The 142,373-nt window shown below is 50.4% G+C and overlaps 1 protein-coding gene and 1 pseudogene across 8 annotated transcripts; both read left to right on the top strand.

Annotated features, from left to right (window-relative positions):
* The first annotated feature begins 27,101 nt into the window (after window positions 1–27,101).
* On the top strand, window positions 27,102–109,326 carry COL13A1 (collagen type XIII alpha 1 chain). Of its 8 annotated transcripts, none has more exons than XM_077125048.1 (35): window positions 27,102–28,964; window positions 31,730–31,765; window positions 34,519–34,545; window positions 37,072–37,122; window positions 44,374–44,409; window positions 45,164–45,190; window positions 45,934–45,960; window positions 50,497–50,523; window positions 50,615–50,641; window positions 51,449–51,475; window positions 54,446–54,511; window positions 58,483–58,590; window positions 60,820–60,846; window positions 61,678–61,713; window positions 71,654–71,698; window positions 72,476–72,508; window positions 73,455–73,481; window positions 75,904–75,957; window positions 76,911–76,997; window positions 78,927–78,971; window positions 79,353–79,421; window positions 80,509–80,532; window positions 82,631–82,693; window positions 83,598–83,642; window positions 83,992–84,135; window positions 84,705–84,803; window positions 88,353–88,394; window positions 89,384–89,410; window positions 90,231–90,311; window positions 96,333–96,386; window positions 97,657–97,710; window positions 98,753–98,788; window positions 103,701–103,787; window positions 107,559–107,597; window positions 108,460–109,326. In XM_077125048.1, the coding sequence occupies exons 2-35, from the start codon at window positions 31,751–31,753 to the stop codon at window positions 108,460–108,462; spliced, it is 1,659 nt and encodes a 552-aa protein (XP_076981163.1). In that variant the 5' UTR covers window positions 27,102–28,964; window positions 31,730–31,750; the 3' UTR covers window positions 108,463–109,326. The 8 variants fall into 8 exon arrangements, with proteins under 8 accessions (XP_076981163.1, XP_076981164.1, XP_076981165.1 ...); XM_077125049.1 differs by lacking the exon at window positions 54,446–54,511 and adding an exon at window positions 53,282–53,338; XM_077125050.1 differs by lacking the exon at window positions 34,519–34,545.
* Window positions 109,327–127,345: 18,019 nt separating this feature from the next.
* On the top strand, window positions 127,346–129,744 carry LOC143653351 (corepressor interacting with RBPJ 1 pseudogene; annotated as a pseudogene).
* Window positions 129,745–142,373: the final 12,629 nt, after the last annotated feature.

The raw sequence follows: 142,373 nt of genomic DNA, 5'->3' as shown, positions 1-142,373 counted from the left end.
CTAACAATGTAGGGATTGGTGACAACAGATACTTTGTCATGAAGAAGGGAAGTGTTGGTTGACCTGTTTGATCATTTGAGAGATTAAAGGTCCCTAAAATCATGCCGCACATGTCACCTGCCTTGAAGTATGCTTGTACCCATAAACTGGGCAAATGCATGCTAGAGAGAGTGGTGCCCAGGCTGACAATTACAGCAGCCCTAGGTTGGCAGATGGAATTGAGCCTCGGCTCCTGAGCTGATATACTGCCTGCAGTGGTTTTGCTCTGAATAAACTGGGCTCCGTTTCCAGAATCCCAAGGAAGGTGATTTTTCATATGGGTTTTGAGAGATGAGTAGGAGTTTACCAGAGAGGCTTACTAGAGAGCCATATTATGTTGAGGCCTTATGCCTATTTAATTATATGATTCTCTGCTCCCCAGTTTCCTTATCTGCAAAATGGGATATTAGGTTGGATGGTGTACAGACTCCTTTCCAGGAGTAGCATCTTATGTTTCCTCTGAGGCAGGCTCATGACTTCTCCAAGGTCCTCTCCTAGAGGGAGCCAGCCTGGGACAGACACATTCCCTCCCCAGCCTCTCAAACATTTTGCACCAATGGTTACAGGCATTCTGGGAGGATGGAGCAGTCACAGATGGGGCAAGCCGGGACTTGATTTAGAAAGGATATGATGTATGCAGAAGGAGCCATTGCCAGGTCTTTGGGCTCCTGCAGCCTCTGGGTCACCAGGTGCTTCCAGTCTGCTGCTCCCCACACCTTCCCAATATTTGGAGCTGGGGACAACTGTCCTGACTTCCGCCTCAGAAAATCAATGGAGGTGGGTGGTAGACCCTCCTTCTGAGGCTCCTGATGCAGTCTGCCCCCTCTCAAGCCAACCTCTCTCCTGCTCACCTTTCGGGCCTTAATGACACTTCCCATCCAAGGGCAGCTATCTCTAACCCCACCCCAAGTGAGGTTAGGTCCCCCTAGGTTCTGGGCCTGGCACAGTCTCTGGCCCTCAATATATGATGAGTGACTCAGTTGAGATATCCTGATACTCAGCCACACATGGCCTACTCAGCCCCAAGTTGGCCCCGAGCATGAGCGAGGATAAAGACAAATATCTCTCCCAAGACCCCGAGAGGCCACGTGTGCTCCATGGAGATGGGTAACAGAGGGATGGGGCCGGCCCCCGTCCCAGGCCAGGGGTGAGGGATGAGGTGGGAGGAGAGATGGTCCCAGGCCTCCTCGGGCACGTCCCTGCACCTGTGTGGGACTTGGTTTCCCCATCTGTAGCATGTACCAGAGAACCCCTGAGGCCTTTTTTTTCAATATTTTTATTGATATCCTCACATACACACAGTCCATTCAAAGCAAACAATCAGTGGCTCACAATATCATTGCGTAATTGTGTGTTCCCAACTAAAATGCTTTAAGAACATTTGCACTTCAGAAAAAGAAATAAAAGGAAAAAAGAAAAAACTCGTAAATTCCATACCCCTTACCCCTCCCTCTCATCAACCATTAGTATTTTAATCTACCCAGTTTTAACCCCTTATCTTTCCCCCCATTTTTTTTTTTGTCCTTAATTTTTTACTCATCTGTCCATACTCTGGATAAAGGGAGCACTAGACACAAGGATTTCACAATCACAGGGTCACATTGCAGAAGCTATCTAGCCATGTAGTCGCATTCAAGGATCAAGGCCACTGGAACACAGCCCAACAGCCCCAGGTACTTCCCTCTAGCTGCTCCAGTACACCACAAACCAAAAAGGAATAGTCACGTAATGCATAGGAATAACCTCCAGGATAACTCTTGACTCTGAAATCTCTCAGCCACTGAAACTTTTAGTGTGTCTCATTTCTCTCTTCCCCGTTTTGGTCAAGAAGGCTATCTCATTCCCATGATGCTGGGTCTCAGCACACCTCCGGGAGCTCTATCCCACGTTGCCAGGGAGACCCACACCCCTGAGAGTCATGTCCCACGTAGGCAGGAGGGAGAGCAGTGAGCCCACCTGCCGAGCTGGCCCACAGAGAGGTGAGGCCTCTTCTTGTGCTGACCTTCCCTGAGTCTTATGCAATGTTGACCCCCAGGTCATGCCCTGCTGAGTCCTGTGGGCTACTCAAGACTCACTGGACCTGACATCTCCCTGCTGACCACTCCCTTCTCCTTGAAATGTGCTCCTCTCTTCCAAGACATTGTCTCCTCCAGTTTTTCTCATTCCTTCCTTCTCAAGAAATGAGCCATCTTTGCTGGCTCATCTTCCACCAGTGCTCTGAATGCTGGGGCTGCTTGGACACGTATTTACCTACTAAACTCTAGTGATCTCCTTCCCTCTGGTAACTCCCTTTCCGTTGAGATCCGTGTTTTTCAAATTGCAGATCACACAGTGATTTGAAATAATTTAGTGGGCTGTGGCCAGCATCTTTTTTTTTTTTTTATTAAATGAGCTAGAATAGAGGAAAATGAACTAGACAATATCAAGTACATCACACGTGCAAGGGAACTCCTGTTTGCTGAAGCTGTTTGTTTCTATAGGTATATTCCAGATCGTGATTTCCTTAAACTAGGTCAGCCAAAGGGTTGAAAGCCATGGACTTGGGTACTGCTGTCTCTCAAATTTGTGTCTTCAGAGCTCCTTTTTCTTCCCTGCCCTCCAGACTTATACGTCCAGTTGCCCACTGCCTGTCTTCACTAATGGGCCTATGAGGAGCTCCAAGCTACTGGGTCCAAAACTAAGTGTCCCATTTTCCTCTTCAACCTGCTCGTTCTCTTGTAGTATCTCTGGCTTCAGGGAAAAAGCAGCACTCTTCCCCGACTACCAAGACTGGAAACCTGAAGAGCACCTGGTCTTCCTCCCTCTTCTTTACCCCTCAAACTGCCAGGCCCCAAGTTCTGCAGAGTCACTTCCATGGTCCGCCTCTCCATGCCCCCTCTTACTCTTACCCACCATCAGCCCTCATCGAGATTGAGTCTCGATTCTTGCCGTAACCTCCTAACAGCTGTCCCCACCTCCATCTGGTCCCCTGCAGCCCACACTCCCTCTTGCAGCTTACAACAGTCTTTCAAGACCCTCCCTTGCTTATGACATTAAACTCTCCCACGATAGGGTCCTGATACTTTCTGATCCCTCTGAGGCTTCCCAGATCCCCCACTGCCTTCTCGCTCAGCCTCTTCTTCCTCTACACGCCTCCACACCCCCCAGCCCCCTGCTCCAGCCACACCAAACTAGGCATTCCCCCACCCACCCGCCAGCTCCCTCTCCCTCAGCCTGCGCCACCCCCACCCCCCCACCCCCGTAGCAGTCAGCTAAAGGTCACTTCCTGGGAAAAGCCTTCCCTGCTTCCACCCCTGACCCTCCACCCCTGTGTGCCTTCTTGGCCCTCGCCCTGCCCCCTACACTTAGTCTTCCTCTGAATCAACTCCGACATCTGCCTGCATCAGAACTACCTGCTCTGCTTGAAAATGCAGATGCGGGGGCCCCTTGCTGGTCCTCCAGCACCAGAACATGCGAGGGTGGGGCCTGGAAATCTGCATTTAGATAAGCATTCCAGATACTCATTTTGCCCATTAAATTCTCAGAGCCTCTGCTGTGTTTATGTTTCATTTTATAGTGTATCTTTGTGTGTTCCCACACCTTTCTCTGTCCCATTAGAGCTCCTGGGGGCAGGTACTGGCACAGGGAGCAGTGTCTTGCCACTTATCTCCCCAGTGCCCGACACAGGACCTGGCACAGAGCCAGTGCCAAGCAGTTCTGAATGAACCATTCCTGGACATGACACGGCCCCCATGCCCGCCCTCCCTCCCGCCTGTGCCGGAAATAACCTCTGATGGAGCTTTAGTGAGTGGTTTGAGATCTCTCTGGGAGGCCTTGCAAGTTTCCCTTGGTTACAGCAGAACCTAGATGAAGAGCTGCCCAGCTCTTGGTGACAAGGGGCAGGGGGTGGCCCCAGAACAGGGAGCCTGGGTGAGGAGGGTGTCTCCTCAGGCTGGGGGTGAGGGGTAGGAGAGAGTGTCCTGGTTCCTAATCAACAGGAAGGACCTTCTTCCTCCAGGATCACTTTTCAGCCAGCTGCTTGGACATAACCTGAGCTGGGTCGGGGTGGTAGGGGCGGGGCGGCGACAGACAGACGGGCTGATGGGAAGGCCAGCGCCAGGACAGACAGCTGGCCGGGTCCAGCACGCCTGCCCGACTCCTGCACACCCCCAGTGCCCAGGGAAGGCCTGTCCAGGGAGAAAGCTCAGCTGGTAAACACATAACGCCCCTCCGCCTCCCCTCCTCCACCCTTCCCTCCTCTCCTGCTCTCTCCAAGCGCAGGGACATCCAATCCTTCCTTTGATGGACGGCCAAGAAAAGACTTCTTCCACATCCTAAATTTGTTAGCACCAGCTAATCGTCTTAACCTCCTTCCCTCCTGTGCACGCAGTCGGCGTCTCCTTAAAGACACAGGGAGTCTTTCTGGTTCTGGGCTCTGAGCCCCAGGAGGGACTTAATCAGGGGAACGAAAGAGCTTCCCCCTTTCAGGCCCTCCTCTGACCGGTGACTGGTGGTGCACAGGATGTCCAAGCCTTTGGGGGTGGACGCGGGGGCCCTGCCTAGCCGGGGCCTCCTCATCTGGAGCTCGCCCGCCACCCGGCGTGGTGCTGGAAAACTGAAGCTGGTAGAACCCCAGGTGGAGACGGGCGGATGAATTCTCTTGCTCAGCCACCCTTTCTTGACCTTCTCCTGTTTTATCTCCAGCTGTCCCCCTGCCTTCTAGCTGCCTCCTCCTCACTACAGCTACTGTCTTTGGGCTATTTTACGGTGTGCCAGGCCCCGTGCGAAGGGCCTGAGTCCAGTGCACTGAGAACCCTAGGAGGGAGGAAATCTTATTTCCACTTTACAGATGGGGAAACTGAGGCTCAGAGAAGGGAAGTAACATGTCTGTGTAGATAAGGTCATCCCGTGTCAGGGCTGCGGTTTGAACTCAGGCCCAATTCTCCAGAGCCTGTACTGTTGGCTGCTGTACCATCCTGTCTCCAAAACACACACTTACACGTTCAATGCACATGCACACGTTCGATAGTGTGACTTAGCGCCGCTGGTTACACGAGACCACCCCTGCAGACCGCGCACACAGGGCCAAGCACATAGTAGGTCCTCAACTGCAAGAGAGCCCTTCCTCTGTCCCTCTCTCCTTTTCCTCCCCTCTCCCTCCTCTTGTCCTGTCTTCCCTCCCTCCTTCCTTACGACCCAGGTGAGAAGAGCCAGGACAGAAGAGAATGTGGCTGTGACCAGCCCGACCTCGGCCCTGGCCCCACGCCTCCCAATAAATAACAGGGTCTGTGTATACACCGCCAGCTCTGCAGCGTCTCATCTCGGGGACGACAGGCGTGTGCAGGCTGAGAGATTAGGAGCTGGCCTGGGAGAGAGGGACAGGGGCCTCCTGCCAAAGTCAGGGAGGGACTCTCAAGACTCCCTTTCCCCTCCCAGTCTCTGACCCACAGAAGGAATCAGGCCAGCCCTACAACACTGGCCAGGAAACCTAAAGAAGTTCAGCAAGTTTTTCCCACCAGGGTCCCCGGTGAGGGTGGGCTGGCCCCCTGGGAGGCTGGAACGAGAATGCCTTCTGAGACCCCTGTGCCCAGATTTCAGGCAGGAAGCACAGCCCGTCTTGCCCCCTCCCCCCACCCCGTTTCCACCTTCCTTCCGCCTCCCAGCCTGTCTGGGGTGGGACTGGGAGTTGTGTGTGCCAGCTGGGGCCTGGGGTCATCTGCTCGCCTCCTTTAAGCCTTGGAGGTAGGAGAACCACTGGGGCCAGCTGAGACGGATGGGCTCTTGGGTAGGGGTCATGGAAAATACAGACATTGCCAAGAAGATAGATCGGATGGCCACATTAGTGTCACAAAGTGTCAGCACACCATTGGCCTGAAATGAATTAAAAATCTGCCTGTAACACGCATCCAAACCCCACGTGGTGGCTGAGTGATGAGAAACAAGGCTGCCATTTCCTGAGGGCCCATTAAGTGCCAAGAACCATAGTCTTGTCCTTACAGCAGCCTTGCAAGCTGGTACCTTTGGGTCCATTTTACAGATAAGGAAACTGAGGCTCAGAGAAATTAAAAGAAATGTGCCTGAGGCCCCATAGCTATTGAGAGTTACTAAGATTTGAAAGCAGATCTGTTTGGCTCTAAAGCTCATGCATATCATGGCTGTGAGAAAACCTCTGACAGCGTGTAGTTTCGAGAACTACTCAGACTTAAAAATCTCCTCGGCAAAAAAGAGAGCAGCCGATAGGGCACAGAATGACGCTCTGTCCCTGTAGCTGCCGTCTCTTTCACCTGTCTTCCGTCCCCAGACTTCCTTTGCATCTTTCTGGAGGCAAATGAACAAAGATCCCATGCCGTGTGAGTTTCAATGCACTGGGTTTGAATCCTCCTCTCCTCATTCCCCACAGCAGAAACAAGCCGCACCAAGGTGGAACACCTGAGGGCAGGTGAGAGCCACACTATCCCCCAAGACCCTCCCTCCGGCAGCTCGCACCCCTCGGTGTGTCATGTACCGCATGGAGTGGACAGTGCTCCAGGCCAGGCCGCCCCGCCCGGCTGCGTTCGCTCCTGCGACGTGGTCATGGGTTTTTCTGCTGCCGCCCCCGTGCCCAGCCTCTCCAGGTACTTGACCCCCTTTTCTCTGCCTGACCCTTGCCGGGCAGTTCATGTGCATGTCCCCTTCCAGCTCAGATGGACTGGAATTTTCTTAACAATTTTTCCAAAAATGAGGAGTGTTGAAGCCATTTTTAGAATGGCTTAGAATTGTAAAAGACTCGTATATATCCCAGTGATTAAGAAGAACAAGTTTCCGACCCTCACTGTTAGGCCGCAGCTCCATTCTCTTGTCCCATCAGAGAAACCCCCTTTCGATGCTTTCCTTGTCCTCCCTTGAGTCCTTTTCCTTCTTCCTCCAGGAGAGGGGCCTGCAGTTGGTACAGATGCCCTGGTGGGCTAGCCTGGTGCTCCCAGGGGCTGTGTGCCCCAATGCCACCCTCGGGCTCCCCCACCACCCCTTTCGTGGAGGGGTCAGCACCTGGCTTGGCAGCCCTTTGCCCTCTCTTTGGAGAGAGTTGTAGGATTATTGCCTTATGATGGCAGGTTTGTAGTCTCTTTAGTTTTCAGTAAAGGAGAGGATGTTGTTTTGTAACTGAGAAATCAGGATTTAAGGGCTGATTTTGATTACTGAATCATTATATAGATATTCCTTTTTGCTTTTGGGTATATTAGAGCAGACTGAGGGAAATGCCTGAAATCTCCAAACTGTAATCCGGCTGCCTTGATCTCTGATAATGACTGGATAGCTCTTATCCTCTGCCTCTGTGACTGTAGAAACCCTGTGACCAAACTTCATTTGAACTCAGTTATCCAGTTTTTCAACTTTAAAGTCTTGTGATCTCTAAAGACAGCCCCTAATGTTTATTCATGAAGGGTCTTGGGTCAGTCCAGTATTAACGCACCCCAGGTCCAAAGTTATCTTGATGACCGAGACTGGATCTAACCAATGTGGGCCCACTGGACATGTGCAGTAGCTTAGACTTAAACCTGCAAGTCACCTGTACCTCATTCCTCCATTTTCTTACACAGGTTCTGTGACTCAGCATGTCATCAGACTGTGCGTGCTCAGTAGTTAGATCACCCCTAATTACAGCATCTGGGGCCCCTGTGCTCATTATCCTAAACGCTTTCCACCTTTTTCTCTAATAAAACTATCTGAAATACTGTCATTTGGGGGAAGATTTGGGGCCATTAGGCCACGTGCTCTCCTACTGAGCGCCTAGTAATAAACTCTTTCTCTATTTGAAGACCTGGTGTCTCAGGAATTGGTTATTGAACACATCAGGCAAAAGACTGTCATGGAAACCTTGTGTCTGATGCTCCTTTTATCTACCTTTTCAACAGACGAGTAAAACATACGGAATAAAGATGAATAAGAGGGGGAACAAATGTTAAAATAAATTTAGAGTGAAATTATTTTTCACTCCAATCGGTGACGGGGAGGGGTGGGGGGTATGGTATGTATGAATTTTCTTCTGTTTTCTTTTTATTTCTTTTTCTGAATAGATGCAAATGTTCCAAGAAATGATCGTGATGATGAATATGCAGCTATGTGATGATATTATGAATTACCGATTATATATGTAGAAGAGAATGATCAAAAGTCAAGAATGTTTGCGTTTGTTTGGTGCTTTTGGGTATTTTTTTAAAAATTTTTAAAAAAAGACTGTCATGGCCTTTGTCTATTAACAGTTTCCCCCTTGTCATGTCTCCTTTCTGATCTTGGCCCCAAATAAGCAGGACTTTCTGACCCTAGTAGCATATGGGCATTATTTCTTCAGAAGCCAGCTATCTAGTCTCCTGTTTACTTAGGATGGTGCCTCCTGTCTTCCTAGGCTTGCCTCCACCTGGCCCTGGGGGCAGACTCCTGGGATCCCCAATTCCTCCTTTATGGGTGTTTGTTCCCATATGCTGAAGTCACAATGCCACTGGCCTCCTTCCCAGACCTCCTGGCCCAGGGAGAGCTGCCTCGGTGATTTCAGCTTCCCAGAATTGTCCCACCCCAGTGCCTCCTGGGATGCGGAGTGGCCCCGCTGCCAGCTCCTGGTGAGGTTGGAGGTCAGGGGAGTATGTTGGTTTGGCCACTTAATGATTTATTAGTTTGTGTCCCCATTAGGGGCTGTTGGTACATCAAAGCAGTATTTGTAGAGCCTGGAAAAGCAGTGACCAAGACAGACGTTAGCTGGTAGCTGCAGGGAAGTCATAAAGCGCCTGCTGGATGAGGTGGGGTGGAGGGAAGAGGATGTTATGTTGATTTTTGGCTACAACAAAGGCAAGGTGAGATTCATATTCCTGAGTCCCTTAAAATGAATTTGTGAGTTAACTCTCGAAAGTCTTGAGTTTGGAACCGAGTACGGGCTACGCAGCCCAGTATGGTTCACGGCAAAAAGAGCGGACTCTGGAATCCGTAAGACCTGCGTTCAAATCCCAGCTCAGACATTTGGGAGTTGAAGAAAACTGGGCTCCTGGTGGGCTCCCTCGGAGCCTGGCGCCTTGGCAGGCTTCCAGGGCCACCTGCGTGCCAAGGACAGGCCTGCTCAGGGGTCCTTTCCCGAGGTCCGGCCGCGGCCACGCTCCGCCTATGCTGTCAGCCCAGTGCCACGCCTTCGCCCCGGCTCCCTGGCTGTCTCCTGCCAATGGGCAAAGGGGCAGACTCTTCTCTTCGTGGTGCACAGCACAGCGTCCACTCCGGGCACCTTTGTCCAGGGGCCCAGGACGTGGACACAGTCTTAAGACCAGCGGTTCCATCTCTGCCTTTGCTAAGGGGAGCCAAGCATCCCTCGGGAAAGTGCTACGTTCCCAGAAGTTTCTGTGGCATTCTCTATGTACTCTTCAGAACCTCTAGGTCTGGGAAAGTGAGAAGGGTGGGTGCAGTGAACACATCTGTTCCCCTTTAGCTCTGACTTTGGCGGATTCTGCAGGCTTAGAGAAGTGAAGATGCAGAAAAGGAGTTTTGCCCCCACCCTTAAGCCAAAGTGATTTTGCCAAAGACCAGACCAGATAACATCACTCCCCTCCTTAAGATATCTCAAAGGTTTCTCAGGGCACTTAGGGAAAATGCCAAACTCCTTGCGCTAGCCTACAAAACTATTTGAGCTCTGGCCCCTTCCTCTCTTGCCTCATCTCATACCAACCTCTTCTTTCCCACACCCCCACCCACCCACCCACCCAATCCTCTAGGGCAGTGCTGCTTAATAGGACTTTTGGCAATGCTGAAAACCGCCTCTCTTGGCACTGTCCATTACGATAGTCACTAGCCACATGTGGCTATTGAACACTTGAAATATAGCTAGTGAGACTGAGGTGCTGAATTTTCTGTTTTATTTAATTTCAATTAGTTTTAATTTAAGTAGCTACACATAGCCAGTATCAACCGTATTGGGCAGCCCAGCTCCAGCCATAGGGGCCTTTTTTCTATTCCCCAGACACCCAGGCTTCTTCCCATCTCGAGGCCTCTGCACCTGCGCCGCTTGTCTGCGTGTGGACTGCTCGTCCCGCACAGCCTCTCACACCGGCTCCTGCTCCCGTTTAAGTTTTTACTCCCACATCATCTCCTCAGAACAACCTTCTGCTACCACCCACGCTAACGCGTTTTCAAATTCCAGCCCCACTCCACGACTCCAGAGCTAACTTCCTCCTGGCAGATATCAGTGCCGACATTTGTGCTCACTTATTCATTTTTATACTCTTGCAAGTAGAAATAATAATGTAAAAGCTGATACTTGAGTGGCGCTCTGTGTCAGGCACCAGTTTAAGCACCTGGCACATATAATCTCATTTCATTCTCAGAGCAGCATACAAAGCAGGTACTGCTTTATCCCCATTTCACAGATAAGAAAGCCAAGGCTCCGAGGGCCTACGCTGGCATTCTGTCTTTTTCGCCTCTAGAGCTCCAGCACCAACTTAGAGCAGTGCCCAGTACACACAGTAGAGGCTCAGTAGATCATTGACTAAACTGGCTGAGACTCTACTAGGTGGGAGGCTGGACACGTGTGGGCCCGGGAGCGCTTCGGGGTCCTGCAGCTCCAGGGCAGTGGGCGGGAAGTGAGGGCTGGGAGGGTGGGGCTAGGGGTGGCCTGTGCAGTCAGATCCCCCCAGCCTGGATGGGGAGAAGAGCGGGCCTGCTCTCTCTCAAGCCAACTCAGCCGGTGAACTCACTGCCCTCTGCACTTCGTGGGACATGACTCCCAGGGTGTATATCTCCTGGCAATGTGAGGCAGAGCTTCCAGGATGAGCTGGGACCCAGGTCAAGGGATTGAGAAAGCCTTCTTGATCAAAAGGGGGAAGAAAGAAAAGAGACAAAATAAAGTTTCAGTGGCTGAGAGATTTCAGACAGAGTCAAGAAGTTATCCTGGAGGTTATTCTTATGCATTATGTAGATATCCCTTTTTAGTTTATGGTGTATTGGAGTGGCTGGAGGGAAGTTCCTGAAACTACCGAGCTGTGTCCCAGTAGCCTTGTTTCTTGAAGACAATTGTATAACAATATAACTTTTTCAGTGTGACTGTGTGATTGTGAAACCTCATGTCTGATGCTCCTTTTATCCAGGGTATGGACAGATGAGTTAAAAAAAAAAAAAAAAGGACAGAATGAAATCAATAATGGGGGCAGGGGTATAAGGGGTAAAAAAAAATAGGTAGATTGAAATACTAGTAGTCAGTGACAGGAAGGGGTAAGGGGTATGGGATGTATGGGTTTTTTCTTTTTTCCTTTTATCTCTTTTTCTGGAGTGATGCAAATGTTCTGAAAATGATCATGGTAATGAATACACAACTATGTGATGATATTGTGAGTGATGATTTTATACTATAGGTGTACTGTATGTGTGTGAAGATTTCTCAATAAAAATATTTGTTTTAAAAAAACAGTGGGCCTAGCTGGGGAAAACTGACCGGCCAACAACTGACCACCTTTTCCTAGTCAGAGAAGCAGTCCTATCAGCCAAGGTGGACTCACCCTGGCTGGGGCTGGGCAGGGGCTGCTCAGCCTGTGTTTATTGTGCTTTCCCGGTGCCTCGGGCAGAGAGGGAGCAGAGCCTCGGAGACCACCCAGCCTTTTCCTCTGCAGAGCTTTCTCACACTGCTTCCCCCTGCACCAGAGCCCTGGCCTCAGGCTGTCCAGCTGCAGGGAGGGGGCCCTGTGCAGAGAAGGCAGCGATGGGAAGAGGACTGCTGTGAGCCCCTGCGTGGGAGTTAGCCCCTGATAACACAGCTTCATCTACTTGGGGTGTCCCCACCCCTGCTCCACATGCATCTTTTCTTATTTAAAATGTTGGGCAGAATGCTTTGCCAAACCCCAACCAACATCATTCCTGTTAACCCAGGGCTCTCTCTGTCTGAGATCCTACAAAAATTGCGTGCATTGAGTTTACTTTTCAAAAACCTATAATCTCCCGATGTAGGTTTAGGCCAGATAAATCCTAAAACCCAGAGGGGTTAGCCTCTCCAGGAACATCAGCCAGTTCCATCCACTTATCCCAAATTGTCGACACCCCTTTTCAACATGAAAAAAAAGTGAGAATGGGCAGAACCCAGATATCCCTAAAGATTGGGAGAAGGATCAAAGGAAAAGGAGGAATGATAACAGAGATGTTAGGATTTAACAAATGCATATGACTACTGAAATTGTGGAACTGTAACCCATACCAGACTTTGAAATTTATTCTATAACTACTTGTTAAAATATACTCTGAAATTTATTGCTTTGTTGTGTATATGTTATATTTCATAATAAAATTTGTTTTTAAAAAAGGAGGCTCTCTGCCTCCTTTTGGGAAGGGACATTCCGAAGGGAGGGGAAGCTGTGAGGAGGGAAGGCAAGCAACCAGAGAGGCTTCAGCCTCCTCTTCTCCCTGCTGCCCTGTCCACTGTGAACTCTGCACTCCCTGCCCCAACCACCTCTGTTCCCAAGACTCAGGTCTGATGGGGAGAGCGTGGGACAAGGAGCCTGAAGCATAAGCATTAGCTCCGATGAGACCTGTTTTTTTGGCCGGATGATCCAGAATAAGCTTCTTACCTTCTGAGCCTCAGTTTCCCCATCTGTATAATAGAATGTGTGACCCCTCTTAGGATTGTTGGAGGATTCAGGATTTATTGACAAGAATGTGTGACCCCTCTTAGGATTGTTGGAGGATTCAGGATTTATTGACAAGAAAAAGGTAAATCTTGGTGGATCAACATGAAGAAATGTTTTGTAGCCATTTGAAAATGGAATTTTGAAGGCTGCACAAAAATAGGGATGTGTCTACCTTGTCATGTTAAGTGAAAGAAGCAGTGTACCAAACTGCGAACATGCAGATTTCAGCTCTGTGAACACAGGTGTGTGTGTGTGTGTGTGTGTGTGTGTGTGTGTGTGTGTGTGTGTGTGTGGACAAGGCTTGCTGGAGAGAAAAGAAGATGGAAACAATTGAGTGGGAGCTGGGGGCTGGGGACGATGCTTTCCTTTCACAAAATGTCCTTCAGTGTTGTTAAAGAGCTGTCTGAACAATCAATAAGTGTCTGAAAAATAAACCTAACATTTTTTAAAAAAGCAAAGCCAAAGGTAAGAACCAAAGTGTTTTCTCCGTTCATAGTCCAAATACATCCATTCCTCAGCTGCTCGGTCACTCCAGCAGCCCACACCAAGACATGTGCATGTGAGCTCACACAGCTGGGTGTGCAAATGAAGCCCCAACCCCCACCCTGTCTGTAAGACTATAGACTCTAACTTCATCTTTCCATTTGCCTTCTGCTCCTTCTCTTGGTGCATGTTTAAGTCCCTTTCAGTTTGAAAGACAGTGGTTTCTTTTTGCCTCTACTTGCCACCAGATTCTGGTTAGAGCTTCCACATCCTGGGTTAGGAAGGTTCTTTAACTTGAGGTTGTTCTAAAACTCTGGCCAACGATGTTAATATGTTTCATCGTGGACGCCAACTCTGATCGGTTGGTTGTGACTGCCAAAAGTACAAGTCTTAGCACTGGAATAGATTAGTTATGTCTGCATTGGCCCTGTAGTTGTATGTGTCTCAAGTACTCCCTGTCCCAGAGAAGTTTAGTACTAAAAAGCAGGGCCCTGACATCTGGGCTTTCATCACAACTCTGCCAGTGCTTTACTGGAGAATCTTGGGGTCCTACATGAAAAAAGACACTTCCATTTTTCTAGTTCTCCAGGCAGCAGTATGGAAAGAGGATGGGCAAGAATCTCAGCTCCATTATTTCTTAGCTATTTGACCTTGGACAACCTCTCTAAACTTATTGAGCCTTGGTGTTGTCATTGTAGATTAGAATACTGAAACTTGCAGATAAGTTGTGCTATAAAGATTAGAAATAATGAATGAAAAGTGAGGTGCTTGACATTCATTCATTACTAATCACCGTATGTATTTTTGTAATTATGCAAAATTTTAAATAAGATTTAAGAAAAATAGGTACCCAGTGGCAACTAAGTACCTCACTATCCATTCATTATTTCTAATCTTTATAACACAACTTATCTGGAAGTTAAGTCTGCTGCTTGGTACACAGAAGATGTTAGCCATGGAGTGGCCATTATCCTGGCCACCTGTAAATCCAAAGGATTTGGTGGTGCCACTCAGGCAGGTGTGTGGTGAAAGGCCCATGGGGGTTTCTAGGCTGGTATTTCTCAGGGCTTCCTAGCCCACATTCACAGATGCACACCTTAATCAAGCCATGCTTGAGATGTGGTTAATTAAGAGACAGAAATAAGCAAGATTTTCCACTTGACTTATAAATTAAAACACTTTGTATTATGACCAGGCATTAACATTCATTCATTACTAATCACCATGTATAGTTTTAATTATGCACAATTTAAAATAAGATTAAAAAAAAAAGATACCCAGAAACAACTAAGTACCTCACTAATAATCAATTACTCCTAGTCACCGTGCTCCACTACCCCACATTATCTCCAGGCCTGAGTACAACTCAGCTTTCTAATTCACCAACTCTCTTGGGGTTTAGGACTTGTTCAGTACTGGGCTTCTGGGCTTCTATGCCCAGTGGAAGGGGAGAAGCAAAGGGAAGGGTTTCCTGCACACTCACAGATCACATAACTGAACAATACTTGGTTAAACCGAACTCTCAAACGGAAGTTCCATTTCCAAACACTATTACTATAGTGTTTCTTCAGAGATCGTTAGTTAAGGAGATGGCCAGTGGGTGCCCCCATCCTTTCACTTATTCAGTCAGAAGTTACTGAGCGTACACTCTGGGCCAGCAGCTCTGAGCCGTGGAATTGAAACTGTTGAGAAAGGAAAGGCCCCCAGAGACTGTGTATTGTGAATTAGCAGCTTAAGGACCAAACGAGGTTCCTCACAGGCTTTGTTCAGCTTTCAGGACTTTAAAAATTAGTATCAGCATTTAGAAACCAGGAGATTTTTGCCTTAAAAACAAAATCAGATTTTGTTTTTTTCTTGAATATTTTCAAGATCCGGCAATAATGGGTCTGGATCCCCACCTGGCAGTATTTGGTGGCAACTGAGGGGCAGCCACTCCATTGTAAGCCCACAGACAAGCCCTAAGCACTTTTCCATAGTCTTCACCACTCCCTGTTGCTCCACATCTATCCTGCTTCACTCTTTTATGGTGCCTGCTTGGCTCCTTGTAGGCAATTAGGTTTGCAATGCCTGATCCCCTTCAACTCCTCTGGGAACAGTAACTAAAGAATAAATGACTGCATCCATCAGAAATTTTTTAGTCTAATAGAGAAGATGAACTGGAAAAACATGGAGTTTTCATATACACATAGAAATGAGAATGATAACTAAATATTTTGAGGGGCTTGCGAGATAGAGGAGATGACAGGGCTTTGTACCATGGGGTTGATGTAAATCAAAGCCAACTTCCTGGAGGAGATGATGGGCAGCTGCAGTGTTCATACTACAAGCTTTGCTGGAGAACTGTTTGTGCCTTTTGGCTGTGGAAAAAGAACACCATTTGTGCAAAATGCTGACTTCCTGGGAAGGACCAGAGGTGAGGGGTTGCCGGTAAGGTTCAGTGTAACTCTTCTTGGGAAGATATCTCCAGGCCACGTAGAAGGATCTTGCTGCTTCTCGGAGATTCAGTCAAGGGTGAAGGGTGACAAGTTCAAATTTAGAGACCCCGAGATTTACATCATTACGGAAAGAAAGTGGAGTGGTCAGAGTCAGCAGAGTCCAATGGGCGAGCCCCACCCCTAGTTGATTTCCCTTGATCAGTTGATAGTGAACCTCCGCAGTGGACCCACTGCCCCCTTCTGTGTGCAGGCAGCCCGGGCCCTCTGGCCGAGGTGGAGGTTGTCCTGGGAACTGGCCCTCTGAGAACAATGCCTGCTGTTGGCCTGAATCGGCAGAGCTGAGCCTGCAATCTCCCCCAGCTAGACCTACCCCCCCCGCAAGATTTCCTCACTCGGATTCTGATTCTGACCTCAACGTGAAAAGGTCAGGGGCCCAAGGAAGTGAGAAATTACGCAGTTTGTCCCACCAGTTCAAAGCCAGTGACTTTAATTTATTCTTATTTTATTCAAACGGTCACCCGGCCCCATCCATCATGGGCTGCTTATCTCAGCTCACCCTGACCCCTGACTATTTGTGGATCTTGGTTTCCAGGGTTTCAGGGGCTCATCCGAGCAGCCGTGCAGCCGGGCAGTTAAGGCCCTGGGCCCTGGAGTCAGCCTGCCACTTGCCAGCTGTGCTCCCCCTGGCAGGGGCACCACCTCTCTATGCCTCAGTTTCCTCATCTGTAAAATGGGGGCAACGGTGCCTCGCTTATAAGGCTTGTAAAAGTTAAATGTGTTGATATCATTAAAACATTTAGATGGTGCCTGGCAAGAGTTCTCCAAGAGCGCTCTAAATGTTAGCTCTTTGGTTAGAACATAGAGGAAAGTCTTACAAGATATTGTGCTCAAACATCATTATTTCTGACTTCATAACCATAATAATTGCATAGCTATCACTTATTGAGTGCTTATTCTAAGCCAGGAACAGTGCTAAACACTTTATCTGTACTCTCTCATTTAACACTCCAAATCCAGTGGGATAGATAACTATTGTGACGTCCACTTTACAGCGAAGGGCACTGGAACTCAGGTTAAACATCTCGCCCAAGAACACCAACTGCTCAGCAGTAAAGTCAGGTCTCAAACCTATGGCCATTTGACTCTGAGAGCCATACCCTTACCCATCTGTACTGGGGGCAGGAGTCCAGCTCGATGAGTGAAAGTTCAGGTTGTTAGTCAAGTTTCTCTTTCATTACTTCTAAGTAAAGGTAGGAATAATGAAACCGCGAGACTGATGCACGTGTGTGGCTGATTATAGTTACTCTTCAGATGGGAGTTAGTCCTCGGAGGGAGCCAGCTTCAGCAAAAGGAGTGGTCCAAGGTCAGCCCCATGGAGAAGGCCGTGTGGTACTCAAAGGACTTGATTAGATATTATTTCTCAACAATCCAAACCCCACCACCACCATCTAAGTCTGTTGATGCTCTTAATTTGCTTTCACAGCTGAAGCAATAAATGTAGGGGTTAAAGAGAAGCACTTTAGGGTGCCACTGGTTTTAACTGCCAGGTCTACCACTTACCAGCTGTGTGACCTTGGACAAGTTATTTAACTTCTCTGCACCTCACGAGCCCCATCTGTAAAATGGGGCAATAATAACACTGACCCTGAATATCAGAGATGTTGTGGATATCCAGTGAGGTCATGCTTAGCTTTGGGACTACGGGCATGCCGGGTTCTAGCTGTGTGACCATGGCCAGGTAACTTGATCTCTGTGTCTCAGTTTCCACATCTTTTAGGTGGTACCTTATAGGACTACTGTGAAGATTAAATGAAGTGATGTATAAAGTGCTTGACCCTTTTTATTGAGATTTACTGAGTGCTCAATAAATATGAGTGTTTATGAAGACAGTGAGACAAAAGACCTAGAGCAATGGCTGCCACATAATGGATTATCCAAAAATGTGACTTAAAAATTTAAAAGCCTGTCCTTAGGAGACAAGACCTACAAAGCCTGTCCCTACCCCCACCCACCACCCACCCTCTGTACTAGGTGTGGATCTAGCCAGGCCCATGACCCTGACCACCCACCCCCCCACTCCTCCATCCCGCAGTCGCCTGGGGGGGCCCTGCCAGCAGAGGCCGTGACGTTTGCTTCCCTAGCCAGGCCTTCCGCGAGAACATCGGATGGGGTGGCAGGATCCGGTGGCAGGAAAAAGGACCCTGGTCAGAGATCATGTGCCTCAGAGGCTTGTTCTCCTGCAAGGATCGATGTGACATCCCAATGGCAGAAAAGAAATTCTGACTCTGGAAAATAAACTCAGTCCTGGGGCTGGCAGTCAGGGGTGTTGAGGCCACTGGCCCCCCATGGTCCAGTCGATGTTCCTGGGCCAGTCCACAAGGCTGGGAGCTGAGCAGAAGGCTGCAGCTGGAGGCGAGACCTGAGTTTGTTGGGAGTTTCTGGAAAAGTCTGGGCAGCATTTCCCCTTTTTGCATCTTGGTCCCTCATGCGTGAAATAGGGCTGCCAATACCCAACCTTTCAGGATTGTTGTGTATGTCCGTGAGAAAAGGTAAAGCAAGAGCCTGAAGAAGGTAGAGGGCTGACTCGATGGAGCAGACCCAGGCCAGCCACACAGCACCCAGACAGGAGCTCATTTTAGAGTGGGGTGGGGTGGGTCAGGGCTGAATGAAACCAAAGTGGCTGGAGGCTGCTGAAATGTGGCCCTAACGTGGAGGGAGAGAAGAGGACACCACCACCCAACACCAGCAGCAAACCCAGCTCTGATCTGGCCGGAAGGTGGGGCCAGGATATATGAACCAAGAGGAAGTAGCAGGGGGTCTCCTGCGGGGAGGGCTCAGGTGGGCCCCCAGCTCTCAGTTGGGAAGGTCTACAAGAAGGAGAAGGAGGCTGGTTTGCAATTGAGCTGTATTCGAGAGAGAAGCTGGCCAGAACCCCCAGGCCTAGAGAGGGGTGTCAGGGACGAAGGGAGTACAGCCCATGCTTGTTGGAGGGGGCACCTCCTGAACTAGTCAAGGTCTCCCCAGGGCAGGGACCATGTCTGCACAGCAGCCCACGTGGAGCTGGCATGGAGCAGTTGCTTGTGATGATGAACACTCATGAAGGAGTATGAAGCAAACACAGCTAAAGTGATTTTCGTTACCCTCCTAATCCTGCACGTGGCTTTCCTTTCAAGCCCCTGATTTCTGTTCCTGTTTAGAACTTGAGCCTTTCAGACTTATTGCTCTGTTGGTTCAGGACCCCTGCCACCACCCCTTCCCGCTCTTTCCTTCTCCCTGGATTACTGCAGGTGGGGGAGGCCCAGGTGATGGCCTGTGGCTGGGAGGGGGCACAGGTGTGGCCTGTGGCAGTTCTCCCTCTGAGGGGCTGGGTCCCTGTTGCCAGCCCCCCTGGCATTCTCCTCACCCCTACCTGGGGCCTCCCACAGGCCAGCAGCCCCCACTGTCACTTCCTGGAGCCTCGGGACTGCTTTCCCCTGAGACAGGGCAGGCAGGGACTCCCGTGCCATCAGAGCTGTTCTCATTGGAACGGGGTCTGTGTACCTGGTGTCCTCGGCTGTGGGCTTCCCCTGCTGCCGGCTGACGTGGGTCTCCCCCAAACCCGCCAGATCCACCTTCCAGCTGGGCGTCAGACCCACTTCCCTGGGAACCAGGGACTGCAATAAATCTGGGTTCTGTTAGGAAGGAGGAAGGAGAGAATGGCCGCTGGGAAGGCAACCGAGAGGGTCTGCACACAGACACTCCTCTGCATGTCGTTGTGTGGGTGGCTCAGAGCACTGGCTGCAGGCACTTGCATCTCCCCTCCTCCTAGGCCCCTGCCCCGTCCCCACAGAGGGGATTCCTAAGGGCAGAGTGGCCAAGGAGCCCAGGCGGCTGGTCCAAGAGCCCACCGGACTGGATGGCCACTTCCACGCTGTCTGCACAGAGGTGGCCACTGGAGCTGCTTTCCCACGGCCCCAGGTGTGGCAGCAGCACAGCTGCAGCCGGAGGAACGTAGGTCATCTGAGGACCTGCTGGGGCCGGGCCACGGATTAACTGGAGGGGATCTTGCTGGCTTGGGTCCCTTCCCTACTGTGTCTCTGGGTCTCTCTGCCAGTCTTGACGGCTGTTTGGGGACAGGGTGAGAGGGCTGCTGTTGACAGAGGTGTGCCTGAGGAGTCCTGGGCACCCAGACTCTCTGCCTCCATCTCTGCCAACCCCATTCCAGCCAGGCAGGTTCACAGTGGGTGACTCTCTGCCTTGGTTTCCCAGTTTGCCTTCAGTTCCTCTAACCCTCAAAGATAGACCAACCCCTGCCTGATAAGACAACCAACCTCATAACCCTCATGCTTCACCTGCGGTCTGCCCTGTGCCTCACCCCCACCCCCCACCCCAATGGCTCTAGTTCCCAGATGACAAGTTGGTGCTGTCTAGTGTGCCGTTTCCTGCTGGTTGATGGTGGCTGTGTGGGAAAGAATTGTGAAGCCTTGTCTAGGCTGATTGAGGAAGATTTGCTGTGATCGATTAGCAATGTCTGCCATGAGTACAGGAGTAGAGAATGTGGGTATGTGTGATTCAAACTGCTACCCACCCCTCTCAGTACCTTGTTCTTTTCATCAGCCTGAGCTGAAAAGGTCCAGGGATGTCTTGTGGCTGAGAGATCCAAGCAGTGGTGTAGTGGAAAATGTTTAACAACTGTTTTTTGGGACCAAAGGCAGGGAAGTGCTGGCTGATTTGTTGCTTTTGTCGATATCTGCTGTGTGTCTTTCCCACCTTGGCCAATTTCCTGCAGCCAATGTGGAATCACTGTAGGCAGTGTTGGGAGGAGAGGCCCACAATCAGTGGGCTCTCCCAAGACTGTGTTAGCTGGGCCCCACACTCCACTGTCTGCGTGGTCATACATTTTACTGGGAAATGCAAAGACTCCTGCCACCCCTTAAAGCTCTGCCAGTGGTAGAAGGCAGACTAGGATTCAGGACACACAGCCTTTCCATCCCTTACCAGCTGTGAACCAGGAGCAAGTCACATCCCTTCTCTGAGCTTCAGTTTCTTCATCTATAAAATGGGAATCAAGAGAGTTAAGATATGTGAAAGTGCTTTGAAGGTCACAAAGCATGATTTATCAGATATGCTCCCAGGGGACCAAATTCAAGCGGTCTGCCCCAGAAAGCTGTCTCTGTCCTTCCCCTGTAAAGCTGGTGTTTCTGCCCTGGGATTGTAAAAAAGAAGGAGCTGGTTGTCGTCTTTGATGTCAGCCTCAAAGTCCAGACGGCCTGGGAGCTCATTTAGTTTCCTCTAACTGCTCAGCATGCCTGTCACTCATAAATTTCCCCCCTTGGTTTTTGAAGCTACTCATGTTTCTGCCCCTCAGCAACCCTTGTGACATAGGTTGCTGGATGAGAAGGGCCTTCCTTTTATTGCTGCTAATAATTGTGCTTCCTTCAAGCTCAGGGTCCCTGTGGCCCCAGGAGGCTGCGCTTCAAGGAGCCAGGCTGGGTCCATGGCCCGGAGTGGCTGCGGAGAGCGCAGGCCTCGACCTCTGGCAGCCCTGGGCCCGAGGACCCGCCCAGCTGAGGCCTGCAGGTCTGCCTGAGCCCTGCCTCCTCCAAGTCGTGTGTGAACCATCGGGGCCTTGGCTTTCTCACCTGTAGAGTGGGAAGAAGAAGAGTAGTCGCTACTTCCCTGAGTGAAATAGAACATATAATGTTTCTGTCATAGTGTCAGACACAGAAGACAGGCTCAGTAAATAGCTTCCTGTTCGTCTAATAGGTCTTGGGTGGGGATGGACCAGGCTAAACTGTAAGAACGGGATCCCAAAAGTTGGCAAGCCACAGGGTGGAGAAAGGGCTGTGCTCCCAACCTGGGGCCCTGGGCAGGAGGGGGAGCCCTTGGACTTGTGGGTGCCCAGGCCACCAGGGAGACATGGCTGTCCCACTGGGCCAGTGGAGTGTCTCTCATCCTTGGCACCATTGACATTTGGGGCCAGATAAGTCGTTGCTGTGGGGGGCTGCCTTGCACATTGTAGGATTGTGAGCAGCCTCCCTGATGGCCTCCATCCACTAGCAACCAGTTACAACCTCCCAGTTATAAAAATCAAAATGTCTCCAGATGTTGCCAGCTGTCCCCTTGGAGACAGAATTGCCCCCCAGTTGAGAAGCACTGCTCCAGTGGGATAGAGTGTGGCTGGTACTATTAGCCACCGAAGGTCCGAGGAGAGCCTGGGGTGCTAGATTCTTGTCCCCAGCAGAGATGGGTGGGTCATGGCAGGGCCGCAGGGCAGGAGGTTGGTACAGCAAGCCTGGCAGCAGGCACCAGCAAATGGTCCTTGACTTTTTGGTCACCTGGCAAGGTACATGGCAGCCTCCCCTTCCTCTTCCAGGATCCTTTGAGTTCAAGTTTCCATCTGCAGCCTGTGGCTCTCTCTCTCCAGTCCCCGTAACGCTTTCCATAGCAGCATAAAAACCCATCCCAATTCAGCTGGGGCACATCTTCACTGAAGGAGCCTCATCAAAAGGTGCTATTTACAAGGGTTGGCACCACAGGAACAGATTAAGAACCTGCTTTTCTGGGTAACATAGCTCCAAACTACCACCGTGCCCAACCTGGGTAAGGAGTCTGTCAGGGGCCATATTACTGCATGTGGCCAAGTGGCCCACGTGGAAGACCAGCCAGCACCATCTACTCTGACTGCACCAGGCTCTGCTGGATTTCACAAAGCCACAGCCTTCCCAGCCCTCCTCGGAGCTACGGGGTTAGAACACAGCGTCAAGTGAGGCAGCTGCCTCCAATCCCTGGCTGAAGGAGGGTGGCAGTTAGATTTTCCAGGTGCCTAAGCATTTTCCAGGGGACTTAAAAATGCCATAGGGGATCACCATTGATGGGGGGGGGGGTGTTCGTGATGGAAAAAGTCTTTTTAAAGTAATTCCCCTATCTCTATCCCCTTTGTGTGGTACACAATCAGCCTCCAAATAGAGGCTTTTCGCATTGGCGATGTCTGTGTGAGAGGCAAGTGGGAGCGGCCAACCTAATCCTTTTGCAAAGGAAAAGAGAGATGGGAGGGTTCCACTTAGAGCAAGGAGCTCGGGACCCACGGGCAGCAGGCGTCCACGGGAGAGGCTTAGAGAGGAGATGGGTCAGTAGGTGATTTTGGCGTGGGGTGAGTTGCTTTTTGAGTGAGACCCCTAGAGAGGAGCCCTGCAGGAAAGGGCTAGGAGCTCTTCCACCTCCTCGCTGGCTGGCCTCGAGGGTGGTTGCTCAGCCTTTCTGTGCCTCAGTTTCTCCACGTGCTATATGGGATAATAGAACCTGTTACCAGATAAAGGCCATGGATTCTTTTGCCCAACCCCCTCAACAATCAGTTCCTGAGACACTGGGGTGTCAAAGAGACAAAGTTTATCACTAGGCACCTAGTAGGAGAGCAGATGGCCTAGCAGCCCAGAACCTGTCTCCCCAAACTACAGTATTTCAGATAGTTTTATTAGAGAAGAGGTGGGCAGGGTTTAGTATAATGAGCACAGTGGCCCCAGATGATATAATTAGAGGTGATCTAACTACTGAGCACGCACAGTCTGATGACATGCTGAGTCGCAGAACCTGTGTAAGAAAATGGAGGCATGAGGTATAGGTGACTTGTAGGTGAAAGTCTAAGCTACTGCACATGTCCAGTGGGCCCGCTTTGGTTAGATTCAGCCTCGGTCATCAAGATAACTTTGGACCTGGGGTGGGTTCGTCCTGGGCTGACCCAAGACCCTTCATGAATAAACATTAGGGACTGGCCTTATCACAGGGGCAGAAGATAAGGGCTCTACAATCATTATCAGAGATCAAGGCAGCTGGATTGCAATTCAGAGATTTCAGGAATTTCCCTCTGTCTGCTCCAGTATACCAGAAAGCAAAAAAGAATATCTATGTAATGATTCAGTAATCAAAATCCTCCCTTAAATCCTGATTTCTCAGCTACAAACCCACCCCGTGGAATTGTGCAGATGGAGGGAGTTCACACATGGAAGCACAGGCTGTGCCTGGCCTACCGTCGGCACCGTAGAGGGGTGAGCAGTGATGACAGGGCTCTGGGGATATGAAACCCTCAGAATCGTCACTGCAATGTGCATTTCCCAGGAGTGCAGGGGGAACCGCGCCCAGTGCTCTCTCAGGACCCTGCGGGGCACCTCGTCCCATGGTACTCCGCCTCGGTACATCTGGCGATGCCCCCTGCAGCCTAAGTCTGCTGAGGGTGGGGCCTGCGCCCCCCAGCTCTGACCTGTGTCCTCCGGTCCAGTGCAGTCCTGGGAGCCAGCACCCCGTTGGGCCCAGCGGAGCCGGCATCTGCCTTCCATGTGGCCCAGCCATCTAGACTGCCAGAGGCTGAAATCTGTCACCAGGACACTTCCCCCGGCCAGGCTGCACGGACTTTCCAGCTGGGCTGGCCCCTTGGCAGCCTGCAGCTCGGGGGTATTTTAAGATGCTGGGTTACATTCTCCTGCCCCTCAGCCTAATGAGTCCCAGATGCTCGCCTCTTCCCTGACCACTGCCCCACTCTTGCTCTGAAACCCCGCGTGTCGTCCTCGCCCCGGTACCGCACCTCTGGCCCTTTCTTTTTTAGTATTTTGCTCCCCTTAAAGTGATGGTCTGACAGAGGCTAGAGAGAAAGAGGTGGTTTTCTCCTGGACGGGGACCAGGACGGAGAAGCCGGCAGATAACGGAGGAGGGAAGGAAGCTGGCTTGGGGACAGTGAGAAGCAAGGGGAAACATGAGGAGTCTTTATTGGCCGGCCATAAAAGCAGCAGCAGGAGTGGCAGCTGAATTAACATCGCCAGGTCACTAGGGGCTGGGCAGATGCTCCAGACCCAGCTGGGACTCCAGCAGGTCTGGGGGGCTGCATGACTCATGCTCCATAGTAATGCCTTTCATTTCACTATCTCTCTCTGCTGCTTTTCTCCCAGCCCCTACCCACCCCTGGCCCTTGCTTTCTCCTCGGAAACACTTGAATCTGTAATTCTTGGCTTTGCTGATAATGAGATAGGGCTGCTGCTGAGGCCTATGGGAGGTAGAAGGGAGAACGGACACAACAAGGAAAAGAAAAGAGAGAGGTGTGGACAGAGGATGGGCCGGATTGTGCGAGGTGGGCGTGGAGGAAAGAGGAGGGGGCGGCAGCCCTAGGAGGTTAGAGATGCCTGGTGCATAGTGGGCAGAAACCAGGGCAGGCCCGATAGACATCAGGTAGGGAACCAAACCAGAAGCCATCACGCCCCTCTCCTTCCTGCTTGTTTTCCAGTGCATTCATGGGAAGCTTGGAGAGGTCACAGAGCATAGGCACAATTCTAATTTCTTCAGGTCTTGTTACACTTTCGGACTTTCTCAGTGAGCTCTGGTGCCCTCCATTCCATGGTCTGCAGAGCAGGCCCAGGCACAAGTTTGGGCTGGTCCCAAAGAGCCCCCGTTTTGGGGAGAAGGAAGCTGAGGCTGAGGACTTGACTGGGCATCACCTTTAGGTTCCCAGCAGGGCTGAGTCTGGGGCCCAGACCTCTGGATTTCCCATCCCATCATGAAAATATGGAGATGACATAAAGGGGGAAGAGATTACATTGGTGAAAGCAGGCCAGAAAAATACAAACTTTGAAGACCAGATGGAAACCCTTGGACACCGTCTCTAAGGCAGCTTCCCCTTGCCGCCGCCCCCTCCCCCCGCCTCCCCTCCCTCCCCCTGTATTCCTCACGGCAGTGGTGCTGACCCTGGCATTCTCTCTCTCTCTTTCAGGACCTCCTGTAAGTACTCAAGCTGCAGCCTGGTCACAGCGCATCTATGCTCCCTGCCGGTAACGGGTCCGGGGTGGGGGGACGACAGGCAGTGCCCTCGTGTCTCCCAGGGGAGCACCTATGCAGACCGTTTCTGCAGGGTCCGTCTAGAACCTTTACATGGGAAAGGAGGCTGCAATTTGGCCTCCACCCACCTCTCTCCACCTCCAGCGCCAGACAATGGCTGCACCCCCAGGACAAAGCAGGTCCTGAATTTAAATCTGAAAGGCCAGTTTACCGCATTGTTAGCCCAGCTCCTTTGTCCGCTGAAGAAGCAATCTGAGTCAGAGAAGCACAAGGTATTAGAAAGAAGAAAGAGATAATCTCTCCTCAGTCCTGGGCCTTGGAAAGGCTCCTGCTCCTCAGAAAACGGGTCAGCGTGCAGCTCCGAGCGCGGGTTCCCTGGGGCCTTGGCAACGTGCCCCTGGCGTGGGCAGCTTCACTTGGCCAGGCCACTCGGGGCAGGCCATGGCAGTAGTGGCTGCTCTTGTGGAAGGGAAAGCGATGGCAGCAGGTTAGACCTAATTTAGACCTAAATTACTGTCAGTGCCACTCTGCCTCCTGGCGCCTCTCTGAGGCCCGGGTGGGGTGGGGAAGTCCAGCCACTGCCAGAGAACCTGAGAAGAGCCCGAGGAGGCTAACTCCCCGGAGAAATGGGCCTGGAGAACAGGAGCGCCGTCTTCTTTGAGGGCAGACATTTGATATCCTAACAAAAGACCCAGAGGTCGCCAGGGGAGCTGGGGTTTGGAATTGAAAAGGCCCAGCCCACCTCACCAGATCTTTCTCAAGAAGGTCACTGAAACCAGCAAAGCTGTCATCTCTTCCTCAGAGAAGCCGTTTCCAGAGTTGTTCCCCTCTTGCTTTGTACCTGGGAGAGCAGCCTGCCCAGTTTTTAAGAAGGCCATTATTTAATATCCCATTGGCTCTCTGAAAGGTAAATTGAGCCCATCCTGAGAGCCCTGCTCAGCTCCCGGGCTGACCAGTCACGTGGGCAGGAGTCTTTCATTCCTTAGAAGGAGAAGGAAGGATTTATCACGGTGGGCCTAGGATGTCTGCTCTCGATTTCTGTCATCGATCTTCCAAAATGAACTCAGCCATGGGGAACTTTTGACAGACCACCTGCTGGAAACGGCCATCTTCCCCCATCTCCTGCCCCGTCTTTTTGGACAAGGCCAAAAGAGCCTCCTCCTGCCCCACTCCAGACCCTCACAGGGTCCCCACTGCCAAGCTGCCCCACGCGTGCTCAGCCCTGGTGCCTGCAGAAGGGGCGGGTCCTGCCCTCATCAGGGATTTAGGGTTCGAAAGCTCCTGTCTGCTGACCCAGGGAGGCTGATGCTGCCCTGGAGCTCTGGAGCAGAGGGACAGATGAGAAGGGAGGAGAGGACCTGTGACAGCAGGAGAGGAGCAGCGGAGCTACCCACCCCCACCCCCAAACCCCCCCACCCCCCATTCTGAGCCCAACACTGGAGGGAAGCCCGAGCCTCTGCCCGCTGGCGGGCTCAGCTGCCCACTTCCGGAGGACGAAGAGTAGGGAGCTCGTGTGGAGGGAGGGAGGGATGGGGGCGCCTCCTTAGCCCTGTCTCTGCATCCTGCAAAAGGAAGGAACACCTTGGGCTGCCGCGCCCTCTGTGCTTGTCACCTGGGCCAATTCTGCGACATCTCCGTCCTCGGAGCAGATGACCCACGTTTCCAGGAACAGGACCACTAGTGCCCAGGGCACCCAGCGACGGATTTAAGTTGCAGCAGGAACCATTTAAGATGTAGCCAATGTGTGCCCCCCACCCGGTGCCCCATTGTGCCCTTGCAGACATGGTGAATCAATTCAGAGGCTTCTTAGCGCAGTGTTGACTCAGTCACCGCCAAGCCATCGGAGCTGGCGCCCACGCTGACATCTGTTAGCCATCCAGCGGATGATGGATTGAAGGGAGAATTTCTCAGTGATGGGAGCTGTGAGACTGAGTGAGGCACATGACCTAGGAAAGGATGGCTCTCTCTTTCCCTGGGGAGTTTAGGGAAATATTGAATGCCCTGCTGCCAGGCCTGAGAAAACGTGCTCCTTGCTGACATCATTGCTAACACGTGCGTGCTGGGCACCATCGTGTTCTCCTGGAGGCAGCATAAATAGAGTGGCTGCAAACATGGGATCTGCTGTGTGACCTTGGGCAAATTACATAAGCCCTCCATGCCTCAGTTTCCTCATCTGTGAAATGGGAATAGTAAGAGTACCTGCCTCATCCAATTGTGAGGAATACCTATATAAATGTTATGTATATTCATCTAGTAAATAAATATACATATTCACCCAAAAGAGAATATATTGACTCATTTAAATCCTAGAAAGAGGGCTTTCACTGGATGATCCCCAAAGGTTCTTCCAAGCCTTTAATTTTTTAGAAGGAAATTATTATACTGTGAATTTTTTAAATTTAATGAACAAATGTGTTGTTTTGTTGATTCCTACCCCACCTCATTCCAAGAATGGTTTGGAGATGACAAGGTAAGTAATTAAATAGATTAGGAGAGCAGAGGCAGGAAACAAAGGAAGCCAGGGTGGAAGACACCATAGTGTCCTGTGCAGGTGAGCTATGAACTTGTCCTTCAGTTCCCTGGTGGTCAGTGCAAGGAGGAGAGCATGGCTGGTTACCAAGGCATGGCTGCAGTAAGGTAGAAAGGGGCACGCTAGAGGCTTGGGTGAAGCTCAACTTTTCCTGGTACTGAGCCCTGAGAGAAATTCATCCCATTTGGCCTCCTGAGGGTGATGTGAGGGGTAAAGGTTTTAACTCTATGTGAGCTGTAAGTAAACTGTCCTTTGGCTGTTCCTATTCTCTGAGGCTGGATCTCTTTCCCAGTGGCTCAGCCTAAAGCGCTGGTGTAAGGAGGGGTGCTCAGCATTCATTCATTCTTAGATACGTATTGAGGGCCTCCAGTTGTCCTTGAGGCACTGGGCAAACAGAGAAGCCCCTGCCCTGGGAGCTTATATGTCAGGGGTATGGAGCAGAATCAAGCGGAGTGAGGGGGAGGGATGGTGCTGTGCTACCCACTATTCCCCAAGGCACAAGCGCCTCCAGAGGGAGAAATGCTGGCGAGCTCCATGCACCTCACTTCCAGCCCCTTCCGTTCTCATAATTGTGATAGCGCCATTTATTTAGCACTTCTACTACCAGACACTGTGCTGAGTGTGCTACACACAGCATCTCATTTAGTTCTCTAAGACAGGCATGACTTCCCCCCATTTGCAAGAGGACCAAACAGAGGCCCTGAGAGGCCCACACGGCTTGCCAGAGGTCACACAACCCATAAGAGGCAGAGCCAGAGTCTGAGCACAGGCAGGCTGAGTCCAGAACCAGTGCTCTTACTCTCTAAGTCCGACTGTCCCCCTACCAGGACATCCCATCTCTCCTGGACCCCATGCCTCTGCCATGCCAGGGTTGGGGCTTGGCTCTCAAAACTCCTCCTGTGTTGTTCCTCCCTGTCTTAGTTTTCCAGAGCTGCTATGACAGCTACTGCACAAAGGTTGACTGCATAGTTGGGTAGGGCAGTTTTGAAGACCAGGGTATTATAATAACCTAACCTCTGTAAACTTCACTTTGTCCCCCCTTTATTTCAGGGTCCCACTGGAAGACCTGGACTCCCGGTAAGCAGCTTTCATGTCTTCTTTCCTCTGTGTCTCTCTCACGTGCTCTTTCTCAATCTGAGCACTGGCTGGGTTGGTTTGGCCACTTTTCCTCCAGGTGTGTCTGGGTGAGAACCTCTCTCCACAGTCTCTGATCTCCAACTGAGCGGGAAGCCCACTGTTGGGCTTCCCTCCTTTGAGACCTAGAGAGGCCTCTGCTGGAGCATCTTGAACTCCAGTGATACCGGTGAAGTTTGAAAACCACTGCCCCCTCTCTCCTATGCCCACTGGTAAAAGAGTAGACTCCAAGCAGACTCCAAGGCTTTGTTTTCCCCAGTGACTATTTCTGAATTTCTGGAGAGGCTTTGAAAGGAACCATAGGGACTTTGGAAGGAAATTAAATAGAGACTTTAATTTATTTAATTGAGACATTAATAGGTGCCAGGCCTAACACTCATCACACTGTATATGCTTGATTTGTTCAACAACTTGACGAAATGGCTTTTGTTATGCCCACTTGATAGATGAGGAGACTGAGACATAGAAAGGTAAAGTGCCCTGTCCATAGTTAGCCTGCTTCTAGGTGAGCAGCTTCAGTTGTAGACCTACTGGGAAGCCCACACCCGTCCATACTGCTGTTTCTTGGGTCCCTGTTGATGTTTGAGAACCATCCTGAGAGTCTTCTCAGACACCACTCCATGACCCAGTCCTGGGCACAGATGGGTTGAGAACTGCATACTAGGGACCCCCAGTACAGAGAGACTCAGGCAGACCAGAGGGCCGAGGTGGCACGGGAAGTGATCAGGGACAGGGTGCCAGCCTTCTCTATCTCTCTGCACCAAAGACAGATTCTAGACCCTTCTGTGCATGCCTCTTACCCAAGTTACTCCCCCTTTAGATGTGAATTATACTGTAATCTCTTGCCCAAGCAGCTTCTAGAATTCTTGTCCAGTAGTGGCTTTCTGAATGAAATGTAGGTGGGAGCATGTTTAGCCTTGAAAATGGAAACCCTCCCAGTAAATAGGAGCCCAGAGCAAATGGCAGATGAGTAAATCGGGCTCACGAAACCCAAGAAGGGGAAAAATCAGATGACTGAGGGGAATGTGGGCAGACCTTGTTTTTTCTTACAAAGTCCACCTTTAAAAAGCATTTTGGGAGCAATTCACACAGCAGGGACTGCTGCACATCATTTCCAGCCTGCTGACCATTCCACGCCTGTCCCTAAACCAAGCATTTTATGGCCAAGACTGCAAAGAACATTAGTTTTAAAAAAAAGAAAAAGAAACCAAAACCCACATCCTGCAATATCATTCAAAGGCCCAAGCATGCATGAACCATGGGGTGTGACAGCTGATGACCAGCAGGACCTGGGGTTTTCAGCTGGGAGAGGATGCCACAGACCCACGGGTTATGGTCCTGCTTATGCTTTCGTTATGAAGGGACCTGGGATGGACCCAGAAAAAGATCTGATCACCCTGGCCTTTGCTCTGAAATGCAAGAGGTGTGAAGTACACACAAACATAAAATCCACCTGCCCATGCCACGCTGGAGTAAAAGTAGCAGATGCCATTGCCTCCACACATATTATTGCCAGGCCTGGGCGTGAGCTCTTTGGAGATATCCCTCATGGGATCCTCCCAGCAACCCCTCTTAGTAACCCCATCGGACAGAAGCAGGAGCTCAGGGAGGTTAAGGAAACGCAGCCAGTGCTTATAACCAAAACGACAACCCTGCTACACTTCAACAAAGTCAGAGCTTTTGACTCAAGACATCATTGGTCTTGACAACACATGTGCAACAAGAGTCTAATTTTAGAGCTGATTGCTATTCTTTGGTGCATCCCACACATGTCCTGTGATGCTAATTGTCCCTTGAGGCATTTCACCTCGGTGGGGTCAGGAGAAGCGCAGAGTGACCCCAGAAATGCCCATGCACTTCAGGAGAACCCAAGACCCCAGCTCTCTTGCTCCCCAGCAGGCTGGAGGACATGGTCTTTTCTCCATCCAATGGCTTTCCACCTTTCCAAGGCTCATAGTGAACTCCAGGCCCCACCCCAGCTTTTATGATGTCTACACGTGTATGATTGCAAAAAAATATTTTCTATGGAAAGGGGGAGGAACAAAACTTAATAAGCAGATTTCCAGAGTGGGAAGATGTAACTTCTGGCTAGGAAACAAAGCGATCCCCCCACCCCACCCTTCCCAGCAGCTGAAACTCGTGATGTGGTTGTGTCCACATGGCTCAGGGGTCTTCCTGTCAGTGCCGTGGGTGGGGAGGGAGGGATGGAGAAGGACTCTGTCCACAGCTTTCCCAGATAGGAGGCCTGGGAAGGAGCAGGGCAGTGTGGAACCCGACACCCCCCCCCCCCCCCAGCTCTGGGAGACAGATCTAGGGAAATGACTCAGTCGTGGGTCACCCAGGAGCGACCAGTTACTCTGCTCCGTGCCTTGAAGTTGAGCGTGACAAGGATGAATGCATCCTGATCAGAACCAGAAGGAACTGCAGTAAAGAAAGTCTGAGGAAGGAAGGCCCTTTGTGATATGCACAGGGAAACTGAGTCTCGGACCTGGGGCCAAACTCTAATGCTCACAGCAGTGTGCCTGGGTGCAGACGGTGATGGGGGGAGCTGCTTGCTAAACCATCCATGGATGCTGCGCGGAGAAAGCCCTCCCGCATGGGAAGCCCCAACTATCTGTGCGAGGCCTGGGGTGCACAGCTAGCCCTTGGGTTCCTTCCCACGTGGGCCTGACTGCAGCACATCTGTCTGTTTCCACCCCGTTCATCAGGGAGACAAAGGTGCCATCGGAATGCCTGGACGTGTGGTGAGTTGGCACATCTGTACCTGCTCCTGGGGGCATTGCTTGCTTTTCCATGCTGGCTTGTCCCCCAAACCACGGCAAGGTGCTACCTGCCCCAGCCCCAAGGAGAGGGTCAGTACTCCCCCTGCCCCTGCCTAAACCAGCTGCCAAGGGGCTGGAGAGTGGAAGACGCTTTATTCCAATCCTCAGGCCTTCACAACATGGCTTTATTCTCTAGAGACTGCCCCAGCAAAGGGCAAACCCAGGAAAGTTATAAGGATGAGGCTCTTTGCTGGTCACCCACCAGATGACCAGGGAGGCCTGTGCCTTCTCCTGGTTAGGAGGACTCCCAACCCCGCCCAAGGCTGGCATCTCGCCCTCTGATTTGTGACTGCTCCTGCAACCGTCCCCCAGCAAAGAACAGCAGAAGACAGAGAGAATGGCACCTGCAAAGCTCTGGTGCACCTCCACTGGAGGCCTGGGTAGGCGTACAGAACCATAGCTGGGCGAGCGCTCCAGGAGGGTCATGTTCTGTAGATGGAGACACGCTCGGAGGAGATGGCAAGGACACGGCTTGGCCCCCTGCGGTGCCTCCAAATCCTCACAAAGAGGCTGTGATGTAAAATATTAACGTTTCCTGATGAAAAACTAAGATGGAGAGAGGGAAATAGGGAAGAGCATTTCCCAGAAACGGGAAGGTGGCACTAGGTCTTGAGGTCCTGACACCAGATTTTTCCTGGTGGCTTCAGGGCGATGGTCTCCAAGGGGCTAGAAAGGGCACCTTTCACTGCCTTGGGCAGGGATGACCCAGCTCCAGGGGCCTGGCCAGGGCTGCTCTCCCGGCCTGAGTCCTGACTGCACCCTGGCCATCAGCTTCGACCGCCACCCTGGCTCCCCCGTGCCCCTGGAATACCCACGTCCTTCATGTGCTTTGCCTCCTAATCTCTTCTCCTCCTCCTCCTCTTCAGCTGGGATTGGCTTTAGGCGTGGGTCAGACGTCCTTGTGTGAGCTTGCATGCCTGGTGACCCTGGGGCTCAGAAGTGGAGAAAATCCATCCACTTACCAGCTAATACTTCAAGTGCTAACTGCATGCTGGGCCTCCTGTTAAAAGCCTGACACAGATTAGATCCTCCTAGGAACATCGTGAGCTAGGCAGATTTCCAACCCCATTTTTCAGATGAGAAAACTGAGTTGTGTCTTTCCCACCAAGGTCACATGGCCTGGAAGAAGTTTTAACCCAGGCAACCTGACTCCAAAGCCTGTGCTCTTGACTCTGACCCTGACAATGCTGACCCCTTACCCCCATTCCCCAGCCATGGTCTATCAGCCTAAGGAGGAGCTGAGTGTTGGGACAAGGCCACAGTGTCTGGGCCTGGGACATTTCAGAAGTCCAGGACAAGGGTTCCAGAGCTTTGAGCTCCCTGGAGCCCAGCTACCACCATCTGCCAAGACCGGGAGGCTGGGAGCCCTGGGCCCCCAAGTGAAGCTCCCCAGAGCGAAAGCTCTGATCCAGTTCCTCTCTTTAACTCTCACCTCCATGCTGTGTCCACCTGCAGACGTTTGGTTCTTTCTGCACAGGGCCACAGCACTGGCCATTAGGTTTACTCAGTGTGGCCTCCACTGGCTCTTGAGTCTAGTGCTGTTGGTGCCCTGTCTTACTGATGAGAATGTTGAGACAATTCACCCAAGACAGGGTGGAGCTGGGCTTTATCCCCAAGCTGACTGTTAGACCCCAAAGTCCTGGCTCCTCACAGGTAAATCTCGGGTGTCTCTGCTCACCCTGAGAGCTGCTAGCCTGCAGGAGGCTGCACAGGCACGTCAGCCCCCCCCCCCCCCCGGCCCCGGCCCCCGGGCCTCCTACAGTCCCTGGGCAATGTGGGGGGAGGGAGGAGACCCCATTAAGTCTCCCCGTTTCCCTCAACATAAGGACATTTTTCAAGCCATTTTGCGGCTTTCCCTGTTGCTAAATGTGACAATGGACCTATTTGGCTGCCCAGTAAGGGTCCTGCCGTAAGCCATCTGATAAGGACTCCAGGGTGGCCAGAGGGTGTGAAATGCCTGAGTTGTTTTGGGAGGGAGGGGGTCACAAGAGGTGATACTACCGCCCCCCACCTGCATGGTCACTGTGGCTAGGAGATCCTTTTCTGACTACCCAGTTTCCTCTGTATCCCTGACCCGTCCTCCATCCTTCCAGATAGTGTGTCCTGCTGTCTGTCCACCCATGCCCCTCCATCCCCCCTCCTCCGTCTTGCCTTGCCAGCCCAAACGACTCCTGGCTTCCCTTGCTTGGCAAAGCTTTGACTTGGAGGTCAGCTGGGCCCTCCATTCTCCACACTCCACCACCCGACCCAGCCCCTCAGAACTCCTCCCCACCCCCACCCCTTCCTCAAGTTGACCCAGCCCCAGAGGGGCCACAGCTTCTCAGCAGATTTCCTGACCTAGGTGAGTTCTTGTTCTCTCTGTCTCTGTTTCTCTATCTCTCTCTCTCACACAGCACTTTTGAGGACCTCTTTCTCCCCAGCCACCATTCATTTCTCTCTCAATAATCCGGAAGGGCGCGAGACGAACTGTGAGCCGAGGCTGAGTGGGCTGGATGCAGAGCCTGACGCGTGCCAGCATCTGTGTTTTGTTTTGTTTCTTATTTCACGGTGATTTCTTTTGTTTGATCGTTGTGCCATAACGCAGATTCTTGTGTCTGTGCCTCTCTCTCATCCTTCCTTTTTTCTCCCCCTCCCCCTCTCTTCTCGGCGCCCTGTTTTGCATGTGGCTGCCCCAGGGAGTCAAGGGCCACCCAGGCGAGAAGGTGAGTCCACATGCACATGCTCCCCTCCGGCCCTCCAGTCCCTTCCGCCCCAGGGACTCTCCAGGGAAGGGCTTTCAGAGCCCCGTTTCTCAGCCCACTGCCCTGCCCAGGGGCTCAGGCCTGACCCACACAGCCAGACCGCTTCCTAACAACTTCCCCACATCCTTGGGGTTCCGGGCGATGGGTCCAGCTCTCCTGGATGACTGGGTCTCCCCCCACCTGCCCGGCTGCCTGTGGCCTCCTCACTCTAGTCCCAGGACGCAGGTGCCCGGCTTCCCCAAGGCCAAGACAACACCCATCTCTGTTATGTGTAGCTGGTTCTAGACACAACTCCCCACCCCCAGGGCCCTCCTCTCCTGGGCTGCCCCAGAGAGTTCCCTGGGACAATGGCTCTCCCAGGTTTGGAGAGTGGAGTCCCCAGGGGAGGCCTCCAAGCAGGACGAGCCCAGCTGTAAGGTCAGGGACATTAGACAGCCAGGAGGGCACCCTGGCACATCAGCCCTGGCGGGTTCTAGCGAGATTTCGGAGAACCACACATCTAACCAGCTCATTTTACAGATGAGGAAACTGAGGTCCAGAGGGGGCCAGGGGGGCCCATGGTCCCACTGCAGTAGTGGTGAGGAGCTAGAAGCCGGAGCTCCTAGTGCCCACCTCGGTACTGTCCCGGCCGCCCCTTGCCCATGCGTCGTGGCGTGTGTTTCTGCCTCACAGCGTCCCCATCTCCAAAGTAACAGCAGCCACAATTATAATAGCAGCCACGGAGTTAACTCTATTAACCCTTAATAGAATTAAGCCATAACTAACTCTAATTATACAGTTAATAACCCCGAACTCTGTATCAAGTGTAGTTTTGAATATTGTACCTCTGTTATCCCCCTTAATCACACTTCCCTCCCAGGGGGGTTTTGGTGTTCCCATTTGACATGACACAGAGCTGAGGCACAGAAAGGCAAGATCTTAGGTCCCAGGTCACATAGTGCAAAAGTGGCAGAGTTGGAGAGGAGCCTAGGAGTATCCGACCCCCAGGTTGGGGTTCTAACCCCCGCATACGCTGGGCCCCACATAGAAGGGGGTCTGCCTTTCAGTTCTGACCTCACAGGAGGCTCAACTGCCCAGGAGAGAGACATGATCACTGTCTAAGGAGAACAGCAGGCCCTTCATAGCACCTTCCAGGGACCAAGCATTGCTCTAAGCAAATTGCATTACTTTAGGGAATTTTCACATCCCCCTGAGGTAGAAGGTGCTATTACCCCTGGGTTACAGAAGAAGAAACTGAGGCACAAGAAAGTTAAATAGCTTGCCCACGATCGCACAGCTGGCGGGGGACAGAACTTGGGCTTCAAACCCAAGCCTTCTGGCTCTGAAGTCTGCGCTTTTCAGTGACCTTATAGTGCCTTTATAAAAATTATTGTGCAGTTGCGATGGTATGAGCAGTTACTAATTTGAATTTCTCACCAGCGTGCGAGGCATTCTGATTTACAAAATGCGTCTGCCCTTGACCTGTAGGTTTGGTGGCGCCACACCCAGCAGCCTGCTTTCGCGGAGGGGTCTGCAGAGGTTTCCTAGTTGGCAAATGGTAGAGCAGGGCCTCCAACTGGAGGCCCTGGGCTTTCTCACTCCCCTGGTGTCTCTGCTGGGAGGTGTGGATGCCTGGGGGGATGCGGGTCCTGCCCCTCCGCCTGGCCTGCGGGGACACAGTTACAGTCCTTCTGCCAGAATGTCCTTTCTCTCCCCCACCCATGTCTCATCCATTCCTCGCCCTGCTGTCCAACCCACAGCACACTCACAGCTCCAGCCTGCTCAGTCCTCCTTGGACCACTCTTTGAGCTCATAGGCCAGCAGCCTCCACCATCCCCTTGGGGCTGAAAGTTCTGCCCCGGCCCTAACCCCTGTGTCACTCTCACGTGGGACTAGAAATTTCGAGGTAGCTCAAGCCACCAGGCTCAGGGCTGTTGGACCCACGGAGTAAGATCCACTCTCTGCTTTCCACAACCGTGGTCAACAGTGTCACCAGTTACACAGTGTGGCGGGGATTTGGGGATGGGTGAGGAGGAAGATTTCAGGGCCTTTAAAACTTGGGGGCGGCTGGGATGGGTCGGGAAGTGTCCCGAACAGGGCGAAGGTTGGGAGACCCCTGGAACCTCTGGCCAGGGCAGCCACTGCCGAGCCAAGCCTCTCCCCCCAGCGTCCCCTTTCCCATCCTTACAGTGAGCACCTGTCCTCCGCTCCCCTGGTCTGGGTTCCCACAGCCTGCACCCCACATGCTCTGCTCTCGCTGGTATCTCTTCCCTGCTGTCCTCTTTCCATTCTCAACACCCCCCTCCTTCGCCCTTTGCTCCCTCTCCTCTAAGTCCCTCATCACCCCCCACCCTCTGACCTCCCTTTTGTCCTTTGCACCCTCTGGCTTTGCCTCTCCCTCCCCTCTGCTCCCCCTCCCCCACCTGCCAGCCCTTTTCCTTTTACTGCTCTCTTTCCCACTCCCCTTCCCCTCCTACCCTCCTCTCCTGGTTTTCTCTCTCCCCACAGGGAGCCCCAGGAGATGCTGGAATGTCCATCATCGGTCCCCGCGGCCCCCCGGTAAGTTGTTTCCGCCCTTCTTTGGAGTAGGGGGTGAATGAGTTAATGAAAAAGCCTGTGGTGGGGGTGGGGAGCGGGGCGGCCACCACGTGTGACTCTGTCTCCCTAAATCACAGCCCCTCGGGAGACTTCCGCAGGGCCTACCCTCTCGCCACAAAACTGCGGGAGCTGCGGCAGCCCTGCCGTTTTACGGGTCAGAGAAAGTGCCCACTCCGCTCTGGAGAGGACACTCCAGCTTTCCAGGGGATGTGCCCTTGTTTCCGGAAGCCCACGGAGCAGACACCCAGAGCCCAGCCTCCCTGACCCAGCCCCCACTCCAGGTCTTGGCAGAGTCCCAGTCCACCCCCCCCCCCCCAAAGGCTCTTTCTTTGGGCGCACTCCAGGGTCCTGGGTCTAAGTACCCTCCACCAGTGGCTGGGAGGTGGGAAAATCAGTGACGCTTCCCCTCGGATGTCTCCTTAGGGACAGGAAGGGAGTGCGGGTGAAGACGCTGGGAAGATGTTGTGGCTATGGGAAGGGGAGTGAGTTGTTTTTCTCAAACCGTGCCCAAACCACAGGGCTTAAATAAAATCATCAGATGTCAGTACGGGAAGGACCTTAGTGACTGTTTAATGCAGTCCTCTCAGAAGGGGAAACTGAGGCCCAGAAAGGAGAAAGGGCTTGGAGAGGGTCCCGCTTGCCGAGGCCATGGCAGGCATGGGCAGAGCCCAGGACACGGGTCCCCAGGGCTGTCACCACGGCAGCAGTTGCCGGGCCCCATGCTTAGCTGTGTGTGTTTCCTGACCAGTGATGCACTGGGAGGGGGTGATGGGAGTCGTGGATTAGCCTCAGCCCTAGGGGTGCCCCAAGGGCCTGCCAAGTGAGAACAGGGCATTTCCTGAACCCTAGAGGGGTATACATGCTCTGGCCTGTTTCCTGTCCTATAACATGAGGCTGGCATCTCTGAAGTGCCCTCCAGGAAGGCTGAAGCTCCCTCCTGGCTCTCACCCAGGAGTCTGAGGCTAGGCTGATGGCCGGTCGACGCCCAGCCTGCCTACCCGCCCCCCCCACACCTTCCGCAGAGAGTGGGGAGCAGGAGTCTCTCTTACTCATAGCCGAAGGAGAGGGGTCAGAGAGCAAGTTGTCATTATGTCCAAGGGAGGGAGACAAAATTAAGAAGCCAAGAGAAGGGTCATGGTAAGTGCTTGAAGCTGGAAGCTGGAGCCAAAATGGGGCTACTTGGCGACCCGGGAAGGAAGGGAGGGGAGCTGAGCACGGAGCTGGTGAGCCGGGGGCGGCGGGCAGGTCAGGGGCCTGGGTCGGCGCAGCCCTGGGCTGGGTGGACACAGCCGTCTCAGCAAGTGTTTTCTGGCGCTCAGGCTGATGCTCAGGACTTAGTGTGTGGCAAGCAGTGGCCTAAAAGTGTTATACATATGAACTCATTTCATCCTCACACAGCCCCGGGAGATGGACACTATTGTGACCTCCCTTTTACAGAGCGGCCAGGTGTCTTGCCCCGAGCTGTAAAGCCAGTGCGTGGCCTGGGCCGGCCGTGGGCAGGTGGCTTGCGGTCTGCACTCTCACACCCCATGTGGCTCACATCGCCCCTGCCCCTGATGGGCTTCAAGCCTCTTTGTGCATCTTGGGGATGTCCTGAGAAGGTGGCACCCAAACAGGGAGGGGGTGGGTGTCAGGAAGGCCCAAAGTGCCTGGCAGCCAGGCAGGGGGCTTAGCTTAAATTTAGGCCAGCTTTGCCCTCTGGCCACCATCTCTGTCCACTGCCCACTCTGGCCACAGTTGTTCCTACTGTGTCCACAGCGCTGTCTCCTCCGACCCCCTTCCGTCAGCCCAAGGCAGCATGCTAGTTCACGATTGCTGAAAAGGCCCCATTTTTTTTAAGCATGTGCTTAGGGACCTTTATCTGCCTTGGCTCCTCCTGGCTTTTGGCCCGGCATGTGGGAGCCTGATCAGGAACACACCTACTGCTTTGGATGGGACTCCAGTGGTGATGACTGACTTCTGTTCCGGTGGCACTGATAACTCCCCTCTCTGGGGCACTGCTGCATACCAGACCCCTGTGCTGGGGCTGGCGGGCACGCAGGTCTCCTCCCACCTTCCTGAACACTGCAGGGCAGCACCGCCACCCATTTTACAGAGAAGGCACCCAAGCATCCCTTCACCTGCCTGTGGCAGCACAGCTGGTAGGGGGTGGTGGCACTTGGGTGTGGCCAGGTCTGCCCATTCCAAAGCCCATGTGCTTGCTCCAGTTCTCTACTTCCATGTTTATAGCTCTCCTGTTTAAAAACGAAAAGGAAATTTACCCGAAGGAGAAAAAACACGTATCCTTTCGGTACCTGCATGGATGCTAAGAGAGGTTGTCTGATTCTGGGAACCTGGGCCAAGCCCAGCATCCTCTGGCCTTGGCCTCTGTGGGTGACCATCACCCAGATGGCTGGGCCACTCACTCAGACCTCCCTGAACAGCAGGGCAGCCCTACCAGCCTCTACTGGGAAGTCACCCTGAGCTGGGATAGTGGGGCTAGGGTGACATAGGTGTCATTTGTCATTGAAGGGGAGAGGTCAAGTAGGGCAGGTCCTGACAGCCAGGATAATGGAGAACATGTGGCTTTCTACTCAGCCAGGAAGGGTCCAGAATAAATGCTGCTAATAAGAACCAGTCTCACCACCTCCAGGGGCCATCGGCCTCCTCTCTTGGAGCATGATAAATGGTCCAAGCTAAAGGGGAAACCATCCCAGGCCCTTCAGAAGTTGATGGTTCCCATTCCAATGAGGCAAGAAGCTGGAGCAGCATGTCTAGGGGGTGTTGAATTTTTAGGGAATCCCATTAAACTCAGGAAAGGCTGGGACCTCGGGATTCTAGCTGATCCTTGGAGCGCAGGCATCTGCCAGGCCAGGAAATGCCCCCCCTATCTCAGTAGGGGTTCTTTCTTCCCCTGAGGCCCCCAGTTTCCCTCAGGGGCCAAGCCTCATCCACAAGGAGTCACCTCATGCCAGATAGATGCACTGTTTAGTGTTTCTTCATGTACTCATTCTATTAACATCTGTTGGGTACCTGACAGAGCATCCTTGCCCTTCTGGGTTCACCATCTAGTGGGAGAGTCCAGCAATTACACCAGCATTACAATGCAGACTGTAAATGCTAAGATCAGGGATGTTTAGGAGTCATGGAGACATGGAGGAGGCATCTGGCTTAGGGCTGGAGAAGTAGGCAGGGAAGGCTTCCTGGAGGAAAGTGTAGCTATGCTGTAATTGAGGATGAGTAGAGACTGCTCAGGTAATGAGGATGGGGGAGGAGCATCGAAGCCCTGAGGCAGGAGGGATGCTAAAAGTATTGAAGTGCATAAAGTATTCTCTGCTGCAAAGCTTGGGTAAGGAGTTTGGTGAGAAGCAGGGCTGGCCAGGTGAGCACAAGGGCCTTGCCGCACCGCGCTCAGGCGTGCAGAGCCCCGGTTGTGTTAAACTGAGGAATGGCAGGGCCCAATTTGCATTTCGAAAAGATGACCAGATCTACCCCACCAGCCTGGAGGATGGTTTAGAAGAAGAGGCTAGAGGTGGGGAGACTGGCTGGCAGGCAATTCCAATAACCAAGGCCTGGACTGGGGCAGTGTCAGTGGGGCAGGTGGAAAGGATGGTCTGGCGAAATATTTTGGAGCTGGAATCGACAGGCTTCCGTGAAGAGAAAATGGGAGTTGAGGGAGAGGGAGGAGTTCAGAGAACACCCCCCCCCACACACACACACACTTTCTGCCTTGAATAACAGGGTGGAGGGAGGTGCCCTTTGCCAGAGGGAGGAGCGGTCTTGCTAGGGCAGATGAGTTTAGTTCGAACGTGATGAGTCTGCGATGTCTTTGTGATGTGCAGGTGGAGAAGTTGTTTGGCTGCTGAAGGGTAGGAGGCTGTGGTGGGCTGGAACCGACCTGCTAGCTGACAAGAGCAGAGCAAGCATATATCTCTCCCCAGCTTGGGGTCCAATGCGACACGTGGGCAGCTCGAAATTGGCCATGGTGGGAGTATTTACACCACCGAAATCAGCACTGCCTGTGCAAAGCAGGGCTCTCCTCGCCCAGCCTTCCACACCCCCAGCCAGTGATGGCACATTCACCAGCACCGAGTCGTGGCTGAAGATGGTCAGCATGGGATGGGCCTGGGGAGACAAATGAAGAGAGGCTCGGGGCAGATGCCTGGCTGACCCCGCTTCTAGGCGCAGGGGTCAGGGAAGGGAATCTGCCTGACAGGCTGTTTCCTACTAGAGCCTTCTGCTATCAGTGTGGTTTTAGCCTACACAAGCTGCAGGGAGGAGGGCCAGCCAGGAAGAGGAAAAGGAAAGAAGGGTGACGTGGGGGTCCACTTCCAGAAAGTGGGATGCATGGGCTCTCCTGACACACGCCTTGAATTAAAGGTGGGGATTCAGAGATCAATACAAAGCTTTCTCTTGTCCTTGTATAGAAGGATGCACTATTAGTCCATAAATTAACCTGCAAATATATCTGTAATCTATAAATTTAATGTGATTCTAATCCCAGTGAATTTGGTATTGGGGCTGGGAGATTCACAAAATAATTTTAGATTTCACTTGGAAAAAAAAAAAAATAAGCTTGTAAGAATGTCAGAAAAATCCCCCCAAAAATAGAGTAATGGGAGCAAGTGAAGAGGGGACTTCTTGTCCTGCTATATATTAAAATGCGTTATAAAAACTGACGCATGAATGGAACAGAATAAGGAGGCCAAAATGCAGCGAGAATGTATGAGAATTTGGTACATGATCAAAGCTTCTTCTCACAATAGGAAGAGAAAGACAGATTGCTCAGCAAATGATGCTGGGACACCTGATTAGCCTTTAGGAAAAGGTTCAATGAGAGCAGCCCTTAAAAAAAAAAACCCTACCGTCTACCTCACTTGTTATAATAGAATAAATTTCAAATGGATGTAATACTTAGATATAAAGAATGAAACCATAAAAGTACAAGGATAAAGCATGAGTGAACATTTTATCATTTTGAACTGGGAAAGGACCTTTGAAACATGGCATAAAACCCACAAGTCATAGGAAAAGACTGATATGTTTGTCAATATAAATGTAAAATTCCATATAACCAAAAACATACTATAAACAAAATAAAAGACAGACGCCCAGATGGAAAAAATGTTTGCAACGCACATGACTGTCAGAGAGTTATTGTTCTTAGCAAAGAGTCTTCAAGTTGATCAAGACAAATAGCCTCAGAGGAAATATTGATAGTGAGCAAACAAATAGGACCGGCCAGTAAACATAGGAAAAGCTATGTAACTTCAGCACATCAATTACCAGCCCTCTTCAAGCCTCCCCAGGCCCCACTTCTCTAGGAAATAGAGACCCAGTTTCCATTTAGTCTATGAGAGCATCTTTCCCAGCTTCCTGAGAAAGCCCTGGTTAGCCCTGGATTTGGTGCTGGGAGAAAGATGCATCCTGCCACCAGGCAGGTTCTGTAATTAACAAACCATGTGATTTTCCCAAATATGTAAACATGATCCAAGTGGGACTGGAGGAGGTTTCTTGGAATCCTCTCCTCTCGACCTTTTCTATAAGCCTCTGAGTGCTCAGGGCAGTAAAAAGTTTACACTGGAAAGTTTCAGAGGCCACATTGCATGGTTTCTGGGTTTTCTCCTTAGTGCTATTCTTAGCATCACATATCCTTGAGAGGAGAGAAGTCCAAGGCCCTTGTTATATATGAGTGATGTCTCCTCCCTTGCCCTGTGGATGCCTGCCATGAGCCCATCCTTGGTCTCTCCCCTCCTGACCAGCACACCCATCTGACAGCTGGGTCCCCACTCGACCAGCCAGAGGGGCTGGCATGTGCTCTGGACACTCTTGTCCTCATGTCCTTGCTCCAAGGAGGACTCAACCAGCCTGAAGATGTTTCAGAGTAACAACAGATAGACCCAGAAGTCTTCCTCTGGCTAGGATTTAATTCTGAAACTCTACTCCTTGGCAAAGTCTCCATTGAGCCACAGACTTGCTGGGCTCAAAAGCAACCTTGCTTTCTTCTGAGTGCTTGTTGGTTCAATTCACTTCAACCAACATCTGATGATGGCAGCCACCGTTTCCCAAATACTGACACAGTGCCTTCCTTTGGGCTTTACAAGCATAATTTAATGTATCCCACTGGCCCTCTGAGGTTGTACCATTATCCCCCATCTATAGATGAGGAAATGAGGCCCAGAGAGCTTAGGCCACTTACTTGAAGTCACAAACAGCCATCATTAGCTAAGCCAGGAATAGAACTGCCAGACTCAAATCCCCGAACTCAGGAAGAGATTGTGGCCATCTCAGCCAAATAGAGGCTCTGAGCAAAGGGCTGGATTTGTAAATGATGTAGTATGTCCAGGGAAAGATAGGGGAGCCTGAACAAAGAGTGGGTGGAGAGATGAGGCAGGAAAGGAAGCTAAAGTGGTTGGTCAAGGCAAGACAGAGAATAGCCTTGGGTGATGCGTGAGTAGAAGGGAGCCCTTTCTAGTTCTTGAGACAGGAAGTAATATGACTCATGTTTCTTAGATTGCCATCGCCCTTGACCTCCTGGTGAGCCCTCCCCAGCCCTGGGTCTTCCCAGCCCCATGCTTCTAGTCTCCAGCCTGACTATCTGGGTTGCTCTCTGCCCCTCCAGGGCAAGGGGTATGAGCTGCTCTGGTTCCCACGAAGTTTGAGGGATCCACAGATTTCCCAACTGATAGGCGAGGGCTGCAGCCAGGGTAGAGGAAAGTGAACCATCTGTGTTTTCTTGCCTGAAAGAACTTTCTGAAGGTCAAGTTCTGATAGCTGCTACCACACCTCCAGACCATCCTCGGATAAGTGGTCAGGAGCAGTGACTGTAAATCAAAAGGACCTGAAGGATCACGGTCAGGGAGTCCAGCCAGCATGCTGCGGTCTGCACCCCCACTGTCCCTGCTCCGCCGCCGTCTGTTTACGGGCCGAGGTCGAGTGTGTGCAGCAGTGCTGAGCTCTTGGGGGGCTACTTCCCAGGAAGACCCACGGCACACTGGCTGCCTCCTTTTTGCTTCCCCCGCCCCCAGGGTGCTGAAGGAATTTCCTGTAAATGCTCCGTCTCTATCTTTCTCCTCCCTCCTTCTCAGCCAGCTCACCGAGGTGAGGGGCTTCTGAGGACGATCAAATGATGAAAATGAAGCCATGGGCCCTTTGGGAGCAGAGACCCCAGTGAACTAGGGGTTGGAGTTTCCCCCTTTTTGCTCATCCTGACTCTTCTCCTGTTCTTTCTAGGGTCAGCCAGGCACTCGAGGTTTTCCTGGATTTCCAGTAAGTAGGGGAACTGAGGTGAGCTTTGTCCCAGGCATTCTCCAGGCCTGGTTGGGTTGAACTTCATCCCAGGCCAGCCTGAAGTGGCTTTTTCCCTTCCAAACCCTCACTAAGGACCCCCTTCTGCCACCTTTCCCAGGGAGAGTGCTCAGTGCCCTGTTCAGGGAGCAAGTAAAACCAGGGAAATAACACACAAAAGGCAGCAGGGCCGGGTGGAGGCACCTCTCAGGTTACTGCCAGGGACGTCACAGGCTTATGAAGCGTGATGCCGGAAGACCAGCAGATGAGGCGCTGCAGGGAAGCCCCCTGCGGCTCAACCCCCCACCTGGCTTTCATGGAAGAAGCCGCAGGGTGGTCGTCCTGTGCCCTTTGAACCCTGCCTAAGGGGCCTAAGTGGCAGGGATGGAGAGTGGGAGGGTGGGAAGGGGTTGCTAGGCCCCCTTTTCCCCAGGCCTTGATCTCAGTGGTGATGCAATGCATTGGGATCCCCCCTGGCCAAGCCCCTGGCACGCAGCATTTCATTTACTCCTCACCCCCCTTTGTGGCAAGCTCTTTTATTCTCATCCCCATTTTAGAATGGGTCATTGAGGCTTAGGCTTAGCCGTGGTCACCTGACCGGTAAGTGGACAAGCAGGGACTTGAGCCTTCACTTGTTGGAGTCCAGAACTCATGCTCTTAGCTTCTGCAGCATGCTGCCTCTCGGCAAGAGTCCTGTGATGCTCTGTCTTTACATCTGGCCTCCTTCCTGTTGCAGGGTCCCATTGGGCTAGATGGCAAACCGGTAAGTGGGCCCACAGTGTCTGTGGGGGTTGGGAGGCTTTCTTCCAAGGGGGCCCGGGTATGGATAAGTCGGGGGGCAGCACAGAAAGCAGCTCAACCAGCTAATCTGAAAAGAACCAGGGCACAGACCGCCCCCCCCCAGCCACACCCAGGCAAGTCTCCTTGCCATCTCCCTCCCTGGGTGACCCCACCACACCCCATACAGGCCCAAGTCCACAAGGAGACTGCTTTCCCCTCCCATAACCCGCCCTAGAAAGGAGTAAGCGAGGCGAGAGCTTGACCCCTCCAGAGCCCTCATAGACAACCCCTCACCAAGGGCGTGAAACAGCCCTACCAGTGCTGAGCCCAGTCCCCTCCCCACAGCTTGCCCCTCCCCTGGGCAGCCATTGCCCTCCAAGGGCCCCACCTGGTCACTCCCCCCATGGCAGGCCAGTGTCCATCTCCCTCATTTCATGGGAACAAGCATTCCCCCGAAGCCATCCTGGGTGTGTGGGTAGGGCAGAGGTTAGGACCCAGAGACACCTCCCCTCCTGCCACTGTTCTCTGCAAAGGGCAGTGGACGAATGACCACGACTGAGTCGGGCATTTAAGGACTAGCCAGAGCAGTCAGGGCGTGCGTGACTAAATGCAAACAAAAGATGCATGTGCCAAGAGTGCTGGCGGGTGAGAGGGAAGAGCCGCTGGGGGAGGGCCGGGCCTGGGTTGCAAGCGAGGTCCTCGGCATTCACGCTCTTCTCCTTCCAGGGCCACCCCGGACCGAAAGGGGAGATGGTAAGACCCGGCTTTGCCACCTTCCTGGTGTGGGTGGGGGTCCGCGGGCCCTCCTGGGCCACAGCTGGCAAAGGGGGCCGACAGCGGGCATGGCCACCTCACACGGACACTCCCCCAGTGGTGCAGCAACCCTCTTAGATCCTCATACCAGTGCAGGGAGGAGGTGGGCAGGGCTTCCTCCATCCAAGAAAACGAGGAAAGGGAGAGGACCTGCTTGGGCAGTGTCACCCGGAGGCTAGCGGCTCGCTCAGCCTCCGCGTCCCCAAACTGTCCAGGACAAGCTTCCACTCAGCAATCCCACAGGCGTGGGCAGCTGGCCCAACACATCTTCTTGGAGAAGGCGTTTCTCCTTCCCGGGATTATTCCCTAAAACCCTCGGAACCCGTGGGCTCTCCTAGTTGCCGCCCGTGCTGAGCCGCCTCCACTTTTCTCCCGGCCCCTTCTACCTCCCGCAGAGCTTTTGGGGAGGATTTTGCTCTCTCCACAGGCCCCCTCCGAAAGGAAAGGCCCCCCCATGTCAGGGGCCACCCAGTGTGGTGAAGGGAGGCCAGTCCCCAGTGGGGATTGATGGACCATGAGGAGCAAAGGGGCGGTCCAGGCCTCCAGGACTGGGATGGTTCCCGCCTCCGTATCCCATCGCGCCCCCGCTATGAGGGTCAGCTCCAGTTCCCTGGGGTGTAGACATGGAGTTTAACCCCGGGTGGGATTTAGAGCAGTGTGGCAGGCCCCCCGCCCTGGCCAGCGGGGTCTGGCTCACGCCTTGCCCCAAGTGCTGGCCTGAACACTCCGTTCACCCATGGCTGGGGCGCTGCCAAGATGGGGGAAGTCGGAACCCTGTCCCTGAGGGAGGTGGATGGTAAATGAGCCGGAGGAGTGTGGGCCCCAGCTGTGCCCCGACTTGCCACAGGACCCTACAACTCAGCCCTCTTCTCCACCTGTCTGCCTGACTCAGGGTCAACAGACATTAATGGGGTTTTCTAGGCGGTGGGCATTGGGTTTTTCTCATTTACTCATCCACATAACCCTGTGCTGTGGGTCCTGTTTTTAGCCCCATTTGACAGCTGGGAATGCTGAGGCCCAGAGACTAAGTAAATTGCCTGAAGGACGTGGCTAGAGAGTGTCCAAAATAAGATTCAAATCCAGTTCTCAAGTTCCTTCCTACCACATCTTCCTGCCTTCTGTCCTCCTCGTCCTCTTTCTCCTTCCATGCCTCCCTGCCTCCTTCCGTCTGTTCACAGACTTTTATTGCCTGTCCTGCCGGGTGCTGCCGGGTGCTAGGGATACAGACAGGCACTGTCCTTGCCATCCCGTAGCGCGCAGTCTAGAGGGGAGGCATACATTTGAATAATCACATGCAAAATTAATAAGTTACCTTTGTATTTAGTGCTATGAAAAAGTAGTACATGAATGCTGAGAAAGCTCAGCAACCTCCCCAGGCTGAGGGTCGGAGAGGTATCCTTGAGAAAGAGAGAATTTAATCAAGGAAAAGAAGAAAAAAAGATGGGGAGGAGCATTCTGGGCATGTGGAGAGGCAGAGACAGCATGTGCAAAAGCCGAGGCAGAAAAGTCCTTGAAATTGCCCGCCAATTTCAAATGTGTTTTTCGGATGTTCTTAAGCTTACTATACACACACTTGAAATAATGGGGACCAAGGCAGGAATAAACATCCACACTGCCATTTTCATAGACGCATAAGATGATTGGACGCACCTTATGCCTCTGTGGGTGCTTATTCGCTCAGTCCCTCCTCAGCTCCCCACCTTCTTTGCTTTTCCTGATGTCCTGATGGTCCCATGAGGCTGTCCATGGCACTCCCGAAGTAATAATAACTGTCATCCACTAGGCACTGTTCTGGAATCCTCCTAACAGTTTATTATCTCCATTTTACAAAAGGGGAAACCAAGGCACAGAATGGTTAAATGCCTTCCTCAAGGCCACACAGCTACCAAATAACTAAGCTGGGATTCAGACCTGTGCAGTGGGATCTTACCACTCCACCATGCCACCTCCCTGCTGCCAGGGCCTTTTGTCTTGAAGGGAAAGAACCAACCGTCCTATGGGGCTTCTTTCCCTGACCTGCCCCTGTTCTCACCATCCCTCTGCCCGACTCCACTTGACGTACCCTTGAGCCTTCCCTTCTGCTCAGGGGTCAAGGCTAACTCAGAGGACAGGGCAGGGCTGTCCCATCTCCCAGGAGCCCACGTCGGTGTGATAGATCCCCTGTCTGCCTCGTCATCATCCATCAGAATCCGACAGGCTGCAGAGCCATTAGGCTCCTGTTTAGCTTGGCACAGGGACCCCGGAGCTATTCATTCATCAGGGCTGCCTAATGTGATTATCTTGGCCTGCTTAGCATCTGTCCGTCTCCCTGCCCAGATGGTTTTCCCTGTGCTGGGCGTCTGACACTGGGGTCTTGGGCTCACACTCCTCCACTTCCTGTGTCCTCACCTGCCCTGCCCACCTCTTGGTAGCCCCAAGAACCTGATGTAAGATGCTGAGAGGATATGATGTTCTCAATAGCAAAATCGGGTGTGGGATGAGATCGGGGGTCTCAAATTCAGCAGCCTCGAGAGTGGCACGGTCCTGCAAAGAAAGTCCAGACTCCAGAGCCAGGCAGCCTGGATTCAAACTTCACCCCACCATCCCCTGGCCTGTGCTTTAGCTCCTACTATAAAATGGGGGAAGAAAATTAAGCCTACATCCCAGGGTTGTCCTACGGATGAGATGCCTTAATACACTCGAAACACCCAGAGCAGAGCCTGGCACATGCAAGCACTGGAAGCGCCTGGGCTATTATTTGTGGTGCTTGTTGATGAAAGTCTGCAGTAGACAGCAAAGCAGGGGCCAGTCTTAAAGGAGCAGCCGCTACTCAACTAGAGCTCATCGTCACCCCGTGTTGTTGGATCCTGAAATATTTAAGAGATGCTGGCAATCCAGATCTTTATTTGTACTCTCCTTGCTCTTAAATGTTGACTATTAATTGAAATTTTAAATATATATATATATATATATATATATATATATATATGGGGGTGCAGACAAAGTACCTCTGGGGACCACAGTTGTTCCAGGGGCTACCACCTGTGACCTCTGGACTCAGTTCTCCATGTGTCTTGCTGTCCTAAAATTTTTGGGTTATTTTTCTCAGTACCCTGCACTCCTCTGTCTCTTCACACTCCTCTCTCCGTCCTGAGAGCGATGGCCTGGTCACCTGTGGCCTGGTCGCCTGTGGCCTGTTCCCTACTGGATGAAGCATCTTCTTCTGAAAGTTGGCACTAAACACTCCATTAGCCAGATGAGCTGAGGGTGCCACCCAGATGGTCCCAGAGGCCACTTGTTCCCTCCCAGTGAACCTCTGGGAATTTCCCAGCTTGGAGGGAAATTGGCAAATTGGGGCCGAGAGAGAGAGGCTCTTCTCCCACTTCTTGGTATTCTGAGGACAGTTTACCCAGAAGCAATCTGTCCACAGGAGCCCTGAGTTCTCCAGACCCCAAAGGACCCTGCACACGGGTCCTGAAAGCTGGAAGGGACTGCAGGGGCACAGGGGCAGGGGATTGCTTGTCCGGAAATCCCTGGTAGCACAAGTCTAGGAACCTCCAGATGTCCAGCCATAAAGAGGGCGTGCCGGGGTGGGAAAAGCTGGAACTTCGCGTTCAGACGCACCTGGGCTCTAGTCCCAGCACCTCTACTCACTGAGCCGAGGGCTTTGTCTCCATTGTCTCATCCGGGGACCAGCTAGAAGGAGAGCAGCTTCCTGGTGGGCCAGCGTGCAGTGCCTAAAGAGACGGCCTCAGGCAGATGCTCCAAAGTTTAATGCTTTTGTCCTTTCCCCTTTCTCCTCCACACGGGCCCTGCGGCTCCCTCAGCGCTAGCCTCAGAGAAAAGGCTCCTGAGAGACCCAGCTGGCCACTGTCCTTTCAGAAGACCCGAGTCTGCCCTAACCAGGGACACTCCTTTCTTAGCCCTGGGAACTAGACAGGACAACCTAGAAGGAATCCGGGAGTCCTCTAGGAGCCCAGAACATGGCTCAAGGCACCAACTTGTACCAAAAGTTTCTCTAAAGCCCAGGTGGCTGAGGTAAGACTCCAGCCCCTCCCCGACCCTGCCCCTGGCCGTGGCAGGTAGAAGATGGCACGTGCTTTGTCTCCCGTTTCCTGGCTCCTAAGAAGGCAGGTCAGGTGAGACAAGCTTATCCCGACCTCTAGGCGAACCCAGCACCTTGTCCATAGCAGGCCCATGAGGGTTGATAATGGAATGAATGAAGGGTCACACATGTCCTTCACTGTGGCCCCGTACGGTGAGCAGGACACACGTGCATAGTCATGTCCGGTGCTCGGAGGAGAGACTGAGTGTTGGTGGTTAAGGCCGCGCTGCCTCGAATTTCTCAGGTACAGGAAGACCAGGCCAGCCTGGACTTTGGGGCATTCTGGAAAGGACTGGAAGCCCCAGGTTGTAGCATAGCCCCCACCCAGACACATGCCCCTGATTCTGCCACCTCCCGTCCCCCACTGACATGTGTGTGTTTCCTTCCCACAGGGTCTGATGGGCCCCCGAGGACAGCCGGTTGGTATCCGTTCTTAGTTTTCCCAGCAGAGAGGGTTCAGCCGCATGTGCTTAGCTTTGCTTTCTGACTCTCATTTCCATCTCTTCATAGGGGCCTCAAGGACAAAAAGGAGACAAGGTAAGCCTTGACAGAGCTTTCCCATTTCAAGAAATAGCCTCCCAAAAGGTAGAAAAGGGTCCATTGTAGTTCTTCTCAACCTAGTTTTTATCAATACAACCCTTTGATGCAGGAAACCTTCTGTGTGGCCCCAAAATATGAAGTGAAAGTCGAGCCATTCTAGGTGACACTTTTTAGGGGAGCCTGGACCTTTCAGCCTTTTTATGGGTCCCCACTTGCTGCCCCCATAGTGACCACTGACATACCTCCATGAGCTTGAGGATTTCAAGGTGTCAAGTTGTACACCCTTGGTCTGGCCTCTACCCTGGCATCATACTTTCTCTGTCTCATTGAAATTTCCATAGGAAGCTCTGATGGGTTTGCCCCTGGGTGCATGGTACAGGGGCCTGTTGTTCCCTGCTTAGACAAGCCCCATTGCCCACAGTTGCCTGGGGGTCTGCTGTTCCTGTCCTCGGGTCCTGTTGAGGGCTGCTGGGTGACCCCACCCAGAGGGGGGTACCTTTCCAGGAAGATGCCTCCAGCCAGGCATGGGGCATAACTCCTCACTCTGCCCTAGGCTCCAGGGGGCCTCTTCCAGGCAGGCCCTGGGTATTTCTTCCTCGTTGCCATCCAGGAACAGGGAGGGATGTAGTTCTCCTGCCTCAGAGGGTTCCAGATGGAAGTAGAGCCAGCAGGTGATGGTGGGCATGACGGGTGATGGTGGGTGATGGTGGGTGATGGTGGGCATGGCATATTGCTAAGTCCTGAAGTTGACCCCCTCCTCCCCAACAAGTGCTAATAGCCTCTTCTCCTTCCCTCGTCGCCCAGGGTCAGTGTGGAGAGTACCCACACCGGGTAAGTGAACCCTCCCAATCAAGTGGGGCCCTTTGAGCCATCTCTGGGACTCAGCACCAAGCTCAGCCCCATCTACCTGGGGTCCCCAGTACCTAACCGAGCTGTGGGGAATAGGCTCAGGTCTGACCAGCTGATCCAGACAGAGAGGGCTCTGTGGGGTGACAGTGTATTTGCTACACAGCTGTGTTTCTCAGTAGTATGCCTGGTGACTCTCTTGAGTTGTGAGTATCTGGAACTCTCTGTCTGTGGCTCCTCCATATGTCACCTTCTCCATTTGTCCATGTGCTCAGACAAGTCTGTGTGTCTGGCTGTACCCATCCAGTGTGTATTTGTGTGACTGTGTTTGTATGTCTGGTTGCCAGCCCAGGCCAAATTGGAGGAACTTTTGGGTTAGTCATTGTTTCAGATGACCCAGACCTTGATGGTGGGAGATACAGGGGGCTGAGTGTTTAACTCCTGGGAAAAGGTCTCTACTTTGCCTCTTTAAGGAGAGAGGAAGCCCTTCTCTGGGCAGGCTTGTGGATTTCAGACCTGAGGTGGTCTCCGAACCCTGGCTCCCACCCAACTCCTTCCTTTGCCATGCTCTACCCCAATATACAGAACGCAAAAGACTGCTAACATCCTATTAGGAATCTTCAAACTTGTACCCCAAAAGCGAGAATCATTCTTGGGAGGGAGGAGGAGAAGGACATGCACAGTTTCCTCCAGCAGGAGCTGCAGTGATCTGGGTGCCGGAAAGTGTCTCCTGCCCTTGCAGCTATCAGGCCTGGGGAGAGGGGCGGAGAGAAGGGGCATCTTTGTAAAGGTATCCACCCCCTGTTATGGGCTGCATTTATGCTGAGAAACACATGCAGAGTGGCTCCTTGGCTGCCTGCCCAGCCAAGCAGACCCTGGCAGTAGGATTTAGGGAATGAAGACAGACACAAACCCAGCTCAGCGCCAACTTCACTCTGGAAGGCCACAAAAGGGCCTTGCTGCAGGGTCCAGCCTATACCCAGCATGTGACTCCTGGGTTCCTTGGCCAGAGAGAGGCTGGTGCGGGGCTGAGACCAAAGGAGACCAGGCCAGGGCAGGGGGCCGCGTGCAGCAGCCATGCAGACAGAGCCAGCCTATCGGCGTCATGTGCCCCAGGGATGCAGGGGCCCCGGTGCTCCGGCCAGCCCGATCCTGATACAATAATAGGAGGTCAGCTGTGTTTATTTGGAACGATGGGTTAACAGGATTGTTATGTTACCCAAAAGAAAGACAGCATCCCCCCAGCACAGGAGACAGCATCACTGCTGACTCTTTGGCAGTGTGTCCTCTGTCCTGAGCAAGCGCCCAGGTGATGGGGGGCACTCGGCTCCTCAGCTCACCGCGAGAGGGAGGGCAGTGGTGGAAGCCTCCAGAAGCTGTCACGGGGCACAGCGAAGCACAGCATTATGACAGTGGCAGTCTGGGGAGCAAGTCATGTAGAAGTGAGAGTGGATTTTGGGACCCAGCTGGCAGGCAGGGCAAGGGCAGCCAGCTCCCCTATTTATTTAGAAAAGAGTAGAAAAGGGGGGCTTTCTGGGGCAGTTGGTCTGTTGGTTTTTCAGGGGGGAGGGTGGGCATGAAGGAGGGGGCAGGTTGCTAAGCCCACAGATACCAAGGGGTTCCGCCTGCAGCATCCCTCGGGCAGGGAGGGGAGAGGGGAGGCATGTGAGTGGTGGGAAGGACCCCCCCCCCGGGGGCAGGGAACAGGACAGCCAGTGTCTATGGGCTCTGAGCCTCACCATCCCCCCCGTTGCCCTGTCTCTGCCACCATCATTCCCCTCGCCGAACCAGGAGTATCTAAGCGGCACTCTAGCAGCTCTGCGCTCCAACCAGATAATTACCCTGAAGGTTTGTAGGCTCCACGGAAGATCTCGGGGACCCCTTCTGCTGAGCCCAACATTGCACGTGCCCAGGCCCCAGCAGTGGGACGGTGGACGGGCTCTGTGTACAGCCGTTGCCTGTGCAGGCAGCAGTGAGGACATGGAAAGGCCCCAGTTGGGGTCCCCGAGACCCCAGATGGGCGCATTATCAGCCCAGGAAGCCCATGGTTCTAACGCTTATCCCAGGGCTCATGGCACATGAGTTAAAAATGCTTTAAAATGCAAGCACTCGATTTTTTGTGATCTTTGTTTCACATGGCTTCTACCTGCCTCTGAAGCCATGGGTTGCTCAGCTTCACTGGGAATAGGGACAGGAAGCAGCAAGTATTTCCAGAAATGAAAATCACATTAGATAATATAATTACAAGTTGCCTCTGCTCCCATTCCCCCCCCCCCAAAAAAAAACGTGGTTGAACATTCTGGAGACATCTTTTCTGCCCAGCCTCTATTTTCCAAGCCCTCCAGCCCCAGGGTGAGGACTAAGTAGCACTTAGCTTGTGCCCAGACCGGCCACACCCTCAGCCCAGCTCAGCCCCTGGGAGCCAGGCTGGCCTGGCCGGTGACCATCTCCCCCGACTGGCTGACATCAGCCTTTCCTGCTCAACCAAATAACAGAACCCGAGGTCGCCACACACCCGCCTGGCTTCAAGTACCAATTAAGCCGGTCCTGTGGCTCCCCAGCCAAGGCCTCTGAGGCTACTGACCTCTGCTCACCAACCAGGGGCGGGGAGAGGGGACAGCCGTGCAATGTTGGGCCGCATGCTTCAGGGGGCTCTTAGGAGGAGTGGCGCTCTCCCCACCCGGGGCTGCTGGCTGAGGCCAAGGCGGGGCGCGGACCGAAGGGCCACTCCTCTGGGTGTCCTCACTTTCCAGGGGTCCTCTGGGCCCCACGTCCCCGTGGGTCCCCCACACACACACTCCGCCCTGTGCCTCGTGCTTGCTAATCTCTCTTCTCTCTTCCTTCCCACCCATCCCTCTCGGCTGCCCTGCCTTCCCGGCGACTCTTGGCATCCTTCTGACCACCTGCGATCTCTGGCCCTTGCCCTCTGGCCTTCCAACTCATCTCTCTCCTCAGCTGCTGCCTCTCCTCAATTCAGTGCGGCTGGCCCCGCCTCCGGTCATAAAGAGGCGGACCTTCCAGGTTAGACCCCGCCTGTGTGCCCAGGTGGCATGGGGATTCGCTGAGGGGCTCCCCTGAGGGGCTCCGCGAGTCTTGGGCCCTGGCAGGCCAGTTGGGGTTGCAGACGAAGCCAGGGTCTCATCCTGGTCTGGTTCAATTAAATGAAGCAAAAACATCCACAAATAACTATTGAGGCCTACACATAGGCCCCCAGAGATTTGGGACTGCTGCCGTGCCATTGCTATCCCCACCAGTCACCTACACTTTTTAAGCAGTCACCAAGTGCTAGGTTCCATGGCATGCATTTTGCATGCCTGATTTTATTTCATTCTCTCAGCATTTTTATGAATGAGGAATGATCATCCTTATTTCACAGATGAGGACCTTGAAGCTCAGAGAGGTTGAGTAAGTTCTGCCCAGACTCACACAGCCAGTAAATTGCAGAGCAGGGGTTTGTATCCAAGTTCTCTGCTGTGTGATTTGGGGCAAGTTACTTAACCTCTCTATGTCTTAGCTTCCTCATCTATAAAGTGAGAAAATAACAGTACCTGAGTACGTGCTGCACAGGGTTATTGTTTTGTATTATAAGCACTTAGAATATTGCCTGGGACAGTTTAAGCACTTGTATACACTGTTAGCTATCATATTACTATTATCCATGTTTTGGAAACTGGGGAATCGAGGCTCAGAGAAGTGAAATGATTTGTTGAAGCTCCCACAAATAGCAAAAGTCAGCCAGGCCCGCATGTAGGCTTTCAGTCTACCTCCTTTGCATTCAGAAATGCAGGCTTGGCCCCTGCTTTAAGGAAGATTTGCATCTGATCACCTGTAACCTGAGGTTTGAGGAATGAGGGAATTTGCAGAAGGAATGTAGTCCACAACCAACTGGTGTAATCATCCTGACTAAAAACTGCTTCCTTCTTCCTGCCTTATGGACCGAAAGAGGCTGAGAAAGGACAAGATCCCAAAGGAAAAAAACAATCCCCCTCCCCGCCCCCGCTCTCCAAGTGATGACAGTCCCAGGGATCCAAAGGTGGGCATTACTGCTTGATTCCAGGCCAGGCCACTTCTGCCTCTAACCTTCCTTATGTACGCACAGTGTACCCCCAGAGTCACTGGGATGGGGGGGGGTCTCTGGCAGAGCTCTGAGTCGCTCTCTGAGAGCCTGGCAGCAGGACCTCGAGGCCACAATCCAGCCCTACTCAGGAGGAGTCAGCAGCTCAGGGGCCGGGATGTCCAGAACAAGGCTGAAAAATCACTCTGATGAAACAGCTAAAAATACAGAGGGACACGTGATACGCGTGCTGCCGGAGCCTGCAATCTGCGTCTCCCGTTACACCCGCCAAATCCTCGAGAGCCTCCCTGAGCCCTTACCCGAGCTGCCTACCAGAAGGCCGGCCCCACCGCCCCAGCCCTGCCCGGGCCAGACCCGCTCCGGGAGAGCGGAGGACATGCCCTCAGTGCGGCCTGGGCTTCCGACAGCCCCTATGACCCTGGCTGGATGAGCCACCATTTATTGGGCCCTCGCTGGGTTCCAGGCACTGTTGCAAGAATCCCCCATAGATTCACTCGTGCAATCAGTCCCCCCACCGGCCACCCGGCAGTGGTAGTGCCACAGCCTCACTTTACAGGTAAAGAAATTGAGAGAGGTCCCAGATTCCATCCAGCACACTCTATTTTATTGACTCCTCCTTGAAAGCCAGGGACAGGAGGCTGGAACTTTCGGAGCTGCCCCTGACCTGGTTTCCAAAGAAGAGAGAGACAAATAGGGCCCTGGCCAGTGTGGAACAGCTTCCACCGGGAGACTAAGGTTTTATGCAGTCAGCCCTCATGGGACCAAAAAGGCTTGTCCATATCCTATCAATAAACTGATATTGACTTTCCAGGCTCTGCAAGATGCTTGAATATTGGGTCTAACGTTAGTTGAAAGAGGAAACTTTATATGAGTTATGATGCACATAGCAGATGGTGTTGGAGGTCGTTTCCTAAGTTCAGAGTTGGACAGAAAGCACTTTCTCCTGGGGAATTCATTGGAATGAATAGGAACAGAGTCTAGAGTTCCAAATTTGGGTCCTGGCTCCATCGTGTATTTGACCTCGGTCAGGGAGCTCAACTTCTCTGAGCCTCAGTTTTCTCTTCTGCAAAATAGAACTTGGAACATGGTAAAGATTCTAGAATTTCAAAGTCAGAAAGGACCTCAGGGTTTTGTTTAAGACCAAATCTTCCCTGCACTCCAAAAATGCAAAAATACTGTAAAGAGCAAAAAGCAGCACACAAATGCAAAAGTTATTTGGTAGTTCAGAGGACCTGATGGACCTAATCAGATTTATTCTGGTTGAAAAAGAGGCAGCCCTGGTCCCCTCCTGAAGCCTAAGTTTGCTTTAAGCCTTCCCTGGCTCAGGAGAGACATCCCTGGAGAGGCCCTTAGGACTCATCAACAGCCAATATAAAACCGAAGGCAGGGCGGGCACTGGAAGCTGGAAGACCACAAAAGCACTTTCTGCATCTGCTCCCTCTGCTATAGACAGTCTGAACCCTAGCTTCTCAAAGGGTGTGAGAAGACAAGGCCCAGACCCCAGCAAGATGCTGCTGGTGGCGTCCGCCCTAAGGTGTTCCCAGCCAGAGAGGGTGCAAGCAGGTGCTGCTAGAATCTTCCATTTCTCATCCAGTCATGAGACTCCCTTTCTTCTTCACCACATCGCGGCACACAACTTGCAGCAAGCACCATCAGCAGGAAACCTCTAGCGTCTAGAGCTTGCTGAGATCACAGTGAGAAGTGTGGGGCCAGCTGGAACCCTGGGACTCTGCATCCCCCATCATCCCAGCCTACCGGGCCCTTCTGCTTTAACTAGTCTCTAGGGATGGGCCCCTCTGACGAGAGCACAACCCCAATCATCCCTAGAGAGGTCATTTAGAAAATATAATGGCAGTTAAAATAATGACCGAAGTGGGTTTTCATCAGTCCAGATGTAGGATGACTCTGGCTACCCCCCAGCCCCGAAGTCCCAGTCATACGGGCCAGGCTCACTCCTCCAAAAGAGAAACTTGCTGGGCTCTCCGTCTCTATCCTGAGCACAGGTGTGAGGACGAAGGCTGGGCTCAGAGCAGCTGATTGAGGAGTTGGGCTGGGGGAAGAGAAGAGCCAAAGCGACCCCATACATGCACAGAACACTTTACAGCTTCAAAGCACTTCCAAGCAAGCCAAAAGTATGGCAAACACAATTGCCCTTCATCACCAGGCAGGTCACCCGAGTGACAGAAGCTAGAGGGTGGGGGTTGAGGCAGCTCAAGGGTACATATCCCATCTGAAGGGGCGACCACTCCTTGGATCCGAGCAGTGATCACCCTGCAGGGTTGGGGGCCCAAAGTTGTCAGGGCTCCTAGTTTTTCATCAGAAGCCACCAATACAAAATTTACATAGACTCTCTTGCCCAGTTGTTTAGTGAGCCAAACAAAATTCTGTGACCTGTGACCTAAGGATCTCATTTGATCCTCTGGGCAAGATAATCAAAGACAGGAAACAGTAACTGCTGGTCCCACTCTATGTCTGAGAGGCCAGGCCTTAGAAGGATGATGTGACTTGTTGCACAGATTGAATTGGCCAAGGCAGGCCAGGCCACAGACCACTTGGTCCAGGCTCTGGCCACTTGACCAGGTGGTACGAGGCCTCTAGAAGGGTTGGTGGTCAGCTTCATGCACTGCCCACCTCCGGCAGCTGGATTCTCGGGCCAGTGCCAGCAGCTCTGTGCAGGGAGTCCTCTCAGGAAGCCCCACCTCGGGGCTTGGATGTCTTGGCTCTCCTCTTGCTGCCCCAGCCCCTGCATGGAATCACCACCGTCACAGCAGCCACCACCATCACGTCACCATCTCTCTCTGCTGCAAATACACCTTCCCCTCCAAGCCCACGCTGGCACTGGGCGCATGGCCCCGGGCGGGAACTGGCCTACAGCTCTGGGGGTCTTTGTTCTAATGTTTGTTCCTGTGAACCTCAGGGAGAACAGGGCCAGGCCGGCGTCCAAGGCCCACCAGGGCCACCGGGCCCACCTGGACCAAGCGGACCGCTGGGACACCCCGGACTGCCGGGGCCCATGGGGCCTCCCGTAAGTATCCCTTTCCTCTATCTACCACCTCCCATCCTCGGATAACCAACCGGAACCTGGGTCCCTAGAAGACCTTGGCAAGGCCACTGGACCTGGGTGGCCCAGGCAAAGAGCTGCCCATCCTTGTCACACAACTGGTGGAGCCCTGGCTCTGAAAACCTGCTGGTGCCGTGGCCTCAACCCCAGTCACTCCCTCCCAGGAGGACGTCACTAGCAGGCTGCCCCTTCCCCAGCCTCAGTAGAAAGCTCAAAAGAGGTTCTCCAGGGCCACATCTGATGGCTGGCCCCTGGTCCCTGGGGCCATGGGTTCTAAAGAAGGCTGGCCAGGAGGTGTCCGACCACCTGGCACCGGTAACAAACACCTACCCTGGTGTGTGGCAGGGCAAAGCAAGAGAGGTAGGGGAGGCAGGAGAAGACAGCAGGTGAGATGTCCACACTGGTGGACTGCCTTTCCAGCTCGGCTGGTCAGCCTGAGCCATCCTCAGCCTAGAAACACCCTGCACTAGGCTTGAGGGGTGCCTGGGGGGCACAGCTGGAAGGAGCTGTTACAGGTCAAACCCGGTGGCCACTCAGAGCACCCATCTGCAAGCCTTTTCCAGCCCAGTTTAGTACAAGTGCCAGGATAGAAGCTATCAGGGCTTCTTTGGAAAAAATAGGTCCCCCTACCCAGAAATAAGGCTGCCTCCATATGTTATTGGAAAGACTGAAATTAGGGACAAAGTCTAATTACTTATTAATAATGACTTTCTTATGTGAAAATAATTACCTGGCTTTCTTATTACAAAAGTATCATACAGTCATTGTGAAAAATTTGGAGGGCATACACAAAGACAAAAATTTTAATTGTTGATTTAAATAATCCAGAGTTAGGCATCATTAACATTTTGTTAATGTCCTTCCATTTTTCTCTCTAGTTATATCTCCACATAAACATTTTCCAGATTGGTGACATTCTGAATAAAATAACAGTTTTGTATCTTGGTGAGATTGCTCTTAATAGCATAAAGCAAACCCTTGCACCATGATATCCATCTTGGGGCTGCCCGGCTTATTCACATATCCTCAAACGTAAATTTTTGTGCACATCTCTGGCTGCTGCACTGGGATAGATGCCCAGGGGTAGAATTGCTAGGTCAGTAGCCCTCGAGATGTACAGCCCCTTTGAGATCGTCTGGATTCACTTCTGGGCCCCTCGGTGCCTCAGCTGCCAACCCGAGGCTCAGTGCACAGTTCCTCTAAACTGGGGCACAGCCCTGTCTGGCCAGGCATCCAGCTCAAAGGAAATCTGCTGGGAGCCGGCTGTCCTGCCCAGCTCCCCTCCACAGTGGATTTAAAATATTTCCATGATTTCTCCCCAGGACCCCAGGGGCCGAGATTAGTCTCACTTCCATGGGTCTCTAAATGGGAAAGTAAAGCCAGAAAGGAAGTGAAATTTAGGAAATTGAACCAAACCAAACTGAAAAAAAACAAAAAGCACTTAAAATTCACTTCTTTGCTGACCTCTTCCCAAACAATAACAACAAAAATACATCCGGTGAGGGTTCCCACTCCCTGAACCAAATCCAGAGGGTTTTCTTTGTTAGGGCGTTTATAAAGAAAAAAAAACCTAAAGCATTTTTTTAAACCCATGGAGAGAGACCAGATTCGGGCATCACGTTTTCTCCAACCCGTGCTTGTCGTCCAGACCCGCGCCCAGGGCTGCGCTGGAACCAGCCTTCCCTGCTCTTCTCGGCAAATGCAGGCACCTCAGCCCGTGTGAACACACCACGGCTAGATGCCGAGGCCGTCAAGCCCTGGGCAGAAGGGTGGGAGCCGGGGACTGAGGGCTTCTTTGGGTGGGGGGCAAAGGCAAAATCCAGGCTGAGCTGGGAAAGGTCGGTTTCCTAGGGAGGGTCTCACGCAGGAGGTGGGGGGGCAGGAATATGAACCAAACCACACCAGCAATTTAACATGCTGCCGCTGACCTATTTTCCAGCAGGCGAAGTGGAGATGCCCACAGTTCCGTGTGGCTCCAAAGAGGACAGAGCCTCTTGCCCCCATGTGCCCTCTGCAGGCTTCAGATACCCTTCCAGAAATCTTACATCTGTCGTAGCACGTCTGTTCTCTCGTTATAGCTGTTTGGGGGCTGCTTATTCGGCTGCTCTTCCCCCACCCCCACTGTAAACAGGACTAACCTCAACCATCCACAGTGGAAAACATCTCCCACACACCTTTTTCTTGCTTCCGCAGGGCTTACCTGGGCCTCCTGGACCGAAGGTAAGGGCCCTTCTGGGTGATGTGTCAAATAGATGGGGGAGTTCTCTGCAGGAGGGAGGAGGTGGGGAGGCAGCTCTGAAGGCTACCGAGTAAGGAGGCCCAGGGCTGAGAGATGGATCAAGCTTGACTCACTTTCAAACAACCACCCTTCTCTTATGAAGTTGGTTTGATTCCACAAGAATTGCATTCTGTGTGCCCAGGCCAGGCAAGGGCTACAGATACTGTGAAAGAGCTTATAGTCTGGTTGGAAACACCAGGCTAAAGCCCAGCCATTGTGTCAATGACCTACTAAAATAACATGTCCTAATATATCAGAACTGGAAGGGACCTTTGGGGCCATCCAGTCTGTTGTGAAACCTTTCTCGAAAGCTTAATATGTCCAACACACTCTCCCTTCGAAGCTGGGGAACTGGGGCTCTGGGGAAGAGAAGTTGCAAAGCACCAGGGCAAAGCATTGCTCTTGCTCCACCATCTTATAAATGTGGAAGCTGAGCTCTGGGGAGAAATGCCTTGTCCAGGAGGGAAAGAAGGTCGGAGGGAATGGAGCCCAGACTGAAACTTCAGCCTCTTGGGTCTCTGCCAGGTTGACCCCTCCCACCATTTCTTTGCCTCTGAAGGGCAGGGTCTTGTTCTAAAAAGTGGAGCAGCCTCTGTTGGCTTCGAAGGAAGCCAAGAGCTGTGTGCCAAGGGAGGCTGGAGGTGGGTGTTGAAGGACCGCGAGGCTTGGAGATGTTGGAAGACGAGGGATGGCATCCAATGGGAAAGAGACCAGCACAAGCAGAAGTTTGGCACGAGGGAGACCCCTCTCATGGTCTTCTCTTTTTTTCTCAGGGTGACCCTGGGATCCAGGGCTATCACGGCCGGAAGGTAAGGAGAGTAGGGGGGAGGGAGAGGACCCAGCCTCCCCTAGTGGCGCCCCAAGTGGGTCAGCCCTAGGTGATGCCCAGCATGTACGCTACCCTGTGAGACCCAGGCTGGCTGGATAGGGGTTACCCTCCTCTGAGGGTGAGGGGCTCCGTGGGTGAGGGTGGGGAGGAGGTCAGACGGTGCAGGAGCTTTGGAGGAGTCGGTGGCATGGCCGGACCTTCGCCCCAGGAAGATCTCTTCCCACAAGCTGAGCAGCCGAGTCTGTACTAACACGGCTGAGGACTGGGTAACTGGGTCCACCCTGGGCAGAGCTCCATGCTGAATAGAGTGGGGGGTGTGGACGGATCCAGCCCTCCCTCCGTAAGTTCCCAGGCTGGAGTGACGGAAGGATTCTGGTGAAGGTGGACTGGGAAGGCAAAGTGCTGTGTGATTATAGAGGGCAGAGAGATAAATTCCAGGTAGGGGGGAATCCTCTAGAAGAAGACAGCTCACAAGGTCGGTGCTGAGGAGTGATAGTTGTATCCGTTAGCTATTGCTGTGTGACAAACCACCCCAAACTAACTGCTTAAAAGAGTGACTTATCTCTCATGGTCCTGCGGGTTGGTAATCTGGGCCTCAACTAGCCCCTCTCCTGCCGTGCCATCACATGGGAGATGGAAAGACAGGAGGGGCCAAGATGTAACACATGCCCGATGGTTGGTGCTGGCTGAGGGCCCAGCGCCTCCGCTTTCCTCCACGTGGCCTCTCATCCTGCAGGCAGCGGGACAGGCGTCCTGATGGCACAGCAGGCCCAGGGCATGAGCACTGTTCAGGTGCCGTCTCGCATCACTCGTTCTGACTTCCTATCAGCCAGAGCGCGTCACGTGGCCAATTCACGTGCATCAGTGTGGCAGGGGACTTCACCTCCACTCTTTGATCAGAGGCATGGCGAGGCGTTGGTGGCCTTCGCGCAGCAAATGCGCAAGAAAATGGCTGTTATAACAGGGAAACGATCTGAACTGGGGCTAAGAGGTAGTCATTGCAATAGCTACAATAGCATAATAATTATTTTAATAAGTCACTACTCACTGAATGCCTCCTGCATGCCAAACCAGTCTTTCAGCATGGCCTGCATTACTTCTAATCATCAGGCTGCCCACGAGGCCGGTACTACTATTCTCCTATTAACAAATGAAGGAACCCAGACATGCCCCAAGACTCGTGGCTCATAAGGGACAGAGCAGAAATTGACATGCAGGCCTGGGCAGCTGCACAACCTGAGTCCTTCTTGCAGCACCATCTGCTGCAAAAAGTATGCCTGCCCTCCTTCCTGATGCTGATGGGAAGCCCCACCAGAGCCTTTCTGGAGGAAGGGAAATAAAGAAAAGAAGCAGGAAGGAAAGGCACTGGGAGGGCAAAGAGGGGAAAAGAATGTGGCAGGGGGAAAGAAGCACATTCCGTGCAGACTAATCAGGCAGCCGCCATCACCACATTGTTTTATGGGGACTTGGTGGGTGAAATGGTGAGACCTGAGAGATCTTTAATTAGTTCGGCACTAACTGCGAAGTTTGTGTTGTGTCAGGAAGAGAAAATTATAGCCCCCGTGGTTGCTTCCATTCACTTGCACAGACTCAAAATTTACTGCCTCCTGGTGCAGCGAGGGTCAGTTTTCCATGAGCAGGGGACCAGCTCCTTCCAGCGGGGAGGCAGGGCCAGCGGCAGTGCCCCAGGGCCTGTGGCGGTGCCCACGGCTCGGTGTTGGGCTACAGGGCATCTGCGTGCTGTGGCAGACTGGAAGTCGGGTCCATCCAGAATAGAGTTCAGAGGGGGTGGGGACGGTCCTGAGGTTGGAGAGGTCTCAGCTAGGGTTGGAGTGTCACAAAGACGGAGGGGCTGGTCCTCTGAATGTAATAATCTTAGGCTCAATTGGTGAGGAAAATATTTCAACCTTTGTTGCTTCGAATTTTCAGAGAAAAGCAGTGTGTTCCTGCTGACAGGGGTAGCTTCTGGGTCCTGAGAAGCTGGGGAGAGTGGCCCTGGGGAAAGAAGGCTCAGGGTGTCACACGATACACAAAGGGCCATAGTGTGGAAGAGGAGAACATGGGCCAATGGGTGAAACCGACAGGGAGAGCAATTTCAGCTCACTAAGGAGGGAGTTTATAATGGTCACAAGTGCCTTGGGAGGGAGGGAGCTCTCCGTCACCAGAGGGATTCAAGTAGAGTCTGGATAAGTACTTGCCTAAGATGTGTTAAGAGAAGTTTGTACATCAGATGGGAGACTGGATTAAAGTCCCTTCCAGCTCAGGAAAGCCAACACTTCCTGGGACATAGTACATAGTTGGCTCCTTAAACCCAGGAGAGGAGCCACCCCCGGTTTTGTGTGAGGTATTCATTTTCTAGGAGGCCAAGCCTCCTTGGGCCTCTCTGTATGAGCCATTTCTCATCCATACCCAGGACTTGTCAGAAGCATCACTGCTCTTGGGTCAAGGGACCTTCCTCAATCAGGCACTCCCCTCTGCTCTCACAGGGACGTCTTCTCCTGGAACCCGAGGGGAGGAGGGGGTCTATGAGGCCACTAGCTCCTGCCACTGCCTCTCTAGATCTCTGGAAGGCTCCTGCTGCCTCCATTTGTCCCAGCCTGTCATCAAGGCTTTTCTCTAAGCCCTGCTGGTGTCACCAGCCTCCCAAAGCCAACCAGCTCCCGGTGGGTCTCAGCACCCACATCTCAGCACCGTTCACTCTGCTGGGACCTCTTTCCTGTTATCAACTCATCCAAGGCCTCCAGTCCAGCAGAAGGCTGGAAGGCATGCACAGGGAGGAGATGGCCAGCAGCAGAGGGGCTGCTTCCCAGGGCTGAAGCTTGCTTGGCCTCAGTATGCTGAGATCAAAGGCTGACCTCACATCTGTAGTTTAATCAGAGTCCATCTACTCCCTGACCAGCAGTTAAAGCTCATTATCCCCATTCTACTGATGAGAAACTCAGAGGAGTCAATGTGTTGCCCCAGTTGCACAGCTAGGAAGTGATTATGCCAGGTGCAGAGGTGAAGGCCTGCTCGTGGGTCTCCCCCCAGGCTCAGCTGTCACAGGTCACCCTCACCGGTTAGCCCCAACCTTCTGCTCTTGTCCACCCTTCTCTCTCGTCCCCTCGCTGCCCTCTGCTTGCAATAACAGCCTGGGGAGTGGGCCCCAGCATGCAGGTTGACTTGATGGAGAGGCTGGGAGGACAGGTTCCCAGCCAGGGTCCTAAAAAAGGAGCAGGCCCCGGTAGGTGGGCACCGTGGGAGCTGAGGCAGAGGGCGTGCAGCCACCCTTCGTGGCTGGCGGGTGGAATAACCCATGGGCCATTCACATGTGCCTCAGTCCCCACAAGCAGCCTCTCTCTGTCCTGGCAACCTAACATGCAGGCAGGGAGGCCTTGCTTTCAGCACTGGTTGGAATTTAACTCCCAGAAAAGACATTTCTCAACCTGTGAAGTTTGCTAATGATTTGTTCTGTCCACCCCCCACCAGCCCCATCTGCTGGACCAGGCGTGGTGTCCTCCCGGAGGCCAGGCAGGCCAGCAGGGCAGGCTTCTCCTGCAGCCCCTGGGACCAAAGCCCACTCTGCTTTGGGCCAATTCCTCCTGCCTAAACAGTGCAAGGATGGCTGGCATCCATGTGGCACTCATTTGGATCCAAATGTATAGCATTGATCTACTCTCACTATGTTGCAAATCTGGTGTATTTAAAATATTGCAGCCTTGGCTGTCTCTTAAGAGGATTGACCAGTATTGCTGGAGTGTAAGCCTGTGCATCTCGAAGCCTAGTGAGAGCTGTTTTCTAGGTGCATCCGAGCTAGCACTTCTGACCGGCGTGCGGTGGGGACACGTTTGGCGGTCTGAGTGTGAGTCTCGGGGTTGCGTGAAGGCCTGGCTGGTGCCCTGCGTACCTCCTGCAGGCTGTGGGCCGCGCTGGTTTCAGATCGGGGCTGGAGGTCAAGCACCTCACGCTGCAGCCGCTTGTTACTGCAGCAAAGTTCCTGGTGGCCTGTGGGGTATCCCCAAACAAGGCCTTGGGAGAGGAGAGTCCCATGGTCAGGTGCTACGGTGCTGGGCCAGGCCGCGGCCTTCCTTCTTTGGGCGTCCTGGCCTCCTCATCACCCCTCCCTGGTCCTTCTGTGAACGGGTCAGCTGATCCCAGCCTGCCAGCCAGAGCCAGTGCCGGATGGGCAGACCCAGTTCAGTAGAATGAAAACTATTGCCATTGTGGCCACCAGCACAGTGGTGCTGTGAACCTGGATGGGGTGTGCACCCTTCTTACTGAGTCCTTATAACAACCCCACGAGGTAGATTTTATTCTTATCTCCATTTTCGGCATGAACAAAAGGAGGTTCACAGAGGCCCATGTCCCCCAGGTCCCAGCTGGGGAGCAGTGGGGCCACAAATCCAACCCGTGTCGGTCTGACCCTAAAGTCTTGCTCTAAGTACTTGTTGCATGCATCTTCTAAGCCCAGGAGGACCCCATGATTTCCAGTAGGCCTGCCCCCCCCACCCCTTCTCCTCAACTGCAAAGAAAGGAGGTGGGCGTTGAGGTGTTACCTTTCTTGTGAGAAAAATCTGTGGCTGGATTCAGGCCTCTCCCTAAGCCTCTAGGCTGCTGCCTCTGAGCAGTATCTGAGGGTCAGTGGCAGAGAAAGTGGGAGTTTTGATGTATCATTTTAGCCAAAGAACGACGGAAGGACAGTGGTTTGACAATTGGCATGGATTCTAGTGGAATGACTCCCCCGGGATTGGGCGGGTGCCAGGACGTCCAATAAGGCCAGGAGAGGCAGCTTCTCTCAACCCTCCACCACAGCTGTCCCTTAGCCTGCCCCCACCCGCTGTTTCCCAGAGGACCTGCATAGGCACGGGCTTTGCGTGACATTCGCATACGATAGAGGGCTAGAGATGGAGGCCAAGACCCAGGAGCCTTCTGGTGTGGGGACAGCAATCTCTTTCAAAGCCATGGAATCCCAGTGGAGACATCCAGACCGTTTAAATTAAAGACAGGTCAGAGAACTGAGACGTGGGCCCCAGGCCTGAGGCCTCGTGGGTCGGAGAGGGGCTCCAGCCCTCCGTCTCCAGCCCCCACCCTCTGCTCTCCGAGCCCTGCCTCTCCTCCTGCACTCCAGACTCTGCAGAGTAATTAGGGTTGATTTTCTTTTTGGAACTGAACGGCAAAATCTAGTGATCTCCAATCGAGATTACAAGCCAGCCGCCCTTCCAAAGCCCTGGCCTGAGGTGGGGCGTCCGGCCAAGGTAATACCTCGGATCACTTCCTGCTGGCCCTAATTACTGCAAGGCTTGGCATTTCCGTGGTTCCAGCCCTCTCTGGTCTGGAGGCTGGCTGGGGCAGGGAAGCAGGAACTGAGCTGCTTTTTTTCCCAGAAGGGAGGTCTGGGAGCTATTTAGGGGGCAGGAGGGCATTCGCTCGCCTCTCCCCGACTTCCCAGCCTGGGAAAGGGACCTGGTCCAGGCCTGAGGCCCGAGCCGCCTTCTGGCCCCCCCTACCCCCCAGCCCTCCACTCCCCACCCCACCCACTCAGCCAGGCCTTCCCCCTCCCCTGCAGAGAACAAAGAGTGTGTGTTCAGAGCCCAGCTCCACTGCAGCAGGGACCCCGCCTGCTCGGACGGCCTCACGTGTGCGAGGTCCATTCATCTCTGCCTGCTTCCCTGGCTGGACCTTTGCTTGGGTGGGGAACCCTTCTGGAAGCCCCCTCCTCCTTGCAGACTGTTTCCTCTTACCAAATCCCGGCCTGGCTTGTTCAACAAACAGTAAGTCATCAATTAACAGGGCAGGGCGAACACATGAAGGCTGGTGCTGCAAGGAGCTCCCTTCTGTCCTGTCATCTCGGTAAAGGACGGGCCTTCCCGCTAGGAAGCTGGGGCTGGAGCAGAGGGTCTGTGGATGCCGCAAGGAGCTCATGTGCAGGGCCCAGCTGGGGGGTGCCTAACAGTCAGGGCTCGGAGGGGCCTTCAGGGTCTTTCAGGGCAGCATCCTCTTTACCCACCTGTGCCCACCCAGACCCTTCTCAGCCACAATGGCTGGAATCCGCTCCTTCTGTGCCAGAAATTGGGCATTGGCTCTTGGCACCAAGGCAAAAGGGCCACTTTCCCAGCGTGGTGGGCAGGGCCCGGGCTGGCCTCAGAGGCCTGGCTCGCAGTAGGCCCCTGCCTGGAGCGTCTGCAGTGCCCCCTCCCCACCTGCAGAATGGCCCAGAATCCGTGGTGCTGGGAAGACAAGGGAGGGCAGAGGTAGAACCGGTAAATGGAGGCCCTTCAGGCTTGGCAGGCTGAGTTAGTGCTTTGAAATTCAGTGCAACTCCAAACAACTTAAACCTTATACACAGGAAAAGTTTTAAGAGGGAAAATGGAAAAGAAGGAGCCCCTAGAGCTCCTGCCACGCAGGAAAGTGCCATGAAGAGAAGGGCATTTATCGTTTATCCTCCTTTCTCAACCGCCGCACACAGGCAGCCGCCTCCCAGCCCTGCGCATACGCCTCTGCCCAGGGCGGCCCCGGAGTCCTTGATCATGACTCTCGCCACCCCTTTCGCCCTACCCAGTGTCCCCGAGTTGATGCTGTCTGGTTTATGATGAGCCGGGCTCCCTAGGTCAGAGGTCGGGCTGAGGCCAGCCCACAGAGACAAGCCCTGGGAGGGTGAGACTAATGAGAGTGGAGAGAGACTGCAATGGGGGTCAGCGGGGCCACCCTTGCTTCCTGCTTTGCAAAGGGGAGAGGGCAGGAAAGGTCCCCGGAGGGGAACCAGGGGAAACTGGGTCATCTGCGGAATTAGGAGACCTGACCCGGAGGGGAGGGAAGGGGCGAGGGTCAGCCGCCTAACGAGGAGGGCTGCCTCCCTAGGGGGCTCCAAGGGGCCCAGATTTCCCTTGAGAACATACCCGTCGTGTCTCTCCACACTCAGACCAGCAGAGGCTGAGGAGAGTCCCAATTAGCCAGGACCCTCGCCTGGGGTTTTGTCTGCTCAGCCCAGGCAGGGATCGGCGGCAGAAGCCCAGAGACTAGCCGTGGCACAGACCCTGCTCTCCTCGCCCCACCCCCGCAGCTGTCCTCCCAGGCAGGAGGAGGGGGGAGCAGAAACGGCTGAGACACCACCCCCCCCCCGGGCTAAAACTTCCTCCCCCACGGGCTTTTTGGGGAGCTGCCAATAGCCGTAAGGGTCACCTCTCCAGCTTTTGGCCTCTCCCCCTCCTCAGGAGGGTGCAGGGCAGCAGAGGCACAGCTGTGGGTGACAGAGAACGATGGAGGGGCAGGACCCAGCAGGAGGTGGCCACGCTTCTCCACCTTTTGGTGACACCTTGGACCCAGAGAGGGAAAGAGGCTTCTCTAAGGCCACACAGACAAGGTCAACTTCAAGTCCAGTTGAGACTGGACTCATTACAGAGGTGGAGCAAGGGGGGGGGGGGGCAGTGAGAGTAAACTGAGGAAAGGAAGAGAATGACACACGGGATATCCCTGAATAGTGGGGGCTCCCACGCTGACCACCCAGGGAACTTGGGGTTGAGTCGACCCTCCTGGGTCAGGATGGAATGTTTGCAAGGAGCTCTGGTCTTCCAGAGGAAAGAGTGGCAAGAGCCCTTGGCCCATCTCCTGAGGAGGGAGCTTTGGGAATCATTCCCCTTGGACAGCTCCAAGCTGTGAGGGGGTCAGAAGATTGAGAACAGACAGCTGCCCTTGCTGACTTCAGGGAAGATCCCGTGGCGCCCTCTGCTGGCCACAGAGCAGACTGCGCACGCAGGCTGGGCCCTCCCAGCCCCCTTTCTCTGGGTGCCTGTGGTGAAAGTCCCAGCTCAGGGTGGGGCCACGCACTCACACTGACCCCTCCACCCCTAAGGGCCACAGACCTAAGGGCCCTCCGGCAGAGGCTTTGCCCTGCTTTCAGTCTGCAGAGGGGGGTTGATGGAAGCAGGCGGAACATCAGCTCATTTGCTGTTTGGGTTTGGCCAAGAGAAATGGGCACCTGGGTTTTGGTGGCCAAAGGACTGGTATTTAAATCCTGCTCTGTCTTTTACACAGTGCACAGCCTTTGCAATCTTACCTGGCCTCTCTGAGCCACAGTGTGTCACCTGTAAAACAGGAATAGCAGCTGCTCCCACATTGGAGAGGATTCTTTGAGAGCAGGTGAAGGAAGGATGTCAGAGCTCAATGGCCTGGGCAGGCTTGAGATACTGGCCCACCTGCTATAGGTCACTCTCTGAGCTCTGACACCCCAGCCTGTGGCTCAGGGGTCACCAGTAGGGTCGGGTTGAGGGAGAGCTCAAGTATTTGGAGCTAAGGATGTTAAGCTTTTTGCAGAATTTAGAAACCTAGCCCAACTAGAATAAGGGTGAAACCATCCAGGAGGCAGACATGAGGCTATGCAGATTACACCCTGCTGTGGTGAGGAACCGCCCTGGGGTATGAGGGGGAGCAAAAGGCTTCACAGAGGAGCTGGTGATAACCAGGGCCTCGAACAATGAAACAGTTGAAGGAGGAGCCTAAAGGCATGGCATCATGAAAATAGAGGGTACTTTTGGAGAAACAGGTAGTAGCTGATAGGTGTCAGGATGTCAGATAAAGAGGCCAGGAAAGAAGCTGAGTGCCAGGCACGGGAATCCGCCCCTCTCCTCCCAGCAGTACCCGGCAGGACGGAATCATCAGCCAGCCTGCAGCCCGGGAAGCTCACTTGGCTGCCAGGTGGCGGGCAGATTATGGAGGGGAGCGTTCGGAAGCAGCGCTAATCTTGGTTAGGAGAAGGTGGATCAGGACTTGATGGCAGAGAGGCAAAGAGTGGACAGCCAAAGAGATGGCAGCCAGGTGGGGCCAGGTTGTCCCCTCCGCCTTACGCCTGTGGGAATCGAGGCACAGCCACAGGCCGCAGCGCTCTGGTCTATTCAGGCCTCCACACTGCCCATTGCAGAGCGCCGGCCTCCGGAGGGCCGAGACTGCAGCAGGCTGGCTGTGAGCTGTCACCTGTAGCTGGGCAACGTCCCGGGCCCTGGCGGAAAGCTTCAAGCAGGGGTCGAACCCCTGCTTCTCTGATCAGGCAGGTTATAGGCTCCACTTCCCCACCTTTAGTTCCCCATTTGTAACTGGCTAACATCCCCAGCGACACGCCTCCATCCTGGCGTGTTCTTCCAAGGAGGAAAGAGTATAGCCCCCTCCTCCTTCCCCATCTCAACCCCCACCATAATATTGGCATTTTCATCAGGAGGTGAGAGAGGTTGAAGTAAAGCTCAGACAGTGCCAAGATGGTCGAGAAAACCCCGTGATAGCCGAGACAGGTGATGGCTCTGCCTCTGAAAAGGCGCAGTCAGGAACAGAGGGCGGAGAAGCAGGCAGGGTGTGCCACTTCCATGCCTCCCCCACCCCCAAAGCACAGGTTGACATGGGGCCAAGGCTGACGTGCCCTTGGGAAGAGCTGGACCCACATAACCGGGGAGGAAAAGGAACCCCCAGAAAAGGGAGCGAGGGGTCTCCCCGTCTGGCTCATCCAGCAGGTACCGTCGTAGCAAACCCGCTGGAATAAAAATAGGGCCGGGAGATACTAGATGGGGCCAGCAAGAGAGGCGCTCAGCAGGAAGGGGCCAAGCGGCTCCTGCTTCAGCCGTGCCCCACCGCCCTGCGTCCGAAGCCCGGCCTGCCACTGCCCGCCAAGCCACCCACCCGCACCGCTGGCCTTACCCATGAGCTGCTGGCCCTGGGGGCCTTTCCCAAAATGTGGACCCGTGGCCTGGGCCTTCCTGCCAGTCCACCTCGCAGTGGGGGGGTCACCCCCTGTGGCCGCCATCCCTGGGAAGTAGGCAGGGTCTCAAAGCTCACCTTGAGCTGCGGACACCATCAAGCTTCCAGATAAGCCTTTCTGGCTGGTGGTGCTTCAAGGGCTTCTAGGCCTCGGGACCCTGGTGTGGGCCTCTGCTCGATGTTTTCCTCATTTCTTTCTCCAGGGAGAACGGGGCATGCCGGGGATGCCGGGCAGACACGGAGCAAAGGTGCCCCTCCCCTCCCCCACACCTCCCTTCTTTACCTTGAAACCTCCCCCCTGGCTCTGGGGACCCCCCAGGAGGCTCAGCTCATCAGCCCTCTTCCTTCTCACGCCCTGCCCGACTCCTCCCCTGGTCCCCTCCCCTGGCCACACTGGCCTGTCCTTCAGCCAGAGGTGCTGGGGTCTGAGCCCCTCCTGGGCATCCCTGGGTCATGGGAAGCCTGCTCAGATGCCCCCCAGCTCTGCGGCAGTCCTGAGGCCCATGTGGGGAGCAGGGATCCCCCACCCCATCCAAAATCATCTCCCCTTGGGATTTACGGAGTGGTGCTTTTGGAAGCATTTTTACCTCAATGTAGACGTTCCTGGGCTGATCTGAAAATGGGTTCACCCCAGCTGCTCCCCAGGCTGTGAGGGCAGAGGGCCAGAGAGCTGCCACTGAGGATAATCCCACTTGCACACTCAGGGGCTACTGTCCTTGGTAAAATCGATCCCTTTATTTTGTCATCTACTAGTCCTCCCCTTCCCCACAGCTCTCGTTCTACCACCCACCTTCCCCTCCCTTTGCCTCCTCCTTTCACATTCTCACGAAGCCCCACCCACCCAGTTCCACTCCAGGGATGCCCCCACCATCACCCACCCATGCACTCCCGGTAGAACTTGGGAGCTGAGGAGTTGGGTGGGCAGCAGGCAGGAGTGGGGAGGCTTCCTTCATACCTCACCAAGGGAGGGCGGTCTTTTTCCACAGCCCTGCAGAAAATCTTCATGCCTTTTTCCTCCCCTCCAGGGCCTCCCAGGAATCGCTGTGGCTGGGATGAAGGTCAGTTGAATTCAACATATCAGGGACAGGATTGGAGAGATGGAGCGAGAATGACAGCTGGGGCTTTAGTCCCTCACTGGGGGCCTTGGGATCCAGCAGACAGAACTGGGAGACATTTTTCTTAAAGCAACATTTATGCAGATGCACAACCCTGAACAATAGATGTTTAACTAAGATTTGCAACTAAGTGGCAAAAAGTTACCAGTTCTCAAATTAAAGGTCTCACCAGGCTACTAATAGAGAAAGGGAGCCCAGTTCCTTCCTTGGTGCTCTAGAATTCAGTGGCTACATGCTTTCAAATCCTCAAAGAGAACAGGAGTCCTTCTCCTGAGCCCTCACCCTAATGGCCCATTTGGTTGGCTGGTGAAGGGGTGGGGACACCCCAGAAGCACAGGTGTTCAAAGTTGAACTTCTTTGGGGCAGGCCCACTTACAGGAGGGCGGGCGCCGAGCGGGTGCTGAGGCCAAACCAAATGCCCATCCATTCCTCACCCCGCCTCTGGGTGCCTCGCATGCTCGCTCCAGCCATGCCCCTTGCCTAAAGGAAGAACACAGCCGCAGCTGCAAAAAGTCACTCGGCCATTCTCTTTCATTCATTCAGTAAGCAGGTCTCCAAGGCCACGTGCTCAGCCGCAAGCTCTGGGAGACGCAGAGTTGAGTCAGACTGGCCCCCTCCCTCAAGGAAGAAATCAGTTAGCAGGAGAAAAAGAGAAGCCGTAAGGCATTATTTTCCACCAGCCTGATATTTTGCTAGACTAGAGGCATTCTTGAGGCAGTGCCCTAGGTAAATAAAGACACCACCCCCCCCCCCCAAAGAAGTCAGCAGCCCAATGGGCTTCCTCGGGCCTGGGCAAAGGAAAGCCCTTCACCTCCCCCCAGAGTGCCTTTGCTTATTCAATCTCCCTCGCCTTTTTCTTTACCTGATTCTTCTGTTTATTTCCACGCAGGGTGAGCCAGGCAACCCTGGAGCCAAGGTACTGATGCAGAGGGAAAGTCCTGGGCTGCATGGGGTGGGCTGGAGGTGGGAGGGCTGCGGTTGTTTTGCTCTTGGACCCCTGAGACTGGGCTAGGGCTGGGGACCTACGGGGGGTGGCACTAAGCTCAGTCACATACCATTGTAAGAGGCCGGTTGGCATGCCAACGCCAGTGGGCAGTGACTATTGTCCCCTTTGCCCACAGTATTCTCTTTCTAGTTCATCTAGAATGATAAGATTTGTAGCATGACAAAAAGCTTGCATAGCCAAATAAGTTTGAAAAATACTGGGTTAAAAATATTATACAGGTTTCTTTACTGCAGGCCTTCTCAGAGCCTTTAATATGGCAGCGTGCACTCGGAAGTTCTAATAGGAAATGTGCTATGCAGCATTTCCCAAACTTTTTTAAACCAGGGCATCTTCTCTTTTTTAAGAACAGCATCTTATGGGACGAGTACCCTGTAGACCCCACTTTGGAGACTCTGGCATATGGTCATTTCCTCCCCATCCTCACCCCCACCCTGTCCTCTTATCAGTGACTTTCTCTTCTTACCTCAAAGGGAGACCCAGGAGCAGCAGGGAAGCCGGGGCCCCCAGGTTTGCCGGGAAAGAGGGGGCAGAGGGTAGGATATTGCATATTGGGTGTGTGCCTCCCACATCCCGGCACTGCTGGTCCCCACTCCCTGCCCACGCCCGCGGCTGGTGTGCTGTCTGCAGTGTGCGCATGTGGCCCCAGGAAGACGGGGCTGGCCACAGGATGACCTGGCAGAGGTTCAGCATTTGGCACCCTGGAGCATACCCTCCCTCCTCGAAAGCCTGGTTACCTTGGAGAAAAAGCCCAGCAAGAGGGAGGACTTCACCCTCCACCCGACCCCCCAGGATTTCTGTAGGGCAGGAGCTTCCCTTCAGGCCTGGTCCATCTCAGGGCGGGGGGCGGGGGGTGCCCAGGCTATGGCACTTCCCCAGGAGTTTCCTCAGGGCTCCCCTTCCCTCCTGTCACCTGGGCCCTTGTGTGGCTCTCCTCACTGCCCCTTCACCAGCTTTGGGCTATTTTGCAATTCAGCTTCTACCCAAGGGCAGGTGGAAAGGAGATGATACCCACAGATTATGGGTGGCATCTTTTGTGCCTCAAGCCGGAAAATCTATCTTTCCAAATAATGATTCCAGAACCTTTGGCTCATATTAATACATGTGAGAGACCTCTGTTACTCTGAGTCATAGGGAATGGGAGTTCTTGGGCCAACCTGACACTAACATCCAAGTCTGCTCTTGGAGTGCTGACCTAATACTGGACAATCCATGTAGCATAGAAGACAGAGCATCGGGAGAGCCAGGTTCTAGAGCTGGCTTGTTGCTTACTCCTGGGAGTAAGCTTGTTGCTTTCTCCATCTATAAAGTGAGGAGGGGGTGGGGTGGGCTCAAGTACCTCTAAGGGGCTGTCTGATTCATGTCATTAAAAAGAAAAGAACAACCAGAGTTCTTCATTAGCAGAAGAAGCTGATTAGGAAGGTGTGTTAGGGTTCTCTAGAGAAACAGAATCAACAGGAAAGATCCATAAATATAAAATTTATAAAAATGTCTCACATAACCGTGGGAACATAGAGTCCAAAATCTGCAGGGCAGGCTGTGAAGCCAATGATTCTGATGGAGGGTCTGGACGAACTCCACAGGAGAGGCTCGCCGGCCGAAGCAGGAAGAGAGCTTGTCTCTTCTGAATTCTCCTTAAAAAGCTTCCAGTGATTAGATTGAGCATCACTTATTGCAGAAGACACTCCCCTTGGCTGATTACAAATGGAATCAGCTGTGGAAGCAGCTGACATGATCATGATTTAATTCTATGAAACTTCCTCATCACAACAGACAGGCCAGCACTTGCCCAACCAGACAAACAGGTACCACCACCTGGCCAAGTTGACACATGAACCTGACCATGACAGGGGGCAAACCTCTCAAGCTATTCCCCCAAAGGATAAGTTCTGGACAAATGGTTTCAGTCATTCCTAGAAGTAGGGAGGAGGTGGTCAGAAAAGGCTCGGCTTCCAAAAGGCAGAGAACAAGAACATGGAAAAAAAGAGTGTAGTGGTTAAAAGGGGGAGCTTCCACAACTGCCGGCATCCTGAACCCCCTGCCTCTCCCCAAAATAGCCTGACTTCTGTTGACCTTTGCACTGTCCTTCCCTGTGTGCGTGGAATGGGCCCAGCACTCCCGGCCTGGGGCTCGCAATGCCAGTGTGAAGTGGCCAGCTGGTGCCTGGGGAGGAGCCGGGCTGGGGGCTGGCAGGAGGCGGAGCCCTTCAGAGAGCAGCCAGGAAGGGGCCAGGGGCAGGACAGGCGGAAGTGCAGGCCCTAAGCTGATGGGGCCAGTGCCTTTGCAGGCATCCTGGAGAAACGATCCCTAACCTTTGCCTGTGTTTCCCCCACAGGGTGAGAAGGGGGCTGCAGGCCCCCCAGGGTTCCCCGGCCTCCTCGGGTACAAGGTAGGAAAGGAGGAACTCTGAGTGGGGGTTCTGTGCCCATCCCCACCCACACCCTGTTTCCATATCCACACACGCCCCAGCATTGCACGTGCCCCTCCCCTGGCTGGGCAGAAAGGAAAGGGGCTGGAGCACAGCGGGACATCTGTTTGAGGTGGGGGGAGCCGCCCTTATCCTCAGCCTGTTCCTGTGGGCTTGTGTCTAGACACCTCTCCTTCTCTAGCCTGCTCTTGTTTCTCCCAGTGGATCCTGACAGGTCATTTGGATGATGCATCTGCTTCCAAGGAGGGGACTCTTGCCCGTCCAGGAGGGGCATCCTCCCTGGGGCAGTTGTCCAAATCACAGAACTCAATAGGCTATCATCCAGCCAGATTTTTCTGCACCAGCTTCAAATACATTCCACAGCACACTAGCTCTGTAGAATATGTCATTTTAAAAAAATGTGAATTCAAATAAGCTTGTTGAGGGCTTGATAGGACAGGCCCTCTGGGAAGGTCACAGTGCACTTTGGCCTGCAGAGGGCTCTGAGCAGTCCTGCAGAGAAGGCCCACGGAGCCTTGCTTAACCCATTGTTTCCTAACACCATATTTCACAGACTGAGTATTCCCAACCCGTAGAAGGCATGTTCCATGGAACACACTTTGGGAAACTCTGCTCCAGTCCCTGGTCCTGACAGTTTCCTTGTTTCAGCTCTAAATCTGTTCCCTTCAGCAACTAGCTCCATTCTCACCTCACATCCCACTGCCAGATCTCACCTGGCCAGGGTTCCCAACCATCCTCAAGCCCTCCAAGGAGCAACCTGTCCCTCCAGAGCTCAGCTTAGACAAGAGGGCAGCAAACTGTCTCCACTTCTTTGCACTATGGGGGGAGAAAAGACAGAGGAGTGGGCGGCAAGGGACCCCCTCCCTCCAGAGCTAGATGGACCCACTGATGGCATCTCCACTGTGCATCCTCAGGGAGAGAAAGGTGACACTGGCAACTCCATTGGAGGAGGCAGAGGGGAGCCCGGCCCCCCAGGGCTCCCTGGGCCTCCGGGGCCAAAGGTGAGTCTTTCCTGAGGTCAGTGCTCAAGGAAAACTTTTGCCTGTGGCCCTTATCCTCAGCCTGTTCCTCAGACTTGTGTCCTAGACATCTCTCCTTCTCTAGCCTTCTCCTTTTTTATTTTGCATGGTCAGGCACAGGGAATCGAACCCAGGTCTCCAGCATGGCAGGAGAGAACTGTGCCTGCTGAGTCACTGTAGCCCACCCTCTAGCCTTCTCTTATTTCTCCCAGTGGATCCTGAAAGGTCATTTGGGTGATGCACCTGCTTCCAAGCAGGTGACAGTTGCCCGTCCAGGAGAGGTGTCTTCCCTGGGGCAGGTGGGTGGTCCACTGATTGCAATGGCTGTGACATGACTGTGTCAGGGCCTGATGGCTGCAGGGCTCTGGAGAGCCAGGAAGGTCCCTCACCTTGGCTCGGATCAGGAGGCACCCAGGAGAGAGGTGGCAGCACGGAGGTGGCGGCTGGAGTGGTGTTGCTCTCACTTTCCTCGCACTGGTTGGAATCGCACTGGGCAGATTCAGATTTCCCAAAGCAGAGGCCTCATGCCTGGCTGGGTTTACTTCAGCAGTACAGGGAGACAGAGTCTGTTTCTTAGGGCACAAGGAAATGAGTACTTGCTCTGCATGATTTGAGGCAATTCTCATCCCACGGACATTTATCGAAGTTCTCTATGGGTGGGCCTCTGTGCTGGGCGGTGTGGCTCCAGGCAACCTGCCCTCGGGGTGCTGATAACCTATCAGGAGAAAGACCCACAATTCACAGAGATACAGCATAAGACGCTGCAGTGAACCCCAGAGACAGACAAGATGAGTGGAGAGAATCTGGGCTCACCCCCAGGTTCCCATCCTGTGGCCAGAACAGAGCTTCCCCAGCATGAGCTCTGCCAAAGGCAGCCGTGCCCGGGGCTCCAGAATGTCCCCAGGGCTGGAGTCTCTCCACTGACCCCTGAAGATTTATGTCCTTGTTACATCTTAGGTCTCAGTTTGGGGTTAGGGAAGCCTGGTCGTGATTGGCCTGTGCCTTAGGACAAAAGGGAGGGGAATCTAGAAGACTGTTCCCAAATCAATGTCCACTTTCCAGGCCCAGCCACGTTTTCCACTATGTGAAGTGTTCGGAATGGCCCCCATCCTTGGCCCCCAGCCCCCAGGGCCTTCATGGTTCCTGTGGTCTCCTGGCAGGACCTGAAGAGGTCTGCCTGCTCAGGTGTTCCAGCCTCCAGAATTACCTACCTCCTGCCCTAGGGGCTGACGTCATTGTGCAGTCCAGTCAGGGGTGACTGTCGAGCAGGGGTTGTGTGTATTAACTGAGAACTGAAGAGGGGCCTAGCAGTAGCGTGAACAGATGTGCAGGCCTCTGAGGGAGAAGGGAACAGACAGAGAAGGCTTCCAGGAGGCGGTGAGGCCCAGGCTGGGGCTGAGGGTGGGTAGGAGTCCCAAGGGTGGAATGGGGTGAATTAGAAATCAGACAGGGAAGAGACAGAAGCCCAGAGACTTCAAGTACCCAAAACGTCAGCAGCAAGGCCACCTTTTGTCATCTGTCTCTCTCCTCTTCCCTGGGGAGAAGCTGGTATCAGTGGTCAGGCCATTCCCCGAGATGGCAAGGGGGGCCCAGCCTGCCTCAGCTGGAGTCACTCAGCTGGAGTCACTAGCAAATAACACAAGACAGAATATCAAGTGCTCCACTGGAAGGAGCAGACTGACCCAGCGGAGCTCAGATGGAGAGAGGAGTGGGCAGGTACCCAGGGACTGCTTCTTGAAGGGACAAGAGTCTGTACTGCTCTTTAATGGACAGGGAGGTGTGTGTCCTCCCAGCCTGGGCTTAGATGAGCCTCCTGGCCTCCAAGACTCCTAATGCATGGCCATCTGGGGACATCAGGTTCTCTGGTGCCCAGCTTCATCTCCATGTCACTCCAATTTTGTCCTGCAACAGGGGGAGCCTGGAGCAGCAGGAGAGCACGGACCCACTGGCCCCAAGGTATGTGCACCTCCCACCTGGAGTCAGAGTGACAGCTCACCTCCCTGGAGTCACAGTGCGAAGTGGCGACCCTGAGGTTTTGAAGGGGAAGGAGGGGAATAGCGTTCTGGTCCCAGGTAGGGATCTGGCATTGCAGCCATGATTGCAGTCAGTCTTCTTGAGTTCTGTCTAGTCCAGATGCCACAAATAAAGAGTTCCCTCTTTGTCCTAGAATCCCTGAACATCCTCTGAGAAGGTTTAGGCTCCCCTCACAGCCCTCCTGCAGCTGCTCTGTAGACACCTGTATGCAGCCAGGTGGAGCTGTTTTGGAGACAGCAGCAGCAGGTAACCTCAGGGCCCCTCTGGTCCGGGCCCTGGGCTGAGATCTCCTTTGTCTTGTAGGGCTCCAAGGGAGAACCAGGGAAAGGGGAGATGGTGGATTACAATGGAGACATCAACGAGGCGCTGCAGGTGAGTGGGGCTTGGATGGAGATCCGACCAAAGCTGTGATGAGAGAGTTTTTTAAACACATCAAGCCATTGGGCAGAGCTTCCAGGAGCTAGGGCTTCCCTTGCTTTCCTTTAGTCTCCAGGCACATGCCCCCTATCATTTAGCACCCACGTAGCGTGGCTCTGTGTCGGGGCACAGCTGGCCGGTTATCCTGGCACTGGATTGAGAGCTGTACCAGGACCATCCCGGCACCCCCAGGGGTGCAGCCCACCCAGGGTTCTGAGGCCCATTTCTTCAGTACATACACATTCCTCTTTCACATGGTAGAATCCACCTTCCTGAAATACATCTCCCTTTTTTGTAATTTAATCATAATTTGTTCATAAGTTACTCTTCAAGGCAGGGTTTCTCAGCCTTGGCACTACTGATACGTTGGCTGAATAATTCTTTACTGTCCAGTGCATTGTAGGTTGTTTAGCAGCAGCCCTAGTTTCTACCCACTAGGTGACAGTAGCACCCCCAGTTGCAGCAACCAAAAAACATCCCCAGGCATTACCAAATGCCCCTTGTGGGGCGGAGTATGTGTGCAAAACACTCCAGATTGAGAACCGCTGCTCTAAGGAATCTGCATGTGAATTCATTCATTAGGTATATAATTCTTTTTTAAAAAAACCAACCCTCGTCCCTCTAATTAATTTTTTTAGTGGCTCCATATCTTTTTATACTGCGTTAGCTTTAAGGCAGTACATCTACACCTTGAAGTCTGAGTTTTGAGAGAAGAGGAAAACAAGGGAGGGGCCCCGGTAGGAGACGAGAAAGAAGAGGAGATGCTGCTTCCTTCTCTCCTTTTGTAAAGCGAGGGCTGCCAGTACAGCTACAACACATCTGGGTCCTGGGCACAGCGGTCTGCAGAGCAGGAATTGGCTGCAAGAGATTAGGGGGCTGTCCTCTGCCCAGTGGTTACAAAGAAGTAACAGGGGCAGAAATGGGAGGGGCTGGGGGCCGTGGACGCCCACCTGCGAGGGCTGACCTCCTCCGTTCCCCGGGCCGGGCAGGGGTGACCTTCAGGGGTTGCCGTTCGACTGATGGTGTGGTGTTGGCTTTTCAGGAGATCCGAACGCTGGCCTTGATGGTGAGTCCCCTTCTCGTGGCCCTCGGGCACCGCCTGAAGCGGGGAGGGGGCAGCCTGGGGAGAAGAATGCAAGTTCTCTGCTTCCGGAAGCAGACACGGGGCTTGTGAGTTCAGGCGAACCAAGCCGGGCCATCGGTGCCCCACGCCGGAGCGGGGGCGTGTGAGTGGGTTGCCAGAGCTGCCCGAGCCCCGGGTCACCGCTGTCCTCTGTCACGGCGTGTCACCCATGCGGTTGTGCAGCCCGGTGACACAATAAATGCCGGTTCTATCGCAGCGGTGTCCAGGAAAGACGGGTACTGAGGCGGATGCCTCGGTGTCCTGTAGGAGATCAACCCTCAGCTGGTAAAATCGACAGCCCGGGGAATCCGCAGCGACCTTCCACATTTCCTCCTTTCCTAGAAATCCGTTTCATTATCTGCACTGGATAAAACAGTGGCTTCTGGATATGCCAAGCCCAGTCAGCAGTATTCCCTAAAGAAAACTCAGGGCCCTATCTAAGACTCTACAAAAGTTTTACTTATTAAGTTTATTTTTCAGAAACTTAAAACCTCCAGATTGTTCCTATGCCAGATATGCCCCGAAACTTAGAGGGGCCACTCTCTCCCCGCACGTCAGCCAGTTGCATTTCTCTACCCCATAATGTCAACACTCCTTTTCAACATGAGAAAGTAAGAATGGTCATTGCCCAAATATCCGTGAAGACTGAGAAAATCATCAAATGAGAGGGAGGAGTTGTAACAGAGAAGTTAGGATTTAACAAAGGATTATGACTATTGAGTCATTGTATAGATGTTTCTTTTTAGAAACACTTTATTTTAGCCAGAAGGACATACCTGAAATTGTAGAACTATAACCCATACTATACTTTGAAATTTGCTCTATAACTACTTGTTAAACTGAACTTTGAAATTTATTGCTTTCCTGTACATATGTTAAAATTCACAATAAAAAATGGTAAAGCAAAAAAAAGAAAAGAAAAGAAAAAACCCAACAGCAGCTCCCAGCCCAGTTTGCCCACATGTCCCCAGTGGCAGGCCCTTAGTAAATACTGTGGTTACGACACCCACACCAGGGACTAATTCACAGGGGAGGACAGGGGACATCACAAAGTTTTCAAACTTCTAGAATTTCTTTTCAATTAACTTTTTTTATTGGTCATGTGCCACAGAACACGCTTAGCACAGAACCAAACACCAATCACGTGATTTCCCAAACCTAGAAATAGCCAGTGTGATTCCGCTGCGAATCAGTGAGCTTCATATGGGAACATTCAAATGTACTATTTGAAATAGCTATTGGAAGCAAATCTGTCCTGGAAACATATGCTCCTTTTAAAAGCAACTTTGAGGTGTAGTTTACATGTAACAAAATGTACCAGTTGTAAGTGTAGAATTCAGTCAGTTTTGATAAATATAACCACCACCCCAATCACTCCAGAAAGTTCCGACATGCCCCTTAGGAGTCGCCCCTACTCCTGTGTGCAGCCCCAGACCACTGCCCATCTGCTTTCTGCGCTTACAGATTAGATTTGTCATTTCTAGAGTCCCATATGAATGGCATCACACGGTGTGTAGGCTTCTGTGTCTGGTTTCTTTGACTCGGTATAATGATTTTCAGACTCATCTGTGTAATTGCCTCCATCAGCGCTTGGTCCTTTTGTTCTTTTTTAACCTCGATTCTATTTCACTGTATAGATGCACTTTCTTTTCCCCTGTTAGTGGACTTTTGGATTGTTCCCTGGAGACATTTTTAAGTCCTTGTCAGAGAAGGTCAGATTTGTGTTCTCAGAGCTCAAGGAGTCCCAAGGGGTGCCCTAGAGGGAAGAGGAGGGAGAGGCTGCTGGGAGTGGCTCTAGGACCCCCACTCCCACCCCATTTTAACCCAAACACATTCCATGCTTATCTGTTCTACCTTTTGGGGTTCCTCATGTTATTCCCTTTGCCAAAAAAAAAAAAAAAAAAAGAGGAAGTGTTTCCACCACTGAAGGGAGGTTTGAAAACACTGATGTCTGTAAGCCACTCTCCACATTTCCCCCCTGGCAGCAGGACCCTTCCCTGAGTGAGAAAGCTCCCCCAGTTGATTTCCTTTTCTCTCCTAGGGGCCCCCTGGTCTTCCCGGGCAGATCGGCCCTCCTGGAGCACCAGGAATCCCAGGCCAGAAGGTAAAACTAGTCTTGACGGGGAGGGCGGGCAGCGGTGGGGGTGTCCCTGCAGATGCACTGCCCTCCCGACCACAGGGACCCAGGGCCCCCTCCCTCCCATCACCTCCCCCACCGCAGCCCCTTCCTCCCCCCAGCTCTCAGCTCGGCCTTCTCCCTTCCTGTCTCGTCCTTGGGCTCCTGCACTTCTCAGGCTCTGATAAGTTGAGCCTGGCTCTGGACTCCCCCGCCCCTACCCCAACCAGACCCCAGCTGTGGCCTGAAGCCACCCATCAGGGGTCAGAGAATGTGGCATTTGGGGCCTCCCCACGATCGCCCCACCCTCCCTGCGGTGACTCCCTCCCCCCCGGGCCCCTGTGTTTTTTCTCAAATGTTTGTACATTTTTGCCCTTCTCAGCCTTGCTCGTGAGACCCCCCGACCCGTGTCCTTTCCCCTCTCCCCCACCTTTCCAAGCCTTTCCCATCTTTACTCCCAACTGAAAGTTGCTCCTCTCCTCGCACCCACACACTACCTGGTCACGGAGGTTACTCCCCCAGCCTGGAAGGCAGAGGCGTAGCCTTCTTTGTCTCTGTCCCCGACCTAAAGGAGAGGCTTGATGTGAAACTGAAGGGTGCTCCCGGGAGTGGCCAGGACGGCCAGGGGCAGCTGCGCGGGGAGCCGAGGCCGCAGGCGCCTGCGACGGTGGCGGGAGCCAGGACCCGGGCGAGTTCCTTACCTTTGTGCTTCAGGGCCCTCCTCTGTAAAGCCGACATCATAAATGTGCATGCCCACAGAATTGCGAGGAGAATTAAATGTGTGAACTTGATGTGACGGTGCTGAGCCCGCCTGGCACATAGGAAGTACCGAGTGACCGGTTTTTGCTCTCATTCTCTGCTCTGAGCTGACCTTTGGTTATTCTGGCCACAGGGGGAGATCGGACTGCCGGGCCCCCCAGGGCACGATGGGGAGACGGTAAGAACAGACGCTCCCTGACAAACCTGAAAATGGTCCCCTCCTGAGGACTGCGGGCAGAGGGACAGCAGGGCACTGGAGCACCCCAGGCCCAAGTCTGCTTAGGGAATGGGGGGGAGGGGCAGGGCCAGCTGAGCCCCACACTGCAGGCTCTAGGGGGAGGCAGCAGATCCCTGCGGAGCTGTGCTGTTGCCCAAGGAGACCCCAGTTTCCTGAAAAGAGGGACTCACGGTGTCTCTCTGCCTGGGCTGGACAAGCACCAGAGCCAATTCTGATGGCCCTTTGGATCCTCCCATCTCCTCTTTCCTCCATTAATGTGTCTAATAAGTATTGTTGCTCTTTTCTAAAGGGGCCTCGAGGCAAACCGGGAGACACGGGCCCTCCTGGTCCCCAAGGACCCCCAGGAAAGAATGGGCCTCCAGGACTGAAGGGAGAAAACGGATTCATGGGGAGCAAAGGCGAGAAAGGGGAGACGGGACAAGCAGGCTCACCGGTGAGTGGGCAGAGCCAAGCTGGACCCTCCCTTCTCTGCCCTCCCCCCTCTATCCTCCTGGCATGTGCAACCCTGTGCATGATGCCAGCTGCTGCCCCAGCTGGAGATCTAAAGCTTGCAATTGGGGAGAGGAGGGAATGGGTTTCACTCAGGTGCCTCTTCAACCCAATTACATTATGAAGGCCAGTTTCCCAACTCAAGGAACCGGGGTGCTGTTTTGTTGTCACCTGTCTGTGACCTTGGGCAAGCCACAGAGCCTTGCAGAACCTCAGTTTCCCCATATCTAACACGGAGATGGTGATGCCTTCCCTGGATCCCTCACTGGGCTGCGGGGAAGGAGATGAAGTCCTGCATGTAAAACTCTTCTTTGGAAGGCGTACAGAAACCCTATACCCAGAAGAGGTTGCAGATGGGAAAAGTGTAGCCAGTGAGCTGCCCTGAGGACCTGACCTGAGCCTCAGTTGTTCTGTCTCTGAAACAGACACTCTCCCCAGGAGCCACGCGTGCATGCCCCAGTGGGTCAGGCCATTCCGTGCGCTTCACTAACGGAGATCTTTGTCGATCTGTAGGGTCTAGACGGCCCCACTGGGGAGAAGGGAGAACCAGGTGACCCAGGGAGACCCGGAGCGGCAGGATCGCCTGGCCCAATTGGGCTCCCGGGATTCACAGTAAGGCGACAGGGCTGGATGTCAAGGCTGGCAGCAGGCGGCTGCAGGCGCAGGTGGCCAGCAAGGGTGCCTTGTGCTGCGGGAACTGCAGTAACCCCGCGTGCCTTACCTTGGGGGTGCCCTGGGGGTGAGCTGCCACTGCCATGAGGGGCGCTGGGGTACAAATGGGGACCCCAGGTCCTCAGTTCACAGCAGATGGCCTCTGTCTTCAGGCCCCAACCCAGTTCAAATGCAAGTGAATCTCAGATTTGGAATTCTCTCTTAGAAAGGGAAGGAACCCTAGAGGTCACCCAGCCCTGCCTCCCTCCCAGTGCAGGAATCCCTCTGCAGCCGCCTCCGACTGCATCTGGTTCTGACTGGGAGCTCACAGCCTCCCTCCACGTCCACTGTACAGGAAGGCGGCTGCGAGGCGCAGGGAGGGCTTCCAGCTGTGCTGTGGAAAACTTTTTCTTTATAACCTTCTTCCCAATAAGCACCATTCTGCCCTATCTGTGTGCACTTTCCCTGCTGTGTAACAAATACACAAATTTAGCAGCTGAAAACAACACGCATTTCTTATCTCCCAGTTTTTAGGGAGCGGGAGCCCAGGAACACCTTCGCAGTCTCTTCCCAGGTCTTACACGCCGCCGTGCAAGCGCTGGCCGGCTGCGTTCTCCTCTGGAGCCAGGCCCTCCTTCCAAGCTCAGCGGCCTGGTCCCTGCAGTACCCCCACCACCACGGCCCCCTGCAGAGGGAGTTCACGTGACCCCAGCTTGCTTCTTCAAGGCCAGCAGGAGTCGCCTCTGTGCTAGCAGGACAGAGACAGACAGACAGACAGACAGATGAGAGACGGAGAGAGGGGGAGGCAGATATAGATAGATAATAGAGAGTGGATAGATAGATGGACAGATAAATGGATAGAGATAGGTAAAGATAGATGCATGTATATATGATACATATACACAGTAACATAATCCCGAGGGTGGCATGCTGTGACCTTTGCCTTGTGCCGTATCCTATTAGTTAGTCCATCCTGGGGCCCGCCCACCGCAGGATCCACGCAGAACCCCAGCGTCTCCTCCCACGTGTTAGAACCTCGGCTTCTTGAAGACAGTGCCCGCATCTCCTCCGCCAGCCTTCCCTCCTTCCCTCCTGCAGGCCAACTACCTCTGCAGCCTCCCCGTGTTCCTTGCCGACGCCTAAACCCGGTCTGTCCAGCTCTAACATGTCACAGATCGAGGGTCTGCTTGTGCCCAGGCTCCCCCAGGGGCTGGCATTCACGCCGCGGTGTTCTGTGCCCGCAGGGAGAGACAGGAGAGCCCGGGAGGCAGGGGGACCCAGGAGTGGAGGTTGGTGGCGCCTCCTCTTCCTCCCGCGGCAGGGCCGCCCTGCGGGGTGCCGGCGAGTGGAGCTCACAGCTGCCCCGGAGGGAAGGGAGGAGCCGGACGTGGGCTGAGCACCCAAGGGGGACGCGCGTTTGCTCCAGGTCCCGTTAATCAGGCCACCGGGCAGTATTCCCAAAGCGCCTGGCTGCTCTCAGGCCCAGTGCTGGGGTCTGGAGAAGGGAAAGTAAACAGAGACCCCCTACACACACAGCCTCCCTGTACCACAGAGCATGCCATCCCTGGTGCGGGCCCCGGAGTGGCAGAATGGACACAGCCAGCGCCAGGCCCCTGGAGACTCCCTCCGAGCTACCTCGGGGGTTCAGAGCATGCCCTGCAGATTGGGGCTTCTCTGGGGAGGCAGGAGTAAGTGGGGTGTGTGAAGAGTTGGGGTGAAGGTGGAAGAGCAGGCGGCTTATTGGTGGGCTCAGGGGAAAGAGCCGGGAAAGCCATGGAGACCAGGGTCATGTCAGGAGAGGGGCCTCCTCTGTCAGCCTGCTGGGCGGGAGCCCCCGGGGCGCCTGGACCCCACCTCGGCACTAGGGGGACACCAACAGGCCTTCTCAGTCCCCGGGAGCTCCCCCTGCCCTGCCGCTCTGTAACGCCACCAGGCCCCTCCCGAATTCAGTGAAAGCAACCTGCTCAGACAATACATACTGTACTTAGAAATGGATAGCCTCCTAAAGAAATGGCCCTAAATTCAGAAGAAGCGCTATGCACAAGAATATCCCTTCCAGAAAAATTTCAGGTAAAACTTAAAACAACCTGCATTTCTAACAAGAAGGAAATAACATATAGTAATCATATTAATAAGGAGAATAGTGACCGGTTAGAGGGCGTCCCACATGCCGAGTCCCGCTCTACCCCTTGCTAGGTGACAACGAATTTTCTTTTGACTCAACAAATAATACATTGCCATTAAATAGAAACTTGTGGGAAATACACAAAACACAGGAAAATGGGTTTCCTGGGAAATGAAAAAGAACCAAGTTATATATAATATCATCATAAATATATTCATATATTTAAATACATTTTATGCACTGGAAAAGAGTGGAAGGCAATAAAGCAAAATATTAGTAGCCCTCCTCTGCCAAGTCAACCAAGAGATTTGTTCTTTTTTCTTCTTTCAATTTTTCTTTAGTATATAAAATATTTTAGTGAGTATTACTTTTTAAATTTTCTTATTTTTTAAATAACCATACAGTAAAATGGGCTCTGGGAGGAGCATTACAGTTCTATGAATTTTATTTCCTGCAAGGAGACTAGATAGCATCAAGGGGCTGGAAAGTCCACATGCCTGAGGGATGTTGGTGTCCACGTGTCCGGCCAGTGCAGTAGCGCCCTCTGTGGCGGCCTGACAGAGGGGTGCCCCTGTTGGCCACACTCCAGGGGACTCTATCCCCGGGAAGGTGAGGTGCCCTAAGAGAACCCCAAAGCCAACACGGGGTGAACAGCTCGGAAAGGAGAGGGCAGGTCTCCTCGTGCCTCTTGGGCAGCTGACTGTGGACAAATGGACGTCCATCTCCGTCAGAGACAGGAGTCTGAGATGGCCAGCGTCCTCCATAGAGGAGGAATTAGCCCTGGGTTCCCATCTCCATCCGGCGTTAATCTCTCTTACTACACCTGCCCTCATGGGAAATGGAGACCAGCAGTCCTCACTCCCTTGGTTACAAGCCTGGGGTACTTAAGGATATTCTTCAGAGACAGCTGAGCCTCCTCCCATCCCAGATAACCAATCCCTGCTCCTCTAAGCCAAGGGTCTCTAACACAAATACCTACAAGGGTCAGGCAAGTGACCAAAGAGTGCAAGGAGTCCAGGCAGAAAGACAGTGGGGGGCGTGGGGACTGGGGTGACCCGAAAGTTCTTGATCCTCTCGAGGGAAAGACAAATCAGCTGCAGACAATGGTGGCCACGCAACAAAGCCTAGCATTGCTGGATCTTCTGATTCCCCAAGAAAATCTGGAAGAACGAACACTTGAAGGACATTTTCTGGCAACTTTTTTTTTCAACATTGTGAAGGCCAATGGGTTGCCTGACCCAGGCCTTTTTGGGGAGACTGTGTGCTGGGCAGTTCTGTCCTCCTCTCGCCTCGTAGTCCCCAGCTGGACCCTTAGCCCTGTCAGGCACGAGGACCACTTCAATTGTAACAGGGAATGGAATGACTATCTCCCTTTTGGCTTCCAGGTTCCTGGGCCACCAGGGCCAGAGGGGCCCCCTGGACCTCCGGTGAGTTTGGAGAGCTTGTCAGCATTTTGGTCCATTGCGGTTGTGTCTCTAACGTCCCCTCCCCATGACAGTTCCTGGGCTCAGCTTCAACCGTAGGTCACCACCACCTGCTCTTCCCAGGGACGTTCTCATACCCTTCCCTGCACCTCCTCCTTTTCCACCCACGTCGAACAGGCCTTATCTGGTGACACCAAGGAGCCTGGGCCTTGCCTGGTCCCCTGGGAACGGGTGAATGGAATGACAGCCCCCCAGGCCTGGTCCCACTGTCCTGCAGGAGTCAGTCGCTTTGTCACTCAGCCCTACTTAACCCTTTGCCACCAGACATCTGTTCCTCCCCTCCCTCCTTCCTGCTACCAGCTGGCAAGAAGGCTAGGATTAAAATAGAAAGTGACCCACTTAAAACCAGCCCCTCTGGAGTGGTCTTTCCCTGGTGATAGATGATAAGGCAGCCCCTTTAAAGGGACCCCCTTCATGCTGCGCCTGCTAAGTACCCGAGCATCCTCAACCAGCAGACACTGGTGCGTGCCTCCGCGGCTCAAGACCCCCGTTTTACAGGATGTCCCCCATTGTCACTGGTGGAAGCAGAAGTAGTAATAATAAACTTGGCCAACACTTATTGAAACTTACAATGTACTGGACATGGTTCAGAGCCCATTGCATAGGGTCATTTATTTAATTTGTGCTGTTTCCTCTGAATCGTCTCTTCCTGAGACTCTGGGTCACCTGGGAGGGCCACGGAGAGATTATCAGCCCCTGGCTGGGGGAGGCTGGCTCTGACCCCCTCACCCATGGACCAGCCAGAGTCTGCCCCTGCCGCTCCCACTGCCAACAGGGCCCCATTCGCATTCCCTTCTCCCTCTCCTGGGTGGGGACCCATACCAGACTCTATACCCAAGGCCTCTTGCTCTTCTGTGGCCCAATGTATGGATAAGAAAGTTGATTTAACTGGAAATGCAACTGTAACGTGTCTTGTTTTATTCCAATTGCAGGGGCTCCAAGGTGTTCCTGGACCAAAGGTAGGAAGAGATCAAGTGACAGGTGCTGGACAAGGGGAGGGTTTGGTCAGTGACAGCAAAAAAAAGGAGGGAAAGTGCTTCTGAGGCAGGTAACCCTGTTGACCCTCTTCTCCAAATAGAATCCCGTGGTACCGTCGGGGCAGAATGAAGTCCCGTGGTCCCTTTAGTAGCCATTGTTGACATCTGGCATGCTTTGGTTTCAGAATTTTCCCTCCATCAGTTGACCCACAGAGTGATAGGTTAGATTCTTAGCAAGTGATGAAATCTTATTCCCATGTCATCTGCCCCAAACCCTTCATGTACCCTGAAGAATAGGTGGGAGGCTAGAAGCAACATAGATGGGGACCCCCCCCCCCCCAGGGCCCAGCCCACTGAACTCTGGGCTGTGGCCTCCCAGCCTTCCCCACGAGCATTTCTAATGGGCATGGGGGCGGCTAGCTGCTGCTCAGTGTGGGAAGCTCTGTCCTCTGCTGGTGGCATTTTAGGCATCTGCCAGCGGATCTCCGCAGAATCCCAGTTTTCTCCCTGGGCAGTGATCAGATTCCCACCCATGACAAAGCCCAACCTGGCACTGCCCTTGGGGTTTGTCCTCACTCCCCCCATCCCTCTCACCTTCGGCAACCTTGGGTTACTGCAGGGGGTGCTGTTTCAGGGGCAAAGCTAGGTTGAGAGTCCCAAGCCTGCCACCCCTGAGTCAGCCACCTCAGCCTCCTCCCAACTTCACCTGCCCCACCTTCCCCCACCCTTCAGAACCCCAGAATGAAAGAGTGACTTATCTGGGACGTGCCCTTCTGTGACCTCCCCATTACCTTTCCTTCAGGGGGAAGCAGGTCTAGATGGAGCAAATGGAGAGAAGGGTGACCAGGGAGAAAAAGGAGACCGAGGTCCTCTGGGATTACCAGTAAGTATCTTGGACCCAGCAAATTGCTGTGGAGACCCCAGCTGGGTCCAGGAGCCCAGGTAGTCCAAAGGGGCCAGGGATGCTGGGCAGGTACCAGGAGAAGGCAACTGGAAAACTCAGTGTTCTTAAGTTCTGAACATTCCAGAACTCCCTGTGGTTTGCTTTCCAGCCTGGGCAAGACTGCAGGTTCCAATTCTCTTACCAAGGACCTCCTCTGGGTTCTAGGCACTGGGGGAATGCAAAGCTGAATAAGGCAGGGTCCCTGCTTCCAAGGAACTCCCAGCTGAAAAGCCAGGAGGGGCATTAAAACAGCTTCAGTCCCTGTTATGCCTGATTCAGGGGCAGTAAATCTCTGCCCTTATGTGGTGGGCCAGGCTTGTGGACTTGCAAGCAATAGAGCCATGGGATATTCTCTAGTGTCTCCTACTTTTCCCAGAGGGACTTCATGAGAACTCCTGCTCTCTGCTTTTGAGCACTGGTCACAGCAGAAAAGCTCGAGAAGGGTCAGATTCTTTGATTCCAGCAGCAGGCTAAGGCCACTCAGATTCAGGGTTCCTGGAGAGCTATGATCTCGGCCTGCCCAGGGCCAGAGCTACCAGCTCAGAGGTGGGTTTCTGCTCAGAAGGCTTCTACAGTTCCAGTTCTAGGGCCTGGGCTGAGCAAATCCCTTTGCCCCCACCTCCTGGGGGCTCATGGGCTCATCACTTCCTCACCTGTGTCCAGGTGAGCAAGTCCCCCCCGCCCCCAAGCCCTGAACTCCATCCTCCCTCATACCCCACGGAGGCTGCAGACGTTGATTTGGTTTTCAAGAGCTGCCAGGGATTTTGATGATTCATCTAATCATTTTACTGATGATCCAAGAGAAGAAAGTGAGTCATTTGAGATCCCTCATGAAGTCAGTGACGGAACCAGGCCAGGGGCTGCTCCTCACAAAGGGACAGGCCTCCTCTGTCCCCGGCTCGAGACCAGGTCCCACCTCAGGAAGCCACAGGGAACAAGGGAAAGCCCAGTTACCTGGCTTGGCAGACCCTGATGTTCAGGTTAATACAATCCCAGCAACCAGACACTGAAAGGTATCCTTACACCCTCATTAATGCATCTGTGTAGACATACTTCAGAAGCTGATTCACTTGACGGACTCCAAAAATGATGACTTTAGCAGACATTTTCCCCATGTCTTAAGCTGCATCTAAAATGACTAAATGCTCCCGAACTAACAGAACCTTCCACCACCCCTCACTCAACCATACATCTCCCCTTGCCTACCTTCACGGCCTCCACAATCCTAATGAAAATTGGAGAATTCTGCCAGGGATTGAAATTCAAATGCCACAGTGGCCAAGCAGCTAAGATGAACAAAGAGCCAGCCAGCTGAAAGAGAAAGTGCCCAGGCTATCTTTTATTTTCTAAGTTTTGATAGAGACACGGGTACAGAGAAATACTTTTTCTTGTTTAAGAAAGCAAAAGAACGAGCATATCCATAAGCAGCAGCTAACATGGAACCTAGGGAAATAATAGGGAGTGGTGGGGACTGCGGCACACTGCAACTGTGGGTCCCTTCTTAAGGGGACAGCCCCTTCTACCTCAGCTGGCTGTTGCCTTGGGGGAATGAGGACCCAGTATTTCTCGACCTTCCACTTTTTCAAGGGATGCAGGAAATTTGGCATTTTATGTGTAATCTCCCCTACTTTCTAACACTAGCTCAAAATCATTTACAGCACTGTAGACCATACAAAATATATCAGTGGTCCACAGGTAGCCTGAAACCTCCAGTTTGTGCTCTCTGTTGTAGAAATCTCGAGATAAGTCAGTATTAATACTGCACAGACAAAGCATGTAGATATTTGGATAAAGTTGTTTTTAGGCTTCATTTGGAATATTTATCAATATTTTAGTACCAGCCAATTTTTTTCAGAACCATTCTACTGAGCATACCTTTTTGCCCCACAGAAGTGATTCTCAACTCTGGCTGCACATTGGAGTCACCTGGGGAGCTTTTTAAACATACTATTACCCAACCCCATTCTTAGAGACTTGAATTTAACTGATCTTGGGTGGGGCCCACGCATCTGTATTATTTCAGCTCTCCCCAGGAGATTCTAATGAGGGTTAACCACAGCTCTCTAGGCTGATGAGTCAAGATCTGCCTGAAAATTATGTGGTCCTAAAACTGAGAAGGGCGTCCCTTTAGCAACCTGCTGCTCAGAATGAAACACCTCCCTGCTTTCCTTCTCCCAGTGGGGATTTCAAATCTTGAAGCCAGTTGGAAGCAGTTTCCAAAAATGTTTCTGAGCTAGATTGTCCCTCTCTGCCTTCTCCCTGGTTTACATATTGGAATCATTGGACAGTTTACCCCCCCGGCTTTTCCTAGGTGGGCTGCAAGAGAAGCTTCAAAACCCAGCATTGGCACAAAATCCCCCATTGACATCTCATATGTCACTAGGCACAGCACGTGGGTCTTAGTGGCTTCCCACCTACCTGCTGCTTTGCTCTGGGGAATACATGGCCTTGGCCCTCTGTCCCAGGCAGCTGCCCCCAAAGCCTTTTTCTGTGAAAGAGCCCTTGCCTGAGAACATATGAATTGATGTTGAGCTCTGCAAACTGTACAGCACCAGAGAAATGTCAAACATCATCAGTATTATCACTCGAATGCCCACTTCTCCCACCCAGCCATGCTGAAGGTAGGCCAGCTTCTGCTTTGGTTTCAGACCCAAGCGCTGTAATTCAACGCTCGGGCTCAGGGGTGCCCCAGCCTAGCCTGGCCTCAACAGGTGCACAAAACAGGCTGGGAAGACCAGCATGTCCCTCCCCAGTGAAACCTCTCCTGGGGAGAACACTCTAGAGCTGGTTCCAGACATCTGCACATAAATTCGCCTTCTGTATCCCTTTCCCTAAAACACTGGACCCCCTTGGGGGAGGGTTTCCGGGAGGAGATAAAAGGGGACAAGGATGTAGGGGTCAGCAGCAGGCCACACTGCACTCAGCGTCTCCATGTTTTGTTGGTGTCCATGTAAATGCCATTCCCTGTCCTTATTTCTCCCGTTTTGTTTGATTACCAGCATTTATGTCTGTCCAGAGTCACTGCTTCACTCACCTCTTCCCTCCCCCGTTCCCTTTTTTCCCTCCCGTTCCTCCCTTCCCCTTCTTTTGGTCAAACCGTCCCCTTCGTCCAGGGAGCTTCAGGTTTGGACGGCAGGCCTGGGCCACCGGTGAGTGTCACTTCTCCGTTATCCCCGACCCTACCCCGACCCCACCCCTGGCCTGTGACCCCTCTTGTCTGTCCCGCCGTGGCCTTGTTTTCCCAGTGAGTCATGCCTCATCCCACCACGATCCCAGGGAGGTTTAGTCCGTGCTCAATTCAGAAGTTCAGAATTCAGGCCTCTTATCCAAAATCGGCTGGCCTCCGTCAGAATTCCCCTGTCCAGAGTATGCACCCTGGGACCTCAAACCTCAATTACCAAGCCACTGGGGGGGTGGGGGGTGGAGGCTGCTCCAGCAGCACTAACCTGTTCCTGAAAGGATGCCAAGGCCAGTCTGGGAGCCCAGCTCTAGGGTTTGGGCTGTGACCTGTTCCCACCACACACAGTGTCTGTCTGTGCACATCGTGCCGTGTTGTCTTCATGCTGTGAATTCTGTTTATCGCCTGTCTGCCCACCAGGGCTTCCGACTCCTGTGCCGCCACCAACTGGTGTGTATGGGGGGTGGGGAGGGCCCTGGAGAGGGAGGACAGGGGTAGCATTTAGGAGCACAGAGGCCAGTCCAGCCAGTGCTTTGTGGTATATCCTAACCACGCCCAAGGGGTCCTACTAGAGAGCAAGTGAGGGACTTGGGTCCCCTTTCTCTCCATGCTTCCTGATTCCAGAAAACAGACAGCATCTACTCTTGACACGAAAACACCTGTCCCTGCTTCTTGGGACAAACAGCTGAAGCACTGGAAGGAAACTTCCTTCCTCTCCACCTTCTGGTCACCCTTTCTGAGCACTCCATGAGGTTCTGAGGGCACCTGGCTGTCAGCCGCATACTCCCTGCTGGAGCCCATCCCCACTCCATTGTGTTGGGGTCCCTGACTATAAAGGGCCAGGAGATGGGAGAAGTAACCAGAGCTGCCTGTGTCCAGCCCCTGCCAGCCAGCGAGTCCCATCTCTGCTCTGCAGGATGCTTTCGAGACCATGGACTCGCCGCCCGTCCCGGAGACGAGGCTCTAATGAGCTGGCCATAGTCATGACCAGGGAAGATGAGAACTTTCAGGAGTTCATGCACGGAGGGGAGGACATGCAGGCAGGGTACAGGGAACCATTAAAACCCCGCTGCTTCCCCAGAGGACCTGGACAGGGACCTCCAAAATTGATGCCCATAGAAGTCCAGAGTTTTTGCAGATAGGAGGGCCAGAGAGACCCCACTGCTAGCTCGTCCTGTTGAATGCCTGTTCTGTGTCCTCCCAAAGAGGGGGAGCTGGTGGGACTTGCCCAGGATGACAGATCTTTCCCGAGCCCTGTTCCCACATGCATTTGTAGAGATGACATCATGGACACGGCCAGATGAGAACATGCCCCATGGCCCAGGCCGTATTGAGGTGCTCCTCTTCTATTTCCGTCTTTCCCAGGAGGCCGGTCAGGGCTAGCGGGATGATCCGTGGCTGGAATCAGAGAAGCCTAGACTTTTTTCTCAACTGCTGACTCCATTTACATTGGGCAAAGGAGAGCAGTGCAAATCCCAATACTCTGTCCCTTCGGTCTGAAGGCCTTATTTTTATCCTGAGATCAGTATCATAACCTTAAAGGAAAATTTTTATGGGACAAATAACCCTGCATATCAATAGCTGATATTTACTGAGCACTTCCTAGGGCCCAGAGCCAAAGACTTTGCATGCATCCTCTTGTTTAAACCTGGAGAGAGGCACTAACCATCCTCATTTCACAGAACAGAAAACTGTCACTCAGAGAGGCCAAGAAACTTCTCCAGGGTCACACAGCTTATAGGCCTTCAAGGCAGAGTTTGGAATAGCCAGGCTGACTCTGGAACCCTGTTCTTAACCATTAGCCTGATCTGATCTCTTTCATTTTCTTGTTATTGATGCCCAAGAATTGTCCTTCCCTCCTGGTTGCAAAGGGGGCACCAATAACATCGTATTGTGCTTTTTGTTTTTCTCTTGTAAAGTAAATCAGCATTCTCCCACTGGCCCTGTGCCGCCTTCCACAGCCACAGTCTTTGTGACCTCTCCCCCTGCCCCCACCCCGAGAACCGCCTCCTCATCTTCTTTTGCGTAGGAAACATGAATACCCAGGCGGGATAGTAGGAGGCTCTGCAGTGTAGACTTGATCCAGTTGGGCTGTAATTGGGGAAGATGTTTAATTATGCCGTGGCAGGTCTTGCTCCGGACTCTAAGCATGGGGCGGGCGGCATTCCTCCAGCCGCCTCCCACTCCCCTGTAGCCCCGAGTCGGGAGGGTTTATGACACCTTCCTGCCGGGCCGGTGCAGCCCTCCAGGCATAACAACCCACGGGCCAGCGCAGCCTGGCAGAAGGCCAGGGCCGTAGGGCAGGTCTGCAGGGGGCAGGCAGGGGTGGGTGAGGCCCCCGCGCCCGCTGTGTGTGTGTGTCTGCTGGTCTCTGTGGCATGAAGACCTTCCCGCTGCATGTGGCGCTGCGACCGCAAAGGGGACCAGCTCCCAACCCCCACCCTGGGGTAGGGTCGACTCCCTCTCAAGTGCTTGTGGGAGCAAACTAAGCACCCGTTCTCCTACCGTTTTCAGCCTTGGCAAGCTTGGTTGTGAAGCTAAAGGGCTTCATTCCAAGAATCTGGCTCTGAGGCAGAGGGGAGGTGCGCTCTCCCCCCAGGCCCCCCAAACTCAAACAGGAGCACAGCCCAGTCCATGATGCCCTGAACGCGCCTGGCCTCGCCAACCCTGAAAACTGGACCTGCGGACCTTCCCATCTCTGGGCCTCGGATAGGGCACCCATCCGCCCCGCCCCCTCCCCCCCCAACCAGGGCCCTCACCTTTGCTTTCTTTACACTCCCCAGGGCACTCCAGGACCAATTGGAGCTCCCGGCCCAGCAGGACCAAAGGGTGAGAGGGTGAGTACTAAGCGAGTCGGGGATGGGCATCCGGGAGGGAGCGGGGCATCCCTCTGCCTTAAGCCTCAGAACCCGCAGCCCCAGTGCCTGGTCCCCAGCAGGGTTCCCAGGTTCCACTTCCGTCGGCACCGGGCACTGCAACCACCGTCCCTGCCTCCTTCGTCTCCTCTGGTGGTCCTCACAGCAGGCTGTGGGGGTGCCAGGAGGCCGAGGGGTGGCATGTCCTATAGCTGTGCGTGCACAGGGACTCGATGCAGTGGGGGAACTGGACAGCTTTCTCCACTTCTCTGCCTCTGGTCACCTCGTGTCAGTGCCCGGGATTCGGAGTTGGGCAGGCCCATGGGCTGTGGTCACTGGGACACTTCTCCACTTTGTAATGATCTAGGGAGAGCATGGCACAGAGTCCCATGAGGTTTAGGAAAACACCCAGGGACATCTGGAAGTCAGGTGGCCTGGTGCCATGACCCAGTCCATCCCAGAATGCCGCACCCCAGCCCCACCTAGGATGGGTGTCTGCAAGGTGAGACAGGAGCGTGTTTACTCAGTGGAAGCAGGAGGGCTGCCTCGTGGTCTCCACCTCAAACTCTTCCCAGGCCCTGATTTCTATACATTCAGGGCTGGGGCTCGCTGGAGGAAGTTCTCAGGTGTTGGACCTCTGGAGGCATCGGTCCAGCTCCGGCTGTGAGCCCCTCTCTCTCCTCTCTCTCCTCTCTCCAACTGCATACCTGGCTGACTGCCACGGGGCCGTCTGGCCTCTGTCCCCTTTTGTGTTCTCGCACAGCCGAGGGGCACAGGAGAAGCCTTCCTGGAGTGGGGAGGCTGGAAGCTTCTGAAGAAGGACATAGGGCTCTCTTTGCCCATTTGGGGGAAATCAAGGATGGCTTCCCTGAAGAGGTGACAATTGAGGGAGGCTTCAAAGAAAAGACACAAACTTTCTCTTTCCTGGCACTTTTCCTTGCCTTCCTCATCCAGGCCCATTCCTTGCTCCCTTTTCTTCTCTCCTGGACCCCCAGGACACTGCCCAGTCCTTGAGGGCCTTGGGGGATATAGGTGCTGAGGCATCTGGAGAGAGAGTGAGGAGGAGTTGCAAACCCTTGCCTAGGGCAAGTTCACACCAGCCACACCCCACCCCCCGGCACAGCCCCTTGCTTCCCAGGGGCTCTTTCAGGGAGCTAGGGACACTTCTCTGTTTCATATGAAAATAGAAAATGGCTGATGGAATGCTGTTATCCTATAAGGGAGGGTCACGGGTTCCTTTCTCCTGTTTCAGGGCAGCAAAGGCGACCCTGGGATGACAGGACCAACTGGAGCAGCTGGGCTTCCTGTAAGTCTCACAGGATCAGAGGTGTCTCCCCACCACGACCGCCCCACCCCCACCCCCAACAAAAGCTCTGTTGAAACGGAAAGCCCGGGATGCAGGGCAGCAAACCTGGGGCCAAGTGAGAATTCTCACCTCCATGACAGAGGCTACCACCAGCAGCCAAAGGGTTGCTGCACTGAAGCTGCCCTGCTGGGCACAGCTTGAGGAAGACACCGGGGCCGTGGACCGAGTCCTCAGCCGCACACGGACCATCTGACAGACGGTGGCAATCTGCAAGAGCTCCTTCCACAGTCAGGCTCGGAGCTAGGGGCAGCAGGGGGCCCAGGGGCAGGGGGCGGAATCAAATCTAAATTCCTCCAATACAAAAAGAGCCTTCCGGAAAGGAGCAGCTTTCCCAAGGAAGCTGGGCCTGAAAACAATAGGCTGCTCTCCGGTTGCAGCGTGTCATAAAAGTAAATTGTCCGCCTAACAGAGCCAGAACTTTCGCTTCCCTGCCACTTTAAGGCTTGTACATCTGTAGGCCAGCTCCATGCTAAGTTGCCTAGGCAGCTCCATTTCTGCTAAACAGGCAACTCCAGACAAATCTTTGCCTCACACGCATTCCCCCAGCTGAAGGAATGGTTAGAATCTTGTACCCTGAAAGAGTGTCTGAGAAGATGGGGAATCTTTTTACCAGCAACAGCCTGGCAGGGCAGCCACGTGGACACTCTCCTGTCAGGAGAGTTCTCTGCTCCACAGCCACGTCCTCAGAACCCAGCGCTCTTGCCGCGTGACCTTGGAAAAGCTCAACGGCCCATGAGGATGTGGGCTGCGGAGCGGGAGGACGAGGAGCACGCTCTCAGCTCTGCCCGGGGCTCACCGGCTGTCCCTGGGTCATGTGACTTCAGAGCTTTTCTCCTGCATCCCTTCCTGTGCACTGGGACTGATAAAGCCTGTCTCCAGTGACTGAGGCATCAGTAGAGAGTGCTATGAGCCCTGGGAGGAAGGGCTGGTCACCATCCGGGTTTTCTCCCTAATGTGTCCCCATTTCTCTGCTTGATGACAGGGTTTACATGGACCACCCGGGGACAAAGGACACCGGGTGAGTCTGAGCCCTTGCCGCCTGGCTGTGGTTGCTAACGTCTCCCCGATGGGGTGGAATGATCAACTGGGGGGTTCTGACAACATGCCAAAAAATTTCTTCCCATAAATCATCCTAAATGAAAAGGCTTTAAAATGAAGGGCTTAATACGTGGCATGCAGGGGGCCTGGGGCCTGGTTTTCAAATGGAAGCTCGTAGCTTTCCATCCGACAAGGAGCTGCTGCCCCAACCGGTGGCCATCTGCTCAGCTTCGCCATAAAGTAACCAGCCACCCATCCTGCCCCTCTGCGTGGCCCTGATAGGGGGCCCCTATGTTACTTGTTTGTTTGTTTGCTTTTGCACAGGCAGGCACAGCATTGAACCTGGGTCTCCAGCATGGCAGGCAAGAGCTCTACCACTGAGCCATCACTGCCCGCCCCCTACACTGGTTTTAAAATCCATCATTAGCTAGTCCTCAGCTTCTAAAGCTTGGTTTCACCAGGCATCCCAGGCCACTGGTGAGAAAGAAAATAAATTTCAGACCTAAGAACAAGAATACAGCTGTTGTAAGTAGCCAACCCTTAAATATATATATATACACACACATGTATTACAGTCATTGTTTCTCTTGGAAAGAGTCAGTAGGACTATGAAGTGAAATGTGCCTTCCTAGGCCCCTTGCTCGGCCAGGACACATATATCCAATGTCCACAGGACGCACATCCACATGGGATGAATGACACATGCTGTGGCTTAGCATTTGGACCCAGCAAGGAGCATAATTTAACATCTGACCAAGAGAGTACCTCCAGACTCCTGTGTAGAATGTCTTCCATCTGTTGACTCCTCACAGTGATTCTCGGAGGGGGCCCATGCGCCCCAGAGGCCCAGGAGGGTTTTCTAATGGGTCTTAAAATCCAAGGGTCTTAGAGTTTGAAGAGAAGGAATGAAAGGAACAGATGGAGAAATGAGGTCCAGAACGATGTCATGTATTGAGGTGCCACAGAGAGTCAGAGGCAGAGAGGGGGGCCCTCGGGGACCCAGGTCTTTGAGCTGGTCTTTGGAAACTGACCCCATATTTATGCTGAGCAATCACCAGACCTGTGCACCAATTAATTCCTTTCTCTTCAATTTAAGATGTATTTATTGAGCATTTTTACATTCCTGAAGACATCTCATAGGCAATTGGTCAAAAGCAACTCAGCTTGTCTCAGGTAGTCTGTAAACAAGGGGGAACAGGCAGAACTACCCCTACCAGAGAGCCTCCTGGAAGACAAGTTCAGAAACCACTGGAATAAAGAGATCTGCTTCCGGAGATATAGCCAGCCTTTTGAGGCAGGCTGGGAAACCCACCTTCCTTGGTGTGGCATCAAAGGATTTAGGCCTGTAAAGAAATTGATCATTCCACCTCTTCGTTGGCTTATTAACCTCCTTTTAAATTTACTTCTAAAGAGTTCTGGTTTTCTTTTCTTTATTAAACTGATATTTCTAAAACCTATTTCTTAAGACTTTTTCAGTGGGCTTGAGGCATTGAATCATTTAAAGGCTGCAAAGTCCATCCTTAAAGTAAGGGTGATTTGTTGCCCTAGAGGTGAAAGCAGGGAAGACAGACTGTTCATAGCAGGGAAGCCGGTGGCTCTGATTCTTAAAGAAATAGTGTTACCAAATGAGCCAGTGAGGCCCCTGGAATCCAGGAGAAAGGAGTACTCCCCTGCTCCCTTCCTGAAGTTTTACACACTTGCCCCTGTCCCACATAGAGAGCAGGAATATGTCATGTAAAATTAAGTCCAGAAAATAGTAAAGTTGCATGAACTTTCACCATTAAGAACAATTGGCTTATTAGTCTTATTACAAAGTGTAGGTTTCCAAATCAAAAAACAGCTTACTCTTTCCATTTGAGAGATCTGACTCTTGGGACACCAGAATGTCCTGTAAGAGTTTCCTTAAATCTCACCTCCTCATTCAGACCTCTTTATACCCCCCTTGGCAGGACTTTAGTGGGGGGAGGTGGGGGGAAGCATGAAGGTTTTGCCATGGACTGATTTTCCAATACCTGGAAGTTCCAAAGACTGGTACTTTGGCCAAGGCAAGATGCCAGGAGGGGCTTAGAGAACATTCTGGTTTGAAGCTTCACTGTTACTTATGAATGTGAAGCTAAAGACATTCAAAGCCCCCCAGCCCCCCACCTCGACCCCAATTTTGGAGGGTAGGTCCTGTAGGGCAGCTCTCAAGCTTTGCCCCAAGTCACACCGTGGGACCCCCATCCTAGACCACCTGCTGGCTGCACAAGCCTTTCGTTCCCTCTCACAGTGAACCAAGACACAACCTCAAAATCATGCTTTTCCGTGTCCTGCTGGAGCAAGATCTGGAGCCTCTTCCTTGTTCGTGGATGCGGGAGGGTCATGGCAGGGAAGTCTCAGAACCTGAAACAGGAAGCTTTGTAAGAGGAAGGTACAGATGCTCATAGAAAGAATGCTCTGCCTGGGTCACAGAAGTGTACTTCTCTTGTCACTGAAGAACTCTCTGAATTTGCCCCAGACGCCACTTATAGGATGAACCATCAGTCAGAGGCTGAAGGTGGTAGGAATCTAGCAATTTGGCCATCAGGAAAATTGGGGGCACTGCACCATGAGGGACTGGGGCTGTGCAGAGCTGCCTGCCAGCGGCCCACTGAAAAGGTCTGAGCACAGTGCTGGGGACTAACTCACCGCTCTCTGAGATGCCCTGTGGTTGTGTGTGTGTGTGTGTGTGTGTGTGTGTGTGTGTGTGTGTGTTGCTTCCTTTGGTCCATCTTGCCTCCTCACCTCTCTCTCCTGTATCTTATGGCCTGGTCTGCCTCTCCGTCCTTTACTCCTCCAATCTTTCCCCCCTTAGATATGCTCGCCCACCATGATCCCGTAACCACGTGGCCCCCATCTTTTCCATTCCCCTCCTCCAGCTTCCAGTTTATTTCCTTTTTTTTCTTTTTTTTTTTTAAGAAAACTCTACTGCTTGGCTTCATTTGCCACAATCCTCCCTCACCAGCTAGCATTCTCTCTGGCAGGGCCTCTTTCCTGTCACTCTCTAGGGTGGGGACAGGGGAGGATGTAGGTAAAGCTTCTACTCTAATATCCCAACTGAAAGCCCCTTGCCCTCGCCCTTAGAACATGACACTGAGGCCCACGGTGTACCCGTCAGCCACCGTGAAGGCCTGAGGCCCAGCCGGCCCTCCTCTACCCGCAGACAAAGCATCCAGGACTGGAAGGCCCCCCTCTTTGGCAGCTTTGCGCCCACCCTCTTAAGTAGGGTGCTGTGCTCAGTTTTACGTTGGTCTACCCCACACAGAGTGAGGGTCAGCAGCACTGAGACCATTCACCGTGGGGCTTCCCCATTCAAAGAGCTCATGGTTTTCCTTGTCCACCGTTTGGGAATTATTTATACCAGGCTGCTGTCCTTGGCGGGATACTTTAGAACCAATAGATAAAAGCATTATACCTAATATAATGCATGATTCCTCTTAAACACATATAATTTTCTAAGTAATGATTTGAGTTTTGGAAAACTCATTTAGACTAATGCATTGGAAATTGCAGGCAATTTCTGGAATTAAGTAATTTGGGTAATTTCCAAAGAGTGGAGGAAACCCTGAAAGTATTCTTATCCTCTTCCTCCCTCTAACAAACTCACATCCTGCAGCCCTCCACGGTGAGAACGCTGCAGACAGAACAAGGCTGTAACTCTGACCCTGAGTTACAGTCTGGCAGCAGCTTTGGCTCCTGTACCAGCCAACAATGAATAACAACCATCATTCATATCAATATGCGGCCGCTGGCATCAACTGAGTGCAGACCATATGCCAGTAGCGAGTACTCAATATGCACAGAGTTCACAAGTCTTTGAGGCAAGTATTATTATCCCCATTTTATAGGTGAAGAAACTGAGGCTCCGAGAGGTTAAATAACTTCCCAGAGTCACACAGCTCGTAATTGGCAGAACCAGCCTTTGTTCTGACCAAGGTGTTGCCGAGCTCTCACGTTCTCGCCACCTGGAGTAGCCCAAGCACGTGATAGCCGGCCTTCCATGGAGGAGGGAAGGAGTTTCCTGGAAGATTCCTCCAGGCACACAACATATGAAAATCCAAACTCAAATGTGTTACAGATGCGATGCCTGACTTTTAAAAATAATTCCTCATGGCCCTCCTTCAAATGGAGAGTGACCCTGACAGATACAAAAGGGCTCAATTTAGAAAGATGAAGTTTAGTGAAGCTTTTCAGGAACAAATGAATTCCAAGAACTGACATGTCCATATATAAAATAGGTATCTGTGACTTCAGACCAGGATGGATCAGAGACACTCATAGAAGGAAGAAGACCCATCTGAGCCCTGTACACACTAGTATACATGCACCAACACATGGTGCACACATACTTGCACACGCACAAGCACAGACTCACACTCACGCATGCACATGCACACATGCCAACCCACCACCCCAGGGCTCTAACTAAAACCACCTTGCCTCCTAATAGAATAGTTAAGGAATGAAAACCAACTGGGACAAAAGCTCAAAGCCAAATGGACCCTCAAAGAGAAAGGAGTTGGCCTCCCAGTCCCTGTGCTCATGACACACCCACCCTGGGCCCCGCATGAGCAAAACTGCCCATCTGTATCATTGATCTGCGTTTCCCCCCGCCCCCAGGTGTGGGCCCCTCTGCTTCCCGCAGCCAGGCACCTTCCTCCCCTCCCCACCCCCCACCACCGTAGCCAGTGGTGCTTTAGCAGGGCAGAGGTGGTCACCGCCCCCAAATCCTATGGGGAGAAGCTCCTCATTGAGAAAATCGTCCCCCCCACCCTTCAATTTTTCTTTTCTTTTTCTGTCTCTAACTTTAACACATGGATAATCCTAAAGTTCTGATGTTGTTGTTTTTTCTCGGACTAACTGATTATTTACAGGGGGAGAGGGGGAAGAAAGGCCCTAGAGGGCCTAAAGGGGATAAGGGAGAGCAAGGAGCTCCTGGATTAGATGCCCCCTGCCCGCTGGTATGTTTCATTTATCACTTACATTGTTCTGGTTTTCTCCTTGAGGATTGCAAGTTAGAAACAAAGAAGGCAAATAAACCAAGATGAGAACTAAATGACTCCACCCATGCTACCAAAATCTATCCATTTGACCCACGAAATTCTGCCTGCTGTTAGGTTGCCTTAAAACCACAGCTGTGAATCATTCTGGCCAAATCCCTTTCCTTTGAAGATGAGGAGCATTTGATGTGTAGAAGTGAACTGGGAGGAAAGAGAGTTTGGGAGAGGGCCTCAGCTCTCAACTCCAGGCTGACTTCAGAAGCCAGTGCAGCATTTGGGAGCTGCGACTTTGCCTTCTTTGTTTTGCGGCCACCTCTGTTTAGGGGCCAGCATTTCCAGCTGCCCAGATCCACTCGGTCAGGATGCAGGACTCTGGGGTTAGCTTCTCCTGAGGGCCACCTGTGCTCAACTGTAGACAGAACAAGAACTGACAGCGGGCTTTCAATAGCCAGCCTCCAGTGCCCACTGCCATCCAGATAAAATCCTTGAAGCGCCAGACCAGACTCAGAGCCAGACACACACAGGAAGCCTTGCCAAACAAACCGATAATTATTTGCGGCACCTTCTTGATCCATTTCGAGGTTCTGAAAATTAAGATGGGCTCAAGTTGAAAATCATCTGGGTCTACTCCAAGTGAGTGAGTCTTTAAATCAAAAGGGGGCTGGTTGACCACATTCAGAAACCAAAGAGAGCACAAAGGTTGAATTTGGGAGATGGGGAATGAACTGGGACTTAGCCCCTCATTGTAGATGCCTCGAGCGTCCTGCATCCTGGCCAGGGTAGGGCTAAGCCTCTCCATTCCATGGATGGAGCCAGCTGGTCTTTACCCAAATAATCATCATGGTTGGTTTCATGAACAGGGACACCGAGGTTTTAAAGGAGAGAAAGGGGAGCCAGGGTTACCAGGGCTGGACGGACTGGATGCCCCATGCCCATTGGTATGGCATCGCCTGCCATTTCCTGCATGGCCAACTGGGGTTTCCCCACATCTGTGGTTGATACCTGCATGCCTCTCTACTGCCGTCCGTGCTCCTCAACCTCCCTCCCTCCAGTTTCCATGTCCTGCGTCTTCCCTCCATAGACACCAAGGGTCACCTCTGGGGCCTCCCAGCCACGCTGCCCTCTCACATGCAAAGCTTGCCTGCTGCTGTGCATTCAAAAGCTCATCGTCCACCCTCCTATGAGCTGACTCTCTCCACCCTGCCATAACCTGCTTTGCCTGCAGCTTATCCTCATTGCAGAGTAGCTTCTAGACAAATCTACTACCAGAAACAAAACTAGTAAAGGGGATTCTCTGGAGAGGATCTTAGAACCTCTCTTAGACTTATCTTCCTTCACATACTGAGATTAGTTCAGTTGAGTACCTGGCGAAGCATTTGCTGAAGTGTTGAGGGAACCCGACATCATTAAGATGCTAGCTGAGTCAGCCCCACAGCCACTCCCCCCCCCAACATCGTGACTTGATGGGGACAGAAAGGCATGCTCAGGAACATTTCCACGGTGGACAGAGAAGTTCTTCTTTGGAAGTTACAGAAGAACTTATTTCCTCTGAAGGAAAGGAGGCTACCACCAGTCTCCTCTTCCAGCATGGGCTTGGGGTCGCAGCCCTGGTGACACCACCAGAATTGGGGGATGGGGGAGGAAGAATGGTCCAAGATTAGATTTTCAGGTTCTAAAGTGTTGATCCTTCTTGTTGACATCCCAGAAGACATTACAAGACGCTCCCTTGGTTTCATCTTCAGATAGTTCACCACTGAACAGCCTGGAGGAGAATGAAAAAGTTGGGAATGTAGTTAAGGAAGAGAAGGGAGGGGGACATTTAGGGATCCCTCTTTCAAGCACGCCTGGCGTAAGTGGTGGCAGCGTGTTCTCACCTGGCCCGGTCCGTCTTTGGGCCTTTAACTTACTTGCAAGGGAGATAGAAGATGACACTTCATCCCAAGAATGAAGCAAAAGGCTTAAGAGTCTCCTGCTCTCCCTAAATTTCCCCAGCACCTTTAGAATTCATCGAGCCATTTTCATACTTGTAATGGATTAGAATTGGAGCCCTCACATCCCCACCTTGAAGAGCCTGTCGAAGGCTACTAGTGACTTGTTAGGATCCACGTATGCCACCGCAGGAGAGCACACAGCAAGCTCGCAGAATAGCATGCACCCTTCCAGCCTCCCGCTAAAGCCCTGCGCCCGCCCCGGCCTCGCTGCCGGCAGTACCGTGCGTGCCACTGCACAAGCCCCTTTTTCGACCCCGGAGCTCCCGGAGCCCCTACACCCTCCGCTAACCTGCACCCAGCTCATCCCCTGCCGCCCCGCCTGCAGCACCCTTGGCCTCCCTCCTGCTCCTGCGCACGTATGGAACTCCCCATCCTCCTCTGCCTGCCCTGCCCCCTCCAGGGGCCGTGCGCACGCCGGGAAAGTTGCAGGCCCCCGGAGGCGCCTCTCCCCTTTCGAGTCCGCGCGCCGCCTCCGGCCCGCAAGGAGAAAATGAAGGTCATTCTATTTGACCCTTAATGCAAAATGGCATTTTCTCCAGTAACATCCCATATCGATGTGTGGTTTGATTATTAATCTTGCCGTAGATGTATGCCTCTTCCCCTTTTTGTCTCTTGCTGTTTTCCTTGCCTCCTGTATTGTGTTATTGTGCATATGGGGCCGGGGGGTAGGGGGTTATGACCATGGTTTTTAGTAGACTTCTCCGCGCTCCATGACAGGGCCGGCTGCCTGACCAACGCCAAGCGGCTGGAGGCTTGGACACCTGTCCTGGGTGGATTAAGTTGGTCCCCGGCACAGAGACTCCCATTCTACCTCCCTGGGGACTTACCACTTGCTCCAGTCCCCTGAAGCCCTTTGTCCTTCTAGAATCTTTCTTTGCCCTGGAACCTGGAATTCTAGACTGTGGGGGAAACTCCCACAGATTCAGCTGAGTACCAGATCTCTGCTGTCAGTTCAGCGTCACCCTCCTCACCTGGCCTCTCGAAGGTGTCTGGGTCTCCCAGCCTGTGCCAGAGAGTCCGGGATGTCCGGGCCCCGCGAGGGTCCCCCGCCATGAGCAGACGTCCTGAGGCCACAGGCGTGAGGTGGTCAGTTCCCCTCCTCACATTGCATTTTACCCCCAAATCCCCAGCAGCATCTCAGGCTGCATCAGGAGCTTTGTCTGCCTGCTGAAGGCACCTAGAGGCCATGCTGCAATACTCTGGAGGTCGCCTGTCCCTCGGTGTCCCCCCCGCACCCTTTGCATTTCATCAGCTCAGGACAATCTAGACTTCCTCCCACGGATGTGCTAAGGAAGAGAGAAAGACAAGAGAGCGGGTGCACCAGGAGGACCCTTAGAGACACCCCCCACCCCGGGTTTTACAAGGAAGAAGCCGAGGCCCCCAGATGCTGAGTGACCTTTCCATGCGCTCTAGCACCCAGTAGAACTAGAGCAGAGACCAGTAGGGCTCCCAGTCATTCGAGAACACCTAGGCTCGCTGCTCCCACTGGCTGGCAGAGCCCCACTTGACCTTGCACTCTAACTACATGTGACCTTAGCCGAGTGGAAGACAGCCAACCTGATTCCCGCCTCCTTCCTTCCGAGGCTCTGACCCGAGGGAGAGAAAAGAAATAGACCACCTGGCGTGGGCCACGCCTTCACCAGTTGCAAAAATGTTTGTGGCCCTGGGGACCCCTGTCTTGCCTGCTTCGTGGGCCACCCTCTGAGACTCTCAGCCCTTCTGCCTTCTTTCCTCATTGCAGGGTGAAGATGGCTTACCCGTCCAGGGCTGCTGGAACAAGGTGAGGCTTCCCAGCGTTTGCTTTGCCGTGGGGAGCACAGGTGAACGTGGGGCTCCATTTTCTTGTAAGAAAGTATGCATAATTTCCCAAAATGACCCTGAGACCCCAACTAGTTCAAGAGTTTATACTTAGCTAATATAGTTCTATTCCACTGGTGTCACACTTACAATGAAATGAACAAGTTCCTTTCGGCTAAGATGCTCTGAATCTCATTAATTCATGGGATTGGATGAAAGAATTAAAATCACCAAGAGACCCTAGGTTTCTTATCCACCTGCACCCTAATCAGAGAAGGGAACAACTCAACACTTAAGGGAGATGGCGCTGTCAGAATCTGTTCCTCAGGCCATGCCACGTCCTCTTGTCTTCTACCCTAGACTTAGTTAAAGCACCACAGAAGCAGGTAAGAAAAGGGTAAGACCCCAACCCTGTACCCCCTAAGAAAAAGACATTCTCCTTCAAGTTTGTCGCTGATGGTTAGGAGATAAAAATAGTTGTGTTTAACAGGAGAAAAACAGCCACTATCAAGGGCTACAGTGTCTTAGAGAAACAACCGGAGAGACTCCTGTCTGGCCATTCAAACCATTTTTCAGTCTGGGAAAATGCAGTAATTAACAACCTCCTTAGGTCTCAGAGGGAAAGTGCCCTCTAGCGGCCATGTAGGGGAGTCATTGGAAAGGAAAAGCTTAGCTTCCCGCCCTCAGGCTGCTTACCGTCCATTCCATTGACTCGGGTCCCTTATCCAGAGCTCCCATCCAACACAGAACAAGATTTGTCTCATTTCCTACAAGGGAACAAACATCCACAGGCCCACTAAAACTAACTCTGTTTTTTGCTTTTTGTGTTTGTTTGTTTTTTGCAGTGATGCCTCTAACCTTGGATTGGCCTGTGTGTTTGTACATAGAATATTTATTTTTATACAGTTTTCAGTTTTTGAAAATACCAGAAGTATGATGCATCTTACAGATTATTAAAAAAAAAAACCTGCATATTTTGTACAGAAGATATCAACCTCTTCTCCTTTGTTTACAAGATGTTTTGTATAAATCTATGTCTCTAATACACTTCTTGCTTGTGAATTCAGTTGTAATGTTTGCATGATATTTGTGCACACTTATTAAGTATTGAAGCTTAATAAATTATTATGCTCTGGTGCCAAAGGGAGCCACCCAGCATTCAGGTGCTCACTAGCTTACGTGTGAATTCACACACACGTGGAGGTTGGTGGTATTTGCCCAGCTAGGTGTGTCGAAGAATATTTTAAACGCTTATGGATTTTCATTAAAAAAAAAAATGAAAACATGGCAATTCAAGATCCTGATTAATCATTAAATTAAATAGGGTGCACGGGTGATTCAGTAGTAGAATGCTCGCCTTCCATGTGGAAATCCCAGGCTCAATTCCTGGGCCCCCCCCAAATTAATTAATTAATTAATTTAATTATCTCTTGTGAAAGCAGGAGGCCCCAGGAGCGGGCATCTTCTGAAGAATGGGGTAATGTTTTGAAATGTTAAGTCCGACAGAGGAGGAGAGGGACTCTGTGAAGCGATGTCTTTTCTCCCGATGTCGTGAGGTAGAGGTCAGCCTTTACCCTTTACGGTTCAGGTGTGTGGACAGACACCCAGGGCGGCGATGAGCCGTTTGCTATTGTGTTTGCTTTGGGGGGTTGTTTTCTCCTTTAGTGTCATAGGCCCTGGTATCAGGCCCGCTGACCGGGCCATCCCCTCGCTGTGGGCTCGATGAGGCACAGAGATGTGGCATCTGCCAGCCCACTCTAGCAAAGAATTCAGAAAATACTCACAAATCTGGGCCAGATCAGGCCAATATGAAGCTGTTGGCATTTTCTAAAATATAGAGCTTTGTTCTCTCCATTCGTAGAGCACTGTTTAGTCACGATCTCTAGGAAACCTGTTTTAGTGACTGGGAAGTATTGGCCATGATGCAGCATTCGCATTTAGAGTTTGATTTAATAAAAAAAAAAAACATAAATTGATGCTTCTAAAGTGCTTGAAAATAAGAAACAACTGGGGTCATTCAAACACCCCCCTCATCTTGTTTTCATTTTAAATGGCCTTTATACAGCCTTTCTTCCAAGATGGTATAAAGGCAAACCTAAACTCAGATTCTGCCAGCAATACAAACCCTGGGTTCACGTTCGCGGGGCCACTGCCACCTCATGACGGCGTGGGCGGCACTCACAAAGTGCTGGGTCAATAGGGTCACATGCGGGTGGACTGACCTTCTTGCTGAAAATGTCCACTCTGTCGTGGTGGCAGTGGGACAGCTCCCCTCTCTAAGCCTTGGCCACCCGGTTGAATTAGAGCCAATCTCTGTGGTCATCAATGGAGCTCACCTGTCCCCTCCCTGGTCCTTCCCTGGGGAGAGTAATGGGAACTCACGGATAGTTGCAGAATGGAGGAATCCACGAACTGAAAACACTTGCACACTAGAATTCTCCATCAGCCGTATACACTGGGTAACTCTGGGCAAGCTAAAACCTCATTTATTTTATTTCAATCCTTGTGTTGTTCATTTACTTTTTACATCTCAGCTATTACCATAAAGAATCTGAAGTAGCTTGCAAGAATGCATATGCTAAGATAGAAATATATGTAAATGAAAGTTTAAAAGTCAGAGTCAAGGAAAATAAGACTAGAGGAGAAAGGGATGCCAGGACCAGCCCTAGAGAGATAGGCAACTCCAACCGTCGCTGGTTGCTGAGGCTGAGCTACACATTTCACCTCGAGCTGCCTGGTGGTCAAAATGAAGAAAGAAAGGGATCTGTGTGGTTTTGGCATCCACACTGCCTTTCCCAGGTGGGTTGCAATTCACTGAAGTTTGGCCCCGCGTGAATAAACCCATTGTCTCGTCATGCAGTTTCTTGCTGGGGGTGTCGTGTCAGCCAGGACCCCTCCCTGTCACGAAGCCACAAGCAGTGTACCCTGGGGTTTTTAGCTTCAGGCCCAGCTCTGGATTTTTCCACCCAACCCTTGCCTTAAATAAACAAGGTATCTAGAACTATTACAAGGGTTAACCAAGATCTTCATTTTTTTTAATCCAGCTCTACCAAAAGTATTCACTAAGCAACCCAGCTCAGCAATATGTCCCCTGCAGTGCGTGGAGAATAGAAGTAGGAAAACGTGCGGTCAGAAGTTTATGAAATGAATGGGAACAAAGCCCGGTGGCAGGAGACCAAGGCGAGCTGGGATCACCAGGTGCTAGATTGAGAGGTACAGGTACAAGGCAGGGGAACCAGGCAAAGGCAGCATCAAGGGGCTGATAGCCAGAGAGGGTTCATGGAAGGTAAAGACGCTGGCTCCATTTCTGGGGAGCAGCAGCCCGGGATCCGCAGTGCCTCCCGGTGAGCAAACTGCAACCGTGCGTGCGTGTAAAAGTTCTATGTTAACTCTTAGGTGCTGGGTCTTGAAACCTGTTGCCTTGTGTGGCTCCCTCCCCAGTCTAGATGCCTGCTGCTTTGTGCTCTGGCACAGAGGACAGTTTGCTGCCCAGCACTGTCCACCTGAAGACCTGCAGACACCTGGCTTGGCAAAAGGCTGGGCCAGTGCCCCTGGGGCTGACAGTGTGAGAGGCGGATGTAGCCTAAATAAAACCCTCTTCCCAAGGTCAGTGACTCGTGCTTCCGAGGTCCTGGGGCCCTGAGTGCTGAAGGAAGGGATGCTCCTTCCACACATGCTCACCCGCCCCCAGCCCAGCCCACCTGGAGCCGCAATGTGGGTGGAGAGAGCTGAGTTAGGCCATAAGGGGTAGGAATGGTCTATAAGCTGAGAGACTCAGCTCTGGTCCTTTCCCGCTGTGAACTAGCTGTCTGACCTTGGATAACTTACTCTAGGCCTCAGATTTCCCCGGGGTCAAATGAAGAAGGGGGACTTGGGTGACTTCCACGGGCGCCTCCAGCTCTGACACCCTGACATCTTCTGATCCCACTCGAGGGTCAGCTCCTGGGAGAACTGTGGGTGCTGGAGCATTCTGGGCCCCCCACGCTCAGCATTGTCGACCGCGATGATCCCATGCATGGAGTTGGTGTTGCGAAGCTGTGTGTAGCATGTGCGTGCGTTTTAACCCAGAATAACAAAGCACAAAGCGGACCTGGGCCACACAGGCAGGGGGAGTGGGTTCAGCTCTCCCAAGGCAGAGAAGGTGGTAGAGGTTGTTTCTCACATTGGTTTCCACACTGATGGAAGTATCAGAGATTAAGCAACGCAGCGCTGTAGGTTGAGCCACCTGGCCCTCAGGGATTTGCCCAAAGCCCCCACAGATGTTCGGGCACACTGTGCCGCCGTGGCGGTTTTGCCCAGCCCTGCTCCCATCGGGCCGCGGCGCCCTTCCCCGCCCACCACCCACGCGCTCCAAACCTGGCCCATGCCTCGCCTGGACCTTGACCCATTTTCAGGCAAATGAGATGTCAAGTGCCCAAGCCTCCCAATGTCCATAGAGAAAGGAAGGGCAGTCACTGGAGAGCAAATCAGAAAAGAGGAGACCCACGCCAAGCTGGAGAGCAGAGAAGGAAAGCAAAGGAGGGGCCAGCCATTCATTTCTCAAAGAAGCAGATTTTTTAAGGATCGTGTTTCCTTGAAGCAGGGTGATCCTCACCCTGGAGGGGAGGAGAGGGCAGGGAAGGGAGCTACACTTTCCACCTAACACCAGAGTTCCACTGCAAAGGGACCCTCTGGTTCCTAGGGAACGCCATGTCTCCAAGGACAGTACTGTTGGATGGATGGACAGAAAGCTGAGCAAAGGACAGAGCCCTAAGCCATTCCAGGCCCTTCCCCAGCAGGGCCCACCCTTCTACCTTCCACGGAGTCCTCAGCTCACTGACCCCTGGACACACCCTCTGCTCTGCCCCTTCCATACCGTTGTCCAGGCTGGGCCCATCACGTGGACTGCCATTTTTTCCTCATCAGTCCAAGTTCTACCCACCTTTCAACACCCAGCTTAAATACCATGGCCTTTGGGAGACTTGAGTTCTCCAGATGGAAGAGTCCCTTCCTCCTTGGAAGAACCTGAAACTCCATGCCCCTTTGTTCCTCCACCTTACGTTCGAGCACAGGAAGGGGTCTTCCAGAGTGTTCCCCCCAAGGGCCCTAGCTCATCAGCTCAGCCAGGTAGGGCTCATAAACATCCATGACCTGCTGAGTCAGCAGTCAACCTTCATTGAGCACCTGCCATATCCAGGGGCTGTGCCTCCTGCCAGGCAGTGGAAGTGGGGGATGGAGGGGTTACTATGGAGAGTAAGACTACCCTGGCCTACAGGAGATAAAAACTGTACTCAGAGGGGCAAGGATGTGTGCTGATTGCTCCATAGGGGGCTCACCCCGCCAACAAAAGAGACTGAGTGGGTCAGGAGGGCTTTACCATGCCGAGACAGAGCAGCGGTCACGGCAGACAGGAAGTCCTCTCCCCTTTACCTGACATAACCTTCGCATGAGCGTGATCCTGGGCCCCACTTCCTTCTCGAATCAAGGGAGGACAAAGGGGATTGTGGAAGAAAGGGGGTAAGAAGGTGGGTCCAAACATGAGGGACTGGGAGTCCAAACCGGGGGCAGCAGGGTCCATGGGATGCCCCAGCCCCAGGGAAGCTCCAACCTAGGCCAGTCACCAGTGAGGTTCCTTCTCAAACCTCACCTTCTCTGTATCTCCTCAAGGGCCAGAGTCCTTGGTTAGTTGCCAAGAAGTGAAGCCAGGTGAGAGCCTCGGGGAAAGTGCCTTGCCTTGGAGGACAGAGAAGATGGCGCTGCCCTTAGAGAGAGGGTCACTGGCTGAACCTTCCAGGGGCTTAGTTTGAGGTGCAGATCTGTGTGGCCACCGGACAACGTGGGCTGTTGCTTCTTGCCCTGGTTTGTGGTACGGCCATCTCCAAGGGCCGGAGCTCAGCTAGAAGAGCCAAGCCTTGCCCGACCACCTTTTCTCCATCTCTCGTGGCCCGCTGAAATTCCTGCTCCTTCCCCACAGTCAGGGGCCTCTGCCATGGCCACCATTTCAAGGGCTCTTGGACTCATCTCCCTCATGGAGAACTGTGGTGCTCCGAACAGCCTCTTCTCCATGTAAGGGGCTACCTGCAGTGTCTTGGAAAGCTGACTGATGCACCAAACTAGAAGGCCGGAAAACATATGTCTTGGAGAGGAAGGAGCAACTATGCAATAGAAGACAGCAGCCCACAGGCAGGCCGGATGATTTCATTGGATGCTGGGCTGGTGCTCAGAGCCAAGGGCCTCCTACATCTTGTCTGGTGCTATGGGATGCCCCAGCCAGGACTGAACTGACAAAGCACAGAAGAGGCAGTCATCTGCGTAGCTTCAAAAGGGTCTGAGATAAGCCTCCTTCCTTTAGTAGAATTGTTGAAGGCAAAGGGCCTGGAAAATTCCCCACTGCCTTACTTCTTCCTTTGCTATGATGCTCAAACCGCCACGCCTTACATCACCAGCAAATGGGACAACCGCATTCTGATGTTCAATCCAGGACACGGTGCGCGTGAAAGAGAGCGCGGTTAGTAAGCATGCCATGGTGGCATATGTGAGCCTGGCAAACCAGGAGGTGGTGTCGCTCCAGCAATGACCCAGTACCTGAGTCATCTCCCAATCCTCTCAGCTCAGGCTGGAGCTCCAGGCACTCACAGGGGGCCTCGGGTGTCCATGGCATCCGGGGGAGCAGAGGAACATGCCATGTCCTCACCACCACTCACCTCTGGTAGGGAGAAAAGATCACAACATAAATGACAGCTGTGCGAGAGGGAGGGTGGGACGGAGGAAGGCACAGAGGGCGGTGGGTATTCAGAGGACACATAGATCTTCTTGAAAAACTGACATCTCAGAGCAATTTCTCCACAAGATTCCAAGACAGAGAGGCCAGATACCAGGGCACACATTCTGACCTTAAATCCGTTAAAGTCTTTTCTCAGCCCTGGAAGGTTAAAGGAACTGCATTAAGACAAGTTTTGGGGGTTGGTTTGTTTTCCATTCATAGTGCCTCACCCACAAAGCTTGTAAATGTACAATCCTGACCTTCATCTGATAACTCCACCTCTCTCATAGAACTCCGCAGCTGCTCTCCCCTCTTCTGAGACTCACTTTACAGTAGGAACAGGGGCCTGCCTCTTCATGTGGACAGGAACAGTACGCCCAGGGCTGCAAACAAATTGCCAGGTCCCTCTTGGGCCCCTTTGGATGTAGCAAAAATCATAGCTAATGGACGTGATTTGGGACCCACTGGGTACCGCTGGGTTATTTACGGCCAAGTTAACCAATCACCCCCGTGCTCCTGCCAAAATCACCGGGGCATGGCAGAAATAGAAAGCATCCCTTTGTAAAATGGCACAAAAGGGAACAGGCTTGAAGACTTTCAATGACTCTCAGGATCCTAGATGTATGTATGTAGTCGAATGGTCCTTGTCACCCGCCAACCAACCTCTCCACTCTGAACCAATAGTCAAGGAATACAAATCCATCATGCCTGCTTTTTCAGAGAGGAAACCCGGTCCCAGGACTCACTGTAAGAAAGGCAGTGAATCCACCTGCTAAAAGCCATTTTCCTTGCACTCCACTCATTCCAAAGACAGTGTTTTATTACTAGCATCTGCAAAAATAAACATGCCTGCAATTCTTCCAGCCAGTGGAAAAGGTGGGAGTAAAGAGATCTGTGTGCTTGCCCTGCCTCTGCCTCTTGCACCTGGGTGACTTTGGGCAAGTGCCTTAACTTCTCTGAGCCGCCCTTTCCTCACCTGTAGCAGGGGGAAGGTACTGCCTACCTCACAGGTGTTATGAGGACTGCTGGCTATGACTCTGGAAAAAGGAGAAAGAGCTATACAAAGGTTGGATGATAAGACTGTTTAGTGTGAGCTATTCAGGAAAGAATTCTTGCTTTCGTAGTCAAACCTCAATTAACTGGAATCATAGGCGGAACCATTCATTAAAGTGTCTGGTTAAATGAGACTCAAAGTCAGTCCTCCTAGTTCCCACACAGAGGCCTGATTGACAAACACTGGGGAAAATGAGTAAGGGAAATGGGAGAAACTGAGGCCACCTGGGCTGGCACAGGTTGACTCTGAACTAACTACTAGGAAACTGCCTTTTAAAAAGAAAATTCCATAAATGATCATAGTTTTTATATTTTTCCTAAAAGAAAAGAGTCTGCAATTTGATTTAAAAAAAAGAAAAGAAAAACATCTCATGCTTTAAAATTCCAGTTCCCCATATTTCTGGTTAAATGAGTTTTTCTCTTTTATTGGCTCCAACCTAAGATGTTTTATAGATCCTGTCTGCTTCCATCTCCCCAGGAGGCTCCCTCCTTCCTTCTGTCCTCCCTGTAGCCTCTTAGACACTTCGGGCAGGCTTCCCACGTGCTCAATTGGACATCTTAAATTTTTTAATTACTGCCTCAGTATTTCAATAGAAAAGTTTTTATTTGATTGTGTCTTGAAGTATGCTTCAGTCCAGTTAATTGAGAGTTTAATATATTTTTTCTAATCAGGTCAGAACCCAATTTTGAGAATTGCTTACAGAAGGCTAACATCTTATTTGACTAACAGTACAGATTTAGCTACTGGGGCGGGGGGGGGAATGGGTTCTCAAGAGTAATCCCTAAATGCGGAACGTTTGAACCACTAATTTTTTTTTCCTTGTGATAATTATTTTCGGTAAGGACCTGTCCATGACTGCAGGCAGTGGGTCTTTTCTGTGGAAGAAGAAAACATTTACTTTGCATATAGTTTTCTAATGCTTTAAGGCTTTCTATCATTTCTGTTTCAATGTTCAGGCAAAATGCCTTCTTTTTACTAATTGTTGTATTTTTCCTGACTTTTAAAAAGTCATTTCCCCTGAACTCTCCTTTGGATCAAAAGTGCCTCCTGTGAAGGCAACCTGGTGCTAAGCCCCCTGGAGTGAGGTACCCCCACCCCCACCCCAGGTCTCCCAGCAACATGTGGACTCCCCCCCCCCCCCCGCCCCGCGTCACCCCGCCGACCCTTTCCACAGCGGGCGCTCCTGACCGGGCCTCTCCTGGGCGCAGCGACGGGTCACCGCCAACGCCGTGCTCTGTTTTTACATTCATCCTGAGCCCTACTGCGGGGTCTCCTTGCGGCCTCAGGGGAGGGTGAGAGAGCTTGGACAGTTTCTCCCTCCTTGCTGCCTTTCGGTCTTTTACCATACGGTTTCCAACCCCTGACCCCCAGCCCATCGGCCCTGTCCTTACGAAGTTCCTCTCGGCCATTTCTTCCCCCTTCAGGGGATGTCACCATTTCTCACCTCCTTCTCCTGCAGCCGTCCATTTTCTTTATTTCTAGTTCTTTCTTCCTTTATGTCTCACCCCCAGGCCACGCGTCTCCTTCTCTGTCCCTGCCCCCAGTTCTTTTGGCCCCCATTCCCATCCTCCCAGCCCACTCCTTCTTGCCCCAGCAGCTCTCTGACCCCTCTCGGCTCCACATGCTGCCCCGGCCACTGAGCCCTGCCCGTGGCCATCACTGCTCACTTCTATGAAATGGTCTCCTTGGGAGGAAAATGGCTACAATCCCGTCAGCTTGGGTGGCTGTTTCATCTTCCTACTAAACACTCCTGGGGCCTTTTATTTAAATAGATTTTCAACAGGTGTATCATTTATCCTTATAAGAGGAAAAATATTTTCTCTATCTTATTGTATTCATTTCTATTTGTCCTTATAAGAGGAAAAATGTAATCTCTATCTTATTTTATTTTTAGTTTCTATTCTAAGTCTGACAAAACATTGTTATTAGCACATCGAAGTAAAGAAATGCTTTGTTTTCTTTATCTCGGGGCTTAATGATCATTAGCAAAGTCTCTAGGTTTTCCTGTTGGCTTCGAGTTCAGCATATCACTGCCAACTTAGTGCAGACACCAGCTCCCAGCTTCTCAGCCTCTTCTCAGCGGCTCTAAGGGGAAGCTGCTACCACCCTGCCTGGGTTTCACTTGACCCATCTTTAAAATGAAAGGGTGTGACTAGATGCAATATTTTCTGATATTCAGTAACTTCGTATTGGTTTCAGTAGGCCAAATGCACCTTACTTTGTGCCTATCGGGATTTTGTTTTGAACCACATGGATGTTTATTTTTTCCAATTTCAAGGGGTGCCCTGGGTCAGGGCTGGCCCGATGCCCACCCCTCTCCCCAGCACCTGCGTGGCAGATGGTCCTAATGAGGAAAGGCTTCCATCAAGGGGAAATGCCTTGTGCTGTGAGAGATCAGCAAAGAGCTTCAGGAAGTGTTCTTTTCTTTTCCCTTGGGAATCTGCCTGGTTCTTCTGCAATAAATGGCTGGTTGGAAACCAGAATTAGGACCTTAATTAGCAATGAGACACTCAGAGATGCACAATGCCAGGTATTTTTAGCAGAAAATGGGAGAGCTTATCTTTTTAAAAAAAAAAATCCCCTTGGTTTATGACTTAGACGAAAATAGACCAGCCAGTCATGGCCATCCAAGACCCCCATGGCCAAGTCTTCCCCACGAACATCTGAGGGTCTGCAGAGGTCCAGTCCCCATGACCATTAGATTTCAGCAATGAGCCATGCACATGTTGTAGAATGATCTGACCTTTGTAAGAATGTAGCTCTGTAAGTGGTTCTGTTGCTGTCCTCTAGCCAGAAGGGTTTATAATGACTGTGTTTAAGAAAAAATTAACATGTGTGCTTTATGTCCTGCTGGAAGTCATTGCTGCAAGTTCATGCAGGGACGGAGTGATGTCTCTGGAAATATGAGGACGCATGGACCATGTTAAAGGCTATGTCATATGGGCCTGAGCCCAGCAGGGGCAGAGGCAGGACAGAGCAGCATTCTGTCCTCACAGGCCAAGGACTCTCATGCTGTAAACTGGCACACGAACTCAGAGGACAGGCTGGTTCTACCTTGACGCACAGCCTCCAGTTCTCTTATCCAAACATTAACTTCTTCATAAAGCAAAGATGTCCCCACCTGGAAAGAGGGCCTGAAAGAAGTCTGGTTTCTCCAGGTGTCTTCTTTTCTGAAATAGTATCCCTCCCCAAATCCTTCACAGTGCGTGTTGGTACAGAACCTCCATGCTCACAGCTCGCAGCCTGCCCACCCCACGCTGCTGACGTGGGAGGAAGAGCTTTCCTGGGGAGCCTCTCAGGCATGGGACCTCTTGGGCTACCACTAGTATGCCATGGGATGGTGGTAACCTAAGAACTGATGGCCCTTGGGGGCACCCATGGTCCTGGCCTCAAACTTGGCCTCTAGGCCAAAAGGAACCCATTCTGGGCAGAATCCTGCAACGTAGATGGTGGCTTTTCTCCAAAAGCCCATAGCTCCTTTAGTCTATTAGGCCTGACTCCATTAAGCACAAAGAGTTAATGATGTGCAAATGGGCTCCAAAGAATTTTAACTACTTCATAACCATGAGAGCTTCCTTTATAGGAAAGGTTATAGAATCATACATCAAATTTCAATGATTTAGTAAAAATGCTATTCTAACAGGAAAACAATGGTAAGAGAAGATACCCAGTTTCTTATCCCTAATCTTCGATACCTCTTTGGCAACTATGCATTGCAAACTTCCAAAGCAATTCCAGGATGACTTTACCAGCCTGTTTATTGAGGCAATTGGATTTTATTTATTTATTAACTTTACTGCTTTATTTTCATTTTTTTCTTGTCATTTGGTCCATTTGGGTATATAGTATTTAAATGCACAATATTTTATTTGCCTGATGGGCTTGATAATGGAAGAGTTTGTCTTGCTTCCCACAGCCTTCAGATGATCTCAGAAATGTTTAAATCCTCACACCCATTTTATATATGTTGTGCTCTTTCTAACTTCATATATGTAAGTACCTTTTGGCATATCTTGGTATTTTAAGTTACTGACTCTTTTTTATTGTGATCATTATCAGTATAATATTATCATTCTTAATTTTGGATGTTTTTCATGCACTCAATTCATTTTTAAATCGCTTTGGATATTTTAAAATAATGTTAGTTGTTTGTGTAAATACACACAGGAAAGCTCTTTGCTTAGACAATGATAGACATTTATATTAAAAGATTAGTCCTTTAAATGCTACTTATATAGTTTTCTTAACATTATCAGGTGCTATTTCAGAAAAAAAAAAGTGATCTCTGCCTGTTTCTGACTTGATTTTAATTGCCAGCTGTTCATTTTGCCAATGCCTGAATGCAAGTCAAAGACAGCCTCTTTTCCTTGAGAATGGGGTCTTTGCTCCATTTCAATAATCCCAGGCTAACAGCAAATGACAAGGGAAACCATCCGAGCCACAAGTGGCTCCTCGAGTGTTTTTGAATTCGGGAACAGAGGTCCCAGTTAACTCTAGAACCACATCTGTTTAAAACTTCTTGCCCACCTGCCCCCCAACTCTAGGCACACCCCCAGGTAGGCTGCAACCTGCTCACCCAGGAGGCAGATCCTGCAGATGGGGACAGTGTGGGCTTGGGTGAGGAGAAGCCTTCCTCCCTGACCTGGACAATGCCATCCAGATGAAGGCAACTTGACGCCAGGCTTAAAGCTCTGCACGGGGTGGGATGGAGGTGGTAGAAGACCCTGCTGCCACTGGCGCACTAAGCAACAGCCCTCAGTGGTCCTCCCAGTATGGGGCTGGACATTCATTGCAATTCAGATATTCTGTATTGAATGGTTTCGCCAAGTGTGTTTACCGTTAAGACTTAGCTGAACAAATCAGCCTGTTCCTTGAAATGAAGTTTTACCATTGTCCAGATGTGGAGGAAATTAGCAAATGAGTACAACTGTACTGTTAAGTAGGCGTCTCAACCCCCTGGAAACCCGCCAGGGCTGAGGACCTAATAGTTACCTGAAGAATGAAAGGTGAGCCCAAGAAAGTGGTATGGACAGAGCAATTACTCGACGGGGCATCAGTTTGAAAGATAAATCAGTAACTGACTACACTAGTAATCAGGTTAGAAAACAGTTCTATGAACTTCAAATTATAAGGGGGAAAAAAGAGCCAGAGAATTCCCTACTGAAGTTGTGGTCCTTGTGTCTGTGTTGTCCTAGAATTTTATACGCAGTTTTTTGTACTTATTATCTATGGTGTAAATACTTCACACTGTAAAATATGTAAATATTAATTAAATATTTTGTTTCTGTCTTTTCTAAAATGGAAGTTGATCTAAGTAATAAATTATAAAACATCTCCATCTTGTTCCTCATTTTTTTAGTCTTCACTTTTATATCTTTAAGAAAGGAAAGAAATTTTCATGATTAAAGAGAGTCCTCATTCCTAACTAACGGCAGTAGGATGATGCCTTATAAAGAAGAAAAAATTCAGGGTCAGGAAAGTATTTTTTTAGTTCTGACTCTTTCATTAATGGATGTGGGAACCTGACTAAGTCATTTAACTTTTGAAGCCTCATCTAAAATTGAAAACAGCTGTCAATGTTGTAAAACTCCAACAAGGTAACAGACGCAAAATATTTTGAAAGTAAAAAGTTGCTAGTCAAACACATGGAATTATTAAGTCTTAGTTTTCATTGTGTCAAGTTGTTACGGGATGGATATCTTATATAAGGGAGATTAATTTCTTTTCTTTTTTTTTTCATTTTTCTTTATGAATTCTATTTTGGGGGAAAAATGAATTAAATGTAAAGTAATTTTTCCTGTTGGTATGTCTAAAGAACAATGATTGATAAATCATAATTTTATTAACTTTAAAGCATTTGGAGAAGAAATGTTTCAGTAATTTTTAATGAAATAGTCAAGCTTTGAATTTTGTTCTTGGTTTGAGCAAAATTTCATGATCAGTCTCTAACATTCCATGAAAAAGGCTTTTATCAAGGCAGAAATACAATCAAATGACCTGGAATTGTCAATCTTCCCCAATTGGGCAGGAATCCCAAGGAATGACCCAGGGAGACTCTACTTTGGAGCTAAGGAAATCCTACATCTAACTACATTCAACCGAGGCTTGCCTTCTTATCCTTTAACAACCAAACTGAAGCCATGTAATTCAAAAGAAAAAACACGATTAGCAGTTTGCTCCCCATTCCAACAGAGCGAAAGGCCTGACCTTGGATTCTTACCATGGTAGAACAGAGAAAGGTCTTGAAGTTCATCTGAGATACTGTAAATGAGAAATCAGGATTTAAGAGATGATTTTTATTACTGAATCATTATATGGATATTTCTTTTTGCTTTCTGGTGCATTGGCATTAGACGGAGGGAAATATCTGAAATCTCTAAATTATAATCAAATCTCTAAATTGTAATCCAGCTGCCTTGATCTCTGATAATGATTGTGTAGCCTGTGTCTTCTGCCCCTGGGATTGTAAAAACCTTATAACTAACCTTCATTTATACCCAGTTATCCAGCTTTTCAACTTTAGAGACTTGTAATCACTAAAGCCAGCCCCTAATGTTTATTCAGGAAGGGTCTTGGGTCAGCCCAGAACTAACCCACCCCAGGTCCAAAGTTATCTTGATGACTGAGGCTGGATCTCACCGACGTGGGCCCGCCTGACAAGTGCAGAACCTTGGACTTTATCCTTCCTGGGAGCCAGCAGGAAGAAGAAGAAAATGGCTGCAGGCTTTTTTGTTCTGGGAGTTGTTTTAAAGGGAAAGTGATGCCAGGAGGGGAGGGTGTCCACTAGATGGCGTGTTGTCCCTTGGTTGGATGGGGCTTGTTGAGTTAGGGTCCAGTAGATTGCTGAGGTACTCCCCTTTGATGTGCAATGCATGTATCAGACAGGGTGAGACACTGGCTGGGGAGGGTGTTATCAGCTACGCCGTCTGGGGGACACAATACTAGCTAGTGTGGCAAATGGTTCACGTCTGGGTACTTGGACCTGCCAAGGACGCTGAGAAGGGGGCTGAAGGAGCTCTGCATCAAGAGTTCCTTTTCCTTTTAGTCTGAAACCCAACAATTAGGTCATCTGGGGCCACCGTGCTCATTACCCTAAACGCTGCCCATCTTTTTCTCTAATAAAACTATCAGAATTACTGTAGTTCAGGAAGACAGATTTTGGGCGCTAAGCCATTTGCTCTTCTACTACATGCCTAGTAATAAACTCTTTTTCTCTTTGAAACCCCGGTAACTGAGGAATTGTTTATTGAGCACGTTGGGCAAATGAATCCACGGCCTTTGTCCTGTAACAACACCCCCTCATCCTATACAGGAGACTACTGAGAATTGAGGTGACTCACCCAAGGTCACGCACCATCATGCTGAGTGTTCAGCTGGGGCTAAGGGGCCATCTGGACCCTTCCCCGGAGTGTGGTTCCTCCATGTGCTGCAGACACCCAGCTCAGAGGAGGGACCATGGAGGGCAGGTGGAAGGAAACTTGCTGCTTTCTCATCTATCATCACTTTTAGGCCCTTGGCCCTCTTATTAGGCCATCAGAAATGTAGACACTGCATTGCACAGTTGGGGATCTGAACAGAGTAAAGTCTTCTGCCTCTCCTTCTATTCTGAAGAGCTGAGGGGGAGCTGCCATTAAATGTAATCTTGAGCCCCTTCCAGCTCTGAAATGCTAGCACTGGGGTGAGCATTTAAACGAACCTCCTCCTTTTACTGTGTCCTGACATTTCCTTGCCCAATGTCAGCCTTGAACAGTTCCCCTTCACAGGGAGTTGTGAAATCTGTCAGCTCCTTGATGCAAATGTGGTGAGACAGGTAAAATTTAGTGAAACTGTCTTGAGCTTTCAAATTGATAAACCCAACAATTCAGAAAACAGCATCCATAAAAAAAGTTTTCAACTCTATTTTGTTTTCAGTGACTGATATTTTAAAAGTTCCAGTTATGAAGATTGCTGATCTGTGTAACCAAAGCTCAGAAAGGCAGAGGAGGCACTGCCCCAGGGGAGGGGAGTGGGGGCTGGAACTTTTCACAAGCAAACAGGCAACAGGAGGGTTCTGTTAAAAAATAATTTTCAATAGATAGTAATCAATATTTAAAATTTTTAACTTAAATTTTTTGAGACTAAAGTAAAAAATGTTTATTTGGTACAAAATTTATATTTTGACTAGTGCATTTCCTAATATAACTTATTTAGACAGCTTAATTGAACACCATAAGTACATGGAACCTTGAGTAGGGCATGAGATTTTGTTGGTTTGTCCAGAATGATGCCCCGATAAATCCCAGAGTGATTTGAACAGTGAATAAAAAAGTATTTGCAAAGTCTCCTTTGGGGAATGGTGAGAAAGGGGGAAAATTCATCTTCCCCAAGTTGAATTCTTGATATTCTCACAAGCAGTGTGGACAACCAAAGCAATAGGCTGAGCCCCCAATCTTGGGGTTTGTTCATATGAAACTTAACCTCACAGGTCAAGCCTACTTAAAATTAGGCCTAAGAGTCACCCCAAGAGAACCACTTTTGTTGCTCAGGTGTGGCCTCTTTCTCCAGCCAACACAACAAGCAAACTTACCACCCTCCCCCCGTCTACATGGGACATGACTCCCAGGGGTGTGGACTTTCCTGGCAACGTAGGACAGAAATCCTAGAATGAGCTGAGACTCAGTATCAAGGGATTGAGAAAATCTTCTCAACCAAAGGGGGAAGATTGAAATGAAATAAAATAAAGTGTCAATGGCTGAGAGACTACAAACAGAGTCGAGAGGTTATCCTGGAGGTTGTTCTTACACATTAAATAGATGTCACCTTGTTAGTCAAGATGTAATGGAGAGGCTGGAGGGAAGAGCTGTGTTCCAGTAGCCATGTTCCTTGATGATGATTGTATAATGATATAGCTTTCACAATGTGACTGTGTGATTGCGAAAACCTTGTGTCTGATGCTCCTTTTATCTACCTTATCAACAGATGAGTAAAACATATGGAATGAAAATAAATAATAGAGGGAACAAATGTTAAAATTAAAATAAAATAAATTTAGATTGAAACGCTAGTGATCAATGAGAGGGAGGGGAAGGGGTATGGTATGTATGAATTTTTTTCTGTTGTCTTTCTGTTTCTTTTTCTGAATTGATGCAAATGTTCTAAGAAGTGATCATGATGATGAATATGCAACTATATGATGATATTGTGAATTACTGATTATATATGTAGAACAGAATGATCATAAGTTAAGAATGTTATATTTTTTAAAAAGTTAAAAAATTAATAAAAAAAGATAATTTACAGAAAAAAGTAAAATCATGATTCTCATACAGATTTAAAAATGAACATGCTTTAAAGATTTCATTTTATGCATATGATGAGGGAACCAGACAGGTATTATACCAGCTCAAAAGAAAAAAGTAAAAAACACACAAATTTATGAAGAGCAAAGGAAACTTGAAATTAATTGCTACTGGAGACAAAACTGATGTTTCCATTTGGAAGGGGAAAATCAGTTAGATTATCCCTAGGCAGGACCAGATAACCTATCTATCTATCTAACCTATCTATCTGTTACCTACAATTTACAAAGCATTGTAAAATAGCTAAGACTTAACGAACAGGTTAGAATCTGAAAATCCAGAAGGGTGTGCTATAAGTGACCCTTGAAATGCAGCAATTTCTTCTACAACTGTAAAGCAATGCTTTGCTTTATTTACTACCAAGATCAATTTCACAGTCATTAAAATGCATCATCTTCAACATATGCTTTATCTGGTAAATGTAGAGTCAGAAAACCCCTTGGTTGGGGTTTTACTTGGGCAGATACTGATGTAGTCTTTGAATGTTAACCATCTGACCTCAGCGCTTCCCCTTCTCTCTATTCATTGTCTGTCCCTCCCCTTTCCCATCCTTACTTAGCTTGGGGCTAAGAACTCTTGATATAAATAACTTTTCAGAGCTTATCAAAAGCAGATGCAGTTAGTAAAGGCTGTTGACCCTGGATCTCAAAATGCTTAAAGAAAAATATTGGCAACCAAGAATTCTATATCCAGAAAAGCTATCCTTCACAAATGGAGCAGGAGTTAATACATTCGTAGATCAATAGAAACTGAAATAATTTGTCTTTAGCAGTCATGCTCTATAAGAAATACTGAAGGGAGTCTTCAGGTTGTAATGGAAGAAATTAACAAGCTGATCTGAGAATTCAAAGGGAAATCCAAGGGAACTAGAATAGCCAAAACAATCTCAAAAAAGAAGAAAAACTTGGGGGACTAACACTTCCTGATTTCAAAACTTACTACAAAGCTACAGAAATCAAGACTGTGTGATACTAGCATAATAACAGACATATAGATAAATGAGATAGAATTGACAGTCCAGAAATAAATCCGTGCATTTATGGCCAAGTGATTTTCCACAAATGTGCCAACACCATTCACTGGGGAAAGAATAGTGTTTTCAACAAACTGTGTTGGGACACCTGGATATCCACACGCAAATGGATAAAACTGGGCCCCTTCCATTGAAAGTGGACCTAAATTTAAGAGCTAAAACAACAAAACTCTTAGACAAATCCTTGAGGTAACTCTTGATGAACTTGCATTAGACAATGGCTTCTTACATATGACACCAGCAAACAAACAAAAAACTGAAAAATTTGACAAAATCAAAATTAAAACTTCATGCTTCAAAAGACACAAAGAAAGTGAAAAAGAAAACCCACAAAATAGGAGCAAACATATCTGATAAGGGACTTGTATTTAAATATAGGAAAAACTCATAATTCAATAATGTAGACAAGTAGTCCATTTGAAAAATCTGAAGAGATACAAATGACCAATAAGCACATGAAAAGATGCTCAACATCATTAGCCATCAGGGATATGCAAATGAAAACTACCAGGAGAGAGCACTTCACACTCACTGGGATGGCTATAATTTTAAAAAATGGAAAACAACAAATGTTGGCAAGGATATGGAATAATTGTAACCATTAGTTCACAAACTGATGGTAAGAATATAAAATGGTGTACCCACTTTGGAAAACAGTCTGACTGTTCCTCAAAAGTTAAACAAAATTACCCGTATGACCCAGCAAATTCACTGCTTGGTATATACCCAAGAGAGAGGAAAACATACGATCACACAAAAACTTGTATATGGATTTTGTAGTGGTACTATTCATAATATCTAAAAAAGTGAAAATAGCCCAAATGTCCATCAGTTGATGAATGGTTAATAAAACATGGAATATCCATAAAATGGAACATTAAATCCAACCATAAAAGGAATTAGGTACCATTACATGCTACAACATGAATGAACCTTGAAAACAGTAAGTGAAGGAAGCCAGTCACAAGGAGCCACATTTTGTATGATTCCATTTAAGGGAAATGACCTTAATAGGTAAATTCAGACAGACAAGTTAGATTGGTGTTTGCCTCGGGCTGGGGTTTTGTGGGGAGTTGAGGACTAACTGATAATGGGTCTGAGGTTTCTTTTTGACATGATGAAAATGTTCTAACATTTATTGTGGTGATGGTTGCACAACTCTGAGAATATACTAAAAAACATTCAGGTATACATGGTAAATGAGTAAATTGTATGGTAAGTGAATTATATTTCAATTAAGCTTTTATTTTATAAAATACAAGAAAATTAAGATAAATAAATTACGTATTTTAAAAATCCAATGAGGAAACTTGTAAGGGGAAAATCCCTCCACAAGGCAACCAAAGCTAGAAACCCCCAAGAAATTCACCTAATAGGAAAATATGTAAGATCAGACTCTCCTTCCAATAATAATTAAGTAAGCTTTTAATGTTTCAATCCTTCCACAGATAATAGTTATGAACTCTGGACAAAATATAAATTGCGACCGGAGGTGCAGTTTCATTAGGCAGAATAGTTTATTTATATGGTTCACAGTTTAAGGACCTTCCTGCTGGCCTCCAAGATGGGAAAATCATTCACCAACTTCATATGCAAAAAAGACTTTCATTCCGCCTTCAAACCCAATATCAAAAAGGTGTGGATGGCAGAGCAGAAAATATCATATGATAATAAAAAACAATAAGAATTAATGCAACAATATAATAAGGAACAAGAATCATATGATAAAAGATTGTTTATGGGATATGAATGTGTAAAAAAATGGCTTTAATTTTATGTATGGGTCCCCCCAGGAGCTAAAAAAAGAAAACAAAGAGGAAGAAGAAGCAGAAGGACAGACAGAATACAAATGTGAATGGCAGAAAGGAGCTCTGCAAGAAAGATATGCCAAAGGTGCCATGAACTGCAGAGATCAGTCCTTTAGTACTCAGGTTCAAAATGTGAGATGCATTAAATGTCACAAGTGGGGTCATGTCAATACAGGTTGAAAATGTCCTTTGCTTGGTCTTTCTGGAATCAATGCAAGTTCAGTTTCCGCTGATGGCTCAGGGCCAGCGATGCACCCCTCAGAGATAACAGTGGAGATGAGACACAGTGGGTCTGCATTGAAAGGAAATGTACTGGGGAGAAACTTGACTGCAAATGATCCATTACAGGAATATGTTGGACGTGAAGGTGAAGAAGTTACAGAAGTTGAATTCTGAAAGCCGCTAACAACCAAACAAAAGCAGAAGCTCCTCAGAAAATTGAATTTCCTTTAGAAGGAAAAATGTACATGGAACCTTGAGTAGGGCATGAGATTTTGTAGGTTTGTCCAGAGTAATGCCCTGATAAATCGCAGAGTGATTTGAACAGTGAATAAAAAAATATTTGCAAAGTCCCCTTGGGGGAATGGTGAGAAAGGGGGAAATTTCAACTTCCCCAAGTGAAGAATTCTTGATATTCTCACAAGCAGTGTGGACAACCAAAGCAATAGGCTGAGCCCTCAATCTTGGGGTTTGTTCATATGAAACTTAACCCCACAAAGGATAGGCAAAGCCTACTTAAAATTAGGCCTAAGAGTCACCCCCAAGAGAGTCTCTTTTGTTGCTCAGATGTGGCCTCTCTCTCCAGCCAACACAACAAGCAAACTCCCTGCCCTCCCCCTGTCTATATGGGACATGACTCCCGGGGTGTGGACCTTCCTGGCAACGTGGGACAGAAATCCTAGAATGAGCTGGGACTCTAGCATCAAGAAATTGAGAAAACCTTCTTGACTGAAAGGGAGAAGACTGAAATGAGACAAAATAAAGTGGCAATGGTAGAGAGATTCCAAATAGAGTCAAGAATTTATCCTAGCGGTTATTCTTACGCATTATATAGATATCACCTTTTTAGTTAAGGTGTAATGGAGAGGCTGGAGGGAACTGCCTGAAAATGTGAAGCTGTGTTCCAGTAGCCATGTTTCTTGAAGATGATCATATAATGATATAGCTTTCTCAGTGTGACTGTGAAAACCTTGTGTCTGATGCTCCTTTTATCTACCTTATCGACAGGTGAGTAAAATATATGGATTAAAAATAAATAAATAATAAGGGAACAGATGTTGAAATAAATTTAGTAGATTGAAATGCTAGTGATCAATGAAAGGGAAGGGTAAGGGGGATGTTGTGTATGAATTTTTCTCTGTTTTCTTTTTATTTCTTTTTCTGAACTGATGCAAATGTTCTAAGAAATTATTACGATGATGAATATACAACTATGTGATGATATTATGAGTTTTTATGATATATTATATATCAAGAGTGGAATGATCATATGGTAAGAATGTTTGTATATTGTTATTTTTAATAAATAAATTAATTAATTTTTTAAAGAAAAGAAAAAAGATAGAAAAAAATCTTCAGAAGAGCAGGAGCACAAACAAAAAACATACAAATAAATCATCATCACCCTCCCTCTCTGCCTCCAGTGAGAATTCAGAAAGCAGCAGTGAGAATGAAAGTCACAACAAAGAAATAAAAATACAAAAGAGGAAAACAAAGAAAAATAAATGTCCAAGAAATAACAGCAGTGATTCTGGAGAGAAGGACCAACCTGAAAAGAGAAAGTTTTATGAAGAACTTTCCAGCAGTCACGGTAACTAAGGAAAAGCCTAGTAATTTAAAACAAGAGTGTTCTGGGAAAAAAGCCAATGGTGCTATTCTGATTCTGACGGCAAGTCCAGGAGCTGTAACGTTAGCCCAGAGAAGAGAGGCTCTGAAAGAAACGAGAACAACAGCAGCAGCCAGAGGAGGGAGTCTGAGAGGAGTAGGAGAAGCCAAAGCCAAAGTCATGGCAGTTACAAGCAAAAGGAAATTCTAAAACGGTCCCAGCAAAGCCAGTGAAAAATGGAATAGAGGAAATAGCCCCAGAAGCCATGGCGCAGATACATGGAGAGGAGGAAAAAATGCACAGAGAGAACTGAGAAGTACACCAAAGTGACACAAAGAGAACAAAGCAGAAGTAGAGCAAGGAGAGACTGTATGACAATTACCTGGGAATGAAAATTACCTCCGCCTTCTTACTGAATACCTTCAGCAAGCACTAAATTATGCATAATTGTCTTTTTAATAAAAACAGCTCGATTTTAATTTTCCATCTCTGTTAACTTTCATTTCACGGACAAATCTTCTTGAGTACCATAAGAATTAATTTTGTAAATATTTGTAAGTAAGCTATTGTTAGGGCTATAAAACTATCTTCTGTCGACACATAGTTCTTGTGCCTTGTAACTCTGTGACATTTTCTTGCTCTGAAATATCATTAAAAGAATGACAATTCAAAAAAAAATGCAACTATTTGAGGGCCCTGGAGAAAGATCAAAAGCAGGTAGACTCTGGAGAGAGCTGACACATGTAGTAAGGGAATGACACTAGGTGAGTTTCACATTTTTATGGCTCCTACCCTCAGTGCAAGCCTCAGTCTATGACATATGAGGTGACTAAAACCCACACACTTTCTGAATTAAAGAACCAGAGGACAGAGGTCAGGGAAATTACAGCTTCTGGAAAGTGAGATAGAAATACCAGAAAGAAGAGAGTCATGGAGGCAGAGTGCCAACTTTTGTTAATAGACTCTGCCCAGATCTCTGGCTAACTCCTGAATCATGTGTATGTAGAACAGATTTCTAGTAGCCAGCTAAGGCTAAAGAACCACCCAAAGATTTTAATACAATGTTTGTAATATGAGTTAAACTAAATGCATTGCCCTTTAAAACAGTAAAAGCAACACTCTTCCGAAGACTATAACAAAATCCAGAATCCCCACCATACAGCATTTAAAATGTTGAAGTGCACAGTAGAAAATTACTCAACATACAAATAACAGAATAATGTGACTTATTCTCATGAGAAAAGATTTTGATAAATGCAAACCAACCCCAAGATGCCCAGAATGTTGACATTAATAGACAAGAACTTTAAATCAACTAATTTAACTATGCTGAAGGGTATGAGAAAAAATATACTCATAATGAAATGAACAGATATAAAAAACCCAACAGAGAAACCACAATATAAAAAATAAGTGGAAATTCTAGGGCTGAAAAATACACTATCTGAAAAATATCTGCCACAACCAGCACGGCTCAGTGTCGGGACAAAGGGAGGTGTCAAGGAATTAAGAAAGAAAGACAAGAGACAAAGATAGAGTTAAAGCTGGGACCAGGTGGGACTTTGAGGTCTGATGGAGACTCAAAAATCCCAAGAGGATCAGCACTGTTTATTTTATAGAGCTGTGAGGTAAAGAAAGTAACAAAAGTGTAACTAAAGATGGGAAGGAGGAAGTGCTGGCTGAACCATCTGCTTCCTTGTGCCCGGATGAGTCAAAAGTTACACGTGTCCCTCAACTCAAGCAGCTTTGCAACGCTTAGTCTTTTCAGGACATCAGGTGCCTATTTCCACAGAGACAGCTTTGCTATATCTCTGCAGCGAGCATGTGACCTCTGTCCCATCCGCCCCCAACAATATCACAGCAGATTGAGGATGACAGAAAAAAATCCATCAATAAGTTTGAAAACAGATCAATAGAAATTATCCAATCTAAAAACATGGAAAAAATAAAAATAAATGAGCAGCAATTTAGCATCATATAGGACAATAGCAAAAAGTCTAACGCTCACATAATTCAAATCCCAGAAAAGGAGGCAAGAAAATGGGACAGAAAAATATTTGAAGAAAGAATGGTCAAAATTTTCTCTGATGTAAAAGAAATGACTTATAAATTCATGAAGCTCAGGGCATCACAAGCAGGATAAATATGAAGAAAACTGCATGTGGGAACATCATAGTCAAACTTCTGCAAACCAAAATAAATAGAAAACCTTAAAAACAGCCAGAAAAATGACACATATCTTCAGGGCAACAATGAATTGGAATATTGCCAATTTATCATCATAAACAGTGAAGGCCAAAAGACAGTGAAACAACATCTTTAAAATGCTGAAAGAAAAACCTGTCAGCCAAGAATTCTATATTCAGCATTTTGAAAATGAAAGTGAAATAAACACATTTTCAGATAAAAGAAAACTAAGAGAATGCATTGCCAACAGACCTGAACTAGAAGGAAGGAAACACTGCAGGCTTAAGGGAAATGAATTCAAAGAAAATTTTAGATCTTCAGGAAGGAATGAAGAGCACTGGAAATGACAAATACATGGATAAGTATAAAAGAATATTTTCCTCATTTTTTTCAAATACAAAGAACTATTTAAAGCAAAAATTGTAACAGGTTCATGCGGTATATACATGTAAAACATAGGATAACTATAGTGTCATGGATGGGAAGATATAATTGGATCTATAAAGCTGCAGTATTTCTAGAGTTTATGTAAAGTGATACAATGTTAACTTTAAGTGAACTGCGAAAAATTTTTTAAGGGTGTATATTGTAAGCACCTAGAGCAACACACAAAAAAAGAAGAAAAACATAATGCTGAGAGGTATAGCTTAAAATGCTAATCGAAATTTCAATAGAAGTCTAAAAACTATTCAAATAAATACAAAAGAAAGCAGGAAAGGAAGAACATAAACAGAGGAGAAAAAAAGAATGAAAAAAATGTGAAAAACTACATGAAGAGAACTCTAAATCTTCACTGGAGGGCATGAAAGGAGATCCTAATAAATGGAGAAACATGTTTTGAGAAGGAAAGAATCAACACTGTAAAGCTGTCAAAACTCCTACAAGTTAATTTATAAATTTAATGTGATTCAGTGAAATGTACAACTGAATTTTGCTTATGGAATTTGACTAACAGATTTGGAAATTTCGCCTGACAGAGAAAATAAGCAAGAACAGTAAAATAAATACTTTTTAAAGAATGATGCAATAGATACTGTATGATTCCATTTTTATGGCCAGCATAAAGGTATAATCAGAGGCTTGTAGTACAGAATATAGGGGACTTAGAGATACACAGAAGCTAGATGTGGGTGAACCATTAGGTAATGAGGTTGAACTCCAATGTAAGGGAATAGATAAGAGTGAAGGTGGTTCTCTAGTGGGTCTAGAAGTAATATTACCATATTGAAGATGAACAAGATTGAAAGGGGTTGTACAGACCTACATGTCCCAATGATTCACACTAGAAATATGAATTAGTTCTCACAAGAGTTACTTCAAAGATATGATTCCTGTATAAAGAGTGTTTAAGTCTGGGGTGCAGGGGGAAACTGCTATTGCATGCTATGAGCTATGTTCAAAAGGAAACCATCAGCACTACCACAGCCACAGCAGGGGTAAATCATGGGGGAGAGACAAGAGTTAAGAGGAGGTCGAGATTTCCTATTTGGTGAAGGTGCATTGATTGGTTTTCTACCTCTTGGGAACAATGAAATTATTGAAAATTGAGAATGCTGTTGGACTGTGGACTTTGGGCCCTCTACATGATGCCCCATGAATGCAGGTGGCTGAAGGATGCACTGACGGAGAAGTAGACTGGCGAACGATGGTGTATACTTATGAACGAAGGTTGTGCTGCTACAGAAAGGAACAATGTCATGAGGCATGCAACGATGTGAATGAACATGTGGGATATTTGGTGAGACAAAATAAGCCAGAAACAAAAGAATAAGAATGGTATGGTCGCCTTTAAAAAATTCTTATAAGAGCTCCTCTCCCCTCTCCCGCCTTCACCGGCTCCTCCGCTACCAGCCTCGACAGCCTTGCCGCCCTCACCTTTCCTCTCCCAGAACAGCTACTGGGGGAGTGGAGATAATACAGAGCAGCTCCCGGAGCCACGAGGGAGATCAAAGGGATGGCGTACCCCATCCTGGAACGGCTGACTATCTGGGAGAACCAGCTCCAGTGAGATCACCAAGGGGCACGGACTTTCCTGGGTGGGACGGCAAGCGACCGGAGTCCCTCCCTTCCACCTTCCCGGGCCAGCTGGTAGAATTGGACAGGCGGTCCCCTTAGGCCGTGGCGGCTGGTGCCCCACCACGCGAGGCCCCCCGGACCAACTGAGAGAGTTGGGTCAGAAATCCCCAGACTGGGGAGAACAGTGACCGGGGGATCCCTTCCAAACACGTGACTGCCCCGTCCGGCTGGGAACAGTGCACTCTCCCGGGCTGCGACAGCTGGCGCCCTCCCGCCACGCTTGGTGCCCCGGGCCGACTAGCTAATTCGGCCGGACGCTCTCCCGTGCTGCGGCGTCCGACGACCCTCCCCACATTCGGAACCCCAGGCCGGCTGGCATTCTTCCAAGACACTTCGGCTGCCGAACCTCCCCTACGGCGAGAATTTTCCAGAGTTAAAGGACCTACAGCAACTTTCACTGGTGGAACCCGTAGACAAACGTGTGCCACGAGCGCCACCTACTGGGCAGGATAAGAAAAACAGAACCCAGAGATTGCACAGGAAAATCTTTCAACCTGTGGGGTCGAACACCCAGGGAAATCTGACTAAATGCCCAGACGCCAGCAGAAGATAACGGATCACGCTCAGAAAATTGAACATATGGCCCAGTCAAACGAAGAAACCAATAGTTCAAATGAGATACAGGAGCTGAAACAACTAATGCTGAATATACGAACAGAAATGGAAAACCTCTTCAAAAACGAAATCGATAAATTGAGGGAGGACATGAAGAAGACATGGGCTGAACAAAAAGAAGAAATAGAAAAACTGAAAAAACAAATCACAGAACTTATGGAAGTGAAAGATAAAGTAGAAAAGATGGAAAAAACAATGGATACCTACAATGACAGATTTAAAGAGACAGAAGATAGAATTAGTGATTTGGAGGATGAAACATCTGAATTCCAAAAAGAAACAGAAACTATCCAGAAAAGAATGGAAAAATTTGAACAAGGTATCAGGGAACTCAAGGACAATGTGAACCGTACAAATATACGTGTAGTGGGTGTCCCAGAAGGAGAAGAGAAGAGAAAAGGAGGAGAAAAACTAATGGAAGAAATTATCACTGAAAATTTCCCAACTCTTATGAAAGACCTAAAATTACAGATCCAAGAAGTGCAGCGCACCCCAAAGAGATTAGACACAAATAGGCGTTCCCCAAGACACTTACTAGTTAGAATGTCAGAGGTCAAAGAGAAAGAGAGGATCTTGAAAGCAGCGAGAGAAAAACAATCTGTCACATACAAGGGAAACCCAATAAGACTATGTGTAGATTTCTCAGCAGAAACCACGGAAGCTAGAAGACAGTGGGATGATATATTTAAGTTACTAAAAGAGAAAAACTGCCAGCCAAGACTCCTATACCCAGCAAAATTGTCCTTCAAAAATGAGGGAGAAATTAAAACATTCTCAGACAAAAAGTCACTGAAAGAATTTGTGACCAAGAGACCAGCTCTGCAAGAAATACTAAAGGAAGCACTAGAGTCAGATACAAAAAGACAGAAGAGAAAGGCATGGAGAAAAGTGTAGAAAGAAGGAAAGTCAGATATGATATATATAATACAAAAGGCAAAATGGTAGAGGAAAATATTATCCAAACAGTAATAACTCTAAATGTTAATGGACTGAATTCCCCAATCAAAAGACATAGATTGGCAGAATGGATTAAAAAACAGGATCCTTCTATATGCTATCTACAGGAAACACATCTTAGACCCAAAGATAAACATAGGTTGAAAGTGAAAGGTTGGGAAAAGATATTTCATGCAAATAACAACCAGAAAAGAGCAGGAGTGGCTATACTAATATCCAACAAATTAGACTTCAAATGTAAAACAGTTAAAAGAGACAAAGAAGGACACTATATACTATTAAAAGGAACAATTAAGCAAGAAGACATAACAATCATAAATATTTACGCACCGAACCAGAGTGCCCCAAAATACGTGAGGAATACACTGCAAACACTGAAAAGGGAAATAGACACATATACCATAATAGTTGGAGACTTCAATTCACCACTCTCATCAATGGACAGAACATCTAAACAGAGGATCAATAAAGAAATAGAGAATCTGAATATTACTATAAATGAGCTAGACTTAACAGACATTTACAGGACATTACATCCCACAACAGCAGGATACACCTTTTTTTCAAGTGCTCATGGATCATTCTCAAAGATAGATCATATGCTGGGTCACAAAGCAAGTCTTAACAAATTTAAAAAGATTGAAATCATACACAACACTTTCTCGGATCATAAAGGAATGAAGTTGGAAATCAATAATAGGCAGAGTGCCAGAAAATTCATAAATACATGGAGGCTCAACAACACACTCTTAAACAACAAGTGGGTCAAAGAAGAAATTGCAAGAGAAATTAGTAAATACCTAGAGGCAAATGAAAATGAAGACACAACATATCAAAACTTATGGGACGCAGCAAAGGCAGTGCTAAGAGGGAAATGTATTGCCGTAAATGCCTTTATCAGAAAAGAAGAAAAGGCAAAAATGCAGGAATTAACTGTCCACGTGGAAGAAATGGAGAAAGAACAGCAAAATAATCCCAAAGCAAGCAAAAGGAAAGAAATAACAAAGATTAGAGCACAAATAAATGAAATTGAAAACATGAAAACAATAGAGAAAATCAATAAGACCAGAAGTTGGTTCTATGAGAAAATCAACAAGATTGATGGGCCCTTAGCAAGATTGACAAAAAGAAGAAGAGAGAGGATGCAAATAAATAAGATTAGAAATGGAAGAGGAGACATAACTACTGACCTCACAGAAATAAGGAGGTAATAACAGGATACTATGAACAACTTTACGCTAATAAATACAACAATTTAGATGAAATGGACAGGTTCCTGGAAAGACATGAACAACCAACTTTGACTCAAGAAGAAATAGACGACCTCAACAAAACAATCACAAGTAAAGAGATTGAATTAGTTATTCAAAAGCTCCCTAAAAAGAAAAGTCCAGGATCAGACGGCTTCACATGTGAATTCTATCAAACATTCCAGAAAGAATTAGTACCTACTCTCCTCAAACTCTACAACATAATCGAAGTGGAGGGAAAACTACCTAATTCATTCTATGAAGCCAACATCACCCTCATACAAAAACCAGGCAAAGATATTACAAAAAAAAGAAAACTACAGACCAATCTCTCTAATGAATACAGATGCAAAAATCCTCAATAAAATTCTAGCAAATCGTATCCAACAACACATTAAAAGAATTATACATCATGACCAAGTAGGATTCATCCCAGGTATGCAAGGATGGTTCAACATAAGAAAATCAATTAATGTAATACACCATATCAACAAATCAAAGCAGAAAAATCACATGATCATCTCAATTGATGCAGAGAAGGCATTCGACAAGATTCAACATCCTTTCCTGCTGAAAACACTTCAAAAGATAGGAATACAAGGGAACTTCTTTAAAATGATAGAGGGAATATATGAAAAACCCACAGCTAATATCATCCTCAATGGGGAAAAATTGAAAACTTTCCCCCTAAGATCAGGAACAAGACAAGGATGTCCACTATCACCACTATTATTCAACATTGTGTTGGAAGTTCTAGCCAGAGCAATTAGGCAAGAAAAAGAAATACAAGGCATCAAAACTGGAAAGGAAGAAGTAAAACTATCACTGTTTGCAGACGATATGATACTATACATAGAAAACCAAGAAAAATCCACAACAAAATTACTAGAGCTAATAAATGAGTACAGCATTTATTAGCTCTAGTAGCAGGCTACACGATCAACATTCAAAAATCTGTAGCTTTTCTATACACTAGTAATGAACAAGCTGAGGCGGAAATCAAGAAACGAATCCCATTTACAATCGCAACTAAAAGAATAAAATACCTAGGAATAAATTTAACTAAAGAGACAAAAAACCTATATAAAGAAAACTACAAAAAACTGCTAAAAGAAATCACAGAAGACCTAAATAGATGGAAGGGCATACCGTGTTCATGGATTGGAAGACTAAATATAATTAAGATGTCAATCCTACCTAAACTCATCTACAGATTCAATGCAATACCAATCAAAATCCCAACAACTTATTTTTCAGAATTAGAAAAACCAATAAGCAAATTTATCTGGAAGGGCAGGTTTCCCCGAATTGCTAAAAACAACTTGAGGGAAAAAAACGAAGCTGGAGGTCTTGCGATGCCGGACTTTAAGGCATATTATGAAGCCACAGTGGTCAAAACAGCATGGTATTGGCATAAAGATAGATATATCAACCAATGGAATCAAATAGAGTGCTCAGATATAGACCCTCTCATCTATGGACATTTGATCTTTGATAAGGCAGTCAAGCCAACTCACCTGGGACAGAACAGTCTCTTCAATAAATGGTGCCTACAGAACTGGATATCCATAAGTAAAAGAATGAAAGAAGACCCGTATCTCACACCTTATACAAAAATTAACTCAAAATGGATCAAAGATCTAAACATTAGGTCTAAGACCATAAAACAGTTAGAGGAAAATGTAGGGAGATATCTTACGAATCTTACAACTGGAGGCGGTTTTATGGACCTTAAACCTAAAGCAAGAGCACTGAAGAAAGAAATAAATAAATGGGAGCTCCTCAAAATTAAACACTTTTGTGCATCAAAGAACTTCATCAAGAAAGTAGAAAGACAGCCTACACGATGGGAGACAATATTTGGAAATGACATATCAGATAAAGGTCTAGTATCCAGAATTTATAAAGAGATTGTTCAACTCAACAACAAAAAGACAGCCAACCCAATTACAAAATGGGAAAAAGACTTGAACAGACACCTACCAGAAGAAGAAATACGGATGGCCAAGAGGCACATGAAGAGATGCTCACTGTCCCTGGCCATTAGAGAAATGCAAATCAAAACCACAATGAGATATCATCTCACACCCACCAGAATGGCCATTATCAACAAAACAGAAAATGACAAGTGCTGGAGAGGATGCGGAGAAAGAGGCACACTTATCCACTGTTGGTGGGAATGTCAAAGGGTGCAACCACTGTGGAAGGCAGTTTGGCGGTTCCTCAAAAAGCTGAATATAGAATTGCCATACGACCCAGCAATACCATTGCTAGGTATCTACTCAAAGGACTTAAGGGCAAAGACACAAACGGACATTTGCACACCAATGTTTATAGCAGCATTATTTACAATTGCAAAGAGATGGAAACAGCCAAAATCTCCATCAACAGAAGAGTGGCTAAACAAACTGTGGTATATACATACGATGCAATATTATGCAGCTTTAAGACAAGATAAACTTATGAACCATGTAAAAACATGGATGGACCTAGAGAATATTATGCTGAGTGAATCCAGCCAAAAACTAAAGGACAAATACTGTATGGTCCCACTGATGTGAACAGACATTCGAGAATAAACTTGAAATATGTCATTGGTAACAGAGTTCAGCAGGAGTTAGAAACAGGGTAAGACAATGGGTAATTGGGGCTGAAGGGATACAGACTGTGCAACAGGACTAGATACAAAAACTCAAAAATGGACAGCACAATAATACCTAATTGTAAAGTAATCATGTTAAAACACTGAATGAAGCTGCATCTGAGCTATAGGGTTTTTTTTGTTTTTGTTTGCTTGTTTGTTTGTTTGTTGTTGTTGTTTTTTACTATTATTGCTACTTTTATTTCTTTTCTTTATATTAACATTTTATATCTTTTTCTGTTGTGTTGCTAGTTCCTCTAAACCGATGCAAATGTACTAAGAAACGATGATCATGCATCTATGTGATGATGTTAAGAATTACTGAGTGCACTTCCTGGAAGATGGCGGCTTAGTAAGACGCGCGGATCTTAGTTTCTTCTCCAGGACACCTACTAGGGGAGTAGAAACGATACAGAAAGCGCCCAAAGCCACAACAGAGATAAAAAAGACAGCGTACCCCATCCTGGAACAGCTGGCTGGCTGAGAGAAGCAGCTCGGGTGAGATCGCCGAGGCGCGCGGGCCTTACCGGGCGGGGTGGCAAGCGGCCGGAGTTACTCCCTTCCCCCTTCCCGGGCCGGCTGGGAGAATTGGAGAGGTGGTCCCCTGAAACCAAGGCGACTGGCGCCCACACCACGCGCAGCCCCCGGACCAACTGAGAGAATTGGATCGGAAACCCCCAGGCCGCAGAGAACGGTGACCCCGTGACTCCCGGGGAACGTGCACTGTCTCGGGTGGGCCGCTGCCGCTGGCGCCCTCCCGCCACGCTTCTTGCCCAGGGCCGACTAGGAAATTCGGACGGGCTCTTTCCCTGGCTGCGGCGACCAGCAACCCTCCCTGCGTTCGGACCCCGGGCCAGCTCAAGCCACTTCGGCTAGCGAACCCCCAGGACGGCGAGAGTTTTCCAAAGTTTAAGGTCCCACAGCACCTTTTACTGGTGGGACCCGCAGACAAACGTGTGCCACGAGCGCCACCTACTGGGCAGGATAAGAAAAACAGAACCCAGAGATTTCACAGAAAAATATTACAACCTTGCTGGGTCCAACACCAAGAGAAATCTGAATAAATGCCCAGACGCCAGCAGCAGAAGATAACTGTCCACGCTCAAAAGATTGAGAATATGGCTCAGTCAAAGGAACAAACCAATAGCTCAAATGAGACACAAGAGCTGAGACAACTAATGCTGAATATACGAACAGAAATGGAAAACCTCTTCAAAAATGAAATCGATAAATTGAGGGAGGACATAAAGAGGACATGGGCTGAACATAAAGAAGAAATAGAAAAACTGAAAAAACAAATCGCAGAACTTATGGAAGTGAAGGATAAAGTAGCAAACATAGAAAAAATAATGGATAGCTACAATGATAGATTTAAAGAGACAGAAGATAGAATTAGTGATTTGGAGGATGGAACATCTGAATTCCAAAAAGAAACAGAAACTATAGGGAAAAAAATGGAAAAATTTGAACAGGGTATCAGGGAACTCAAGGGCAATATGAACCGCACAAATATACGTGTTGTGGGTGTCCCAGAAGGAGAAGAGAAGGGAAAAGGAGGAGAAAAACTAATGGAAGAAATTATCACTGAAAATTTCCCAACTCTTATGAAAGACCTAAAATTACAGATCCAAGAAGTGCAGCGCACCCCAAAGAGATTAGACCCAAATAGGCGTTCTCCAAGACACTTACTAGTTAGAATGTCAGAGGTCAAAGAGAAAGAGAAGATCTTGAAAGCAGCAAGAGAAAAACAATCCATTACATACAAGGGAAACCCAATAAGACTTTGTGTAGATTTCTCAGCAGAAACCACGGAAGCTAGAAGACAGTGGGATGATATATTTAAAATACTAAAAGAGAAAAACTGCCAACCAAGACTCCTATATCCAGCAAAATTATCCTTCAAAAATGAGGGAGAAATTAAAATATTCTCAGACAAAAAGTCACTGAAAGAATTTGTGACCAAGAGACCAGCTCTGCAAGAAATACTAAAGGGAGCACTAGAGTCAGATACAAAAAGACAGAAGAGAGAGATATGGAAAAGAGTGTAGAAAGAAGGAAAATCTGATATGATATATATAATACAAAAGGCAAAATGTTAGAGGAAAATATTATCCAAACAGTAATAACACTAAATGTCAATGGACTGAATTCCCCAATCAAAAGACATAGATTGGCAGAATGGATTAAAAAACAGGATCCTTCTATATGCTGTCTACAGGAAACACATCTTAGACCCAAAGATAAACATAGGTTGAAAGTGAAAGGTTGGGAAAAGATATTTCATGCAAATAACAACCAGAAAAGAGCAGGAGTGGCTATACTAATATCCAACAAATTAGACTTCAAATGTAAAACAGTTAAAAGAGACAAAGAAGGACACTATATACTATTAAAAGGAACAATTAAGCAAGAAGACATAACAATCATAAATATTTACGCACCGAACCAGAGTGCCCCAAAATACGTGAGGAATACACTGCAAACACTGAAAAGGGAAATAGACACATATACCATAATAGTTGGAGACTTCAATTCACCACTCTCATCAATGGACAGAACATCTAAACAGAGGATCAATAAAGAAATAGAGAATCTGAATATTACTATAAATGAGCTAGACTTAACAGACATTTACAGGACATTACATCCCACAACAGCAGGATACACCTTTTTTTCAAGTGCTCATGGATCATTCTCAAAGATAGATCATATGCTGGGTCACAAAGCAAGTCTTAACAAATTTAAAAAGATTGAAATCATACACAACACTTTCTCGGATCATAAAGGAATGAAGTTGGAAATCAATAATAGGCAGAGTGCCAGAAAATTCATAAATACATGGAGGCTCAACAACACACTCTTAAACAACAAGTGGGTCAAAGAAGAAATTGCAAGAGAAATTAGTAAATACCTAGAGGCAAATGAAAATGAAGACACAACATATCAAAACTTATGGGACGCAGCAAAGGCAGTGCTAAGAGGGAAATGTATTGCCGTAAATGCCTTTATCAGAAAAGAAGAAAAGGCAAAAATGCAGGAATTAACTGTCCACGTGGAAGAAATGGAGAAAGAACAGCAAAATAATCCCAAAGCAAGCAAAAGGAAAGAAATAACAAAGATTAGAGCACAAATAAATGAAATTGAAAACATGAAAACAATAGAGAAAATCAATAAGACCAGAAGTTGGTTCTATGAGAAAATCAACAAGATTGATGGGCCCTTAGCAAGATTGA

This window comes from Tamandua tetradactyla, chromosome 13, assembly GCF_023851605.1.
Source record: "Tamandua tetradactyla isolate mTamTet1 chromosome 13, mTamTet1.pri, whole genome shotgun sequence".
NCBI lineage: Eukaryota > Metazoa > Chordata > Mammalia > Pilosa > Myrmecophagidae > Tamandua > Tamandua tetradactyla.
This window is presented reverse-complemented; position numbering and strand designations above follow the sequence as displayed.

What these genes read in the sequence shown, in the direction of transcription:
- COL13A1 (XM_077125048.1), top strand. An exon ending in TCGCTGTGGCTGGGATGAAG is followed by an intron (nt 72,509 to 73,454) that starts GTCAGTTGAATT and finishes ATTTCCACGCAG; the next exon opens with GGTGAGCCAGGCAACCCTGG. An exon ending in ACATCAACGAGGCGCTGCAG is followed by an intron (nt 79,422 to 80,508) that starts GTGAGTGGGGCT and finishes TTGGCTTTTCAG; the next exon opens with GAGATCCGAACGCTGGCCTT.